Consider the following 144,179-nt stretch of genomic DNA (forward strand, 5'->3'; position numbering starts at 1 on the left):
TACTTTTTTCTGCTTTTCTTGTTGGTGTAATATCGTTCTCCGCCCCCCACCCTCACCACACTTCTTCTGTTGGTTGCCATCTTTTTTACAATTGGGGTGAACAAATCGCAACATTATTGCTGTAAACTGAATTGGTTGTATTTGCGTATGGATGGAGAATCTGCGCCAACTTGCCAAATCTGTAGCATACATTTTGGGGATAGTTAATTAAGCGATAGTTAAGTTTCCATTGCTAAGTTTTTAACGCACAACGTAGGTAGAGAGGTTCAATTTGTGTCGATCGAAAAAAAACTTACTAAACCTATTTTGAATCATAGAAAATATGCTTCAAAGCATTTCAAGAATCCTTAGAATATCACAATTCAGCTTTTCATAAAATATTGTATAAAATTTATGGTTTTCGATAATGTCAAAACATCCTAGTTCAGCACATTCATCTGTAGATAGAAAGATTAAAATGCTTTCTTCCTTTAGTTGGGAACATTTTTTACCCATGACCTACTCTATTCAGCTTGGAGCTTTTAAATATTGGAACTGGTTTAAACTAATATTATTAAATTTACGCTGATAACTGTTGTTTTGTATTAAAAAGGGGAAGAAAAGAGGCTAGTAAATAATTGCGCTTTGAATGATATGTCTATGTGAAATTCGACTAAAAACTTGTTAATTTCTTATGAATTTTTCTCTTTAGCTTTAGCTGTTAACTTACGCTTGGTAAAAAATAACAAGCTCTTACATATTTTAAGATGTTCCATTTACAACAGGTGACATAATATGCTCAATTAAACCCCACCTGGTCATTCTTCATCTGTCTGCTTAAACATTTATATACAGACAGTTGCCATTCCAATCCATATTTTCAGATCTTTTTTTTTTTTTTTTTTTTTTTGTGTTGACTTGAGTGACTTTTCAGCTTAAAAACTCATTCATCAATTAAATCGACACATTCATCAAAACAATTCCTCCCATGTTGATGTCAGCAATGTGGCAATATCTGTAAAAGGGTCGTACGGCTACATAATATGCCATAGCAAAGGACGGTCAGAAAGTTCAACTGGACCTTGACATATGTATGTACGTGAGCAAAAGAGGAAAGAGTAGAGGGCATTGAACATTGGCCAAATGCTTTTTGCGTGTTGCCCTTTTTTGGAATTTCATTAAGGTTGATAGTCGAGTCGAGTGTGTGTTTTTTGAGTGTGGAAATTATGAAGGATTATTCATTTGGTATTTGGTGAAAACTGAGTAGAATGTTTTTACTATCTATGTACCATGTCCCTTTTTTTGGTTCTTGCTGTTTCTTTTCTGTGCCACACTTAATTGCTTTTTCACGCCTCTTTATTGGAGTAAAGTATACTTAATGCTCTTCCCCGCCATTGACAGCAGCTGTCAGCTACGTTTTAGTATTCAAGGCAAAGACTATGTCCCCCTCCACCATCTCTCTTCATTTGCTGCTTGTCATGCCCATGGACTGCAAATTGCTCATTTCAAGGCTAATTTGTTAGCAACAAAGACAGCAAAAAAAAAAAAAAACCTCAAATGAGTGGTTTAAGGGCGACAGTTGCATACATATATTACTGCCAACTAAATAAATTTATTTACATAATTTTAATTAAAGAACGCACTCATAAGGAAGATGATGATGATGGAGAAGAAAGCGACCGAAAATCAAAACCAAGAGTCAGCCTCAATTTGACTGTCATCTGTCGGGGTCAAGCACAATGTTGTGGCTGTGCCTGTGTGTGTGGGTCGGCGGAGGGTTTGGGGGCTGCTGTCAAGGTGTCAACACATAAAGCAAAAGCCCTCACAATGCAGGCAAGGACGACACCTGTGTCCTGGCATTAGCTTAGGGGTTGATTTTTGTCCATTCCCACATTGGTGTGTAGAAAAGTGTGTGTGCTTAACGAGATAATTAGATTGTTTTTGGTGGATGGCATTTCTTACTTTATTTATATTCTCTGACTTTTTTGTTGTTGTTCTTTTATTTTGGTTTTTGATGCGTCACCCTTGAGTCTCTCTCTCTTTTTCTGTGTGTGTGTGTGTGTGTGTGTGTGTGTGTATCTGTGCTTCTGTGATTTTCAATATGCCAGTCAGGTTAAATATCCTAATTATTTTCTGTTTGTTATTTGAAGTTGTTGTGGCAAATTGGGGTGACAAACCTCATTAATTACAAATGACTTCATTTCTTTTTGTTTGCGAATCACTTTGCGGGTATATTCAAAGAAAAAAAAATGAAAAGGTGTTCGAAGTACCAACCTACCAGAGATGCTCTGGTAGTCTGGTAAGTCTATTAAACGGAAAAAAATAATATTTAAAGCAAATAGGGTGTAATGGTGTAAAAAATAACATTCATTCAAATGTGAGTTCCTTCTTTATGTTCCTTGATGCAGAATATCAGAATTTTGTTCAACAATTTTCAAGTTGTTAATTTTTTGATTTGGTAAAATAGGTAAGGACTTTATTGTACTCCTGATTTGTATTTGCGAGCTTTGCAAATTTGATCAACAAAGAGTTAGCTTGCTCCAAAGGCAAATGGTGGGTAAATCGATTCCAAAAACCGTCAAGTTTTAAAATGCTTAACATTCGCCAAGAACCAAGAAACTCGAACGGTTTCATGACAAGAATTCTTATTATTTGATTCTTATCTTTGTTGTAAGTTTATTCATAAATTAGTTAAATATTCAGATTAGTTTTGTTTTTATTTGCTAAATGTTTTTTTTGTTTTGTACAACTTTAGACTTTGGTTTTTACATATTTTTTAGCTTTATTGTTTTTATTTTTTTCATCATAAAGGGTGTGAGAGAAATGTGGGTTAAGTGATGGAGCTTGTGTAATCCCCAGTTGCTTATAAATTGTTCTATATATCCATATAGTCGAGCCGCCAAACACATTGGTGAAATGTGACAAATATGCATTTGGCAACAATAAATTTTATGACCGCAGTCGCTGGCGGCTGCCGCCAAAAATATTTCACAACGCCTCAAAGGGAGGAGAAGCACGAGTCACTGTAGGAGCAAGAGCAGTTGGAGCCAACCAGTACGAAATGGAACTTCAGTTCAGTTTTGGGGAATCAAGGGAATTTCGCCAGTTCCAACCCTTTCCATGCGCATATGTATGTATGTATGTATGTATATACATTCATATAAATATAAATTAGCATATTTTGTGGCGTCAGAGAGGCGACTGCAATTGCTTTCGCTGCCCTCTGCTCCTCCCAAAACGTCATCTCGAACAACAGTCGTAATTAAATTGTAGCCAAGCCAGAAAAAAAAAACCAAAACAGTTTGGGTAAGGGGAGAAAAAATAAATATATAAATGCATTTTGCTAGATTTTATTGCCTTCATTGTTTTTCGTAATTTAATTTGCTGATTTATGTAGCAAACTCAATCACAATTAAAAAAAAAAAAAAAATGGCAAAATGCCTTTTTCTCTGCAAACACTTTGTTTATGGCAATTTATGGACGGCATTCTCAATGCTTGATTATTGCCAATTAGCCGCAATTGTACTGTTGCCCCTATCCCATGGAAAAGGCTGTCCAATTAAAAATTACAGATACCCTTGAATAGGGATTCCCGTAGAGAAGGAAAATAACCCAATCTTCATTCGTTGAATTCAAAATATGAACTGATTTTATTTACTAAAGTACGGAGTTTATATAGGAAATCTTAGGCTCTAGGAGGTAACAATTGTTCTTAAGGAGATCTTATTCTAGTACAACTCACACCCACGCATTCGGGGGTTGAAAAATTATTATTATTTTGGGCACGGCATCGGCCACTTGACATCCTGCCGTCGTGATCATTTGGGTTAGTTTACAATTACAAGTGTTTTTCCCACAACGCGTGTGGCTGATTGTAATTCTAGTCATATGCTAGGTTAGTTGTTTGTGCCAAAGTACAGTTGTATTACATTTTCTTTAGTGCATCTGATTTGGTGAAGCCGCTTCAGATGAACACGATGTTTATTCTTAAACATTCTGCAAAGGGCAGCCAAATGGGGCGTTTTGGAATTTATTTGTGTAGTATGTAATTAGTTTTTTATTTAAGCGACCTTTAAATTGTTAGAAAACCATGCTTTGCCTCCGCTCGCCTCACCTTAAACTCGTTCGAACTCCGCTCGCCTCTCCGATCTGCTCCTGCGGCCACCTGGCACCATCCTTTTCGTCTCTGAAACTTTGTTGCTCTTCTGCTAACGTGTTGCCTCTTTGCAAATATTTCATTGCTCTTCTGCTGTCCTTTGTTGGCTAATTGCAACTGTTTCATTGCTCTGCTGCTGATCTTTGTTGCCTACTTGCAACTACATACAGCGTTTGCAACGATATTAGTGGACATACACACTGCCGAAATTACTACAGTTGCTCCACTAGCCAAACTGCCTTTAAGATCGGTTAAAAACTCTCCCGCCGCTGAAGATACTACAGTTGCTCCACTAGCCAAACTGCCTTTAAATTCAGACGCACGCATTTTTTATTTATTAAGCAATATTTTGCTTTTATATTATACTCTGTCTCTTACCACTGGTGGGGGAAAACAAGAGTTTTTTTATTTTGCTAGCTTTATCTGATCTTATCATAAGAATTCAGACCTTAAGGAGCTGATTCATTCTCTGAGTCTCTTACCACTGGTGGGGGAAAACTACAGAGTTCTTTTTTATCGAAGGACCAAACATGATCCATCCGGCTCGAAGGACCAAAATGAATAGGGATTCCCGGAGAGAAGGAAAATAACCCAATCTTCATTCGTTGAATTCAAAATATGAACTCATTTTATTTACTAAAGTACGGAGTTTATATAGGAAATCTTAGGCTCTAGGAGGTAACAATTGTTCTTAAGGAGATCTTATTCTGGTACAACTCACACCCACGCATTCGGGGGTTGAAAAATTATTATTATTTTGGGCACGGTGTCGGCCACTTGACATCCTGCCGTCGTGATCGTTTTGGGTTAGTTTACAATTACAAGTGTTTTTCCCACAACGCGTGTGGCTGATTGTAATTCTAGTCATATGCTAGGTTAGTTGTTTGTGCCAAAGTACAGTTGTATTATATTTTCTTTCGTGCATCTGATTTGGTGAAGCCGCTTCAGATGGACACGATGTTTATTATTAAACACCCTCGAAAAAAATGCAGTTACTAAACATTGAGTGAGTTTCCTGTTGAAACATCTTAAGGCGCATGCGTCAGAAAAAAAGAAGAAAACTATGCAGATAGTCGTATTTTGGTTTGAGTGATTGCATTCAAAAAAGGGCTCAAGAGAAGAAGCACCAATTGAATGATGAGTTGATCTAAATCACCAACTTAGAAGGAAGACTAGTACTATGTTTTTCTATAATTTAAATATATAACAACGAGAATCCGGGTTCGAATCCCAAGCTAGTGTATGGATGTAGTTTTCCTCTAAGCCGAAGGCCTTAGTTGCCAGTGCTTGTAAAATATACTTAGGTTGATAGTTTACAACTATATCCAACACTTTAAATTTCCATGATAGAAATGATAGTGTAAATTACCATGGAAGAAATAGTGTGGTTCCCATAAGGCTTATTTATGACAAGGAAATAAAAATTTAATAATCGGCTGTTCAATCATATGATTTCTCCAAGATGCTTGATTATTTATCACGATGAACGGATGAAAAATCAAAAAAATTGATTAATCAAAATAATCAATAAAATTGTTGTTTTGTTTTGTACTTTGCAGCTAAAACAAGGATATTGTTAAAAATTCGATACCACGAGCAGAGGTATTTTTACCCACAATTGCATCGAAAGCTTAAGCAGAATAATAAGCATTTATGACGTAGCATTTAATTAATCTTGATGTTTGCATATTTTATTAAAGGTACTGCGAAAAAAAAACCTTAATTTTTGCTTCAATATTGCAATTGACAAAATTTATCCATTATTTAACTGTCCTCAGTGACAACTGATCCTTTGGAGATGTATTGAATCTTCCTTTGATCTGTGTCTTGCGATTGTTGATAGTGGCGTAGATGTCAGCCATGCTGAATTGTTGACGAAACGCTCTTTATCTTTTTTTTTTAGCATATTGCTATTTAATTTTTGGCTTTACCGCTCTTTTAGTTGCCCTTGATGGTGGCAATTGGATATTGGCTACATTGACAGATATCACTGATAAAGGATTGTTGGTTTTGGATTCCACTGCAGATTGTCTAGCGAATGTCTTAGATGTTTGTGGTTGCTTTCTTTTTGGCGTGGTTAGTTTGGCTTGCTCAATTTTTGCTTGATTTGGTTGTTCAAGCTTCTTCTCAGTTTTCTTTTTGTCATTTTCGGTTGCCTTTTTCTGTTTCTCTATCTGTTCCTTTTCTTTCTTTAATTTCTCAACCTTCGCATTGTCATTTTCGTTTTTCTCGTTTTTCTCTTTCCCATTCATAACATTCGTATTCTTCACTTCCCCATACTTAATTTTATCATTTTTCTATTTGAAATTCTTAATTTTCTCATTCTTTTTTTTGTCTGTCCCTCTCTGGTTGTCTATTGTCATCTTATGCATAGCTTTTATATTATTTTTGGCCTCACAATTAATCTATAAGATCGTTGCCACCTTAAGAGCATTTAACACCAATTTAGAATCAACCACATTATATTCGATGAATTTAATATACTTAACAATTGCTACTACAGAGGATCCATTTGGTTTATTTATAACTAATAGCATGCAAAACAACATCAGTTAACGATGATATGTCATTGATGTCATTTAAGATATTTGTACAAAAAACAAACATTAAATGAAAAATATTTTCCGTAACTTGAAAAAAAATTGTTTTCTTTTTTGTTTTTTATATTTTTGAGTAAAACTCTTTTGGAATCTGAATCACTTTCTGAATAGAAATAAATACGTAAACTTCTAAAAGAGAAAGGAAAGAAAAAAATATCGATAGTAACTAGATTTTATTTTTATAACAAATTTGCAAGTGTGTACTATAATTTGTATATAATATATGGTGACTGATAATAAAGGATTTAATAGAAAATTAAATTAACTAGTTTATTTTGAAATCGAAGCGAAATTTATTCGGAATTCAATCCTCATTGGATATGATAGTTATCTAAAGCAAAATTGCATCCAATATTAAAGTTGCCCACATATCTCCCTATGTGATATGCAAAATTACCCCAAAATGCTTTGTTAGTTAATAATGCGCGAAGATTTTGGTGCCAGTTGGTGGTGTGACTCATTGAGAATCCATGTCCAGACACTGAGCACCAGGATTCCGGTCTCGAGCTTAACAATGCGTTACATTAGGCAACGTCAAGAAAACACAGAGAGTGTAAAGAGAAATTGAAGAAAAACATTAAAAATCCATTGGACAAAGCTAGACAAATAGACGCGTACCAAATAAATGTCTCTTATATACAACTTAGAGGGATATACAGAATATATATACATATTTCTATATAATTTGTTGTTGCTGTTGTTACCCTTCTGTGGGTGGGATTCCGTGACTGGTCCTTGGTTGGAGTGGTTTTTGTTTAATTAATAAATTGATTGGATTGTTTTCACAGCATGCGGCAATCCGTAGTAATGGATAAATGCCATGGACTGCTCTCCTCTTGACTTGTAGTTTATTCTCATATCCATTTTGATTGAATCTTGTACTTAACTTAAGCGTATTTTCTTGTAGCTATTTTATGAATGTTTTGCTGACTTTAATTGCAGCAATGAAATTCTTGGGCAAAAGTTTTTTCCCCATTTCTTTTAGTGTTGATGAACTTTTCTTAACTTTTGTGTTTTAAATATATTGCGCAACCTATTTGTTTGTTGGTTTTTTTCTTCTGTTCTTTGTTTTGTGGGTTGGCATGTTGTCAACTGCTATTAGGCTAGCCACAAGTTGTTGCTACGCGACAAACCAACATATAGACGTATATGCATACACACACACACATAAACTCGCACTTAATTTAAAGGGAAGAGAGAGGTAGAGCTAGTCGCTTCTGTTCTGTCCTGTGGCATTTTGGCCTGCCTTGTTATTATGGCCAGCAATTCAACAGTTATCCTTTGGCTTTACCCTGCCTTCGAATGTTTTGTAGTTCCTGTTCTTGTTCCTGTTTTTATGAGCGCCACTTGATCCCGTTTATTTTGCATGTGCTTTTTCTACTTTCTTTTTTATTCTGTCGGTGGCAAACACATTTCGCATGTCGCCAGTCATCGTAGTCGTTGTAGATGTCCTGCGCACTCATTTCCGTTTCCTGTTTTGTGGCCAAAACTTTGGTGCCGCAAAAAAAAAAAGAAGAGGTTTGTTGTTTCTCTTTTCTCTTTCCCTGTCTCTCTCTCTATTACTGTCTCTACATTTATTTTGGACTATGTGAATGTATATGGTGGCTATGTCTTTACTACAATTTTCATTTGTACACCAAGGCCTCGTAAATCATGCGCTGACATGGTTGGCAAAAATGGTTGATCGTTGATGCAGTTGAAAATGGTATCAGAAAAACAGGCTAAGAAATGTTAGTAAAAAAAAACCTTGAGAGTTGTAGTGGTGTTGGGGGTAAAAAGAGAATGTCAACTACATTGGAAATTTTCATAGTAAAATGACAAAGAAAATGAAATTAATAAACCCAATTAATGACAAGATGGGTACAAGTTCATTTTCGTAGTCAAATATTTCAACTTAAATAAAAGATTACGGATTGGTAGATGATAGAAAATAACTAACAGTTGTAAGCATAAATAAAATGGAACAAATTTTATGATTTATAATTAAATTGAAGTAATTTTTAGCTTTCAAAATCCGTGAATTAGACATATTTTCGTTTTCACAAATCTTTTAGAACTTTTGTTTTTTAGAGACCTTAAAATTCAATCCTTGAACCCCTTCCTAATGGAACATTTTGTTTCGATATCAGTTTGGAGACCTTTTGCCAGTTGACTTAACTTTAATTATGCATAAACCGAAAGCGACAAATGCCCCAAGAACCGTTAGCAGGCGAATAACCAGCATGTTGGGCGAGAAGTCCGCACTAATTAATCCCTTTACTACTGAAACCTATCAAAACACAAGCTTAACTTTTCCAATAAAAATAACGACAAACACACAAAACCGCAAAAAATGTTAAAAAAAAAGCAAACGAAAACCAAGCATAAGGAATGCGCCAACTTGCTCTTTCTGACCAGGATAACGAATTGGACAGGGCAAAACTCTATGTTCTGGCTCCAAAATGCAGCAAAAGTTGGCGCACTAATTACCAAGGATTAGTTTCATATTTGTTTGTCAACAACCATCTAGCCAGGCAGCCAGCCAGCCAGCCAAGCAGCCAGCATGCTAGCCAACCGGCGATGGCCAACCATCGTGGGAAGCACACAAAACCAGCAGCAAAAAAAGTGAGAAGAAAAATGTAAAGGAAAGGAAGGGAAAGTGGAAGTGCAATATGAGCAGCTGCTTTAGGCGAGGACACACCAAATGTCTGGGGGAAAGAGTGCAAGAATTAGTGTTCTCCGTTGCCAAGAATATTTATGTGCTTTTAGTGGGCAAAAAACCAAAAAACGTATCATGCTCAACATAAACGGAGGAAAAACCGTTTAGCTGCCATCATATTTATATTGAAATTAAGTCGATTGAATGGTCTGATTATATTCATAGCATACTTTTTGCGGCTTCGCTAGCCCCATCAATTGATGAATGAAAGGGAAGTGACGTTTCGTTGATGTATATCTCTTTAATTTAGCTTGTATTCTTAGCTTAAATACTAATGCAGTGGAGAAAATGTCGTGCCAGTGATACAATAGAATTAGTTTCAAAAAAACACAAATAAAATTGAATTCTAATAATAAAGATAGACATTTTTTTGTTTATGATAAAAATGTATAAAGTTTAATGTTATGACACAATATGGAGAGTTTGCCGATTATTAGCGACGGTCTCTCTCTCCATTTAAAGGTGCGTTAGATACGGCTTTTTTGTACCTTTGATCTTGAAAGATAATAATAAACCGGAGGCTCTCAAATTTTTTACCATTGATGGTTCTTACCCGAAAAATTAAAAAAAAATTTAATTTGTTTAATTTGTTGTTTTGCTGCTTCATATACTGGAGAGACCAATCGAAGTTAATTAAACAATATGCACTCAAAGTTTGCACTTTAATTTGATTTATAGTTAAAGGGATAAAGATTACGGATAATAATATTGGATACAATAGCAGTCAATTCCATTTGCGCTAAGAATTGAAAAATTGATTATATGTATATTCCTATACGCTGGTCTAACTGATTGATAATTTCAAATGAACAGCTACAAATTGACTCGTAAATTCAAAATGCCATTATTATGTTTATGATTCAATGTGCAAAAAGAAAAACATATTACTACACGACCTCCAAAGCACATAATCTGATTGCAACCCTAACCAATGACCACATCGTCTACATAGTCCAACGGCAACCCTCAATACAGTATAATGGATGCAGCTCGACTCAACTCGACTCGCATGTTCCTAATGTGATTGACCCTTACGCCTCGTTGCTGGCATAATACTCATGTTATCCTTGGTCTGGGTTTTGAGTCCTGTGTCGTGGTGCTCTGTCTCATACTTTGCTCCTTTGCTCCCATGTTGGTCATCGTTGGGTTCAATAAATTATCACGCCATATAAAGCAATTAATTCTGTTCTGTTGCTACTACGACCAGCTTCATTTTGCTCCTGTTTTTGTATTCTGGTTCTTGTCTGGTTTTTGGATAGTCTACTTGGATGTAAACCCGTTGGTTGGTTGGCTGGTTGGTTGTTTGTGCAAAACTTTTTACCATATTATTTGGTTATGACCAGCTGAGTTGATGGTTTATAATACCCTTGCAAAAAAGGGTATACTAATTTTGCTCAGAAGTGTGCAACGCATAGAAAGAAGCAAATTTAATCCGTCCTGGATCAATGCAAATTTTGAATGTAGGCTTGTATATATGTACTGCACAATTTGTGTATCTCGGTTTTAAGCCAGATCGGACTACTATATCATATAGCTTCCATACAAGCTTCAATAACTTCGTTATTCGGTATTGTCGTGAAATTTAATATTGGTTAGTTTATTATACCTATAAACAAGTGTGCCAAATTTAAACAAGATCGGGTGACTATAACATAGGAACGATCGGTCGAAAACAGGGACTTTGATCCATAACTCCGTTAATTGTTATGCTAAGATTGTAGGCCATTCTTTGGCTAGCACTAGACGTTTAAGCTAAAACGTTTTTCTACTTTGAAGGCTATTGGTGGGGAAAGAGTAAGGGCATATAAACTTAAACGCGTTAAAAACCCCGACCCTCTGTATTCCATTTTTGACTTGCCTGAGTAAGCTTTTAATAGGTTTTTTCCTCGCATCCTTGCTCTTGGTTGCTGTTAATTGATATTTTCCTCGTGTCATTATGATCTTTTGCCTTGTCACTTTCACGTTGCTAATTTCATTTGCTTCAGGTTATATAACATTTTCAGTGTTTAGTCAGTGCCCTCCTTTTCAGCATGTTTTTTTTTTGTTGGAACCCTTAAACGTCCTCCATTTTTATATATATATATATTTTTTTTTTACCGCATAGTTGCCAGCAAATTACTTTCGCCTTCATGGGTTGTTCAATTTTTTGTGTCATGTGGGGAGAGTTTTGCGAAGCTTGTAAACTTGATTGGGTTCCTGTTCGTTTTTATACCCTTGCAAAAAGGGTATATTAATTTTGGTTAGAAGTGTGCAACGCATATTAGGAAGCATTTCCGACCATATAAAGTAGATATATTGTTAATCATGACGAGACGAATTCATTTAGCCATGTCCGACCGTCCGCTCATCTGTCCGTCCGTCTGGATCAACGCAAACTCCTCCTAGACCGGGCATACAAACTTTGACGCGGTCGAAGTTAGCCCCGGAACTCTGGTTTTTTTTCTTTGTTAGCGTCGCACAGTGGGGCCTTTTGCATTTTACATTGCAAAAATCATAGCTTCTAAACTAATAAAGCGATTTTAAAAATTTAAAAAGCATATGATAAAGAATACTTTAAGCTTTAAAATTAATGTTTGTCATGAGTGCTGGGTGTTCGTAGTGCTGTAATATTCAAGGTCAAAGTCAGAAAATATTTCCAAGCATGTTTTTCCTTTAAAAATTGAGCGAAACCCTGTTTTTTCAATCACAAATAGAATTTTTCATTGTTTTAAAGGACTATATAACATTTTTTAATGTTTTAATTTGATTTTTTAACATAATTAGTTTAAGTGTTGCAAGTCCGAAGAGTCCGAAGAGGCTGCAAGCATGTTAAAAAGGTCTTCATTTTGTCTAACACGAGAAGTTTTTAATGTATTAGTGTATCTGAACCTTTTGTAGTCCTTGTTTTTACATACCTGTGCTTCTTCGGATAGCTTTGCAATTGGTAAACACTGATATTCTATAAAATCCTTCCCGTGAGCCAAAATCCTATGTACCATTGGGGTAAGTTTTTTTTGCGGATACAATTCAGTCAAAAGTTGAGCAGTCTTTGAAGTATATTCTGAAAATTTTTCACGATTTACTATTTCCTTGCAATTTATAACATTCAAGATAATAGCCAACCTTTTAATTATCTCTTGACTAAAGCCTGTTATAAACGTTGAACAATCTTCCACATCTTTATGCGGCCTTCCTCTTCCTCGGCTAGTTGATGGTTGAACATCTTCGTCCTCCGAATCTCCGAATTCGGTAAACTCCTCAAGCCAAACTTCATTTTTTTTCACGAAATTTGCCAGATTTCTGCCGCTTGCGATCCATTTTCGCCTTAAGTTACATTGTGTATATTTGATTTTCACCTTAAGCTCCGTACTAGCGTTTTCGAATGAAATGCCCATCTCCTTCATCCCATTTCAAAATCATTTAAGTTTTCACACTCGTGGAAAACTTTTAAAATTCTTTCATTCATAACAACATTTTTGCACATTTTTCTTCTTCCTTATACCTGCAGCGCATTTTTTAGGCGAGGTTGCCTTAGTTTTATGGCTTACGCATCGTTGTCGCAGGTCTCCGCATATTGGGACCATATACATCTGATAGGTAAATATTTCACCTACCTAGTGTATGTAGTTCGGTTGTGATACTAGGTGATACTTGAAAGTTGCATTCCACCAAAGTTCAAAAAATGCCAATATTTAGTACATTTTTAAACGCTTCTAGTTCAATAACGATTTAAGTAATTATTAAAATGTATGAAACATGCTATTAATAAAGAACATACTTTTCAGATAAAAAAATCCATGATCGATTGTTGAAATTTCCCAATATTCAGTTTTAAAGTTGTAGTATGTAGTAAGTATCATTTTTCCCCTATTTACTAAAAATGTATCAACTTTGGGCGCCTCTAGCACCCATAAATCTCAACCGATTTCAAAAATTTTTTGGATTTATAATCTCTTAAGTTCTCCCTATCGATTGCATATATCATTTTTGCCAAACGCGATCATGAAAAAACTGATTTTTGCAACGCTATCCGAGCAGAGGCCCAACTGTGCGTTGCCTTGTGGTCTTGTCCTGTCAGTTTCTAACGTGTGCATACACATATATACATCACTGTATGCGATGTCGCAATGTTAAAAATTAAGTTTTGTACATAGTTGGGTTGGCAGAAAATTTTATGGAATGTAGTCAGTGAAAGTGCCAACACATAAATGTATGTAAAAAAAAAAAACAAAGAGCGATATCAATAGAATAAGCTAACAGCAAACTGTTAGTTACATACAGATTAAGTATGTATTTGGGTAATTGGATTTTCATGTTTATAGCAGCTGTTATTGCAACTGTTAAATATTGGAAAATTCCGTTTGTATGGGACATTTTATGGCAGAGTATTGAAATTGTTTTGTATACCGTGCACCATTAGGGTTTAAATAAAATAGTAAGGTCGTCATGCTGTATGTAACAGGCAGAAGGTATATTTTTGGTCAGCATCAACAGGCGAGTGATCTAGCCATGTCCGTATGAATGTCAGGTCGTCCGTCCGGCTAATTACCCTCCTTTATTTACACCAACCTACCAAATTTACGAAATTTATTTACGAAATTGCATTGCAAAATGGTAATTACGAAAAAAAAACCCAACATTTTCACATATTTCCCGATACTGGCGCAACAACTTCTTATCAGTTTCATAATCATAATTTGGCCACATTGTTAACAGATCTGTTGGTGGGGTGAAGCACCCTTGAGCAATGTTTCTAAAACAAAATACACACATATATTTATGTACATAATACAATACTTACATATGGTCAAATATTTGGCAAGAGTTCATTGCCATTTGTTTATGGCATAAACTTTAGGGCCATCCCCATAATAATTCACTCAATAAGACAAGCCTATCCTTTGTTGAAATTTTGGCCAAAGCTATAATAATTTTTCTACGCATTGTCATGACCATCAACACCATTTCGAACCACCCTCTTTCGTACTCTTATTGTTAGTAGGTTTTCTTTTATTTTTTGTGTGTCGTCGTTGTTGTTTGTTGACAAAACTTTGAGATTTGGGCACAAGTTGAGGGCGTGCATCGTATCTAAAGTAAAATTATGTTTCTAAAATACATTTAGTGGGCGTGTTTAGCTTTATAGTCTTATATAGTAATTAGTGCATTAATATTTCCTTCGAACCAATTAATGAGAGGTAATTAAAGAAACCTTGGGCGAAGTTAGACTTGCAAAGTAAAATAGTTTTTATAAAACCAAAAATGTGATATACATATTAGGGACAAAATTTATATGACGGTTTAATGCCTGAATGGAAATTAATGGAAATTATATGGTTTAGGGTTAGAACTATGTAAAGGGTCTACTAAAAAATACATCCCAATTATGTTAAGCATTTGTACCTCTTTTAATATTTGCATAATTCCTTAGTAGAAGCAACTTTTATAAGTACTAACTTGGAATTGATTTTATGAATCTAACCAAATAATTATCACTTTTTTCATATACTATATGTATTACCTCTTCATCAAACTCATAACATTTTTGTTTAACTTCCAAGCATGTGCTATCTCTTTAAGTACATTAAAAAGTTTAAATGTGTACAAATATACGAATCTTACAATTAGTGCATAGGAGAGTGGGGCTAATCGGCGCATGGGTCAACCCAGAGCAGTTGAATTATCTTGAAATATAATAGAACGATCTAAAATGTGATAAGTGTCCCAAGATCGCATTTTGGTATGGTATATTTGGATAATAAACTATCCAATTGGATACGAAAGTATCCAATTCGTAGTATCCGAAATTTTTGGGATTATGTAATTTTCAACCTAAAAAATTAATTATTTTACCCAAAAAATGCGCGATTTTTTGGCAATGCCAATATGGGGTATCTTCGAAAAAACAGCTGTAGCTTTATAACAGTAAATTATATCGAAGCGTATCGTTGATCAATAGTTTGACAATGAATTAACCTTTCATTTAAGTGCTCATATGAGAGAATACGAGCTTCCGATCAGGATATATGAATTATGATATGATTAAAAAAAATGCGCCGACTTGCCGCACTCTCCCCTATTCAAAGTAAATAGCAATGACAACGTCCACACAAAGAAACCATTTTGATGAATCGATAGTTGCTTCTTTTTTTTTTTGCGTAATATGTAAAACCAACAAAATCGTCGAATTAATCTAACGATTCGCGTGGTTGTAGCCAAACAAAGCTATAATAATATAATGAAATTTATTATGCGCACTTAATGTACTCGACACACACACACACCAAATACACACACAGAATGGCAAAGCAGTGCGACAAATGTCACATGGGTGGGGTCCAATCGAGGGAAAGATGTGAACATGGGAAATACGGAATGGGTAAGGCAATAGGAATGAGATTGGGTGGCTATTGGACAAAGCCAACACTTAAATGATTTCAAAACTATATTTCTCAAGTGTGTGTGTGTGTGTGTGTGTGTGTGGCATATCATTTTATTGCCCATTGTTCGCGGGAAATTAGTGCATTTGTGTGTATTATTGAGGGAGTGAATCGAGCAGCAACTATCGAGACGACAGGGCAAATATTATAGGTTGATAGAAAACAAGCTATGTCACAATGTGTGTGTACGCAAAGTAAATTGGAGTTCGTATGTATTTCGAAACCGATTGTTTGAATTGGTCTAAGCAAGATTATTAACACGCTTTAGGTATGATTAAAACAAATTTGACTAACTAAATTTAACAAATAATTAAAATGGTAGAAAAATTAATAACAATTATTTAAGAGATGGTCCAATAAAACAAAAAAGGTGTAGCTTAATTGTTCTGATCGGACCACTATATCTTTTAGTGTAATAAGAAAAATTGCAGAAATTGGAGAGGTAAAGTGGTTTTCAAAGAATATGGAAAAGAAACATTGAGAAACTAATTTTGAATAAAATGATTTGCTTGATTAACGCAGAAAGTCTCTTATAATATGAGACAACTCGAATTGATTTAACTGCCTTAATATATGATTAATTTATTTGAATTCATTCATTTATGACATTCATGAAACTCTCTAATTTACAAATATTATTTGTAACATATTGCAATTTTAAATTACATTCTGTGATGTGATTTCTTCCACATTTCCATTCAAACGGCAAAGTCACGAACATTGACTTTTCTCAATAACTTCGTCATTTTCTGAGCTATTGTCATGATTTAATATTGGTGAGCTTATTACACCTATAAACGACTGTGCCGAGATTGATAAAGAACGGGTAACTATATAATATAGCTTCCATAGAAACGATCGGTGGAAAACAGTGACTTTGATCAATATCTACGTTATTTTTTATACTAAGATTGTAGGCCGTTTTTTCGCAAACATAAGCGTTTTTAGATAAAACGATTTTCCACTTTGATGGCTATAGGTAAGGAAAAAGTTACCAAAAAAGTTGCAAGGTTATACAAACTTATCCGCGGCCCTCTGGTTTTTTTTTGCCTTTGTTAGTTTCTATCGTCCGCACGGCAAAATGCTGAGCCTAAATTAATACATTTTCATAGGAGTTAGCTGACAATAAAGATTGTAAAAGTTGAAGCCAGTCGACATTGACTGTGGTCACGTGATTTCAATTTTGCTTATGATTTCTAGGCGATGATTCAACCAAACAGACAATGAGTCAACAAACAAAAAAAAGTTTTTTAACTTTGTGTTGTCTTGACTGTTATGCAAAAGTTTGAGGAAAGATTCTACAAGAATTTTTCATGAATTAAAGTGATTTTATTTTTTGTTATTAAGCTTTATAAACAAGAATTTAACGTATTTCTCGCATAATAACTTAATTCTAAAATTTTGAAGAATTCTCAGTTTTTACAATTGAGAAAAGCATTAATTAAATTTTTTTGTACAATTTACCTTTGTCGATGTTAATTAACAGGTATACTGCAAGTCGGGTTTTAATAAAATGATTTGAGGTCCTGTTTCGCTTTCACACTTCCGCAATAATTTTTATCGCATTTGTTGTCTATGTGTGTCTGTGTCGTTGGGTGTGTATGAAAATTTTTACGACCTGCTTTTGGCGACATTTCACTTTGGTAGAGTTTCGGTCCTGGCCTAGGCGCCACTTGAACTATGAAAATTTGTCCCGTCTTACTGGCGCCGTGTTTATCGATCGATGTGAGGGCATGAAAAAAAACACTTTTGCCATTTGCTTTTCTTTCTCTTGCCAAGTAAAGTTACATACACTTTTTTTTTTTTGCTTCTTCACTTTTTGTTTTTGTTTTTGCAGCAATTTTAGTTTTTATTGCTTTATATATGTATGTATGTATGGGGTATGCCTGAGAAAAATATAGAGGACACGACTGAACCATGATACGAAGGCAGACAGGAATGCAAGAACAAGGAAAAGTTACAATGAAAACAAAAGAGAATGGGTCTAAAGACATAGCCCACTATTACCTACTGTATAAAAAAAGGTTGAAATTTACATATGTATGTATATCACTGAGTAATTAATGTTATATAGTGAATATTGAAACATAGTTCAATTTGTGAATACATAGAGAGTATGTGGTATAGGGCATCTGACATGTCGTTGATGCATTTGGAAGAGTCTGTTTTTTTGTTTTGGATTTTTTTTCTCTTGATTTTGCCTTTTCACCTGTCGCATGAAATTTCACACTGCAACATAAATTTCAGCCAACAGCCAATTTTCCACAATAAGTTCTCATGGCCCCTCCAAACTTCTTTGATTAACCGACGCGCCGCATTTGACGCCTCATAATTTTTTGTGCTTGAAACTTTTTTGGGGAAGACATACATATACATATGTACATATGTACATGTATATACATATATTTTTGTTTGTTTCTATTCGGGCCAGCCAGACGCTTACATTAAGTTTGCATTGGTAAAAATTAATTTCACGGCAGTAACGAGAAACTGTGCATATCTTTTTATACCATACACCCATAGGGTGAAATAGTGTATTAAAATCCCCAAAATGAAGGAAGCGTTTTCGACTCCATGAAGTACCTATATACATATGTATATTCTTAATTAGGATCAACAGCTGAGTCGATATAGCAATGTCCGTCCGTCCGTCCGTCCGTAAGAACACGTGGACCACTATAAGAGCTACAGTCACAAAATTTGGTGCTAAGACTCCTGTAATACCTACGGTGTTCAAGTTTATTTTAAATTTTTGCCACGCCCCCGCAAATTACTTAAACTGATTTTCTCAAAGACTATACTAGCTATAGACACCAAATTTTGATTTTGTTTTTTCAAAATTTTGGCACTCCGATTTCCGCCCCCGAAAATTAAATAAAAATTATATATGTATCTCAAAAAAACCAACAAGGCTAGAACCACCAAATTTGGTAAGAACTTTTGTTTGGCATGCGCGCAGATTAATAATATTTAAAATTTTTGCCACGCCTACTATCGCTTTCATAATCTAGAAAAAACTGATTGCCTCTCTCAATTTTTGGACTATCGAACAAAAATTTGGCACAGTAATTAGCTCTATTAATATCAACCAAATTTTATTAAAATCGGGCTATAAACATAGAAGATATATATATATATACCTTCTGCAATCACTTTGTAATTTGTCAAACATAAATTTGATATTAATATCCAGCAACATACCAAAAATTGATCAAAATCAGACTCAAAGTAGACAAGTTATGCATATAAACGTTTTCATGTGATCACATTTTTTTTATAAGAATACATAAATGCACTTTTTATTATACATACATTGATTATTCAGTTTATTCATTTACATATGTATGTATATCTATAATTTAGTATTGTGTAGCTGCCTTTAATTGGCCATTGCCCTAGATAACTCGAAAAATCTTATTTATAATTTATAACTGATTGAGCGATCAAATTGTTTCAGGCTTTTACTTGAAATCGTTTAGTTGATTAAAATATTTTTTATTCGCTTTGATTAAGAGAAAAACGATTTCTTGAAAGAATATAAAATCTACAGTGCAGTTAAAGTCGAACGGATTCAACTGAGTTCTGTGGCATTGTTGTTTCAATTTGGATTTTTATACCCTTGAAAACGGGGAACATTAATTTGGGTCAGAAGTGTGCAACGATATCTCATTCCATTGTTCATCTCCAATTCAGCCGGATCGGGCAAATCTACAAATGACTGTTTCAAATTTGAAGCAATTACTATAAAAATTTTTATGTCTCAGTTTAACATAGCTATTTTTGACTGTGCAAAATTTGATTCAGATCGGGTGACAATATAATATTGCTCCCATAGGAAGGATCGGTCAAAAAGAGTGACTTTTTTAAATAATTTCGCCAATAAACTTTTGTCAGTTTTTTGATCAAAATCAAATAACTTAATTATGTACATAGCTGTCATATATAGAAACAATAAAATAGCATGCAACATGCGCCGGATTGCTACAGCTTAAGCTTAAAGGCTGCTCTTTCCCGAACATTAGACTTTTTATTCAGAACCTTTTTTCTCGTTGACGGATATAGGGAAGGGAAGATCAACAATAAAAACATACAACGATATACAAACTTTGGCGCGGCGGAAGTTAAGCCCGGACCTCTGTTTTTTTTTTTAAGGTGAACTTCTCGAGTTTGACATTTTGCCGCAAAAAAAGTACCGCAAGAACAAACTTTGCTATTTTAAATTTTGTCGCAGAAGAAAAACTGCATTCGGCTTTTCTCGCTCCCCCACCTCCCACCACCCTCCTGAACACTTACAATAGCGAACACTGGCTGGGACTATCAATTGCAAATGTCACATGGAAGTGCTCGGTGGAACCAAAACTAGAGCTGGTTTTTGCGCTCAGCTGTCACTAATTCCCCAAAAGCTTTGCATTTTGCGATTAGAATTTTTTTTCCTCGTGGCTTTTCTATCGTTTTGCAGTTGAATTGTTTTTCACTTAGCATTTTGATGTTTTTGATATCTTAATATCTTGATTAAATGGAATAAATGGAATTTAAGTGGCAACTGATATGCATACGTTTGATGTTGTCCGAAATTTTTACGCCCTATATAATTGGCATTCAAAATTTTTATTATGATTGTTTTTAACACTACAGAGATCAATATCTATATCAATACTAGAACTGACCCGGCGAACTTTGTTCCGCCTTAATAATGATTGTGTTTTTTTTTTTTTTTTTTTCGAAAAAATACAAAAAAAAATTAAATAACTACATTAATTATTCATTATTATTTCTGTATTTAGTACATAGGTTGCTCTTCACTTAAGTACCTTGTGATACACGACATTTTTAAACCATACATCCATAGGGTGAAATGGTATATTAAAGTCGCCAAAATGTATGTAACAGGCAGAAGGAAGCATCTCCGACCCCACAAAGTATATATATTCTTGATCAGGATCAACAACCGAGTCGATCTAGCCATGTCCGTCTGTCCGTCCGTCTGTGTGAACACGCAGATCTCGGAGACTATATAAGATAGAGCCACCAAATTTGGTATGTAGACTCGTGTGGTATGTAAATGTATAGAGTTCATTGGAATTTTGGCCACGCCCCCTTACGCCCCCAGAATTTACATAAAACTGTTTTTCTTAGAAAGTATAGCAGATAGAGACATCAAATTTGGTTTATATACTCGTTTAGTTCGCGCGCAGAAAATAATTGTTACATCTTTTTGCCACGCCCCCTTCCGCCCCCGATATTTACAAAAAACAGATTTTTTTAAAAACTATGAAAGCCACCGACATTAAATTTGGTATGTAAGCTAGCTTAATAGACGCGCAGATATTGACTATTTAAAAATTTTGCCACGCCCATTTCCGCCCCCGCAAATTAAACAAAACTGATTTTTTCGAAAACAAACAAAGCTAAAGTCACCAAATTTAGTATGTATACTGGCTTAGTTTTCGCGCAGAAATTATATTTTTTAATACGTTGCCACGCCCACTTCCGCCTCCATAATTTAGAAAAAATTTGGCAGACTAATAAATCTTATCTATTTCTATCAAACTACCAAATTTGATTGAATTCGGACTTGAAACATACAAAATATACGTATGAACGTATTTTGCTACGCGATCCATAAGGGCAGAATTGGCCGTTGGCTAGTGGCGGCGCTAGAGTGCTCATGTGTTTGTAGAGTGAGCGAGATAGCATATGGTATGAGGCATGTTAAAACAATTTACGACTTACTTACTTCTTTTGTTTTATTATCAGGCGCAAAAACAAACAACGCAGATGATCTTCCGACCTGTGAACATGCCACGTATAATTGACCATGGGAAAAACATGAATGTTCTAGATTTAAACCACAAACTTTTAAGGATTGGCCTTGTAATTTGTTGATGGTCATGGCAAATGCAAGACGTATCGGAAATTTAAGTCTTTTAAATTCAAACGGCATATTGGTTGGGATCATCGGGATCCTCGGAATGAGAACTTCCTCACCTTTGAATTTTCGAAGGCAAGACGAATCGGGAATTGAATTGGTTCAAAGCTCAAAGGGATCATGAGAATCCTTGGAATAAGAACTTCCTCATCTTTAAATTTTCCTTTGAGTATTGATACGTGATTCACATTGCTCATCAGTTTTATTATCACCAAACGCGTTCCATTGCACAGTTTTGGTTGGTTTAAATTTCTAAGCATGATAACTACCGAGCCAACCTACAGTTGTAAATTGTGCGGTGGTAATTCAGGCACATCCAAGGAGTTTAAAAATTCAGTTGGATAATTAGTGGCTTCTTCTTTGTTGTTACACAGTCGATAGATTTGTATAAATACAGAGTACCTACCTACATCTTTATTTTTAGCCGCCAAAATTGCTCGCTCACTTAATCATTTAGTATTTTTGTAATTAGCAATGATATCCGGAAATACTTTGTTGATAAGCGTTTGTGCGCCATTGTGCATTCATCCCACATGATAATTTTTGATGCTACTAAAACTTTGGCCATTGCATGTTAACGTTAACGCGTACAGTGGCCAAAATCAATGACATGAATATCTTCCCAGTTCCACCGGGGGCATCCAAAAAAATAAGCCACCATTTCCATCATCAATTGCATTAATAAGTGTATCATAGACTTTCTTCTGCTTAGGATTCAACAGTGGTATATTTATTTGAACTGATTCGATTAGTTCACGTGGATCATATTCTCGTTCACGTGGATCATATTCTCGTTCACGTGGATCATATTCTCGTTCACGTTCCAATTCTGTATTAAATGTGTCATTCATTCCGCGATCTGGCGCTTTCTCCTTGTTCATCGGATTATTGACTCGCTATGTTCCGTATTCGAATTTTTCGTTAGTTTTCACATGGTATATTACAGACAATGACATTAAAACAACAATTGACTTTATTTAAATTGATTGTTAGAAAACGTTTGTATAGGGAAAAGAAATTGGCTGTTTTAAGGGGTTTTCCGGCAATTATTTATTGTTATACCCTTGCAAAAAGGGTATATTAATTTTGGTCAGAAGTGTGCAACGCATAGAAGGAAGCATCTCCGACCATATAAAGTATATATATTCTTGATCAGCATGACGAGACGAGTTCATATAGCCATGTCCGTCCGTCCGTACGTCTGTCCGTCCGTCTGACCGTCTGTCCGTCCGTCTGGATCAACGCAAACTCCTCCTAGACCGTTGGAGCTACATAGCTGAAATTTTGCATGTAGGCTTGTATATACTGCAGGCGTTGTATATCTCGGATTCAGCCGGATCGGACCACTATATCATATAGCTCCCATACAAACCGCAAAGTCACGAACAGTGACTTTTCTCAATAACTTCGTTATTTTCTGAGCTATTGAAATTTAATATTGGTGAGTTTATTATACATATAAACGACTGTACCAAATTTGATCAAGATCGGGTGACTATATCATATAGCTCCAATAGGAACGATCGGTCGAAAACAGTGACTTTCTTGAATAACTTCGTTACTTTTGACGCGATTGCTTTCAAATTAAATATTTGTTAGTTTAGTATATCTGTTAATGACTTTGCCGAATTTGATAAATATCGGGTTACTATATTATATAGCTCCCATAGGAACGATCGGAGGAAAACCGTGACTTTGATCAATATCTTCGTTATTTCCTATGCAAAGATTGTTGGCCGTTCTTTCGCAAACATTAGCCTTTTTAGATAAAACGTTTTTCCACTTTGATGGCTATAAGTAAGGAAAAAGTTACCAAAAAAGTTGCAAGGGTATACAAACTTTGACGTGGTCGAAGTTAGCCCGGCCGTATTTTGGATGTATTCTGCTATTCGGGGCAAACAAATCCAAAGGGATCAAAAACTATGAAGATTGGTTCAGCAGATCTCGAGTTATAAGTGGTTGAACGAACCCGACTTTCTTTTATATATATAGATAAAGATAATATGGGATATTCAAATCGTTTTAGCTGTAATAAAAGTTGAGTTGATTGGAATAATTTTTTATTTTTTATGTATGCCTTTGTTTTTCATACTACTTGTGTTTGAGGTTGTTGTATAACAGACATATATATATATTTTATTTTGTGTTTTTTAAATTGAAAACTTTTTGGATAGTTTGAGTTGCTTTGGCAAAACTTTGCTCTTGCCTCGTTGCACGAAATTTTACATGGCGTAAACAAACTAATAAGAAAGTACGTGCGAATAATTTTCCAAATTAGACGAAAGCGACAGCCACACGGACTAAACAGGACCCAAAAGAAGAAGGAAAGTCAGGGTAACACGAAGTAAAAAAGGATTCAGCGGAAAATTGGTTAAGAAACACAGGAAGGACGACAACATAGCACTATGGGTTGTGGAGGCATTTTTTGAGCACTTAAGTCAATTTTTAAAAGTTTTTGAAACCCAAACATTTTGATGCCAATTTATAGATAAAATATCAAATCACATTTCTGCTTACTAGGTTTTTCAAAATTGTTCAACACTGGTGAGAATAACGCTGTCGAAAACAAGTGTTGGGAACAAAACAAAACTGTTTTCATTTGGTGCAAATTGTTGCTTGACTTTGAGTGTATATAACTTTTAAAAGAAAGATGTTATGGATAAAACTGAAGATGCAATTGAAAAAGTCGGATTTGTACTATGTGTTAGTAGATTTCTTTTGTTATAAATGTAGGTGTGTTTCTTAAAATCTGGCTAATTCTGAGCGACTCTCAAAGACAAAACTTGTTACGAAATCTCAACTTTAGGAAGAGTTTTAAAAAAATGTCTACCAGTGTCCAGTCTAAAACTTTTACTATTGGATAGAATAATAAATTCTTTAAAAAATATAAAAGTCTCAATATCCACAAGCAACCACTTTTTTTGCAATTTAACTTTTTAGCACATAACCTCATATTCCTGCATATGGACGAGATTTTAATATAGCAGAAAACAACGACTTAGGAATTAAGTATTTGGAGTTAATGTTTATAGGTTGCAGGCGCATGTAGTGTACAGTGCTCCAGGTGTATTGGATGCAAAATTGTAAGTAAATAGTGGGCGTTTTTTTTTTTTTTTTGCACCAAAACATTTAGAAGCAATTCGAATGTTTTTAAGTTCAGCTTTTTTAGATGGCAGATGCAAAAGACCTTTTGAATAATAGGGAATAGCTCCAATAACAACACAAAAATCGATTGCGCGACTTTAATGTCTCATTTATGCATACACAAAGAGGAGAACGAATCAGAAAATAATGTTAGCTACTGAAAGCGGTAAGGAGCACTACATAGTTCCTGGTTGCTACGTCACGCCAAGAAGAACAACAGAATCGCATATTTTAAAAACACTTTTCGTATAAAAGTGGATGTTCAGATCCCTTGATTTTTGCTTTAAGCCTAGAAAAAAGCATTTCTCTAATTCAACGAACGACAGAAGCAGTTGCTTGCTTAATGTGTCTAAATTACTTATGCTGATAATGATATTGATCAACTTTAAGGACATTTTCTAGATTTTTCTTTGAATCTTGGCCCTAAATTTTAAGAAAATATTAAAATCACAACGGTTGTATGAAAAGTATTATGTTGAATGAGATACTTAGCATACTTTTTTGGGCAAAATACGGTTTTTTGGCCGTGGAGGCGAGATGCCACGCCCATTTTCTCTAAAAATAGTTGCAAAATATCTTTATTACCTCACGCAATGCAATGAGACTGAAAATTATTGTTTAACATACATTTTTGAATAAAGTGCTCAAAAAATGGCTCCACAACCCATAGTGCATAGTTGATACTCTCATGATGGCCATGTAACTTAAGACTTTAGCTTTGCAAAATATTTTTTTCTTTTGTTTTTTCTTTTCTAGTTGTTATATGCTAGTAAAGAGAGCTTAGACACGGCATGAATTCAACCACAGGACTACGAAAAGAACAGTGCAACGTAAATACGAAATTCCATTTCAATCATCTAGAGCAAGTGTGGTGGCTAAAAAAAGATGCATGATTAATCAATGTATATAATCATAGGAATTATTTGCGAAAATGGACGAAGTAAATATTGTCAAAGGTAATCATGAAATGGCGGTGAAATCACCAGTCAGCCCATGGTCTAGATCGAACGACGGCTCTTTTATCAAAACAACAATTACAAAAATTACCATAATCAACTGATCAACTGTTTGTTTTGATAATTGGTCTGCTTCTATGAATGTTAGTATCAAGAAACAATATCAAATAGTCATTATTGGGATAAATGGTAAGCTTCAAGATTCAAGCATTGGCGATGTTCCGTTTTAACTTCAACCCAGAGGGCCGGGGCTAACTTCGACCGCGACGAAGTTTGTATACCCTTGTTAGTTTATTTTGTTATTCTTTCCTTACCTAAAGCCATCATAGTTTTTGAGAAAATCGGTTTTATTTAACTTGCGGGGCAAAAATTTGAAACAAACTCGATAACTGTACATACAAAACGACAGTACATACCAAATTTGGTAACTTTTGCTCTTATAGTCTCCGAGATCTATGTGTTCATACGGACGGACATGGCTAGATCGTTTCGGCTGTTGATACAGATCAAGAATATATATACCTTATATGATCGAAGATTTTTACATCTATGCGTTGCAGTGATGCCAACTTTTGTCGACCAAAAAAAGCTGTTTTTAACGGGAGAAAACTAAAAAAAAAGCCGAAATTAAAAAAAAATCCAAAAAAAAGCTGATGTTTTTATTCTTGTTATAAAAGTTTTATTTTTACAAAATGTTTAGTATTTGATCTAAATCATCACAATCAATTTCCTTGTCGTACGATCCCATAGTGCCAATCATATCTAGATACTTATACATTTACCTGACGCATAAAATTGAGTTAAGCATTTGAATGTTTATTTTATTTCGTAATTTGGTTTTTACGAGATTGACTTGGCTGAAAATTTTGAAAACAATGTCATTGCAAAAGTGGCCAAGTCCCCAAAATTATTGTTTCAACCCGAATACTTGTATGATCGTACTTCACAACTTTGTAGTGTCGTTTTAAATTCGTCGCTATTAAGCCACACTTTACGGCACCTTTGCTTATATTCCTTTGGCATTTTGCAGACTTAATGGACTTAATGGCAAAATTTGGAAATCACAAAGTTCAATAATCGTTTCGTTCACAATAAGATCAATTGAACCATTTGAGCGAACTATTCTAGTTCAGTTGGTTCTACTCTATTATCGATAAGCTTGCTTATCAAAAATTGAACTACTGAAATATATCGGTTTAATTCAACTACAATGAACAACTATTATTGTTAGCACGATTTATCGCTAAAATATTATAAATTTCTTAGAAAATTAAAAAGCGGAAAAAAGGTTTTTTATTAAAAAAAAAATTCAGAATTCCCGCTGCCCGCTGTTTCGAAATTTTTCCCGCAAATTGATTATCAAAAAAGCCAGATTTGACGGGAAAAAAGCTGATTTGGCAACACTGATGCGTTGCACACTTCTGATCGATTCCTCTCGTCATGCTGAACGTCTCGTATGCATGTGGGATTTCATTTACAAGTTAATTATTGTTTAGCCTTTTCTTTTCTCTCTCAAATAACAAGTGAGAAGTTGTATTACTTGGATATAACTTTTTTTTCCGAACTCTATTTTATTAATTTTCGTTTGACTGTTCATGGTAGGCATATTATCATAAAACTTCTCTTTAAAACTGTTATTAATATTCTTATTTATTTTCCATTTCACCGACTAATAAAAAAATTTCCAATTTCCGTTTTTAAGCAATTGGATTGGATAATGTCTTTGCCCAATTAAGTATGCTATACAAAGTACAAAATTAATTAGCCCCAATAAAATAAACGCAATACAAATCAGCCAAAATATATTAAACGTTCAAAACAAGAACTTTCAAATGCACAAAGAGGCAGAAACTAAACTAAATAATAGTTGTTTAATAAATAAATAAAACTTAAAGCACCTTTCATTAATAAGGCCGGTCGGCTTAGACGCCACTTGGCATGACAAACATGTGGCGCACGTGGCAAGACCACAGAAAACATATGTCTACTACATACAGATACTCCTTTATCTAGGAGAAGTTGAGTTGAGTGTTGGGTTACTTTCACCACCCCTACTAAATGTATGGCTATACAACTAATTCTTTAACATGTCACGAATCATATTGAACATTCGGCTGTTCCAAATGATGATGATGTACTCCTCTACATAAAGATGATCATGATGATGATGACTATGATAAGATGGGGGATTGGTTTCGCGATGACGGGCTGAAGCAATACAAACACTGACATCTCGAATAGAAATTAAGTCTCCGTTAGCTGTCTGTCTGCCAATCGGCCAGTGGTTGAGCATTTAACTCATTTTCTACATGTGCTGCATATTGAAAGTAAATTCTCCCCATATATTAGTCTATGTATGTATGTACTTGCATATATGTACATACATATATGCATGCATGACTGTTCCTTCTGCTTATAGGACATCACTCACATACATATTTCACTTTTCCCTCATTTATTCCGAACCTAGTGTAATTTTTCATAAATTTTTATGCATCTGCTTTTCTTTTACTAATTATTACATGGCTTGCGCATTTCAGTGATTTATTGAATCCATTTCCTTTTTCCAGCTGTCGGCATCCATACCACGGTTGGTGTGCCCACCAGTATGTGGCACGCAGGAATGCAGCATGAAATTAAATCACCACATACATTTCCACTTGAAATGGCAGACAATCCACTTATGAAAAATTTACAAACAAAATAAAACAAAAACCCCGAAAATTATTAAATAATCAACACTCCACATACTATGGTAGGGCCTACTGACAGACACACTGACAGATAAACCCCATGCCGTCAAAGAGTCGGACAGATACATATTTGTGCACATTGCACATTAAAAGGCAGCCAGTAAGTCGAATAAAAAAGTTCTGCAAGTGCGCAGTGCAAGAAAGAAAATAAAACAAAATATAATAGCGAATTATTTTATTTTATAAATTCTTGGTTGACTTTTTGTTATAAAGATAAATGACTATCGAATACTCTAATAATAAATTTAATTCTAGCCACATATTTCGAAGAAACCACAAATGCTTACATATCTATATTTCTGAATAAATGAAAAGTGCTGGCATCGCTGTTGGCAACGTTTGAGCAGAGCGATTGATAAATGTATGTATACATGTATGTACAATGTACATGTACATAAATTAAACGTAACTTGTGTTCTATGCAAACTTTTTGAAATTTGGGGGATAAGATGTACTAGATTAAAAACTATCTCACTAGTAACAAACTTTAATGACGTCACCGATTTGTCGAATATACATTCCCCTATACGTTCGATTTGGAGTAGTCTCATACTGGGCAGAATTGACCTTTAACCCTGCAAAGGGAAATATCGCTATACAGCCATTATTTTTTTCATCGATGTACGGATGTTGAAAATTTTGAGTGCTTGAAATTTCTTAAGCATTATAGTAAGTATAAAAAACATTTTTGATTTTTTAATTTGCAATTGGATCATTATTTACGGTAATTCGTAAAAAAATTTAAGATGTGCTCGATAAGTACTGTTAACTATAACATAGGGTGCACCAAATTTGGTGTCTCTAGATCTCATAGTCTCCGAGTTCTAGGTGTTCATACGGACGGTCGCAGAGAAGGACACGTCTAGATCGACTCGGCTGTTGATGCTGATCAAGAATATATTTCCTTTATGGGTTCGGAAAAGCTTCTTTCTGCCTCTTACATAAATTTTGGCGACTTTAATATGCCATTTCACCCTGTGGGTGCATGGTTCATTTCATCTTAATAGATTTTTAATACCCACTGCAGATTTCTATTTTGGCCACTGGTCATTGCCATAAAGCTTATGCGTCGATGGGAATACAGTTTCCCCATTTACCTGCCCTTGCCCTTTGCCGATCTGTCGCTTTTGATCGTCGCCTATCGAATGAAACTCTGTCGGTCTTTGTTCTCCTCTTTCAGTCTTATTGGGGGCAGTTGCAGCTTAAACTAGTAATCCTACTATACAACCAAAGCATTGTTGCCGGAATATGTCCTGCCGAACTTTAGCTGTACTGAACAATGGTAATATATTTAAGAATCATTCATTAAACCAAACTCATAAGAACGAGTCAGAAACTCTATTTTATTATGTTCATGGTGGAAATACACTCAAGACAGTTAAATCCTGCTACTACAGTACATCGGCATCCGTGCCCGTTTGGAATATGGGTATGCGGGAAAGTCACTCGGCCATGTTTCCTGCCAAGGCAACGGTTTATACGTGATATTATTCTAGCGAGACTCCAACCCACATTGTCGGGGTTTGAAAACAATTATAGAATCGTCCACTTAACATTCTGCCGTTGTCACATTGCTAGCTAGTTAAAAATTCGAAGGGTTTTTACACAGAAGTTCTGTACAAAAGTGTGGAAGATTCGATTAGATCGTTTAATGGTGATGATACCCTTTCCATTGAAGTATGGATTAATGAATTCAAAAATCTCGCAAAGCTAATGTATTGGAATGATGTACAAATGTTTATATTCGCAAAACGGTCATTAAAAGGATTAGCAAAGCTTTTTTTGCGAGCGAACGAGGTATTTCTAACTGGCTGAAATTTAAAACGCCGCTACTCAATGAATTTAAATCGACGACAAACAGTACCCAATTGCATAAAATGATGGCTGATCGGAAAATTAAAAAGAACAAGAACTTACAAGAATATTTTTTGCTGATGAAAGAGTTATCCACACAAGGAAATATCGAAGAGTCTGCATTGGTCCAGTATGTTAATGATGGTATTGCCGACAGTGGTACGAACAAATCAATGTTGTATGGAGCTAAAAACATAAAAGACTTTAAAGACAAATTGAAATGCTACGAAATAATGCGGGCAAATCTAAGAGTGAGTATAAGAATGTACTAAGTTTTAATTAACAAATCCAGAAAAGTGATCGCAGTTCTCAGCCGAAGCAAGTTCGGAGTGTAAATAAAGAAATCAAATGTTTCAATTGTGGTCTTAAAGGTCATACAGCCGCTGACTGTGACGATAAAACCAAAGGTAAAAAGTGTTTTGAATGCAACATGTTTGGCCAAATTGGCAAAGATTGTCCCAAGAAATCGGAAAACGCGAAGTGAGTAATACACGAAAACTAAACACATCATCCTCACGTATGTATAAAGAGATAACAATCGACGGTTTAAAGATGAATGCCTTTTTTGACCCTGGACGTAAATACAATCTTATGTCCGAAAAGATTTATAAAAGAATAAAACAGTCAAAGCTATGTGAGTGCAACAAATTTTTAATTGGGTTCGGTAATGGCGACGCGGTCAAAACCATGGGTTCAGTCGAAAAACCATTCGTAATTGACAATCAAGAATTCAATTCGGTATTTCTAGTAATCGATGCACAATTTCTTGATGAAGACTTGCTGTTAGGCGAAGAATTTTATAAAATTGCCGAAGTAAAAATAAATCGTGACGGGATAATTGTAAGAAAGAGTGACAGTATCGAGCTTGAAACAGAAATTTCGGTGTTGATGAAAATAAATGCATCAAATGTTAACGAGATTGATTTAAATATTGAAGCTAATGCAAGCAATTCCGCAAAGAATTAAGTACACGAACTGGTAAAAAACTAAAAACCCGTAAGCGCAAAGTCGACAAACGTAAAAATGCGAATCGTAGTTAATGATGATACCCCAATCTACTCGCGTCCGTGTAGAATCGGTTACAACGAACGTTCCGTGGTAGACCAACAAGTTGATGAATGATTAAAAGAAGGTATAGTCGAGCACTCTGAGTCAGAGTACAGTAGCCCCGTAGTCCTGGTAAAAAAACGAGATGGTTCTCCAAGACTATGTATCGACTATAGAAAGATTAACAAGGTAATATTACGAGACCATTTTCCTTTACAAGTGCAAAGATATTCAGCATTATTGACTTGAAAAATGGATTCATCCATGTTGATGTCGAGGAGCAAAGCCGAAAATATACATCTTTTGTAACCCACAACGGACAATACCAGTTTCTGAAGGTACCATTTGGACTAGCGAATTCTCCTTGTGTTTTTCAAAGGCATATCAATGCTATATTTCGAGAGCTGACTCTTAAAAATATCGCGATTCCATATGTAGTTGACATCATTATTCCAGCTAAAGATGAAGACGAAGCTGTATCAAATCTCAAAAAAGTCCTGAAACAGTGTAAAAATTACGGCCTGATGATCGACCTAAAAAAATGCAGTTTTTTAAAGAAAAGAGTTGAGTTTTTAGGGCACGATATCGAAGACCGAAAGATGTGTATTTCTGAAGAGAAAACCAAAGCTGTAACTAAATTTTCCCAGCCCACAAACTAGAAGCAACTTCAAAATTTCCTAGGATTGGTTGGATACTTTAGAAAATTTATTAAAAATTTTGGATTAATAGCTAAGCCTCTAACGAATCTACTAAAACAAAATGCTAAATTCCACTTTAATGATTTTTAAATCGAATCATTCAACAGGTTAAAAATATTGATCACAGAGAGGCCCCTATTAAAAATCTTTAATTTTAACCATGCGACGGAGCTCCACACCGATGCTTCGATTGACGGGTTTGGAGCAGTACTTTTACAAGTCTCACCTGAAGATGGCAAACTTTACAGTTTTCAAGCTACGAACTGGAGATCCTAGCCGTTATTGAAGCTCTCAACAAATTCCCAGTCTACTTACTTGGCATCCGCTTCAAACTCGTAAGCGACTGCAATGCTTTCACCAAAACAATGGAAAAACGAGACGTTTGACTTTGAGGTGGAGCATCGAGAAGGAACGTTTTCGGCATGTTGACGCCTTAAGCCGAAATCCAGTAATGTTAATCACCGATGAAAGCGCAATCAGCAAACTAAACTATCTTCAAGGACAAGACGACGATATAAAAGCAATTATCGATATTCTATTTGAAAAAGCATCACACAATGATTACTTTATGAAAGCCGGTCTTTTATGTAAGCTGGTGAACGACGTTGAACTAATAGTTGGACCTACATATATAATTTCAGCGTGACAAGACCATCAAAAAAGCTCATGAGAGAAGACATTTTTCTATTAGGAAGACGAAAGACATAATTGCGAAGGAATATTATATACCGAAACTTGAGGCCAAAGTAGAACGACTTATTAGATGCTGCGTTCAGTGTATTATCTCAAACCTCAAACAATTGAAAAAGGAGGGACTGTTAAATCCATTTCCTAAGGAAGAAGAACCACTGCAAACATTCCACATTCATTTTTTGGGTCCGCTGACAAGAGATACAAACACATCTTAGCTGTCAAGATGCATTCACCAAATATTGCTGGTTATATACGACTAAGACGACATCCGCCCAAGAAGTTATATCGAGATTGCAAACACAAAGTCTCACATTTGGAAACCCAGTCCTGATTATTACAGTCCTTTCACATCAGAACACTTCAAGGAGTATTGCCGTTCAGAGAATATCCTTCATCACGCTGTTACTACCGGATTGCCTAGATATATCTGTTTTATCCAAGCTTTTTGTTGATGACCCGAGCAAATGGTACAAGTTTGTTGGAAGAGTTCAGCAAACAATAAATTCAACTCACTGTAGAAGCACAATTATTACGCCGTTCGAGTTATTAGTGGGAATTAAAATGCGTAGTAGGTTTGATATCCAATTGAAGCAAATAATTGATTAGGAAATGATGAAATGATTTTTTATACTTTTAGCGAAAAAAGAGATGACCTAAGGAAGCATGCGAAGCAGCAAATCATAAATCTACAAAAGGAAAACAAGAACACTTACATGCATCAGTTTATAATGAAGGCGATCTTGTTGCAATTAAACCTACTTAAATCGGAGGTGGACTGAAGTTAAAGCCAAAGTATTTAGGTATTTATCCTTATCGAGTAACTAAAGTCAAATCATAGTATACTTATGATGTCACTAAAGATGCACACTTTGTAGATGGTCCAAAATATACGACTACTTGCGCCGAATATATGAAGAAATAGATCCCTATTTCTACATAAGGATGTAGACGATGAAGATGTTGCTGATAACTAAGAAAACTTACAAAAGGATAAAGATGTTGACAACGATGATAATGATAACTACTCCGAAGATGATGATAATGATAATTACAACAATGATAACGAGATTGACGATTACGAAGATGATGACGACGATGCTGAAAACCAATAATGACTACCATGAAGGCGATGCGGAAAACCACGAATTTATGGATGACACCTCTAACGACGATACAGACGACTCCAAAACTGAAGACGACGAAAATGAAGATGACTCCAAAGAAGATGATGACGACTTCGAAGACGACGACGACATATTTGGGGCAAATGCATTTGGGGATGGTCGATCTGTGGGGATAGTATGATAGCGCCGCAAGGCCAAAACTACTCCCGAAGCAGCTGATCAACGAGGTGGCAATGAAAGAGAAGACGAAGTGGCAAGGCAGAGTTGAAAAAGTGGAGTCTAGTCTAGTCATAATTTGTCAAAACCCATTGTTCCGTTAATAATTACCTAATTTAATAAATAATATACTTAATATAACAACTATTCTAATTCTTGGGGGCACGTTTAAAATTTTTTCGTAACATTTAAATCTAATTATTTTAACAGTTTTTTAGTGTAAAGCAAGAAAACGTTTCGTACTTCGTGTTTGTTGTCTCACACACAAATGCAAAGTCATTACACCCATAGGGTGAAATGGTATATTAAAGTCGCCAAAATGTATGTAACAGGCAGAAGGAATCATCTCCGACCCCACAAAGTATATATATTCTTGATCAGGATCAACAACCGAGTCGATCTAGCCATGTCCGTCTGTCCGTCCGTCCGTCTGTCCGTCTGTCCGTATGAACACCTAGATCTCGGAGACTGTAAGAGCTAGAGCCACCAAATTTGGTATGTAGACTCGTGTAGTATGTAGAGTGATCAAGTTTATTTCAAATTTTTGCCACGCCCCTTTCCGCTCCCGCAATTTAAAAAAAGCGTTTATCTCAAAAACTATTTCAGCTAGAGACACCATATTTGGTATGTATATTCGATTAGTAAATGCACACATTTTGTATGTATAAAAATTTTGCCACGCCCTTCTCCGCCCCCGTAATTTGATAAACTTGATTATCTTCCGTATTTTTTTACCTTATGCAATCAAATTTGGCACACTTAAATTTAATACTAATATCTAGCAAAATACCAAATTTGATCAAAATCGGACAAAAAACAGTCGAGTTATGCATATAAACGTTTTTCCATAAGGCCGGAGTTAGCCGTTGGCTGGTGGGGGCGCTATTGTGCTCGTATGACTGAGTGAGCGAGATACTAAGATATGCTTGTAAAAAGCATGTGAAAATGCATTTGTTTAATAAAGTTGAAATATTTGCTTTACTGGTGTATGGTATACCTAAGTCGGCGAGACGACTTACTTACTTCATTCATTTTGAATTTTGATTTGTAGTGTGTGACCTTTTGTCCTCTATTTCTTTTTTCAAAACGTTTCTCATCTAACTGACTTTACTAATGGTGCTTGTTTAAATCTAGTATCGTTTTCGAAGTCGTGTCTATCTTTATTTAAATTGGTTATTTTATTCGTTTGGGTATTGTAGTCGGGTGATCCTGCACAGATAAAAATGTCCACTGGTGTTCGGTTAGTTGTTTTATGTCTGGTCTTACGGTGGTATATGTAGAGAATTTTTTCAAATTTGATTAATATATCTTCGATGTCATTTTCACTATTTATAATTCTGAGTTTTTCATTTACTGTTTTATGAAATCTTTCTAAGTCTGAAATGCCGTTTTTACTTGTTGTAATTTCTTACCTTACATTTTCTTCTTGTGGCCAATTTTTTAGTGCTATACACAGAAATGCTGAATCTTTGTCTGATTTTATTTCTATTGGTTAGCCCATTTTAGGGAATACTGTCATAATTGCTCTCTTGGCTTCTAACCAATCTATAGATTTTACTTCTACAAGTGTTGCAAATTTGGAGTAAATGTCAATGCATGAAAGAAATTGTAAATTGTCGATCATGTAAATATTAAAATTATATTAAAAGTTTCTGGTGTTATTTCAAAAGTTAGTTTTGAATTTCTATTTTCTGTCTTTGCGATATTGCATACTGAGCATTCGTTAATAATGTTTTGAATTAGGTTTTGAAAATCGGGGAAATAATATTTTTCTTTAAACAAATGAATTGTTTTTTCGATTCCTGGATGTAATAATTCTTTGTGTTGTTTTAGGATTATTTCTTTGAATTGTGCAAACGTTTTAATGTACTCTAACTTAATGTTGATTTCCAGGTTTTTGTATTTGCGTTCGATCGTATTATTTCAATAAAGGCTTGTTGGAATATGGGATAATCTTGTTCATTATGAAAATATAGTACAGTTTTCTTACCGCAAAGATATCTTTTAATTATATCCCTTGCGTAAGCATTGGTCATTTCTTTGTATGTTATCTTTATGTTTGATTTATAAAAATAAGTTCTTGTTTCTGCTTTGTCTTCTGAACCTCTAATGAATTCTATTTGCCTGTTGAAATAATTAAGGGTTTTTCTACTATTGGAATGTAGTTTCTATTATCTTCATGAGCACTATGCATTGTAGCTGCGGTGCTGTCTGTTGATCCTAAAAAGTTTTCATCTGTTTTAATTATGGAAAGGGCATCTGCTACGTGATTTTCTTTGCCGGGTAAATATTTAATTTTGTAATCAAACTCATTTAGTTTTGTTCTCCATCGTTGAAGTTTCATATTTGGTTCTTTTATATTGCTGAGCCATACTAAAGGCTTATGGTCGCTTAGAATTTCGAACTTTCTACCGAAAAGGTATGATCTAAAAAACTTTGTTGCCCAAACTATTGCTAGTATTCTTTAAGGGATCGGAAAATTTTGAATTGCTTTGATTTTATTTGGGTTAGGTTTTATACCTTCTGTTGTTATTATATGACCAATGAATTCAGTTTCTTTTTTCATAAATTCGCATTTGTCGAGTGGGAGTTTAAGATTAGCTTCTCTGAGTTTGTTAAATACCTTTCTGAGTGATAGCATGTTTTCCTCCAATGAAGTGGAGTCCACTATAATGTCGTCCAGATAAACAAGAATCCTTTTTAAGACCAAATGGCATACGTGTGTATTCGTAATGGCCATGTTTAGTTGAGAAAGCTGTTTTTGCAATAGATACAGGATCCATTTGAATTTGATGAAATCCCTTAGATAAATCAATGGTGGTAAAGTATAGGCATTTTCCCAGTTTGTCGAGAATTTCATCCATGACTGTAATTGGGAATTTGTCATCTATTGTGACTTCATTTAAATTTCGGTAGTCAATGACTAATCTGAATTTTTGTTTGTTGGAAGCATCTCGTTTTTTTGGAACGATCCAAATTGGTGAACAGTAGGGTGAGTTCGACTTTCGAATGATACCCTGTTCGATCATTTCATTTATTTCTTTGTTGATTTCTATATCAAATTTGTATGGACGTTTATAAATTGGGTCCTCATGTTTTGTATGAATAGAGTGCTTTATTGTACTCGTGAAAGTCAAATTTTCACCTTCGCGGTACTGAATGTCACTGAATTCGTACAAGACTTTCTTTAAGTTTTTGTGTTTCTTCGTTGTTTAAATGGTCGAATCTATACTCATTGCTTTCTATTATTTCATTTTCAATCGCTGATTTGTCCATTTTGCTAATTCCACTATTACTTTCTCTTTGTCTTTTTGTAGGCTGGTTTGCTACGTTATTTTTTGGATAATTATTTTCCTGTTGATAACTCATTGGATTTTGAGCCCTGTCACTATTTAATTTTTGTTGAACATCTTGGAAAAGTTTTTGTGTTATATCGGATGGTTTTGTTTGAGACGGAGTTGTACTATTGGGTAGAAAAGATTTTCCACTTTTTTGGTCTTGACTTTGGCTTTGATTTGATTCTCTGATTTCTGTTATACTATCCTCGTATAACCCTTCTCTTTGAGCTACTTGTTTCAGCTTGCTAACTTTGGTTATATCATATCTAGCTAACGTCATAAATAATCTATCGGGTAATTTTTTCTTTATTACATCTTTTATAGTGTTATTTAAAGCATTTGTATAAAGAGTAGTGTTATTTGCATCGTTTTCAAGACTAAGCTTGTTTGTGATAATATAGGATTTATCTTCTAATTCCGTTACAAACCTACGAAGGTTTCCTGTATAGTTGGTGTTGTAGAGGCGTCGAAGAAGTTCGTCACATGGGGTCTGCGTTTTCAATTCATTGATGAGGAATGATCTTAGTTCCGGCCAGGTGTTGGCTTGTCCAATTTGCGAGAGTCGTTGTGCCTCTCCAGTGAGCTGCATCTCGATTGCGCTGAACGTTATGTTATGTTGCCATGGGTTGGATATAGGTGCATGATGAAAACTATCCTCCTTATGAATGATGTCAGATTCTCTGGTGTTCCATCATAGTTTGCCACCAGTCCTAACGAAGACAGTGCTTGATTGAGGTGGGCTTCGGTGAGTTCTACGGCCATTTTGTTTTTTGGTGGTGTTTTATTTTATTCGCACACAAGTTGCCGTTTTGTTCCACAATTATAGTTTATGGTTGTAACACACAGTTCACATTTCCGCGCACAGTTGGCGTTTTTGTTCCACAATTGGAATTTTTTGGTTGCAACCCACAGTTGATATTTCCGCGCACAGTTGGCGTAAATATTTTTCACTGTTGTAGACTTTTGAGCGTTCCCGTAAGTTCTTGATGTCGGATCGGAGTTTTATAGTGATTATTCACTAATTCTATGTAACGCCCGTGCGTTAATTCGGATAATTCTATGTGTCACACGGATAGAATAACAAGTTCACTTTTACCGATCCTACCGACTGCGCCAATTATATATCTGGTCTCTCCAGACTCGAAAAAAAAGATATTGTTTTTGTTGAGTTAAAAGACGGGATTTTATTTAATGCATGAATACTTAAAACTAAAGTACAAAGATGTCTTAGAGTAATATGTATACCCTTACAGAGGGTATTATAAAATTGGTCAGATGTTTGTAACGCACAGAAGGAGACGTTTCCGACCCCATAAAGTATATATATTCTTGATCAGCATGAGAAGCTGACTCGATATAGCCATGTCCGTCTGTCCGTCCGTCTGTGCGTATGCGTTTTACTCAGCCGTCTTAACAGCTATCGGGCTGAAATTTTTTTTCGGCGTTTTTTATTACCCGGGAAAAATAAAGTATGAAAACCATAAGGATCGGACCACTATATCATGTAGCTCTAGAAGAACTAGAAGAAACATTTTCATAAAAATGAGAGTATGCTATGAAATTTACATATGTGCTAATATTGGATATAAAACCCCAGATCCCAAAATATGAATGTGATCGGATAAATATAACACACACAGACGCAACGCTACATGAACTGTATGTGTATGCGTGCGTTGCTTTGCTTTGGGAATAAGGGAAGAAGAAGAACAAATTGTAAAATAGAGAGTAAAATTGTTTTGATTGTATATTGATGAATTGAGTTGCAGAAAACAAATTTTGAACATGTAAAATTATTATTACCAAGGACTGCAAGGGTATATAAACTTCGGCATAGCCGATGTTTGCTTCTATGATTTTTATAGGCTAAACTTGCGAGCCCTTTAGTGGCGTGATCGATATTGGTGCAATTTGATTGCACCGAATTTTAATGCTGAATTAGCGTTCTCACGCTTTTGACTTTTAGGGGGACAATTGTTATTGCAAGTGTCCAATTGTTTATAAAAAAAAAAGGATGTTTACCTTAAAGTTTGATTTTAGGGGGCGAAAAATGTATAAGGTTTTGGGTATTGACGTTGGATATATGACTCGCCCATCCTAAAAAAAATAGCCTGTCTGGCGGATACATTGGGATATAGCGAGGGGTTTTTCTCAGCTGTAAATATTGGAGTATCAATTTTGTTAATAATTTGGGACTCAATTTTTTCAACAATTGGGGTTTCGATTATTTCTGTGGGACCACGATTGTTATTTTACTAAGCGGTCCAAAAGGGAAGAATTTGATAACTCGGGTAAGATAAAGAATGAAAATTTTCAGGAGCGGACTACTACGTCATATAGTAGTAGATGAAAAATAGTTGAAGAAATTGGAGTATGGCTATGAAATTTACTACTATGATAGTTTATTATATAAAACATTAGATCCTGAAATTTTAATCGGATCGGATAACTAAAGCACACGTTACGGGCAATATAACTCGGACTTTTCAGCTTTCTACTAAGTACAATGGGACGCAACAAACGGCTGGGTAACAAACTTAATCCTTTGTACAAAGAAGGAATTGTAGAGTCAGAGCTTCGAACTAATGTTATCATAAAGGGGAGGGAGGTCCATAAGGACAATCTAAAATAAAACCTTAAAAAATTGTTTTTTTCTAGAATTAGCTTTGCACACTCTTACAACTATTAGATTAATAAGAATATTTTATTATATCCAAAATTACAGAACGGACTACACTGTACTGATACTAATAATACTGAGGACACACGCGACAATGACCATGCAAATTACGGAAATATTAATCGGATCGGAGCACACGTTACGGGCAATATAATTGGGACTTTTCTGCTTTCTACTAAGTACAATGGGACGCATAGAAAAATTATTTTGTGTTTAGTTTAGGGCTATAAATTCCGTAAAGAAAGAAGCATTTTTTATTATGGCATTCAATCGTACAAAAAATATGTAATTCCATTTGTTTGGAAAGAAGGTAAAAACAAATTTGAACAAATGACATTCACCATAATATTACTAAATAATTTTTCCTTGCATTTGGTCTATGCGTCCCATTGTACTTAGTAGAAAGCAATGTTTTGTAGTTCACTCAGCAAGCCAGAATATTTCAAAACTAAACGTATGTCGCTTTCCCAGCCAAATTATTCATTCAATCCTCATTGCTCAAACAGCAAACAACAGTATAAAAATCAGATAACAATTTAAATAAGTATCTACATATATATTCAGTAAGTTTTGCAGCGATCACTAAGGACTAAACAGGGAAAAGGGTATTAACAATAACTTTATTCTATTTAGCAATGGTAGCCAATGGTCAAACAGCAACAACAACACCACCACCTCCACCATCAAGCGGCTCAGAAGCAGCAACAACAACCGCCGCTGCCGCTGCCGCTGCCGCCGCAACGACTACAAAAAAGTCTGGAGCAATGGGTATCCAATCAAGTGCCTGGCTGACTGCTGCTGCTGTTGCCATCTATACTGCTAGAGTCTTGTGGGTGAAGCTTAAGAAGAGTAATTCTACTAGTGATAAGGAAGGTGACGATGAGGATGAAATGGACAACGAAGTGGATGCCGATGAAGATATCGAAAACTGGAAGCAGGATGACTTGATCCCTGCGGGATCCCAATCGAATGGGTTGATGACCACCCACAAATTGTTCGAAGTGAACAAAGGTAAGAAATTGTCTATTCGAAATGTATTGAGCATTGATCGATCATTTACAGGTGCTTCATTTATTTTGGAAACCTAAATTTGATGTAGACTTTTCATAAGCATTAGATTACAGTACACATGCAATACGCCTACACTTACTCATACACATACAAATTATTCTTGCCTTGTTGGTCAAGCGGTGTTATAATGCTCGTTAGTTCTGTGGGGGATCATCGAGTACTTATTTACATTTGTTGTTCTGTTAAAGCAAATCCATAAAATTTCGAATAAATACAAATTTGTTGTAAATTACACACTTAAAGACGTTTGACATTATTTTTCTACAAAAATGTTGCTATGTTTAGCACAAAAGCGAATACACGCATTAAGCTGAGATTACAAAATATATAACTTCAATCAAGCGCGACACGACTGTTCTCTTTGAAGGTTTGGACAAGCGGTGTTATAATGCTCGTTAGTTCTGTGGGGATTATCGAGTACGTATTCACATTTGCTATTCTGTTAAAGCAAATCCACAAAAGTTCGAATAAATACAAACTTGTTGTAAATTACACACATTTAAAAACGGTTGGTATTTTCTTTCTATAACATTTACTTCGAAATCGCATAAAAATGTTGCCTATATCGACCTCCTAAGTTCTTGCCGAACTTAGCAGTGAAATGGCAACAGAACAGGACTAAAATTTAGATGCATCTGTTTTTGATCAATTCGCGAAGACGAGAGACGAGACGACGATCAAAGAGAGAACGTGAGCGTGTGAGAATGCACCAGCTCCCGGCACTCATATCCCCCGGGGGACGGATACGTTCGGCACCTCTAATGCGTGTAACCGAACAGCTGTCGAAGTCCTAACACAATGAAATCAAGAGCAAGGGTGGATGTTGTTTTCTTCAGCAATTCGACGCAAGCAGATCTATGTCGCTTTGTTGAGAGAACACACATGAAAAAATTGATAGCTGCTTTGTTTTCCCCATCTTTTCATTGCGTCAAAAAAAAATCGTTTCTTGATTAAAGACAAAATTTTGTCAATTTTCATTTTGCAAAGCTACATACATTTTTTTAAGTGCTCTCCTTGTGCCGGGCCCTGGAATAGACGATCAAAGAGTTGACGACAAGAGAGCTGGTTTTTGCGCGTCGAACAACACGGACCTGTTTTGAGGTCCTGCGTCATAGTCGGATGCAAGGTCGAGTCGAGTACCATAGACGGCTGCTAAAAAAGCTCATGGTCGGACGCTAAAGACGAACCGAGCCAAACGTCGATTGTCATTTGACATCTTATAATCTCTATTTAGTCGTATTTTCATTTAAACCCCCTAGACTATAATTGACTTGTAAGTAAAACTCCACATGTAAACTTGTTCAGCATGACGAGACGAATTGATATACCCGTGTTCGTTCACTGAAAATTTGAACAGAGCTGAAATTTTGTACGTGGGCTTCTATATTCTACACGGGTTGTACAACTCGGATTCATCCGTCACGGATCCGGGTTAAGAGATTGACATTTTTTTTAATCGAACCACTAAATAGACATTCCGGTAAAGAAACAGCCTTAATTAGAATTAAGAGTTAAAGGGCCTTCAGGGCCTTCAAAATTAAATTTCTTCTCATCAGAGCTGGTTTTTTTATACCATGCACCCGTAGAGTGAAATAATATATTAATGTCGCCAAAATGTATATAACACGCAGAAGGAAGCTTCTCCGACCTCATAAAGCAAGGGTGGGTATGTAGTGGCTCTGTTTACTCCCGTGGCTCTTTACCTGCAGATGCTGGGCAGAGAAAACGGTCATTTTTTGGACTGGACGCACACAAAATTTTGTGCGTCTCGAGTTTTATGACGGGTCATAAACGACCTTTTTGGGTCGATCGAGCGATCGTCCCCGAACTTGTTGACAGAGGGGCGGCTAAATCCCGAATTTTGCGGGGAGGGAGAAAGAGGAAAACGAACTTCGCGGGGAGGGAGAAAATGGGTCGCTTTCGAAAATCAAAAGATTAATAAGAATATTTTATTAGATCCAAAATTATAGAACGGACTACACTGTACTGATACTAATAATACTGAGGACACACGCGACAATGACCATGAAAATTACGGAAATATTAATCGGATCGGAGCACACGTTACGGGCAATATAATTGGGACTTTTCTGCTTTCTACTAAGTACAATGGGACGCATAGAAAAATTATTTTGTGTTTAGTTTAGGGCTATAAATTCCGTAAAGAAAGAAGCATTTTTATTATGGCATTCAATCGTACAAAAAATATGTATTTTTTCAAATTTGATTAATATATCTTCGATGTCATTTTCACTATTTATATTTCTGAGTTTTTCATTTACTGTTTTATGAAATCTTTCTAAGTCTGAAATGCCGTTTTTACTTGTTGTAATTTCTAACCTTACATTTTCTTCTTGTGGCCAATTTTTTAGTGCTATACACAGAAATGCTGAATACTTTCATAATTGCTCTCTTGGCTTCTAACCAATCTCTAGATTTTACTTCTACAAGTGTTGCAAATTTGGAGTAAATGTCAATGCATGAAAGGAATTGTAAATTGTCGATCATGTAAATATTAAAATGATATTAAAAGTTTCTGGTGTTATTTCAAAAGTTAGTTTTGAATTTCTATTTTCTGTCTTTGCGATATTGCATATGTTTGATTTATAAAAATAAGTTCTTGTTTCTGCTTTGTCTTCTGAACCTCTAATGAATTCTATTTGCCTGTTGAAATAATTAAGGGTTTTTCTACTATTAGAATGTAGTTTCTATTATCTTCATGCGCACTATGCATTGTAGCTGCGGTGCTGTCTGTTGATCCTAAAAAGTTTTCATCTGTTTTAATTATGGAAAGGGCATCTGCTACGTGATTTTCTTTGCCGGGTAAATATTTAATTTTGTAATCAAACTCATTTAGTTTTGTTCTCCATCGTTGAAGTTTCATATTTGGTTCTTTTATATTGCTGAGCCATACTAAAGGCTTATGGTCGCTTAGAATTTCGAACTTTCTACCGAAAAGGTATGATCTAAAAAACTTTGTTGCCCAAACTATTGCTATTAATTCTTTTTCTATAGCTGAATAATTGATCTCATGTTCGTTCAACGTTCTGCTTGCGTAAGAAATAGGTCAATGGTCCTGTAAGATGAACGCACCTAAAGCTATATTGCTAGCATCTGTGGTTAGAAGAAATGGTTTTTTGAAATCGGGATATGCAAGTATAGGGTCGTTCATAAGAAGATATTTTAATTTTTCAAAGGATGAAATATAACGTGGGTCATTTACGTTAATTTTAGCTCCTTTCTTTAATTCAAGAGTTAAAGGTTTTGCAATATGTGCAAAGTTTGGTATGAATTTCCGGAAGAATCCGCATAATCCTCAGAATGATTTTATTTCTTTTGGAGTTTAAGGGATCGGAAAATTTTGAATTGCTTTGATTTTATTTGGGTTAGGTTTTATACCTTCTGTTGTTATTATATGACCAAGAAATTCTGTTACTTTTTTCATAAATTCGCATTTGTCGAGTTGGAGTTTAAGATTAGCTTCTCTGAGTTTGTTAAATACCTTTCTGAGTGATTGTATGTTTTCCTCCAATGAAGTGGAGTACACTATAAAGTCGTCCAGATAAACAAGAATCCTTATAAATAAGGTCTTCCAAAAGATTATTCATGCATCTTTGGAATGTTACCGGGGCATTTTTAAGACCAATTGGCATACGTGTGTATTCGTAATGGCCATGTTTAGTTGAGAAAGCTGTTTTTGCAATAGATACAGGATCCATTTGAATTTGATGAAGTCCCTTAGATAAATCAATGGTGGTAAAGTATAGGCATTTTCCCAGTTTGTCGAGAATTTCATCCATGACTGTAATTGGGAATTTGTCATCTATTGTGACTTCATTTAAATTTCGGTAGTCAATGACTAATCTGAATTTTTGTTTGTTGGAAGCATCTCGTTTTTTTGGAACGATCCAAATTGGTGAACAGTAGGGTGAGTTCGACTTTCGAATGATACCCTGTTCGATCATTTCATTTATTTCTTTGTTGATTTCTATATCAAATTTGTATGGACGTTTATAAATTGGGTCCTCATGTTTTGTATGAATAGAGTGCTTTATTGTACTCGTGAAAGTCAAATTTTCACCTTCGCGGTACTGAATGTCACTGAATTCGTACAAGACTTTCTTTAAGTTTTTGTGTTTCTTCGTTGTTTAAATGGTCGAATCTATACTCATTGCTTTCTATTATTTCATTTTCAATCGCTGATTTGTCCATTTTGCTAATTCCACTATTACTTTCTCTTTGTCTTTTTGTAGGCTGGTTTGCTACGTTATTTTTTGGATAATTATTTTCCTGTTGATAACTCATTGGATTTTGAGCCCTGTCACTATTTAATTTTTGTTGAACATCTTGGAAAAGTTTTTGTGTTATATCGGATGGTTTTGTTTGAGACGGAGTTGTACTATTGGGTAGAAAAGATTTTCCACTTTTTTGGTCTTGACTTTGGCTTTGATTTGATTCTCTGATTTCTGTTATACTATCCTCGTATAACCCTTCTCTTTGAGCTACTTGTTTCAGCTTGCTAACTTTGGTTATATCATATCTAGCTAACGTCATAAATAATCTATCGGGTAATTTTTTGTTTATTACATCTTTTATAGTGTTATTTAAAGCATTTGTATAAAGAGTAGTGTTATTTGCATCGTTTTCAAGACTAAGCTTGTTTGTGATAATATAGGATTTATCTTCTAATTCCGTTACAAACCTACGAAGGTTTCCTGTATAGTTGGTGTTGTAGAGGCGTCGAAGAAGTTCGTCACATGGGGTCTGCGTTTTCAATTCATTGATGAGGAATGATCTTAGTTCCGGCCAGGTGTTGGCTTGTCCAATTTGCGAGAGTCGTTGTGCCTCTCCAGTGAGCTGCATCTCGATTGCGCTGAACGTTATGTTATGTTGCCATGGGTTGGATATAGGTGCATGATGAAAACTATCCTCCTTATGAATGATGTCAGATTCTCTGGTGTTCCATCATAGTTTGCCACCAGTCCTAACGAAGACAGTGCTTGATTGAGGTGGGCTTCGGTGAGTTCTACGGCCATTTTGTTTTTTGGTGGTGTTTTATTTTATTCGCACACAAGTTGCCGTTTTGTTCCACAATTATAGTTTATGGTTGTAACACACAGTTCACATTTCCGCGCACAGTTGGCGTTTTTGTTCCACAATTGGAATTTTTTGGTTGCAACCCACAGTTGATATTTCCGCGCACAGTTGGCGTAAATATTTTTCACTGTTGTAGACTTTTGAGCGTTCCCGTAAGTTCTTGATGTCGGATCGGAGTTTTATAGTGATTATTCACTAATTCTATGTAACGCACGGATAATTCTATGTGTCACACGGATAGAATAACAAGTTCACTTTTACCGATCCTACCGACTGCGCCAATTATATATCTGGTCTCTCCAGACTCGAAAAAAAGATATTGTTTTTGTTGAGTTAAAAGACGGGATTTTATTTAATGCATGAATACTTAAAACTAAAGTACAAAGATGTCTTAGAGTAATATGTATACCCTTACAGAGGGTATTATAAAATTGGTCAGATGTTTGTAACGCACAGAGGGAGACGTTTCCGACCCCATAAAGTATATATATTCTTGATCAGCATGAGAAGCTGACTCGATATAGCCATGTCCGTCTGTCCGTCCGTCCGTCCGTCTGTGCGTATGCGTTTTACTCAGCCGTCTTAAGAGCTATCGGGCTGAAATTTTTTTTCGGGGTTTTTTATTACCCGGGAAAAATAAAGTATGAAAACCATAAGGATCGGACCACTATATCATGTAGCTCTAGAAGAACTAGAAGAAACATTTTCATAAAAATGAGAGTATGCTATGAAATTTACATATGTGCTAATATTGGATATAAAACCCCAGATCCCAAAATATGAATGTGATCGGATAAATATAACACACACAGACGCAACGCTACATGAACTGTATGTGTATGCGTGCGTTGCTTTGCTTTGGGAATAAGGGAAGAAGAAGAACAAATTGTAAAATAGAGAGTAAAATTGTTTTGATTGTATATTGATGAATTGAGTTGCAGAAAACAAATTTTGAACATGTAAAATTATTATTACCAAGGACTGCAAGGGTATATAAACTTCGGCATAGCCGATGTTTGCTTCTATGATTTTTATAGGCTAAACTTGCGAGCCCTTTAGTGGCGTGATCGATATTGGTGCAATTTGATTGCACCGAATTTTAATGCTGAATTAGCGTTCTCACGCTTTTGACTTTTAGGGGGACAATTAATATTGCAAGTGTCCAATTGTTTATAAAAAAAAAAGGATGTTTACCTTAAAGTTTGATTTTAGGGGGCGAAAAATGTATAAGGTTTTGGGTATTGACGTTGGATATATGACTCGCCCATCCTAAAAAAAATAGCCTGCCTGGCGGATACATTGGGATATAGCGAGGGGTTTTTCTCAGCTGTAAATATTGGAGTATCAATTTTGTTAATAATTTGGGACTCAATTTTTTCAACAATTGGGGTTTCGATTATTTCTGTGGGACCACGATTGTTATTTTACTAAGCGGTCCAAAAGGGAAGAATTTGATAACTCGGGTAAGATAAAGAATGAAAATTTTCAGGAGCGGACTACTACGTCATATAGTAGTAGATGAAAAATAGTTGAAGAAATTGGAGTATGGCTATGAAATTTACTACTATGATAGTTTATTATATAAAACATTAGATCCTGAAATTTTAATCGGATCGGATAACTAAAGCACACGTTACGGGCAATATAACTCGGACTTTTCAGCTTTCTACTAAGTACAATGGGACGCAACAAACGGCTGGGTAACAAACTTAATCCTTTGTACAAAGAAGGAATTGTAGAGTCAGAGCTTCGAACTAATGTTATCATAAAGGGGAGGGAGGTCCATAAGGACAATCTAAAATAAAACCTTAAAAAATTGTTTTTTTTTCTAGAATTAGCTTTGCACACTCTTACAACTATTAGATTAATAAGAATATTTTATTATATCCAAAATTACAGAACGGACTACACTGTACTGATACTAATAATACTGAGGACACACGCGACAATGACCATGAAAATTACAGAAATATTAATCGGATCGGAGCACACGTTACGGGCAATATTATTGGGACTTTTCTGCTTTCTACTAAGTACAATGGGACGCATAGAAAAATTATTTTGTGTTTAGTTTAGGGCTATAAATTCCGTAAAGAAAGAAGCATTTTTTATTATGGCATTCAATCGTACAAAAAATATGTAATTCCATTTGTTTGGAAAGAAGGTAAAAACAAATTTGAACAAATGACATTCACCATAATATTACTAAATAATTTTTCCTTGCATTTGGTCTATGCGTCCCATTGTACTTAGTAGAAAGCAATGTTTTGTAGTTCACTCAGCAAGCCAGAATATTTCAAAACTAAACGTATGTCGCTTTCCCAGCCAAATTATTCATTCAATCCTCATTGCTCAAACAGCAAACAACAGTATAAAAATCAGATAACAATTTAAATAAGTATCTACATATATATTCAGTAAGTTTTGCAGCGATCACTAAGGACTAAACAGGGAAAAGGGTATTAACAATAACTTTATTCTATTTAGCAATGAGTGGAATATCTTCAGCACAAGCATCACCACCAAGCGACTCAGAAGCAGCAACAACAACCGCCGCTGCCGCTGCCGCCGCAACGACTACAAAAAAGTCTGGAGCAATGGGTATCCAATCAAGTGCCTGGCTGACTGCTGCTGCTGTTGCCATCTATACTGCTAGAGTCTTGTGGGTGAAGCTTAAGAAGAGTAATTCTACTAGAGATAAGGAAGGTGACGATGAGGACGAAATGGACAACGAAGTGGATGCCGATGAAGATATCGAAAACTTGAAGCTGGATGACTTGATCCCTGCGGGATCCCAATCGAATGGGTTGATGACCACCCACAAATTGTTCGAAGTGAACAAAGGTAAGAAATTGTCTATTCGAAATGTATTGAGCATTGATAGATCATTTACAGGTGCTTCATTTATTTTGGAAACCTAAATTTGAAGTAGACTTTTCATAAGCATTAGACATACAGTACACATGCAATACGCCTACACTTACACATACACATACAAATCGGTGTTATAATGCTCGTTAGTTCTGTGGGGGATCATCGAGTACTTATTCACATTTGTTCTTCTGTTAAAGCAAATCCACAAAAGTTCGAATAAATATAAATTTGTTGTAAATTACACACTTAAAAACGTTTGGCATTTTTTTTTCTACAAAAATGTTGCTATGTTTAGCACAAAAGCGAATACACGCATTAAGCTGAGATTACAAAATATATAACTTCAATCAAGCGCGACACGACTGTTCTCTTTGAAGGTTTGGACAAGCGGTGTTATAATGCTCGTTAGTTCTGTGGGGATTATCGAGTACGTATTCACATTTGCTATTCTGTTAAAGCAAATCCACAAAAGTTCGAATAAATACAAAGTTGTTGTAAATTACACACATTTAAAAACGTTTGGTATTTTCTTTCTATAACATTTACTTCGAAATCGCATAAAAATGTTGCCTATATCGACCTCCTAAGTTCTTGCCGAACTTAGCAGTGAAATGGCAACAGCACAGGACTAAAATTTAGATGCATCTGTTTTTGATGAATTCATCTAAACTAGCTTAATGCATGTTGTAAAACACAAAGTACTTGCAGTGAGACTTTGCTTATCTTGGCGTCTAAGCTTTTCTAAAGGGTTAGGTGAAGTTATTGGGAATATCTGTTCAGACCACTAGCCGTTATAGAAGCGATCGGTCATTATAGTGATACTGGTGAGGAAAGACTTTCTTATTTTAAGTTTCCAGCACAAAATTTCAGTCGTTGTCCAAGACTGGCGTTTTAATATACCCTTAGAAAAGGGCATAGGAATAATAATCAAGGAATTATTATGTGCATTTGCGATGTGCATCAATCCCACTATACGCGAAGACGAGAGACGAGACGACGATCAAAGAGAGAACGTGAGCGTGTGAGAATGCACCAGCTCCCGGCACTCATATCCCCCGGGGGACGGATACGTTCGGCACCTCTAATGCGTGTAACCGAACATCTGTCGAAGTCCTAACACAATGAAATCAAGAGCAAGGGTGGATGTTGTTTTCTTCAGCAATTCGACGCAAGCAGATCTATGTCGCTTTGTTGAGAGAACACACATGAAAAAATTGATAGCTGCTTTGTTTTCCCCATCTTTTCATTGCGTCAAAAAAAATCGTTTCTTGATTAAAGACAAAATTTTGTCAATTTTCATTTTGCAAAGCAACATACGCACACAAGCAAATGCAGCTACATTTTTTTAAGTGCTCTCCTTGTGCCGGGCCCTGGAATAGACGATCAAAGAGTTGACGACAAGAGAGCTGGTTTTTGCGCGTCGAACAACACGGACCTGTTTTGAGGTCCTGCGTCATAGTCGGATGCAAGGTCGAGTCGAGTACCATAGACGGCTGCTAAAAAAGCTCATGGTCGGACGCTAAAGACGAACCGAGCCAAACGTCGATTGTCATTTGACATCTTATAATCTCTATTTAGTCGTATTTTCATTTAAACCCCCTAGACTATAATTGACTTGTAAGTAAAACTCCACATGTAAACTTGTTCAGCATGACGAGACGAATTGATATACCCGTGTTCGTTCACTGAAAATTTGAACAGAGCTGAAATTTTGTACGTGGGCTTCTATATTCTACACGGGTTGTACAACTCGGATTCATCCGTCACGGATCCGGGTTAAGAGATTGAAATTTTTTTGACTCGAACCACTAAATAGACATTCCGGTAAAGAAACAGCCTTAATTAGAATTAAGAGTTAAAGGGCCTTCAGGGCCTTCAAAATTAAATTTCTTCTCATCAGAGGTGTTTTTTTTATACCATGCACCCGTAGAGTGAAATAATATATTAATGTCGCCAAAATGTATATAACACGCAGAAGGAAGCTTCTCCGACCTCATAAAGCAAGGGTGGGTATGTAGTGGCTCTGTTTACTCCCGTGGCTCTTTACCTGCAGATGCTGCGCAGAGAAAACGGTCATTTTTTGGACTGGACGCACACAAAATTTTGTGCGTCTCGAGTTTTATGACGGGTCATAAACGACCTTTTTGGGTCGATCGAGCGATCGTCCCCGAACTTGTAGACAGAGGGGCGGCCAAATCCCGAATTTTGCGGGGAGGGAGAAAATGGGTCGCTTTCGAAAATCAAATTTTATTGAAATCGGACTAGAGACATGCACAGTATACGTATAAATGTATTTTACTAAGCGGTCCAAAAGGGAAGAATTTGATAACTCGGGTAAGATAAAGAATGAAAATTTTCAGGTGTAAATTTTCAGGAGCGGACTACTACGTCATATAGTAGTAGATGAAAAATAGTTGAAGAAATTGGAGTATGGCTATGAAATTTACTACTATGATAGTTTATTATATAAAACATTAAATCCTGAAATTTTAATCGGATCGGATAACTAAAGCACATGTTACGGGCAATATAACTCGGACTTTTCAGCTTTCTACTAAGTACAATGGGACGCAACAAACGGCTGGGTAACAAACTTAATCCTTTGTACAAAGAAGGAATTGTAGAGTCAGAGCTTCGTCGACACTTTGTAAATTGCCGTCGAGTTCTTTAGTTAGTGTGCTCGCTTGGCGAGCGGGTGGCCGGGGTTCGACTCCCAGCTTGGTCGAAGTTTTTCATAATGCTTTTTATTCATAATGCTTTTTATATATTTATATATTTTTTTGTGATACATTTTTATTTACTTTTTATTTACTTTTTATACCCTTGCAGAGGGTATTGTAAAATTGGTCACTTTACGACCCCATAAAGTATATAAATTCTTGATCAGCATGAGAAGCTGAGTTGATATAGCCATGTCCGCAAAATGTTTTCTTCTAGACCTATATGATATAGTGGTCCGATCCTAAGGATTTTCATACTCTATCTTACCCGGGTAATAAAAAACCCCAAAAAAAGATTTCATCCCGATAGCTCTTAAGACGGCTGAGTAAAACGCATACGCACAGACGGACGGACAGATGGACATGGCTATATCAACTCAGCTTCTCAGGTCGTAAACGCCTCCTTCTATGCGTTACGAACATCTGACCAATTTTACAATACCCTCTGCAAGGGTATAAAAAGTAAATAAAAATGTATCACAAAATATACAATGAATGAATGCACAGCAACTAGAATCACTGTCTGTTCAGCTCTCTAAAGTGGGAGAAATATGTGCATGCGAAACCAGATTGAGCAATGGAAAAACAGTTTTGATTGTGGCAATTTATATTTCACCGAATCAATCAATAAATAGCATCACGGAATTCATTCATGAAAATTTAATAAAGTATACACCAGAAGTATCGCGGATACTTAAAAAAGATTACGATAAAGTTCCAATGATTTTAAGTGGCGATTTTAACGTAAATTTTGCATTGGACACAGCGGTTCCTTTAATTGACTTTCTCAATACAACATTCAGTTTAAAAATGTGTAACAAATCGCACTGAATCAACAACACGATCAAAAACAACAATTGACGCGGTATTTCAAAGATATGTTGACAACATCGAAACCAAAGCATTTGTATCATATTTTAGCTATCATAAGCCACTCGTATCATTTGTAGAAATTGAAAACATTGAGGATGAATAATAATAAAATGAAGAAAATAAAACATGACCTTTATAGCAATATTATAATGAACCTATAATTATCCCGCTCCTAATGCTGCTTTTGTCTCATTCTCTCTCAGTTTGTTTTACGGAAGGTTTCACTTCTATCGTGTCTAACCGTTAGACGCCCTCTTTTTTTTTTTCTAAAATTAGCTTTGAACACTCTTACAACTATTAGATTAATAAGAATATTTTATTTGATCCAAAATTACAGAACGGACTACACTGTACTGATACTAATAATACTGAGGACACACGCGGCAATGACCATGAAAATTACGGAAATATTAATCGGATCGGAGCACACGTTACGGGCAATATAATTGGGACTTTTCTGCTTTCTACTAAGTACAATGGGACGCATAGAAAAATTATTTTGTGTTTAGTTTAGGGCTATAAATTCCGTAAAGAAAGAAGCATTTTTTATTATGGCATTCAATCGTACAAAAAATATGTAATTCCATTTGTTTGGAAAGAAGGTAAAAACAAATTTGAACAAATGACATTCACCATAATATTACTAAATAATTTTTCCTTGCATTTGGTCTATGCGTCCCATTGTACTTAGTAGAAAGCAATGTTTTGTAGTTCACTCAGCAAGCCAGAATATTTCAAAACTAAACGTATGTCGCTTTCCCAGCCAAATTATTCATTCAATCCTCATTGCTCAAACAGCAAACAACAGTATAAAAATCAGATAACAATTTAAATAAGTATCTACATATATATTCAGTAAGTTTTGCAGCGATCACTAAGGACTAAACAGGGAAAAGGGTATTAACAATAACTTTATTCTATTTAGCAATGGTAGCCAATGGTCAAACAGCAACAACAACACCACCACCTCCACCACCAAGCGGCTCAGAAGCAGCAACAACAACCGCCGCTGCCGCTGCCGCTGCCGCCTCAACGACTACAAAAAAGTCTGGAGCAATGGGTATCCAATCAAGTGCCTGGCTGACTGCTGCTGCTGTTGCCATCTATACTGCTAGAGTCTTGTGGGTGAAGCTTAAGAAGAGTAATTCTACTAGTGATAAGGAAGGTGACGATGAGGATGAAATGGACAACGAAGTGGATGCCGATGAAGATATCGAAAACTGGAAGCAGGATGACTTGATCCCTGCGGGATCCCAATCGAATGGGTTGAGGACCACCCACAAATTGTTCGAAGTGAACAAAGGTAAGAAATTGTCTATTCGAAATGTATTGAGCATTGATCGATCATTTACAGGTGCTTCATTTATTTTGGAAACCTAAATTTGAAGTAGACTTTTCATAAGCATTAGATTACAGTACACATGCAATACGCCTACACTTACTCATACACATACAAATTATTCTTGCCTTGTTGGTCAATCGGTGTTATAATGCTCGTTAGTTCTGTGGGGGATCATCGAGTACTTATTTACATTTGTTGTTCTGTTAAAGCAAATCCATAAAATTTCGAATAAATACAAATTTGTTGTAAATTACACACTTAAAGACGTTTGGCATTATTTTTCTACAAAAATGTTGCTATGTTTAGCACAAAAGCGAATACACGCATTAAGCTGAGATTACAAAATATATAACTTCAATCAAGCGCGACACGACTGTTCTCTTTGAAGGTTTGGACAAGCGGTGTTATAATGCTCGTTAGTTCAGTGGGGGATCATCGAGTACTTATTCACATTTGCTATTCTGTTAAAGCAAATCCACAAAAGTTCGAATAAATACAAACTTGTTGTAAATTACACACATTTAAAAACGGTTGGTATTTTCTTTCTATAACATTTACTTCGAAATCGCATAAAAATGTTGCCTATATCGACCTCCTAAGTTCTTGCCGAACTTAGCAGTGAAATGGCAACAGAACAGGACTAAAATTTAGATGCATCTGTTTTTGATGAATTCATCTAAACTAGCTTAATGCATGTTGTAAAACACAAAGTACTTGCAGTGAGACTTTGCTTATCTTGGCGTCTAAGCTTTTCTAAAGGGTTAGGTGGAGTTATTGGGAATATCTGTTCAGACCACTAGCCGTTATAGAAGCGATCGGTCATTATAGTGATACTGGTGAGGAAAGACTTTCTTATTTTAAGTTTCCAACACAAAATTTCAGTCGTTGTCCAAGACTGGCGTTTTAATATACCCTTAGAAAAGGGCATAGGAATAATAATCAAGGAATTATTATGTGCATTTGCGATGTGCATCAATCCCACTATACACGAAGACGAGAGACGAGACGACGATCAAAGAGAGAACGTGAGCGTGTGAGAATGCACCAGCTCCCGGCACTCATATCCCCCGGGGGACGGATACGTTCGGCACCTCTAATGCGTGTAACCGAACAGCTGTCTAAGTCCTAACACAATGAAATCAAGAGCAAGGGTGGATGTTGTTTTCTTCAGCAATTCGACGCAAGCAGATCTATGTCGCTTTGTTGAGAGAACACACATGAAAAAATTGATAGCTGCTTTGTTTTCCCCATCTTTTCATTGCGTCAAAAAAAATCGTTTCTTGATTAAAGACAAAATTTTGTCAATTTTCATTTTGCAAAGCAACATACGCACACAAGCAAATGCAGCTACATTTTTTTAAGTGCTCTCCTTGTGCCGGGCTCTGGAATAGACGATCAAAGAGTTGACGACAAGAGAGCTGGTTTTTGCGCGTCGAACAACACGGACCTGTTTTGAGGTCCTGCGTCATAGTCGGATGCAAGGTCGAGTCGAGTACCATAGACGGCTGCTAAAAAAGCTCATGGTCGGACGCTAAAGACGAACCGAGCCAAACGTCGATTGTCATTTGACATCTTATAATCTCTATTTAGTCGTATTTTCATTTAAACCCCCTAGACTATAATTGACTTGTAAGTAAAACTCCACGTGTAAACTTGTTCAGCATGACGAGACGAATTGATATACCCGTGTTCGTTCACTGAAAATTTGAACAGAGCTGAAATTTTGTACGTGGGCTTCTATATTCTACACGGGTTGTACAACTCGGATTCATCCGTCACGGATCCGGGTTAAGAGATTGACATTTTTTTTAATCGAACCACTAAATAGACATTCCGGTAAAGAAACAGCCTTAATTAGAATTAAGAGTTAAATATTGAAGCTCGCATGTACCATAACTGAAGGAGTTATAATTGTACTCATCAGGGCCTTCAAAATTAAATTTCTTCTCATCAGAGGTGTTTTTTTTATACCATCCACCCGTAGAGTGAAATAATATATTAATGTCGCCAAAATGTATATAACACGCAGAAGGAAGCTTCTCCGACCTCATAAAGCAAGGGTGTGTATGTAGTGGCTCTGTTTACTCCCGTGGCTCTTTACCTGCAGATGCTGGGCAGAGAAAACGGTCATTTTTTGGACTGGACGCACACAAAAATTTGTGCGTCTCGAGTTTTATGACGGGTCATAAACGACCTTTTTGGGTCGATCGAGCGATCGTCCCCGAACTTGTAGACAGAGGGGCGGCCAAATCCCGAATTTTGCGGGGAGGGAGAAAGAGGAAAACGAACTTCGCGGGGAGGGAGAAAATGAGTCGCTTTCGAAAATCAAAAGATTAATAAGAATATTTTATTAGATCCAAAATTACAGAACGGACTACACTGTACTGATACTAATAATACTGAGGACACACGCGGCAATGACCATGAAAATTACGGAAATATTAATCGGATCGGAGCACACGTTACGGGCAATATAATTGGGACTTTTCTGCTTTCTACTAAGTACAATGGGACGCATAGAAAAATTATTTTGTGTTTAGTTTAGGGCTATAAATTCCGTAAAGAAAGAAGCATTTTTTATTATGGCATTCAATCGTACAAAAAATATGTAATTCCATTTGTTTGGAAAGAAGGTAAAAACAAATTTGAACAAATGACATTCACCATAATATTACTAAATAATTTTTCCTTGCATTTGGTCTATGCGTCCCATTGTACTTAGTAGAAAGCAATGTTTTGTAGTTCACTCAGCAAGCCAGAATATTTCAAAACTAAACGTATGTCGCTTTCCCAGCCAAATTATTCATTCAATCCTCATTGCTCAAACAGCAAGCAACAGTATAAAAATCAGATAACAATTTAAATAAGTATCTACATATATATTCAGTAAGTTTTGCAGCGATCACTAAGGACTAAACAGGGAAAAGGGTATTAACAATAACTTTATTCTATTTAGCAATGGTAGCCAATGGTCAAACAGCAACAACAACACCACCACCTCCACCACCAAGCGGCTCAGAAGCAGCAACAACAACCGCCGCTGCCGCTGCCGCTGCCGCCGCAACGACTACAAAAAAGTCTGGAGCAATGGGTATCCAATCAAGTGCCTGGCTGACTGCTGCTGCTGTTGCCATCTATACTGCTAGAGTCTTGTGGGTGAAGCTTAAGAAGAGTAATTCTACTAGAGATAAGGAAGGTGACGATGATGATGAAATGGACAACGAAGTGGATGCCGATGAAGATATCGAAAACTTGAAGCTGGATGACTTGATCCCTGCGGGATCCCAATCGAATGGGTTGAGGACCACCCACAAATTGTTCGAAGTGAACAAAGGTAAGAAATTGTCTATTCGAAATGTATTGAGCATTGATAGATCATTTACAGGTGCTTCATTTATTTTCGAAAACTAAATTGGAAGTAGACTTTTCATAAGCATTAGACATACAGTACACATGCAATACGCCTACACTTACACATACACATACAAATCGGTGTTATAATGCTCGTTAGTTCTGTGGGGGATCATCGAGTACTTATTCACATTTGTTCTTCTGTTAAAGCAAATCCACAAAAGTGCGAATAAATATAAATTTGTTGTAAATTACACACATTTAAAAACGGTTGGTATTTTCTTTCTATAACATTTACTTCGAAATCGCATAAAAATGTTGCCTATATCGACCTCCTAAGTTCTTGCCGAACTTAGCAGTGAAATGGCAACAGAACAGGACTAAAATTTAGATGCATCTGTTTTTGATGAATTCATCTAAACTAGCTTAATGCATGTTGTAAAACACAAAGTACTTGCAGTGAGACTTTGCTTATCTTGGCGTCTAAGCTTTTCTAAAGGGTTAGGTGGAGTTATTGGGAATATCTGTTCAGACCACTAGCCGTTATAGAAGCGATCGGTCATTATAGTGATACTGGTGAGGAAAGACTTTCTTATTTTAAGTTTCCAACACAAAATTTCAGTCGTTGTCCAAGACTGGCGTTTTAATATACCCTTAGAAAAGGGCATAGGAATAATAATCAAGGAATTATTATGTGCATTTGCGATGTGCATCAATCCCACTATACGCGAAGACGAGAGACGAGACGACGATCAAAGAGAGAACGTGAGCGTGTGAGAATGCACCAGCTCCCGGCACTCATATCCCCCGGGGGACGGATACGTTCGGCACCTCTAATGCGTGTAACCGAACATCTGTCGAAGTCCTAACACAATGAAATCAAGAGCAAGGGTGGATGTTGTTTTCTTCAGCAATTCGACGCAAGCAGATCTATGTCGCTTTGTTGAGAGAACACACATGAAAAAATTGATAGCTGCTTTGTTTTCCCCATCTTTTCATTGCGTCAAAAAAAATCGTTTCTTGATTAAAGACAAAATTTTGTCAATTTTCATTTTGCAAAGCAACATACGCACACAAGCAAATGCAGCTACATTTTTTTAAGTGCTCTCCTTGTGCCGGGCCCTGGAATAGACGATCAAAGAGTTGACGACAAGAGAGCTGGTTTTTGCGCGTCGAACAACACGGACCTGTTTTGAGGTCCTGCGTCATAGTCGGATGCAAGGTCGAGTCGAGTACCATAGACGGCTGCTAAAAAAGCTCATGGTCGGACGCTAAAGACGAACCGAGCCAAACGTCGATTGTCATTTGACATCTTATAATCTCTATTTAGTCGTATTTTCATTTAAACCCCCTAGACTATAATTGACTTGTAAGTAAAACTCCACATGTAAACTTGTTCAGCATGACGAGACGAATTGATATACCCGTGTTCGTTCACTGAAAATTTGAACAGAGCTGAAATTTTGTACGTGGGCTTCTATATTCTACACGGGTTGTACAACTCGGATTCATCCGTCACGGATCCGGGTTAAGAGATTGAAATTTTTTTGACTCGAACCACTAAATAGACATTCCGGTAAAGAAACAGCCTTAATTAGAATTAAGAGTTAAAGGGCCTTCAGGGCCTTCAAAATTAAATTTCTTCTCATCAGAGGTGTTTTTTTTATACCATGCACCCGTAGAGTGAAATAATATATTAATGTCGCCAAAATGTATATAACACGCAGAAGGAAGCTTCTCCGACCTCATAAAGCAAGGGTGGGTATGTAGTGGCTCTGTTTACTCCCGTGGCTCTTTACCTGCAGATGCTGGGCAGAGAAAACGGTCATTTTTTGGACTGGACGCACACAAAAATTTGTGCGTCTCGAGTTTTATGACGGGTCATAAACGACCTTTTTGGGTCGATCGAGCGATCGTCCCCGAACTTGTTGACAGAGGGGCGGCCAAATCCCGAATTTTGCGGGGAGGGAGAAAATGGGTCGCTTTCGAAAATCAAATTTTATTGAAATCGGACTAGAGACATGCACAGTATACGTATAAATGTATTTTACTAAGCGGTCCAAAAGGGAAGAATTTGATAACTCGGGTAAGATAAAGAATGAAAATTTTCAGGTGTAAATTTTCAGGAGCGGACTACTACGTCATATAGTAGTAGATGAAAAATAGTTGAAGAAATTGGAGTATGGCTATGAAATTTACTACTATGATAGTTTATTATATAAAACATTAGATCCTGAAATTTTAATCGGATCGGATAACTGAAGCACACGTTACGGGCAATATAACTCGGACTTTTCAGCTTTCTACTAAGTACAATGGGACGCAACAAACGGCTGGGTAACAAACTTAATCCTTTGTACAAAGAAGGAATTGTAGAGTCAGAGCTTCGTCGACACTTTGTAAATTGCCGTCGAGTTCTTTAGTTAGTGTGCTCGCTTGGCGAGCGGGTGGCCGGGGTTCGACTCCCAGCTTGGTCGAAGTTTTTCATAATGCTTTTTATTCATAATGCTTTTTATATATTTATATATTTTTTTGTGATACATTTTTATTTACTTTTTATTTACTTTTTATACCCTTGCAGAGGGTATTGTAAAATTGGTCACTTTACGACCCCATAAAGTATATAAATTCTTGATCAGCATGAGAAGCTGAGTTGATATAGCCATGTCCGCAAAATGTTTTCTTCTAGACCTATATGATATAGTGGTCCGATCCTAAGGATTTTCATACTCTATCGTACCCGGGTAATAAAAAACCCCAAAAAAAGATTTCATCCCGATAGCTCTTAAGACGGCTGAGTAAAACGCATACGCACAGACGGACGGACAGATATATCAACTCAGCTTCTCAGGTCGTAAACGCCTCCTTCTAGGCGTTACGAACATCTGACCAATTTTACAATACCCTCTGCAAGGGTATAAAAAGTAAATAAAAATGTATCACAAAATATACAATGAATGAATGCACAGCAACTAGAATCACTGTCTGTTCAGCTCTCTAAAGTGGGAGAAATATGTGCATGCGAAACCAGATTGAGCAATGGAAAAACAGTTTTGATTGTGGCAATTTATATTTCACCGAATCAATCAATAAATAGCATCACGGAATTCATTCATGAAAATTTAATAAAGTATACACCAGAAGTATCGCGGATACTTAGAAAAGATTACGATAAAGTTCCAATGATTTTAAGTGGCGATTTTAACGTAAATTTTGCATTGGACACAGCGGTTCCTTTAATTGACTTTCTCAATACAACATTCAGTTTAAAAATGTGTAACAATCGCACTGAATCAACAACACGATCAAAAACAACAATTGACGCGGTATTTCAAAGATATGTTGACAACATCGAAACCAAAGCATTTGTATCATATTTTAGCTATCATAAGCCACTCGTATCATTTGTAGAAATTGAAAACATTGAGGATGAATAATAATAAAATGAAGAAAATAAAACATGACCTTTATAGCAATATTATAATGAACCTATAATTATCCCGCTCCTAATGCTGCTTTCGTCTCATTCTCTCTCAGTTTGTTTTACGGAAGGTTTCACTTCTATCGTGTCTAACCGTTAGACGCCCTCTTTTTTTTTTCTAGAATTAGCTTTGAACACTCTTACAACTATTAGATTAATAAGAATATTTTATTATATCCAAAATTACAGAACGGACTACACTGTACTGATACTAATAATACTGAGGACACACGCGACAATGACCATGCAAATTACGGAAATATTAATCGGATCGGAGCACACGTTACGGGCAATATAATTGAGACTTTTCTGCTTTCTACTAAGTACAATGGGACGCATAGAAAAATTATTTTGTGTTTAGTTTAGGGCTATAAATTCCGTAAAGAAAGAAGCATTTTTTATTATGGCATTCAATCGTACAAAAAATATGTAATTCCATTTGTTTGGAAAGAAGGTAAAAACAAATTTGAACAAATGACATTCACCATAATATTACTAAATAATTTTTCCTTGCATTTGGTCTATGCGTCCCATTGTACTTAGTAGAAAGCAATGTTTTGTAGTTCACTCAGCAAGCCAGAATATTTCAAAACTAAACGTATGTCGCTTTCCCAGCCAAATTATTCATTCAATCCTCATTGCTCAAACAGCAAACAACAGTATAAAAATCAGATAACAATTTAAATAAGTATCTACATATATATTCAGTAAGTTTTGCAGCGATCACTAAGGACTAAACAGGGAAAAGGGTATTAACAATAACTTTATTCTATTTAGCAATGGTAGCCAATGGTCAAACAGCAACAACAACACCACCACCTCCACCACCAAGCGGCTCAGAAGCAGCAACAACAACCGCCGCTGCCGCTGCCGCTGCCGCCGCAACGACTACAAAAAAGTCTGGAGCAATGGGTATCCAATCAAGTGCCTGGCTGACTGCTGCTGCTGTTGCCATCTATACTGCTAGAGTCTTGTGGGTGAAGCTTAAGAAGAGTAATTCTACTAGTGATAAGGAAGGTGACGATGAGGATGAAATGGACAACGAAGTGGATGCCGATGAAGATATCGAAAACTGGAAGCAGGATGACTTGATCCCTGCGGGATCCCAATCGAATGGGTTGATGACCACCCACAAATTGTTCGAAGTGAACAAAGGTAAGAAATTGTCTATTCGAAATGTATTGAGCATTGATCGATCATTTACAGGTGCTTCATTTATTTTGGAAACCTAAATTTGATGTAGACTTTTCATAAGCATTAGATTACAGTACACATGCAATACGCCTACACTTACTCATACACATACAAATTATTCTTGCCTTGTTGGTCAAGCGGTGTTATAATGCTCGTTAGTTCTGTGGGGGATCATCGAGTACTTATTCACATTTGTTGTTCTGTTAAAGCAAATCCACAAAAGTTCGAATAAATATAAATTTGTTGTAAATTACACACTTAAAAACGTTTGGCATTTTTTTTTGTACAAAAATGTTGCTATGTTTAGCACAAAAGCGAATACACGCATTAAGCTGAGATTACAAAATATATAACTTCAATCAAGCGCGACACGACTGTTCTCTTTGAAGGTTTGGACAAGCGGTGTTATAATGCTCGTTAGTTCAGTGGGGGATCATCGAGTACTTATTCACATTTGCTATTCTGTTAAAGCAAATCCACAAAAGTTCGAATAAATACAAACTTGTTGTAAATTACACACATTTAAAAACGTTTGGTATTTTCTTTCTATAACATTTACTTCGAAATCGCATATAAATGTTGCCTATATCGACCTCCTAAGTTCTTGCCGAACTTAGCAGTGAAATGGCAACAGAACAGGACTAAAATTTAGATGCATCTGTTTTTGATGAATTCATCTAAACTAGCTTAATGCATGTTGTAAAACACAAAGTACTTGCAGTGAGACTTTGCTTATCTTGGCGTCTAAGCTTTTCTAAAGGGTTAGGTGGAGTTATTGGGAATATCTGTTCAGACCACTAGCCGTTATAGAAGCGATCGGTCATTATAGTGATACTGGTGAGGAAAGACTTGCTTATTTTAAGTTTCCAACACAAAATTTCAGTCGTTGTCCAAGACTGGCGTTTTAATATACCCTTAGAAAAGGGCATAGGAATAATAATCAAGGAATTATTATGTGCATTTGCGATGTGCATCAATCCCACTATACGCGAAGACGAGAGACGAGACGACGATCAAAGAGAGAACGTGAGCGTGTGAGAATGCACCAGCTCCCGGCACTCATATCCCCCGGGGGACGGATACGTTCGGCACCTCTAATGCGTGTAACCGAACAGCTGTCGAAGTCCTAACACAATGAAATCAAGAGCAAGGGTGGATGTTGTTTTCTTCAGCAATTCGACGCAAGCAGATCTATGTCGCTTTGTTGAGAGAACACACATGAAAAAATTGATAGCTGCTTTGTTTTCCCCATCTTTTCATTGCGTCAAAAAAAATCGTTTCTTGATTAAAGACAAAATTTTGTCAATTTTCATTTTGCAAAGCAACATACGCACACAAGCAAATGCAGCTACATTTTTTTAAGTGCTCTCCTTGTGCCGGGCCCTGGAATAGACGATCAAAGAGTTGACGACAAGAGAGCTGGTTTTTGCGCGTCGAACAACACGGACCTGTTTTGAGGTCCTGCGTCATAGTCGGATGCAAGGTCGAGTCGAGTACCATAGACGGCTGCTAAAAAAGCTCATGGTCGGACGCTAAAGACGAACCAAGCCAAACGTCGATTGTCATTTGACATCTTATAATCTCTATTTAGTCGTATTTTCATTTAAACCCCCTAGACTATAATTGACTTGTAAGTAAAACTCCACATGTAAACTTGTTCAGCATGACGAGACGAATTGATATACCCGTGTTCGTTCACTGAAAATTTGAACAGAGCTGAAATTTTGTACGTGGGCTTCTATATTCTACACGGGTTGTACAACTCGGATTCATCCGTCACGGATCCGGGTTAAGAGATTGACATTTTTTTTAATCGAACCACTAAATAGACATTCCGGTAAAGAAACAGCCTTAATTAGAATTAAGAGTTAAAGGGCCTTCAGGGCCTTCAAAATTAAATTTCTTCTCATCAGAGCTGGTTTTTTTATACCATGCACCCGTAGAGTGAAATAATATATTAATGTCGCCAAAATGTATATAACACGCAGAAGGAAGCTTCTCCGACCTCATAAAGCAAGGGTGGGTATGTAGTGGCTCTGTTTACTCCCGTGGCTCTTTACCTGCAGATGCTGGGCAGAGAAAACGGTCATTTTTTGGACTGGACGCACACAAAATTTTGTGCGTCTCGAGTTTTATGACGGGTCATAAACGACCTTTTTGGGTCGATCGAGCGATCGTCCCCGAACTTGTTGACAGAGGGGCGGCCAAATCCCGAATTTTGCGGGGAGGGAGAAAGAGGAAAACGAACTTCGCGGGGAGGGAGAAAATGGGTCGCTTTCGAAAATCAAAAGATTAATAAGAATATTTTATTAGATCCAAAATTACAGAACGGACTACACTGTACTGATACTAATAATACTGAGGACACACGCGACAATGACCATGAAAATTACGGAAATATTAATCGGATCGGAGCACACGTTACGGGCAATATAATTGGGACTTTTCTGCTTTCTACTAAGTACAATGGGACGCATAGAAAAATTATTTTGTGTTTAGTTTAGGGCTATAAATTCCGTAAAGAAAGAAGCATTTTTATTATGGCATTCAATCGTACAAAAAATATGTATTTTTTCAAATTTGATTAATATATCTTCGATGTCATTTTCACTATTTATATTTCTGAGTTTTTCATTTACTGTTTTATGAAATCTTTCTAAGTCTGAAATGCCGTTTTTACTTGTTGTAATTTCTAACCTTACATTTTCTTCTTGTGGCCAATTTTTTAGTGCTATACACAGAAATGCTGAATACTTTCATAATTGCTCTCTTGGCTTCTAACCAATCTCTAGATTTTACTTCTACAAGTGTTGCAAATTTGGAGTAAATGTCAATGCATGAAAGGAATTGTAAATTGTCGATCATGTAAATATTAAAATGATATTAAAAGTTTCTGGTGTTATTTCAAAAGTTAGTTTTGAATTTCTATTTTCTGTCTTTGCGATATTGCATACTGAGCATTCGTTAATAATGTTTTGAATTAGGTTTTGAAAATCGGGGAAATAATATTTTTCTTTAAACAAATGAATTGTTTTTTCGATTCCTGGATGTAATAATTCTTTGTGTTGTTTTAGGATTATTTCTTTGAATTGTGCAAACGTTTTAATGTACTCTAACTTAATGTTGATTTCCAGGTTTTTGTATTTGCGTTCGATCGTATTATTTCAATAAAGGCTTGTTGGAATATGGGATAATCTCTATTATCTTCATGAGCACTATGCATTGTAGCTGCGGTGCTGTCTGTTGATCCTAAAAAGTTTTCATCTGTTTTAATTATGGAAAGGGCATCTGCTACGTGATTTTCTTTGCCGGGTAAATATTTAATTTTGTAATCAAACTCATTTAGTTTTGTTCTCCATCGTTGAAGTTTCATATTTGGTTCTTTTATATTGCTGAGCCATACTAAAGGCTTATGGTCGCTTAGAATTTCGAACTTTCTACCGAAAAGGTATGATCTAAAAAACTTTGTTGCCCAAACTATTGCTAGTATTCTTTAAGGGATCGGAAAATTTTGAATTGCTTTGATTTTATTTGGGTTAGGTTTTATACCTTCTGTTGTTATTATATGACCAATGAATTCAGTTTCTTTTTTCATAAATTCGCATTTGTCGAGTGGGAGTTTAAGATTAGCTTCTCTGAGTTTGTTAAATACCTTTCTGAGTGATAGCATGTTTTCCTCCAATGAAGTGGAGTCCACTATAATGTCGTCCAGATAAACAAGAATCCTTTTTAAGACCAAATGGCATACGTGTGTATTCGTAATGGCCATGTTTAGTTGAGAAAGCTGTTTTTGCAATAGATACAGGATCCATTTGAATTTGATGAAATCCCTTAGATAAATCAATGGTGGTAAAGTATAGGCATTTTCCCAGTTTGTCGAGAATTTCATCCATGACTGTAATTGGGAATTTGTCATCTATTGTGACTTCATTTAAATTTCGGTAGTCAATGACTAATCTGAATTTTTGTTTGTTGGAAGCATCTCGTTTTTTTGGAACGATCCAAATTGGTGAACAGTAGGGTGAGTTCGACTTTCGAATGATACCCTGTTCGATCATTTCATTTATTTCTTTGTTGATTTCTATATCAAATTTGTATGGACGTTTATAAATTGGGTCCTCATGTTTTGTATGAATAGAGTGCTTTATTGTACTCGTGAAAGTCAAATTTTCACCTTCGCGGTACTGAATGTCACTGAATTCGTACAAGACTTTCTTTAAGTTTTTGTGTTTCTTCGTTGTTTAAATGGTCGAATCTATACTCATTGCTTTCTATTATTTCATTTTCAATCGCTGATTTGTCCATTTTGCTAATTCCACTATTACTTTCTCTTTGTCTTTTTGTAGGCTGGTTTGCTACGTTATTTTTTGGATAATTATTTTCCTGTTGATAACTCATTGGATTTTGAGCCCTGTCACTATTTAATTTTTGTTGAACATCTTGGAAAAGTTTTTGTGTTATATCGGATGGTTTTGTTTGAGACGGAGTTGTACTATTGGGTAGAAAAGATTTTCCACTTTTTTGGTCTTGACTTTGGCTTTGATTTGATTCTCTGATTTCTGTTATACTATCCTCGTATAACCCTTCTCTTTGAGCTACTTGTTTCAGCTTGCTAACTTTGGTTATATCATATCTAGCTAACGTCATAAATAATCTATCGGGTAATTTTTTGTTTATTACATCTTTTATAGTGTTATTTAAAGCATTTGTATAAAGAGTAGTGTTATTTGCATCGTTTTCAAGACTAAGCTTGTTTGTGATAATATAGGATTTATCTTCTAATTCCGTTACAAACCTACGAAGGTTTCCTGTATAGTTGGTGTTGTAGAGGCGTCGAAGAAGTTCGTCACATGGGGTCTGCGTTTTCAATTCATTGATGAGGAATGATCTTAGTTCCGGCCAGGTGTTGGCTTGTCCAATTTGCGAGAGTCGTTGTGCCCCTCCAGTGAGCTGCATCTCGATTGCGCTGAACGTTATGTTATGTTGCCATGGGTTGGATATAGGTGCATGATGAAAACTATCCTCCTTATGAATGATGTCAGATTCTCTGGTGTTCCATCATAGTTTGCCACCAGTCCTAACGAAGACAGTGCTTGATTGAGGTGGGCTTCGGTGAGTTCTACGGCCATTTTGTTTTTTGGTGGTGTTTTATTTTATTCGCACACAAGTTGCCGTTTTGTTGCACAATTATAGTTTATGGTTGTAACACACAGTTCACATTTCCGCGCACAGTTGGCGTTTTTGTTCCACAATTGGAATTTTTTGGTTGCAACCCACAGTTGATATTTCCGCGCACAGTTGGCGTAAATATTTTTCACTGTTGTAGACTTTTGAGCGTTCCCGTAAGTTCTTGATGTCGGATCGGAGTTTTATAGTGATTATTCACTAATTCTATGTAACGCACGGATAATTCTATGTGTCACACGGATAGAATAACAAGTTCACTTTTACCGATCCTACCGACTGCGCCAATTATATATCTGGTCTCTCCAGACTCGAAAAAAAAGATATTGTTTTTGTTGAGTTAAAAGACGGGATTTTATTTAATGCATGAATACTTAAAACTAAAGTACAAAGATGTCTTAGAGTAATATGTATACCCTTACAGAGGGTATTATAAAATTGGTCAGACGTTTGTAACGCACAGAAGGAGACGTTTCCGACCCCATAAAGTATATATATTCTTGATCAGCATGAGAATCTGACTCGATATAGCCATGTCCGTCTGTCCGTCCGCCCGTCCGTCTGTGCGTATGCGTTTTACTCAGCCGTCTTAAGAGCTATCGGGCTGAAATTTTTTTTCGGGGTTTTTTATTACCCGGGAAAAATAAAGTATGAAAACCATAAGGATCGGACCACTTTATCATGTAGCTCTAGAAGAACTAGAAGAAACATTTTCATAAAAATGAGAGTATGCTATGAAATTTACATATGTGCTAATATTGGATATAAAACCCCAGATCCCAAAATATGAATGTGATCGGATAAATATAACACACACAGACGCAACGCTACATGAACTGTATGTGTATGCGTGCGTTGCTTTGCTTTGGGAATAAGGGAAGAAGAAGAACAAATTGTAAAATAGAGAGTAAAATTGTTTTGATTGTATATTGATGAATTGAGTTGCAGAAAACAAATTTTGAACATGTAAAATTATTATTACCAAGGACTGCAAGGGTATATAAACTTTGGCATAGCCGATGTTTGCTTCTATGATTTTTATAGGCTAAACTTGCGAGCCCTTTAGTGGCGTGATCGATATTGGTGCAATTTGATTGCACCGAATTTTAATGCTGAATTAGCGTTCTCACGCTTTTGACTTTTAGGGGGACAATTGTTATTGCAAGTGTCCAATTGTTTATAAAAAAAAAAAGGATGTTTACCTTAAAGTTTGATTTTAGGGGGCGAAAAATGTATAAGGTTTTGGGTATTGACGTTGGATATATGACTCGCCCATCCTAAAAAAAATAGCCTGCCTGGCGGATACATTGGGATATAGCGAGGGGTTTTTCTCAGCTGTAAATATTGGAGTATCAATTTTGTTAATAATTTGGGACTCAATTTTTTCAACAATTGGGGTTTCGATTATTTCTGTGGGACCACGATTGTTATTTTACTAAGCGGTCCAAAAGGGAAGAATTTGATAACTCGGGTAAGATAAAGAATGAAAATTTTCAGGAGCGGACTACTACGTCATATAGTAGTAGATGAAAAATAGTTGAAGAAATTGGAGTATGGCTATGAAATTTACTACTATGATAGTTTATTATATAAAACATTAGATCCTGAAATTTTAATCGGATCGGATAACTAAAGCACACGTTACGGGCAATATAACTCGGACTTTTCAGCTTTCTACTAAGTACAATGGGACGCAACAAACGGCTGGGTAACAAACTTAATCCTTTGTACAAAGAAGGAATTGTAGAGTCAGAGCTTCGAACTAATGTTATCATAAAGGGGAGGGAGGTCCATAAGGACAATCTAAAATAAAACCTTAAAAAATTGTTTTTTTCTAGAATTAGCTTTGCACACTCTTACAACTATTAGATTAATAAGAATATTTTATTATATCCAAAATTACAGAACGGACTACACTGTACTGATACTAATAATACTGAGGACACACGCGACAATGACCATGCAAATTACGGAAATATTAATCGGATCGGAGCACACGTTACGGGCAATATAATTGGGACTTTTCTGCTTTCTACTAAGTACAATGGGACGCATAGAAAAATTATTTTGTGTTTAGTTTAGGGCTATAAATTCCGTAAAGAAAGAAGCCTTTTTTATTATGGCATTCAATCGTACAAAAAATATGTACTTCCATTTGTTTGGAAAGAAGGTAAAAACAAATTTGAACAAATGACATTCACCATAATATTACTAAATAATTTTTCCTTGCATTTGGTCTATGCGTCCCATTGTACTTAGTAGAAAGCAATGTTTTGTAGTTCACTCAGCAAGCCAGAATATTTCAAAACTAAACGTATGTCGCTTTCCCAGCCAAATTATTCATTCAATCCTCATTGCTCAAACAGCAAACAACAGTATAAAAATCAGATAACAATTTAAATAAGTATCTACATATATATTCAGTAAGTTTTGCAGCGATCACTAAGGACTAAACAGGGAAAAGGGTATTAACAATAACTTTATTCTATTTAGCAATGGTAGCCAATGGTCAAACAGCAACAACAACACCACCACCTCCACCACCAAGCGGCTCAGAAGCAGCAACAACAACCGCCGCTGCCGCTGCCGCTGCCGCCGCAACGACTACAAAAAAGTCTGGAGCAATGGGTATCCAATCAAGTGCCTGGCTGACTGCTGCTGCTGTTGCCATCTATACTGCTAGAGTCTTGTGGGTGAAGCTTAAGAAGAGTAATTCTACTAGTGATAAGGAAGGTGACGATGAGGATGAAATGGACAACGAAGTGGATGCCGATGAAGATATCGAAAACTGGAAGCAGGATGACTTGATCCCTGCGGGATCCCAATCGAATGGGTTGATGACCACCCACAAATTGTTCGAAGTGAACAAAGGTAAGAAATTGTCTATTCGAAATGTATTGAGCATTGATAGATCATTTACAGGTGCTTCATTTATTTTCGAAAACTAAATTGGAAGTAGACTTTTCATAAGCATTAGACATACAGTACACATGCAATACGCCTACACTTACACATACACATACAAATTATTCTTGCCTTGTTGGTCAAGCGGTGTTATAATGCTCGTTAGTTCTGTGGGGGATCATCGAGTACTTATTCACATTTGCTATTCTGTTAAAGCAAATCCACAAAAGTTCGAATAAATACAAAGTTGTTGTAAATTACACACATTTAAAAACGTTTGGTATTTTCTTTCTATAACATTTACTTCGAAATCGCATAAGAATGTTGCCTATATCGACCTCCTAAGTTCTTGCCGTGAACTTAGCCGTGAAATGGCAACAGGACAGGACTAAAATTTCTCTGTTTTTGATGAATTCATCTAAACTAGCTTAATGCATGTTGTAAAACACAAAGTACTTGCAGTGAGACTTTGCTTATCTTGGCGTCTAAGCTTTTCTAAAGGGTTAGGTGGAGTTATTGGGAATATCTGATCAGACCACTAGCCGTTATAGAAGCGATCGGTCATTATAGTGATACTGGTGAGGAAAGACTTGCTTGTTTTAAGTTTCCAACACAAAATTTCAGTCGTTGTCCAAGACTGGCGTTTTAATATACCCTTAGAAAAGGGCATAGGAATAATAATCAAGGAATTATTATGTGCATTTGCGATGTGCATCAATCCCACTATACACGAAGACGAGAGACGAGACGACGATCAAAGAGAGAACGTGAGCGTGTGAGAATGCACCAGCAGAATTGATATACCCGTGTTCGTTCGTCTGGCCGTCTGAATTAGTGGAATCTCTTTACAGATTATATGAGCTACAGAGCTGAAATTTTGCACATGGGCTTCTATATACTGCATGGGTTGTACAACTCGGGTTCGTCCGACACGGATCCAGGTTGGTTTTCGACTCGAACCACGATTTAACCACGCAAGCGTGTGAATGGATAAAGTACACTGTATCAGAAGCTAAATACAGGTATCCCTCGTATAATGCGGTCTTATACAACGCGAAGGGGAATTTTGAAATATGTATGTACCAGAGAACTGCAATGAATAATAAATTTTACGGTGCACCCAATCATTGAGTTTGATTTTGTTCGATGCGGTCCTATGTATTGAGTGAATGGGTTGTATCGGTTCGAATCGAACGCTCAAAAAAGTATTGCTAGTAGTTCATTCTGTATGACCGCATATTTTCCTACAACTTGATTGAGCGGAACGAATCTTTTGCTTAGGCAAATGGGAGTGACCGAAGATTTTTGTTTTGTTCGAAGGATTTATCGTCTGTGGTCTCACAATCACACTTTCTGATTGTGTGTGATTGACTGACTATAAGAATTATTTATCGAATTTTTGTCATCGCCAAAACAAAAAATACAAGTTTTTGGAAAAAATGGAGGAAATTAATTCGGAGTTCATAACAGAGCAAATCGAAAATGGAAACTTTACTCTGTCCACCAAACGAAAAGGACGCAGTGCGATTTGGTCAGTATTGTCGGAAATAATAAGGTCTGATAATACGATATTGCCAAATTTTGTATTTTGCCGCATTTGCTGTGCTGTTCTAAAATTCACGGCGAATCAGACATCCAATTTGGCTAGGCATGGCTGTTGCAAAACAGCAAAGCAACCACAATGTCTGAAAATAGCATCCACATTGGATGTGCACGGAAGACTGCCGACCGTTTTCTTCAGTTGGAGGTGTAGGGCTTTTTAAAACTGGTCAAGCTATTCATAAAAATAGGGGCAAAGTATGGCGAAAATGTGGATGTGGAGGACTTACTACCGGATCCCACAACAGTATCACGCCATGTTCAAAAGTCTGCCCATGAAAAAAAAAGTGCGTCTAACGGTTAGACACGATAGAAGTGAAACCTTCCGTAAAACAAACTGAGAGAGAATGAGACAAAAGCAGCATTAGGAGCGGGATAATTATAGGTTCATTATAATATTGCTATAAAGGTCATGTTTTATTTTCTTCATTTTATTATTATTCATCCTCAATGTTTTCAATTTCTACAAATGATACGAGTGGCTTATGATAGCTAAAATATGATACAAATGCTTTGGTTTCGATGTTGTCAACATATCTTTGAAATACCGCGTCAATTGTTGTTTTTGATCGTGTTGTTGATTCAGTGCGATTGTTACACATTTTTAAACTGAATGTTGTATTGAGAAAGTCAATTAAAGGAACCGCTGTGTCCAATGCAAAATTTACGTTAAAATCGCCACTTAAAATCATTGGAACTTTATCGTAATCTTTTCTAAGTATCCGCGATACTTCTGGTGTATACTTTATTAAATTTTCATGAATGAATTCCGTGATGCTATTTATTGATTGATTCGGTGAAATATAAATTGCCACAATCAAAACTGTTTTTCCATTGCTCAATCTGGTTTCGCATGCACATATTTCTCCCACTTTAGAGAGCTGAACAGACAGTGATTCTAGTTGCTGTGCATTCATTCATTGTATATTTTGTGATACATTTTTATTTACTTTTTATACCCTTGCAGAGGGTATTGTAAAATTGGTAAGATGTTCGTAACGCACTCATTTTCGCATCTCATTCTCTCGCAGGCTATATACTATAAGATCTATATGTATGTCTCTTTTTAGTGTCGCTTTTTCGTTTCATCGAGTCTCAAATCACTCCCAACGATTTTAAAGAAGTTTTCACTTCAAAAAATAAATTAAGGATGAAATAATAGACACTGTGAACAATGAAGGTGCATCAGCAACAATTGACATGTGGACGGACAACTATGTGAGGCGAAATTTCATAGGCGTGGCACTCCACTACCAAAAAAATTTTAAATACATTGACTTGGTTTTGGGAATGAAATCTATGGATTTTGAAAGGTCTACAAGTGCAAATGTATTACAAAAACTAAGATGCCTTTTTAATGAATTCGGTGTGGATAACATACAAAAGATTACATTTATTACCGACAGAGGAACAAATATGGTGAAAGCATTGGAAAACAATACACGTCTAATCTGCAGCAGCCATTTATTTTCGAATGTGTTAGACAAGTCGTTTGCAGCCACCGCAGAGCTCACCGATATGTTAGAAATATGCAGAAAGACCGTGAAATATTTTAAAAAGGCAGCACCTTCTTCCCACCTCGCTAAAAAACCAATGCCCAACACGGTGGAACTCTAATTATAGGGTGCTGAAATCTATACTCGATAATTGGGGCGAAATCAACAATATTTTGAAAAACAACGAACGAGGCCAATATAACAACATTACAAGCCCTCGTTGAGTTATCGATATCGATACCATTGCAGAACTGAAAGCAAAGATTCTTCACAACGTTGATGAAGTTTGGGTCGCCAATTTAAGTATCTGGCATCAAGCTTCATTCTTTTTATATCCACCAGCGATAAATATGCAACTTGAGGATTTAGCCTACATCAAAAGATTTTACAGTACCCACATTTTGGATGCAACCCCGGAGGGTGACTTTTTGTCTCCAACATCTTCCAGCGCTTCAACACAATTTTCTTTCGGGAACCAAGCTCAGAACGATTCAAACAACCATGTCTAACGAACCGATACTTTAGGCGATTCATTTTTCTTTTCTAATTTGATGAAACCGACAAGAAACCCATTCGAAACACCTGAAGAAGAAGTTGAAAGATATTGCAAGGAAGTTGTTGAAATGAGCTACAAGTTTAATTTGTTGGAGTGGTGGCAAATGAACCAGAAAATATATGATGGTTTATCCAAGTTGGCGTTCCGAATTCACTCCATACCAGCTAGTAGCGCAGCGGCTGAGCGATCTTTTTCTATGGCTGGCAACATTATTACCGAAAAGCGGAATAGACTTGGATTGAAAGCGGTTGATAGCTTGCTTTTCCTAAATTCGTTTTATAAAAATTTTTAATACATAAACGTAATCTGCTCCATGTTTATTTACTGCTTCCCACATTTTTATTTATCTTCCCCCTTTATTTATGTTTGTACATCTTAAATACATACAAACACGCACGATGAAAATAATAGACACAACCCTTTAACTTTATTAAATTTAGATTAGCCCATTTTTTTTCTATTACCTTAATCAGCAAAATTTAAATGCAGATTTCTTTATTGAAGTTTTATTTATAAAAATACTTTAATTTGGTCAGGTCTTAGGCAGCTTAATAAAAACGTTTCTCTCACAATGTTCTCCGATAAGTCTGAGAAAATCATTAATGGTTGCAGATGTCCAATCACAGCTGTGGTAAACCCACTTGAAAATCAAGACTCTAGAATCAAGACGACTTACTTTTTTTTTAAAATATATTTTTTGGAATGCAATCTATTTTAAATGGGCAAAAAGCAAATATTATGACGGTGAATGGAGGTGTCGTAGCATATCCTTTTAACTTTTATTATTATCCCACTGTCGCATTACAGTAAACTGCTCTTTGGTGGAGAAGGGGGAAAGACGCATTCCTGTAGTTTTTTTTTTTTAATTTGTAAATCCTCTACACATTTAATTTAGCTTTTGATTCTGGTCTCAGCTTTTATGTTAACAACGCAATAGTATCTATCTAAATATTTCCTTTTATATTGCAGCTGAAGACAATATACATAAAAACTTGCATGCAAATGAATCGATTGCAAAAGTGAGAAGAAGTGCATGTGGTTAAGAAGTTGGTGGTATTTGTTGTTTATGGTCATTTTCATGGTTGCCGTGGCATACGTAATTGAATACCAGACAGCAGCATTAAGACCAGCAATTGCAGTAGCTGAAAGAATGTACAACGCCGAAGTCTCGGAATTAATTTTTAATATATTCTTGTATTTTAGGTCTTTGCGCTTATTTTGCTTGTCTTTATTTACCGTAAACAAGGAACAAACTACCTATGTATGTGCATATGTACATATTTGTTACTCTAAATCGAATAGATATATAAATTTCATATTTACATATGCACATATGTACATTTGTGTATATGTATGAAAGAAGGGAAATTCAATTTACTTTCTTTCGTAGTTCAGGGAAAAAAGTACTTCAGTACAAATTAGAGTCGCAAAATGACCTCGCCCAAAAGATGAAAAATTCCATACAAAATTCAGATTTTCAATTGGCTCGAAATCGAAAGTTACGGCTAAATAAAATATTTGTGGTACGCAGTTTTTATCTGAGTTTTGCTATTTCTACAACTTCTTTAAAGAAATCATACTTCAATCTGTAACGTTCCCCCCAAAAAACGGACTTTTTTGAAGTGAAAACTTCTTTAGAATCGTTGGGAGTGATTTCAGACTCGATGAAACGAAAAAGCGACACTAAACAGAGACACATATAGATCTTATAGTATTTAGCCTGCGAGAGAATGAGATGCAAATATATAAAAAGCATTATAAATAAAAAGCATTATGAAAAACTTCGACCAAGCTGGGAGTCGAACCCCGGCCGCCCGATCGCCAAGCGAGCACACTAACAACAGAGCCACGTCGACACTTTGTAAATTGCCGTCGAGTTCTGTAGTTAGTGTGCTCGCTGCGAGAGAATGAGATGCAAATATATAAAAAGCATTATAAATAAAAAGCATTATGAAAAACTTCGACCAAGCTGGGAGTCGAAGAACCCCAGCCACCCGATCGCCAAGCGAGCACACTAACAACAGAGCCACGTCGACACTTTGTAAATTGTCGTCGAGTTGTGTAGTTAGTGTGCTCGCGTGTCTCTAAAAAGAGACATAACGACAATGCGAAAATAAGATGCCCGGGTGAGATAAAGTATGAAAATCTTTGGGATCGGACCACTATATCATATAGCTCTAGAAGAAACATTTTTGCAAAAATTGGAGTATCCCCATGAAATTTACCAATATGATAGTAATAGATATAAAATCTCAGATCCCAAAATTTGAATCTGATCCGATAAATAGAACACAAGTTACAGTCAATATAAATCGGTTCAAACGCTGCCGGCAGCGCTGCTTGCTGCCTACTACTGCCATCATCAAATCAACAGAGCACACGCATACACACACAGACGCAACGCTACATGAACTGTATGTGTATGCGTGCCGTGCTTTGCTTAGAAAATGATGGAAGAAGAAAAACTTGTGGTAAAAAGAGAAATAATATTTTGTTTGTGTATTGATGAATTGAGTTGCAGGGAAAGAAATTTCAAAAAGGAAAAATATTATTGCCAAGTATACAGCAAGGGTATATAAACTTCGGCATAGCCGAAGTTAGCTTCTTTGATATTTTTTTGTACAAATGCACCTGTGCAAAAAACGGTTTAAGCTAAGAACACCATTTTACAGTTCATCATCTGAATACAATAACCAACAAATTACAGAAAAGTAATTATATTATTACTATTAAGTTATTGAGTAGCCGAAAAATCAGAACTTAAGTCAAAAAAAAAAATTAACCATCATTAATCTGTGGCCGGCACTGTATATTAAACTGACAAATGTTAATTTTTACGACCATCGCGTGAAGTTATAGATAAAAGTCAGTGTTTTCGACTGATCGTTTCTATGGAAGCAATATAAGATAGTCACCCCATTTAGATCAAGTTTGACACAGTCATTAATATATATGTTCAACTGGCAAATCCTCCTTTTATGACAATAAAAAACTAACAAAGTTATCAAGAAATGTCACTGTTCATTACTTTGCCGTTTTATATGGAAGCTAGATGATATAGTGATTCGATCCGACTGAATGCAGTATACAGAAGGTCATAAATGTAACTCTAAAGTTTTAACGGTCTTGAAGGAATCTGTGTTCATCAAAACTGACAGACAGATGGACATGGCTATTTGAAATCGTCTCGTCGTGCTGATCAAGAATGAATATACTTTATGTGGTCGAAGACGCTTCCTTCTATAAGTTGCACACTTCTGATCAAGATTATTATAGCCTGTTTCGAGGTATAAAAAATATGCCAACCGGCAATAGTGAGTTCTGTTTTCCCTTAAGTATTTAACTTAATATAAGATAACACAAAAGACTATGTTTTCTATATTTGTTTCTTGTCTTGTGTTGCTACTTCTGTAGCACAAATATTCTTGGTTTAACTTTTGTACATTTTGCATGAGAAGAGCTTTTGAAGCTTTTTCCCCCGTCGTCAATGCATTTTGGATTTGGATTGAGGCGCAAACTTTTGAATAGGTTTCTCACCCTATAACACGAAATATATCGTTTGCTCATGCGCTCTTTCAATCGGCAAGAAATTGCATAAATAAAACATGTACTTATTGCTTCTCCTTTGCATTCGGTTGGATTATTTTTCGTTTTGTTCTGCCTGAAATAGTTTTGTAGAATACGAACCCGAATTGCATTCAATTTGCAGACAGAGCTGAACGAAAAGACCAGAATTTTATGATGTTCCGTCTGCATAGTTGGCGTATTAAAAATTGCATATTTAAATCAAATAAAGGCAGCATGTTTGTGTTGTTATGTTTCTTTATCTTGGAATTAAATGGTTAAAAATTTAAAAAGGGTCTTGCGTCTTGTTCAGTGGGAACACTTTGGGGAGTCATTAATTTTTATCGCCTCTCAGCCGTGCAAGCCAAGCAAAAAAAAAAAGCGAGCAAAGTTAACCCCAATGAAGTAAGTAAGTATTCTCGCCGACTTTGATATACCATGCACTAATTGAAGCAAATATTTTAAATTTCGAATACCAAATGTATGCTTATTAAATTATTTTACATATCTCATCATAGCATATGCTATCTTGTTTACTCTTACAACCACTCGTGCACTCTAGCGCCGCTACTAGCCTACGGCATACTGTGGCTTTTTGGACCGTCAAGTAAAACACTTTTATATGTGTATTTTGCGTGTTTCTAGTCTGATTGGTAAGTTAGTAGTGGAAATGAATAAGACTAACTAGTACATTGAATTTGATTTTCCAAAAAAAATTGCGATAGGCAATCGTTTTTTTCTAAATTATGGAGACGGAAGTATATGGCAAAAAATGTAAACTAATCGTAATCTGTGCGCATTCCAAACAAATCTATATACCAAATTTTGGTGTCTCTAGATAAGATCTTGCGTTAGCCCAACTTCGAACCAGTAATAGTATTTTGAAGCCACGACCAAAAAAAGAATGATAAACCACAATGCAGAAAAAACCAGAGGGCCGGGGCTAAGTTTGTATACCCTTGCAAGTTGTTTGTTACTATTTTCTTACCTATAGCCCTCAAAGTGGAAAAACGTTTTTATCTAAAAATTCGAATGTTTGCGAAAGAACGGCCTACAGTCTTACCATGGGAAATAACGAAGTTATTGATCAAAGTCCCTGTTTTCTACCGATCGATTCTATGGGAGCTAAATGATATAGTCACCGGATTTGGATCAAGTTTGCACAATCGTTTATAAGTGTAATAAACACACCAGTATTAAATTTCACTACAATAGCTCAAAAAATAACGAAGTTATTGAGAAAAGTCGCTGTTTTCCACAATTGTTCCTATAGGAGCAATACTATGTAGTCACCCGATCTTAAATAATTTTAGCACAGTTGCTTATGGGTATAATAAACTCATCAATATTTAATATCATAGTGGGATCTATATGATAAAGTGGTCCGATCCGCATGAATATATATACAAGCTGTGCAGTATATACAAGCCTACATACGAAATTTCGCGTTTCGGAGAGTCAGACATGGCTATTTGAACTCGTCTCATCGTGCTGATCAAGAATTGATATGGTCAAAATTAATATAGAGTATACTGCAAGGGAATAAAAATGGTGTCGAAAAAGTTGACTAAGAACAGGGATGACCAAACCCTGGGGAAATCGCATCAATATCAAGTCCTAGGAAAGGAACACAAGCCTTTAGTAATTTTGTTGTCATTTTGTCCACTTGTTTGATTTAGCTCTATACTTTTTCTTTTATTTATTTACCATTCACATTAAGGACTATTGTCCTTAAACCTTTGGCTGTAGTTTTAAGACTATATGATACTTTTTTCCACAAGGACGCCTTTTCAGGCACCTTTACTCTTCTATGGCATTAGTGCATCTGTTCTTAACTTTAAGGCAACAATTGCAACGAATTGCAGCTCATTAGCTGGTGGAATGGTTACAGAAAGGCAAATGTCAAGGCAAGAGATGTTGGGATTTTTACATTGCAAATGCAAAATTATGCACATTGGCACAAAACCTATTCCGACCATGCACCCATAGGGTGAAGCGGTATATTAAAGTCGCCCAATTGTTTGTAACAGGTAGAAAGAAGCTTTTATGACATGGCATTTGCTTGCATTATGTGAAAAGAATTTTATATACATTTATTCTTATTTATTTTAATCCCTTAGTGCATGGTATACCAAAGTCGGGACGAGCTTCTTGAGTTTCTTCTTTTAATATGAATTATATTATAAAATTTAATAAAATACGACGAAGCAAATTAATAATAAAAGATATACGTTTTTTTTCATTTAAACATATATTTTTACCCACTGTCGTTACAAAATTGCAAGCAGCTGTAACTTATGTGAATTTCTTGCAAAAAAATAAGGAGAAGAAAACAAAACATAAGGATGCGAGCTGCAATAAAAAATAAAATACACCTGCTCCAGACTACTGTACTTTAAGTGCATGGGTGTGTATTAAGGGGGCGTGGTCTGAAGATTTGATATTCTCCTTGTTCGTACTGACATTTGTTGCTATGATGCTTGATAGATTATTTGTTTTACATATTATTCTTTGGCTTATTGATAAAAAGTAAAATTTACATAGCATACTTATTTGGGCCTTAAGAAATATTCAATAATTTGAGCTTGAATAATAAATAAATTTGTGGGCAATAATTTAAACACTAGTTGAACTAGAAAAACAAACACAAAATTGTTCAATAAACTACTAAAATTTTATTAAATCTTGTAATTATCTGTAAAAGGTTAACAAAAGGAAAAATGAATTGGTAACAACGTCTTCCCTACATATTTTTTCTTGCCTACATTTAAGTATCATATTGACTTTGCCATTTTCATTAATTTTTGATCATCTCATCACATTTGTGCTTTATGCTAAAGACAAGTTTGCCTGTAATTGAATTGGTTTCTCATTTTTTTTAATTCTCATTAGCATAACGTTGAAGATCAAAATGTGTCTCTTAGTCATAATGCTCATAAGCTTTAAACTCTAAATAAATGAGTTTTAACTAGCCCACCAACTGTATATGTTATGTCTGTATATAGAACAAAGTTGGTATGTATATTTCAGATTTAATTAAGCTTCAGTTGCACATAATCATTTTACTTAAGAGTAGACTTGTGTCTAGACTATGACTTATGTCTTACCTAATATCAGTCCCTTTCAATGACAGGAAATAATATTGCAAAACAACTTGTCGCTCATATGCAATGAATGTCGTATTATCATTTAATACACACTTAAGATGTAGCACTTTCCTTTAATTATAAAACCTTTATTGAAAAAATTTTGTTCAAAATACTATTAGATATAATTGTAGTTTTCATTACAAATATTTATCTTTCTTCTAGGCTGGAAAACATTTCTTTTTTTTTTGGCATTTCGGTGTTCAAAATTAACTAAACAACTTTCTTAGGATTAAGTTCAAAAGTCCCAACAGAAAAAATTCCAAATACAAAACGTTTAATTTGAAAATGTTACCAGTTAAAATTTGAATACCTTCTGCAAAGTTTGCCTAACTTGAAGCATATGAGTATACTTAGGTCTGTAGATTTTTAGTGTAACTTACAATATGTAAACTTTAGAAATCTCAAGGTCTTCGCTATTCTAAAAAAGCAAGTCCCATATAGCTAAGGTTGATCCAAAACTGACCGAAAAAGCAGAGTGCCGACCACAAAGTAATTAATACACTTTCGATCGAACAAACAATAAATTCATGAAAATAATATTGTAATTGGTGAGAATCCTGTCCTAAACATTTAAGGGATACATTTCAAATTGAAGAACAAGAATTCGTATGAGAATTGTACCGCTTTCGTATATTTTTAATAACAGTTTGTAAACTGACTTTCATGTATTATTACATATATCTAATATATATCTCATTTCATATCTCATTATTTTCAGCCGCATAGACAGTCAAAAAGCAAGTACGAAATTAAAAAAAAAAAACCCAAAGGTATAATGATTAATTCAAAAATTATTACAATTATGACTAAATTTTTTAATACACTATTTGACTCAGAAAGATGTTTTCTGAAGCAAATGAGTGACTTTGTCTTCTTGCCACAAAACTGAGTTGAGTATGTTGGTCAAAACAGAAAGAAAACTCAAATGAGCCAAAAATATTTTCAGAGAGCCAAAATTATGACTCCAAAATACTGGGAACAGTTGACAAAAGGATTACTCTTACGCTCAAGAGCTTTTAAGTGATTTGCTCATGATAAAGCTCAAAGAGAAAGCAGAGACTAAATCATTTTCTTTACGTTAAAACGGAAACATTTGGTATATGAGAAATAAAAAATTAAACAAAAATATTGCAGATTAGTTTTTAAATATGTATTTTGAATTCCTCTTTATAACTACAGTGCTTTATTTGAAATAGACTTGTAAAATTTTATTTAAGGGATTCAAAGTTACTTTTACTTATCCCTTTAAGCCGTTAGTCGTTAATTTTCTGTCTCTTTTTATTTTCTCTTGAGAGCGAAAAGGTTGAAAGCCGTAACAGTTGTTGCATTTCCTGTTAAAAGAATTTTCCTCTGTTACAGGCCTACATAGTCAGGGACGCTGGCATCTTTTGTTTTTCTTGTCTTTCATAAGCTTACTATGTGCTCATTACTTGTATGAACGAAGTGCAAAAACGAACTTGAATTTTGAGTTAGAATCAGCTCTGGTTGAGTGCAGTTTGATGCAACATCGGGATCATCGGGATTGACTCGTGGTAACTTTCGGTCGAGTCGAGTGCTACCAAGGAAACTACAATATACTTACTACAACATGCAACTGGCTGCCTTTATGACTTCACTTTGTTCTCGGCATTCCGCATAAGAAGCGCATTTTCAATTGCGCCTGCAAGCGCCGCTTCTGCTGTGCCTCAGTGTACCGCCTTCTGCTCATCGTTGTCCTCGTCATCATCATCATCATCAACAACAAACGGTTCTTGTCCAACAATATCGGAATCCAAATAATAGTTGCCTTCAGTCTCTAGGCGACTACGTCAACGCGCGGTTCTCGGTGGTCGTTAAACCAAACTAAAACTACAAAAAAACCAAAAAAAAAATACGTTAAAAATCAAATTTCCCTCTCCCTCAAAAAGTAAATCGCTCTTTTGCAGCTTATTAAACTCGTCATTGCGCTTTGCGAGTTCTATAATTTTTTCGCTTGGTCGCGCGTGTTTTTAACTTGGCTCGCGATCTTTTGCTAAATAATAAAAAAGAACATAAGTAAATAAGACCCTCAAAAATACCCCCGCCAAAATCTTTAAATAAAGTAAAATATATAAAAATGTGCAACTAAAAGTTTGTTTCAAATACTATATTCGCAACGTATTTGATCACAAAAGGTATAAAACATCATAAAACAAAAAAAAGTGTCGCCATAGATGTGATGAACAAATGCAATCTATAGTTTTTCATTTTGTTATATGTAATTTATCACCTACTTCTATTTGACGTTTACTTTGTTATCATTTTATTTACTTTAATTAAAAATAAGAACAAGCTTTAAGAAAGAACGAATTTTCGCGGTCCTTACCACTTTGTAAAAATTTGTCCTTACTGTGATAAAATTTAAAAAGAAGTAAATGTATAACATACTTTTGGGAAGCTGCAGTTACGTTAAAATTCTGTAAATAAAATAAATTACAAAACAAAAAAAAAACATATTTTTTCAACACTAAAAAAATTTTTCTAAAAATAAATTAAACAAGTCTTGTCAAAAAGCCATAACAAAACATAATAAATAATTTTTAAAACTTAATTTTACAAAGTTTTATAAAATTCAACACACGAAATATTTAAAATCATAAATTGGTTTTAAATAGCTTCAAAAGCTGAAAAAACAAGTAGAGAATAATAAATCTTAGCCCCAACAATAAAATTCAAAATAATCTACAAATGTTTAGATATAAGCTTTTTCTACTTGATTAAAAAAGAAAATGTTGCATTAGCATTGTAAAAAAAAAAAATTATTTTTTATAATTATTTATTTATTTTGAAAGCATTCTAAACTAAAAAAGTTACAAACTTCCAATAAAAATGAATAAATTTGATTAATTTTTAAGTTATATACACTTGAAAATTGTGTTTGGTTTTATTTTCTTTTCGTTTTTGCGAATTGTTGGTTGCTCTTTATTAGTGATTTTTGGTTTTGCTGAGTTTGTTTGGGGTTGCATATATGTAGTTTTATTAGTCGAATGGAAGCTACCAGCAGTTAACCAAAAAGGACGAAATTGAAAACTAACTTGCCAGGCACAAGCAACGGGTCTTCTGGTTTCGACACCCGCATTGTCCCTGTCGTTGTCATAATCATCATCTTCTCTTCATCATTCGTTGCTGATGTTGTCCTGGGTCAACGTCGTCATTGTCGTTATTTGTTGCTTGTATTTTGGTACCAAATATCGTAACCGAAACCACAACATTCGACGTCAATCAGCAAAAGCAGATTTCAATAGCTGCTCCTCCGTTTCAGAGTTCTATTTTGTGTTCTTGTTCTTGTTTTTGCTGTTGTAGTTGTTGTTGTTCGACAACTGACGCATCGCCTTTGGCTACTAACAAAACACCGCTTCCCAAACCGTTCCTATTCCTCCAACTCATCCTTCGTTGTTGTCGTTGATGTCGTTGTTGTTGTCGAGACATGTTGCCACTTGAATTTGTTGCTTGCGTTGCATCAGTTTCGGTTTTCCCCTTGTTTAACCAAGCTTCCAGCTGTGCCAACTGTTTCCGGAGACATTGGTCCAAAAAGAAGATTGCTGCGCACAGAGCACTGAGAAATTTCTCTCTCATTTTTATGTTCAATAAGTATTATTTTTGCTTTTTGTTTTTTTTTTTACTATTGGTTAACATAAGTCATGCACAAATTGGTGATGAGCAATTGCCATGGCTATATTTTAAATTGCATTTGTTTTGTGGCCTTAAATGACCAATAAAATTGTGATTGGCTTAAATAATCAGACATCGTATTTTGAATATTTACCAATTTCAGTATGTGCATCACCACATTTAACTATTGAATCTTCATTTATTATACACCTTGTCTCTCATAGGCGTAGTCCTAGTAGTGGGAAAGATATAAAAGAAATTTATTCATATTTTTTTGCCTTTAAATTAGCAAATAAGTTCACATATATCTTATCATTTTCACTTCTGCCATCTTTTCGTTTTCATATTTATGTTATTTTAATTTGGCTAATTCTAAAATCGGTTTACAAAGCAATTTTATTTCATTGTCAAGTATTCAACATTAAACGTAAATCAAATTGAAAGTTATATATAAATAAGTTTCTAAAAATTTTGAGTTGACCATCAATTTGTTAGCCTTGTAAAGGCAATCGAGTATTTAATGCTTTAAAAACTGATGTAGCAAATTTTAGTAAATTAATTAATTTTTCGATAAAGAATTTACAACTAAAAAGATATAACTTTTTAATAAATTTTAGTGAACTAATCTTTATTTTGTTGCTTAAATTTTAGCTCAACGTTTAGCGTTTAGCCTCATTTAATTTAATTTTTTTTTTTCCATCCCAATCGGTAAATCATTCATGTTTACACTTTGCCGCATTCATCTCAAGTGTCCAGTTTAGCATCTTATATAAATCGCCAAAGCGTTTTTAATCGTAAATTAAACGTGGCTGTCAGAGCAACGACCAGCAATGGCAATTAAGAGGAGGAACCATGAAAACTCGAAAAAAACTAAGCTAAATATTACAAAAAAAAAAAAAAACTGGTCAGTTGTTGCCTCCTGCTTTACATATGCCCATGTCTGCAACATATAAAAATCAAAACCAAAAGTCGATACTCTGGTTGAAACGGATATATTCAATTCGATTAGAAAACTTGCAGCTATAAAAAACAGTTTAACCAAGTTGTAAAATTAAGACGCATTTCATTGAACAGTCAATAAAGTTGCTACTGTCGACATGTAATTAATCAGAAAAACAATTTTTTTTTTTTGGTTTTAACCAGGAAGCACATTTAATTTCATAAACAAAAATTTAAACTCTTATCCTTATTTAAACTCTCATCAAAATACAACGAAAGTAGAGTATTGCTATGCCTTGATTTGCATTTTACTTTCCCATACGGCCTAAGGCCGTAAGAGTTTAACGATAATTTCCGGACATGAGAGTGTTGAATTTCAAGCGATTTGTTTATTCATTGTGCCACAAAGTTTCAATAATTTATAAATTAGAAAGGTGAACGAAATTTGTTTATAGTGCAAGTAATTTAATACTAAACGATGCAGAAAGTAATACGTGCAAAAGGATTAATAATAAAAGCGAAACACTAAAAAGAATTTTAGATATTTGCTTTTTTTTTTGGTTATTATAGTTGTAAACTTGTACTCGAATTATAATTATTTCTTTGGGGTAAAAATAAATCTAAGTTTTTCTTACTAATTACTACGCTAAATCAGTCATATCCTGAAAGATATAGGGTAGGGTTAGGTCTGCACGTAAACAGATCTAAGTGTGTCTAACTGATAAAAATTATTGTTTTAATGGAGACTCTTTTTTTTTATATTAAGATAGGACCTCTTAGTGTCTTTACAGGTAACAAAACTCAACAATACCGATTGTTCCTATAGAAGTAATATAATATAGTCACCCAATCTTGATCGGATTTGGCACAGTCGTATAACTCACCAATTTTACGATAATAGCTCAGAAAACAAGAAAGTTATTTAGAAAATTCACTGTTCGTGACTTTGCTGTTTGTGTGAGTGTTTTGTGATATAGTGGTCCGATGCGGCGGAATCCGAGATAAACAAGCTGTGCAGTATAGCCTAACAAGCCTACATTTTAACTCTGTAGTTCTTACGATCTAGGAGTTCGCGTCGACAGAAATGGCTTTTTAAACTCGTCTCGTCGTTCTGATCAACAATATGTGCATATACTTGATACATCTAATTTTGCAAGTTAAAAAGTAAATAAGGAGATGCGGATCCTTATAATTTTAATAATTTAATTGACTTAATTGTAAACAACTTAATTTTGATTACTTTTTTTTTTTTTTTTGATATTAAGTTACTTCTGAACAGAAGATTTCTTTGGCCTCCCTGTGTATAACAGGTTAACGCCACAGCGTATTCGTGATGATGAGTTTCGTATTTTGGTTTTTGTTATAAATGAATTAGCTATTTAATTTAATTTATTTATATGTGGATTAGATTGTTAGAGTTCTATGTTGGCAGCCTTAGTAAATTGTGTTATCGATTTGTAGTTGGCGATAGGCTCTTGCGCGAGTATATGATATATATCGTTGTACTTTGTTAGTGTTGGGAAGTTCATTCGGGTGTTTGTGTATTTTGAACAATTTAAAATAATATGTGAGATATCTTCTGTAATTTTACAGGTATCGCATAAGTTGTTGTCAACGACTTTCATTTTAAATAGAGTGTTTTTGTCAAATGCGTGACCGCTTAGTATTCTGTTTAGTTGTTTTATCTCCAGTCTATGGAATTGGTCTTTTCCCTGCAACCATGGTTGTGATGACACATAAGGATATTTGATTACTTTGAGTTTCTAGATACCTATCGATTTCGATTTCAAAAATCTATGTAGATTCGACAATGAAATCAGGGAATGTTCGCTAGATAAAATAATCTTCGAGGCAAACATTGTTCACAGACACATTTTTTTTTTACTTACGCCATGTACGATAAGTTATAAATTTGTTAAAAACTATGAAACTTTTCCATACTTCCATATTGCATACTTTAACGAACAAAGTTTCCTATATCAACGACCTTTATCCGCCTATGAGTATGAAAGAATAAGAAAAAAGTTTTCAATGTTTAGTGTTTATTCCTAAGACAATTGCCGTGTTGAAAAACGTCTTATATTTTGAATATTTTGTTGAATAACTGTGTAGTTTACGATTGAAATTTTTGAATAAAAAAGTGATTGCAGAACCAGTCGAGTCTAGATAATTCGCACCCCGCTATATCGAAAACCTCAATATTTCGTAAGAGACTTCTGGTCCTCTGAAAAAACTTAATCCATTGGAGAACCAGCTAAATCAAAAACCTCTGTAATTCGTGAAAATATTCTGTTCGCTTGCCATTTGAAATTATTTAGACTCGATTGTATTCGGTTTTAGTTATGTATAACACCTCATCTTTACCTATCATTTATTTAAACAAGTTAAAATTTATAAACTACTTTACAAACACTCTCGTGTGTCTTTGTCTGTGTGTGTTTGTGTGTGTGTGTGTTAACCACATGATGATTATTTCGCGTTTCCCCTACACATTTCATTTTGGCCAATCTGTCAACGGGTTTGCTGCAACAGCAGCGACTGCTACTAACAGCAACGGTGGCAACGGCAACGGTAAAAATATCGACATCTAATAGGGAAATAATTAATAAACACTTGCCAATGTTGTGTTATGCATTTTGACTTTTTAATTAATTCTGCAGCCGCCTGACAGCAATTTACTTCAATAACAAAATGAAATCAAATAGAAAAAAACAAACAAGAAAAAAAAACTTGATACAATTTTAATGATGTTCACTCTGATTGATCTACTTGCAGATCTGCCTCTCTATTTAACTCAAAACTTATCATTATTGACGGCAGGTGTCCTTAAACTACTCTCAGGTAAGTTGCTACAACAAAAGCCACTAATTCGCAATGGTCTGAAATTGTGAGATGTACTCACTGAAGCATTCATTTAAACCAACCAACCCACCAGCGAGTGAATGAAACTTTAGAAAAAAAAGAGAAAAAAGCAAAAAAATACAACAAAAAAAACCATACTACTATGCACTTTTTTTATGATAAATGATTTGGGATTTGTGTGCATTCGTTGAGTTTTATAGACGTTTCATTACCAGTTCCGCCTCTCTCTCCCAGTGACTATTTACGCATCGTAAACGAGAGTGAAAAAAAGGCAAGGAAAATTCAGATAAAAATACTACGCAATTGCATGAAAAATTGCAGCCCCTTTTTGGTTACAGAAGGAAAAAGGAAGGTAGACGATATTTGCATGGAGTTTAGTGTACAATAATTTGAGTTTTAATGCCGGGTAACAAAGCCAAACGATTTAAAGAAGTGTTTGCATTTGCTGCTACATAGCAGCTACGGAGAATTTCCTTTGCTGCTGCTCTCGTAGCAATTTCGTAGTCGCTCTTATAGTAGATCTGTACTAGAGGTGTGCATGTGGCGAAATGTTACATCCAACCCAACTCAGCCCATAGGCTAAAAATTTCACCCGCACCCGAAAGCTAAAAAAAATTTAGACATTCAGATTGAACTGTAATTCCACAAACTGGGAGCACAACAGGGATAAATTCAACATGCAAGTTGGACAAGAGGGTATAGCGGATGCATCTGCAATATTGGCAGTGACCACGATCGCTGGGTAACATGAGTCAGCCAATGCTTATGGTTCTTGGATTTGGCGCCTACATTCACAGTTGCTTGGCGAAAGTCCAACGATCAACTCTGGAGTAATGCCACTCTGTTGGGTGATGTCGTTGGGTTTGGCTACCCTGGTGAGCTGTCAATCGCCTTTCTTTCCTTTCCGGGCTCTGCCTCATACCTATGACGTTATCCCTTAGTTTACGGATGTATTCCAGAAGAATATCAGCAGTTCTTCGACCCCCCATACAGAGGTCTACATTTGTATCATGCTTGCTGGCTATGGTCTTTTCGAGATTCAGCAGAATATAGAAGAATATATATCTTTATATGGTCGGAAATGCTTCCTTTCATGCGTTGCACACTTCTGACCAAAATTAATATACCCTTTTTGCAAGGGTATTAAAACTCCGATGTAGCCTAGCATTTTCAATCACCGATTTAAAGTGCATTTCAATGTGGAATGACACGTTTTCAATGGTTCCCATAAACCGCAAGATGTCAGCCCTTTTTATATAAAACAAACTTAACAAATTTTTTTTTTTTGAAACGGTGAAAGAAACAGAAAACAATTAAGACTAGGATAGCGAACAAGGAGCATGGAGCTAGCAGGAGCAGTCAAGCTAACGCTTGACGGCAGCGGCTAGGCCATGACAACAATTACGAGATTCATTTAACTTTGGCAGGATGCGAAGAATGCGACACATGTCGCAAAAACGCAGCGGGGCAACTCTTGAAATGGGCTGATGAGGCAAGACATAATGGAGAGTGTGAGGGGCATTTGGCCGGGGGTCGGCGTCAACAAAACTGGCGACATGCCGACTGCACTCACTCTCATTCTCTTTCTCTCTTTTAAGCAGAGACCCATTCGCATTCATGTCTCTCATGCCCGTTAAAAAGTCACAAAAAAGAAAAACGAAAATAAAAATACATATATGTATGTATAAAACTGAAAGAAAGTTGGAACCAACGTCAACGTCGCCTTGGCTAAAAGCGCACAAATCTTGGCAAACGTTGCAAAAATATGAAGCAGAGCGGCAATGTCGAGTCCTTTCAACAAACACACACGAGTCTGTGTGTGTGTGTGTGTGTGTGTGTGTATGTGTGTGTGTGTGTGTGTGTGTGTGTGTGTGTGTGTAGACAATCAACACAGGATGTTTTTGCGCTCATTATGCGGCAGCTGTATTCACCACGTGTGTGCGTGTGTGTGTGTGTGTGTGTGTGTGTGTGTGTGTGTGTGTGTGTGTGTGTGTGTGTGTGTGTGTGTGTGTCTGTGTCTGTGTCTATGTCTTTTGTTGCTCCTGGGGCATAAACATTAAGTCATAACAAACCACAGACAGTGAAAGCATCCAATGCCAACCCTGCCAATACACTTTCTTTATATTTAAATAATGAATGTATTATCCTTGACATAATACGTATAAGAAATCGAAACAAGTCTTTTCATAAATTTAAAGTCTGCTAACTTAAAATATAAAACAATTAACCTAATCGCTAAGCGTATCCAAAAGTCATTGATACTCAAAATTACTAAGCAACATAATTCGGACTTGGGTTGGATAAATGCCAAATGGATCTAAGGCACAGATTATTTCCACTGTTAAATGCATAAGAAATTATAGACAAAAGTAAGGGATCTCTTGAATTTGAAAAGAAATCAACATTTTTTATTTTATAAAAAAGAGATTGAGAAGTTAGTCACATTCAAATTTAGATAATATTTATATTATTGATATGTTTGTTGAAGAGTTTTTAGTTCATCTAGAAGGAAAGGGAAACAGTCGAGCTTATTTTTATACCATTCACCCCTAGGGTGAATCGCCAAAATGTATGTAACAGAAAGAAGGAAGCTTCTCCGACCCCATAAAGTATATATATTCTTGATCAGCTTGATCGACTCGGCTGTTGATCCTGATCAAGAATATATATACTTTGTGGTGTCGGAGATGCTTCCTTCTGCCTGTTACATACATTTTGGCGACTTTAATATACCATTTCACCCTATGGGTGTATGGTATAAAAAAAAAACAAACGATCAAGCTATATCCACAAAATTTTTGTGGTGAAAACAACACAAAGTTATATCGAGCAAACTGTCCAAAATACTTTTTTATTAATAACAAATATGTACATATATTTGATAATCTGTCAAACGTCTCTATTTCTTTTTTCGCTTGATACCTGAAAAGGCATAAATTTCTAGTGCCAAATACCAACTGGGTAATGATGTGCATAATTGAGTTTCACTTGAAGTTTTTTGTAGAACCCCGACATTGACTATGCCGAAAGGTGAAAGCTGAGTGTAAAGAGCATACGACAGGAGTCACACACATACATACATAGACAGAAGAGCATCATAATGCACTTGAAAGCTAACTTCGGCTGTGACGAAGTTTATATACCCTTGCAGTCCTTGGCAATAATATTTTTACATGCTCAAAATTCTTTTTCTGCAACTCAATTCATCGATACATAAACAAAACCATCCTCCTTTTACTACAATTTTTTCTTCTTCCCTCAGAGCATAAAGTATATATATTGTTGATCAGCATCAACAGCCGAGACGATCTAGCCTTGTCTGTCCGTCGCCGTTCGTGTGAACACCTAGATCTCGGAGACTATACGAGCTAGAGCTACCAAATTTGGTATATAGGCTCGTGTAGTATGTACAACTTATCGAGTTTATTTGAAATTTTTGCCACGCCCTCTTCCGGCCCCTCAAATTAAATAAAACTGATTTTGTCGAAAACTAACAAAGTGGCGATACAGTGCACATGTTTCTAAAAGTGAGCTAGACATGTATTTGGTCTTCGATATACGAAATGTTTGTCCCACATGGTATACCGGAGCCGGCGGGACGACATGCTTAATATTATTTTTTTATTTCATTTTCTTCTGAGAAATGAACTAGTATGTAGTTCAGCTGCAACAGCTGCAATACACCAGGCTGGCCAACAGCAATGCTAGCTTGTTTTGGCCATGTCCACGTATCCCTCTCTATACCCAAACTACCACACTTTTCATTCCTCCCTTGCCCTTAACTTTTGGGCCAAAGTGTAGCGGCATTCACTCGTGCACACATGAAAGTCAATTAAGCGTATTATTTGTGTATGTATATGTGCATCGCGCTTATCACGTCAATTCTTGGCATCGCCAACATGCAACAAACGGTTGCACTTCCATACAGATACCAAACACACACACACGCGAGAACACTCTGCCTCCAGCTACCACCCAACCCACCACGCGCCAGTCCAACTATCTCCTTTTGGGGTTCTCCTTTCTCGAGTCCAACCCTTTTCATGGCATTTCATGGAGTGTTGTGTTTGGTTATTGTGCAGCATGATTTCTGTCGTTTCAATTTCGATTTTGTTTACAGTTGATTGCGGCTCTTAACTTGTTTAAAGATTCCACAAAAACCAAAAGCGACAACCACTGAGAAGAAGAATTAGAGTTACTCAAAATTGGGGTTAGGGATAGAAAAATTGCAAATGAAATTTAAACCGCTCGCTCTGTAAAATGTTGAAGCATATTAAAAGGGGGCAAGTCCTTATTTGTATAGGGGGAAATTTTAATTTCTCCTGTGCATTACTCATTGAGCTCTTTTTAATTGTTGAAAATAATTTAAATGAAGTAAGTATGTCGTCTCGCCGACTTGGGTATACCATACACCAGGTGAAACAAATATTTAAAAATTTCGAAAACCAAATTTATGTCTATTAAATTGTTTTAACATGCCCTCATACCATATGCTATCTCGCTTACTCTACAAACACACGAGCACTCTAGCGCCGCCACTAGCCAACGGCCAATTCTGCCCTTAAAATACGTTCATACGAATATTTTGCATGTTTCTAGTCCGATTTCAATAAATTGATAGTTTGGTAGAAATATATAAGAGCAATTACTCTGCCAAATTTGATTGCGATGGTCGAAAAATTGCAAGAGCCAATCGGTTTTATCTAAATTATGGAGGCGGAAGTAGGCGTGGCAACATATTAAAATATATATATTCTGCGCGAATACTAAGCCAGTATACATACTAAATTTGGTGACTTTAGCTTTGTTAGTTTGCGAGAAAATCAGTTTTGTTTAATTTGCGGTGGCGGAAATGGGCGTGCCAAAATTGTTAAATAGTCAATATCTGCGCGTCTATTAAGCTAGCTTACATACCAAATTTAATGTCGGTAGCTTACATAGTTTTTAAGAAAATCTGTTTTTTGTAAATTCCGGGGGCGGAAGCAAAAATTTGAAACAAACTCGATAACTGTACATACTACACGAGCCTATATACCAAATTTGGTGGCTCTAGCTCGTATAGTCTCCGAGATCTAGGTGTTCATACGGACGGACGGACGGGCGGACGGACGGACGGACGGACGGACGGACGGACATGGCTAGTTCGACTCGGTTGTTGATCCTGATCAAGAATATATATACTTTGTGGTGTCGGAGATGCTTCCTTCTGCCTGTTACATACATTTTGGCGACTTTAATATACCATTTCACCCTATGGGTGTATGGTATAAAAATAGAATATAAACAAACATAAATTTATCTGAATATTAGAAAAACCAGAGGGCCGGGGATAACTTCGACCGCGTCAAAGTTTGTATACCCTTGCAACTTTTATGGTAACCTCTTTACCTATAGCCATCAAAGTGAAAAAACATTCAAGCTAAAAAGGCTAATGTTTGCGAAAGAACGGGCTACAATATAAGCATAGATTTAGATAAAAACTAAGATATTGATCAAAGTCACTGTTTTCCACCGATCGTTCCTATGGGAGCTATATGATATAGTAACCCGATCTTTATCAAATTCGGCACAGTCATTAACAGATATATTAAACTAACAAATGTTTAATTTGAAAGCAATCGCGTCAAAAGTGACGAAGTTATTGACAAAAGTCACTGTTTTCGAAAGATCGTTCCTATGGGAGCTATATGATATAGTCACCCGATCTTGATCAAATTTGGCACAGTCGTTTATATGTGTAATTAACTCACCAATATTAAATTACATGACAACAGCTCAGAAAATAACGAAGTTATTGAGAAAAGTCACTGTTCGTGACTTTGCGGTTTGTATGGGAGCTATATGATATAGTGATCCGATCCGGCTGAATCCGAGATATACAACGCCTGCAGTATATACAAGCCTACATGCAAAATTTCAGCTCTGTAGCTCTTACGGTCTAGGAGGAGTTTGCGTTGATCCAGACGGACGGACAGACGGACAGACGGACGGACGGACGGACGGACGGACGGACATGGCTATATGAACTCGTCTCGTCGTGCTGATCAAGAATATATATACTTTATATAGTCGGAAATGCTTCCTTCTATGCGTTGCACACTTCTGACCAAAATTAATATACCCTTTTTGCAAGGGTATAACAATATTAAATTAGAGTTAGTTAATAATGCCAAGACACATACACAAATTTATTTTCAAATATGTAGGTACATATTAACTAACTACAGTAGATGTCGATTGTAAGGAAACTCAAGGGACACCCTTAATGACATTTGTCTCATGAACTTCCCTTTGTCTTGTCGTTTGTTTTCCACTTAAAAAACATATAAAGTTACTCAATATTAACGCATCCTAAAAGCATCAAACGCTAGTGTTAAAACACTCACACACTCTAGCATTTTAGGTACACATACATATGTATGCCATTTAGTAATGCCTCCAAATACTAGTTGCCAAATTTGTATATATTTTTAAAATCAAATTTGTCACCTTTTCGATATCCTACGATAACTAATTCTTTTTATTGCTTATACTTGGCTAATTTATGACTGACCACAACATGGTTAATTGGCCAGTAAACATTTGACAATCGATATGCTGTCCATGCACTGAAAATGACTTGTGAACGATTTGTTTAATGCATTCTGTCTTTTCACCATGTCCATTAAGTTGTTTGTGACTCAAGGTGCAGCCGTATAAACATTTTCCAACGAAAATTGATATTAAAATGCCATGAAAAGTGTAAGTGAACTTTTCCCTTTCCACATAATTGATGGCATGTCCATAAAAAAGAAGCAAAACGCACACACACGACGACCTCAAAACTGATGCAGCAACAGAAACAACTTTTCCAGTTTTATTCGTACCCTGTACTGTACTAATGCGAAAGATGGCCATTTTAGGCGCAAGCTAAAGTAGAAAACAGAAGTAACTCAATGATTGAAGTTATTCGTCCAGTAGTTGAATTCCATATCGTTTCTTACAGAAAAAATTGTACTTAAATTGAATTATCGCCAGTTTTGCTTCGTTTTTAAATGTATCTTTGTTCGTTCTTTAAATAATACTTTATTAAGGTTAATTAACTTCGATAAAGTGATGAACATAAGTGACAATGATTGTAAATGTAATTTATTAATCCAAACAATTTTATTTAGAATTAAAAGAGTAAATATAGCGATACGCTCGATTTGTCCACTTTTGGCTAACAGAAAATACGCTTTGCTAAATTTTCAATTAAATTCCATTTTTTTTATTCGGATAAAAAAAAAACACACTAAGGGCACTTATTAAGTGTCTTTTTTTTTATAAAGTAAAGGAAATATAACATGTTAGTGTTATCAATAACAATTATAACAGAGTATTACGATTTGAGTTTGAAACGAATTATTTATGAATTTAAATTTATTTAATCAAACATTCGAATAGCTATAGTTTTCCAGTTTACACCAAACGCGGTTGGCAAATATTTTATAATTACATTGCCTACTAATTGCATTCATCCAAAGGCAGAAAAAGATTTAAGATTAAATTAATTATATAAAGTAAGTTCCATGGTTACAGGATATCTTATAGTTGACTAACTATTTTTGACCACTGACTGGTTTTGCTTTTTGGTTTTTTACGGTTGTGTTTGCCATGCAAATCATCATTAAATATAATTGGCCATAATTATCACCGTTGAAGAAGAAAAAAAAAATTGAGACAAACACAAAAACCAACCAACTCACTTCGAGTCAGCGTTAGTTGGTCATTTGTCTAACCTCAGGTCACTTTGCTATTTTGACTAATTTATCTTACTATCTCAATTTTTAGTTTTTGCAAAAAGTGGGCGGGTAATTTTCTGTCAAATTTTGTATGATTTGGTATTTCATTAAAAGACTTGGAAAATCTTGCTTCCTGGTAGATATGTATGTATATGGGCAATTTATGCCACACAAAAATTGGCAGCTGTCCATCTATCAAAAGAGTAGAGTTAAACTAACGAAGATTCCATACCCTTTAAAGACTTTGCAACCCATCTGAATGAAGGCCAGATATTAAAGTTTTTTAAGATGATTCACAAAGGTTATGAAAAAAGTGCAATACCCCATTGCGCATTAGGTAAACTGTAAAATTGCCTTTGAAAATTGGCAAATATCCATTTGTTTTCCATTGTTCACGAGTAATTTTGGTAAGGTGGGCGTATTTCTGAAAAGCTTGCACAATAACCAGGAAAAAAATTGCTTAGGCAAAATATAAATTTCATCCATAACTATTGTTATTCAAAGATTGCAGATAATTTTGTCAAAATATACATATGTATATCAGAGAACAAAATTAACAAAGATCGAATAACTTTGTCATTCGATTGTATCAAGTTAAGCAATTTTCGCTCTCTCAAATAATGAAGATTGATTTAAAGTAATTTTTTTGAAGGCTTTCGCCGAGTTGAGCAATTTTGAAAAATAAATAGAGAGGGAGAGAGAGAGAGAGAAAGAGATAGAAACAGAAAAGTTGAACAACTCTAATTTGGTGATTGTAAGTTTTGAGTGATTGTACATACATTTGTACATTTGTATGGCCACAGAAGGAGGAGGTGCATCAAGTGACATAATGTTTGTGTGTTGATCATAAGGCAATCATTTGTTATAACATATTTCACCTGCCAATTACACTGCACTACATGCACAATAATTCCACAAATTGACACTAAGTATGATAAACACGACAAACCCGAATGGAATTATGTAAAATACCAATCAGAATGCATTTGTAAATTGGCATTAATTGGATGGAGAGAATCTATATTTTAGATTATTAAAAAGCTAACGTAAGAGAAAACTTCCTTCAATAAATGTGCCCTCCATTAAAGACAAAAGTTCTAGCGAGAACCATATTTTGAAGGACCTAAGGATTTATTTTTTTTTTTTTCACCCGTCATATAATTAGGATGCAATGTAGCAAAGATTTATTATTTATCTGTGTTATTTGTGACTTTGCGTTACTTAGATTAAAAGCTAATTTTAACTAACAGCTAAGCTAACAATTAAGAGATGATAATACAATTATGAATATAAACATCCAAACACAAGGTACTTAATAATTAATTAAGTTGAAGAAAGATCCCTGATGATTATTCACAATTTCTTGGTTGCATACTTTTTATATAGACAATTCTAATTAATATAGTACTTACTCTATTGATCGTTATTTTGAAATCGATTGCTAGACTTTTTCGAGTTGAGGTAAGTTTTTGTGAAACAATTTTGTTAAGGTGTGTTAAGTGGATTTTTTGGTTTTTTTTTTAGTAACTCTCAACATGAAGTCGCTTTTCTTTCATTAACAAGACCAAAAATTATGAATGTTGCTCTACCTACCATGGCGACAAGTGTCAAACAGGCTATGAGATAGCCAGCAGACAACTGAAACGAAGACTGGACTTTGATTGGTGTCCGACACATGGATATTTAATAGATTTTCACCGTCTTTATGCAGTTTTTTCTCATTTTTGTGTTTAGGGAGAGTAGTGGAGTTACATAATATCATCAGCATTGAGCTATGATTTACACAAATTATTTTGTAATATGCGTTGGCAAGTTATTGCTTTAAGCTATGAGATGTCTTAACCCATCTTCCAGCGACCAACTAGGAGATACCCAGATCCCAATCCCAAACATCTCACAGTTTTACAGTACGCCATCGTTGACGTTGTCGTTGTCCGTTGTCTGTTGTCTGTTGCCTGTCGCCGTGAGCCGAAAGTCAAACAAATCAGTCCTGCCAGAAGATTAATGGCGGCATTATTGTGTCGGTGTCGGTGTCGCTGCCATAGTCATCCACACAACGTCATGGGCTATACTTTCAGTTTTCAACTTTTAGCTTTCAGACTTCCAGCAGCAGGCATCATCGACATTGGCAATTTCATCATGCAACTGGTCAACTTGGCCAAAAAAAAAAAAAAAAAGAATTCTCCATCAAAATTGCTCTGCCCTTTGGGGTCTCTAGTGTGTGTTTTCAAAAATGTTGCATGCGATTTTTCCTGCAGTAAATAATTTTTCATGCCAGCTGTCCATGTTAGAGGTCTGTCTGATTGTCTGTTCAGTTCCGTTTCGCTATGCCTTTTGGTTTCTCTCTATATTACTGACTGGAACTGCTGCTCCTCCTCCTATTCCTTTGCTTGATGTGTACGTTTTGTCTGTCATATTACAGCCCATTGATCAGCTAGCCCATTCTTTGACCAGCCTTTGCCTTCCCCTCTCTCTCTCTCTCTCTCTCACCCGTTGTCTGGTTTTGTGTACATTCTGGATTATGAACTCTTTAAAGCCCTCCTTTTCTGTCCGTTTCTTTATTGAGGGAGTCGGGTTAGAGTATGCCAATGCCAATGCCAGTGACTGATAGCCAATTGATTTCGGCCTATAGATAGAAAGCAAGCAGTTGCTGTGGTTTCTAAAAGCTTTCATTTGCTTGATGAATGATTTACACATAAATATTGATATAAAATGATCAATTCCTCATGCGAATCAAGTTCCAATTTGATACCAACAAAACGTTAATATTTCAAAACCTAAAAAAATTTTTTTTTTTTATTACATTAATCTTAATTAAACAACAGTCAAATCAAATCAAAACAAACATTTCTTACCAAACGAAAAAGATGTCGTTTTGTAGCTAGTTTAGTTTAAAGAAATACTCTACGCAATCCAAGAAGAAGCTGATTGATAAATCGACCACAAAAAAAAAATAAAATCGCACACTAAAAATTAATTACTTCACATCATTTTTATTCAATTAATTTTTTTGCTTAAGAAAATACTAAGCATAAGTACACCAAAATATAAGAAAACCTCAATATAAATAAAATGTATATACATATCAGATATTTAAAATCTAGGATCAGTAATAATATGAATACTGTAAAATGTTGTTAAATGTATAATAAAATGTATATAAAATTTAAATCGAATTTAAACCGGCTCGAGGTCAATCTTACAAAAGAAGATTATTTCAAAGGTAACACACAAAAAGGTGAGCAGGTTGTCTGTATAGCTATTTCAAGAACTACCAAGTTCTATCATCAGCAGACTTTGCTAAAGAACTCCAGAATTGCAATAGCCATACCATGTCTTCAACGCTAAAACTAGTTGGGAATTACATTGCCAACTAAATGAAGCGAAAAAAGCTGGCGAAGCCTACAATACCGAAGACCACCTTTTGTGCATTACCCTTAGGCGCTATGAAATATTAGTGTAAGAGCTTCGCCCTTAACAAACTAAATTCAAGACCTGTTTCTTTTTATACACGGTATCCAAAAAAACCCCTTTTTCTATATGGTACAATATACCGTGTATAAAAAGAAACAGGTCTTGAATTTAGTTTGTTAAGGGCGAAGCTCTTACACTAATATTTCATAGCGCCTAAGGGTAATGCACAAAAGGTGGTCTTCGGTATTGTAGGCTTCGCCAGCTTTTTTCGCTTCATTTAGTTGGCAATGTAATTCCCAACTAGTTTTAGCGTTGAAGACATGGTATGGCTATTGCAATTCTGGAGTTCTTTAGCAAAGTCTGCTGATGATAGAACTTGGTAGTTCTTGAAATAGCTATACAGACAACCTGCTCACCTTTTTGTGTGTTACCTTTGAAATAATCTTCTTTTGTAAGATTGACCTCGAGCCGGTTTAAATTCAATTTAAATTTCAATAGGTCGCAATCTCTAACCAGATAAAATTTAAATCTTAAAATATTATTATACCCTTGCAGAGGGTATTCTAAAATTGGTCAGATGTTTGTAACGCACAGAAGGAGACGTTTCCGACCCCATAAAGACATAGACAATTTGTTAACACTGTGACTCCATACTGACTTGAACCTTCTTTTGCCAGAAATGCGTCACCGAATGTTTTCGCAAACGTTTCATTTGCTTGCCGCTGCGGTTATTTTTGTTCAAGCCGATTTCATGTCACACACACACACACACACACATACACAGGCACGCGGTGGCTATGCAAATTTGTTAAGTCTATTGAGCCATAGTTCTGTAAAAGGCCTAGACCAAGGTAAAGCATATTGTGCTGTAACCAAAAAAGCTGCCTAACAATCCACAAACAGAAGCAGCGCAGCAGCAAGTTAGCTCTAGGCACCGTTTGGCATCAGGTGGCTTGAGTGGGTGGTGGCTTGGTTGGTTGATGCAAAAGTTTACCATCCCTTCGTGCCCCACTGCCACCACCAAGAACGACCACATAGAACATTTAATTAAATTCCTTTGCACCTTTAGTGCTGCGCTAAAAATTCCAAACGCTTGGCGAAAGGACTGCACAGGGTATATGCAGACATCTCATACCTTGACACCACCATCGGAGCTGACTGCCTGCCTGCCTGCCTGCCATCCTGCCATCCACTCACTGGTAGCAATAACGAATTAATCTTTGCGGTTACGGCCGAGTAAGCCCTACAAATGAGGCATTTGATTTTAAAACTAGCATTGGCCCACTTCTCGCCCCCTCTACAAAACTTTTACCGAGACAAAAAGCGTTAAAACCCATCCTATGCACCGGCAACTGGATTCAATCAACTACTCTCTGAATTATGTTGACATGGCACGCACCAAAGGCAAAACATTTACAACCACAGACACGAAGAAGGAGAACAGAATAGGGAATGAGGAATACAGAAAGCTTGAAGTAAAGATTTAAGCCAAATGACGACAAAGTTTTCAATTTACGGGCACAATTTTGCCTGCCACTTGCATTAACGTCTTCAGTTGGTTGCAAATGCGCCTCAAGTCACAGGAAGGAAATGCATAACAAAAACGTTTCTTATTCGCCAAGGAAGAAGAGTAAACTAAATGTGGAGAAAGAGAGTTGACTGTTTAATCAATATGTCTTATATGGAAATAATAATCGATTTAGATGGCTTAAGGTCCAAATTTTTGTGTATCGATTTCGTTAATGATCCGCAACATGAAATCAAAGTCAATTCAATTAACCAAAAGCCAAAGGCGCCAACTTTTTACTGAGCTTGAGCCTTCTTTTTTTGTTGTGTTCACGCAGATAATCCAATATGCCACATTTTTCCAGACCCTTGCCACATTTTGCTGCTGCTGATGCTGCTGGCTTGTTCTCGCCCCAGAGCAACACTTGGCGTTTGGTCCTTTAAGCCACTTGCTGTCGATTTTCTTCTCTTTCGCTCTTTTTCTTTTCTGTGAGTGTGTGTGTGTGAGAGTTTTTTTTTTGGTTTTTGGTTGAGTTTTGTCCTTGTCCTTTGGGGCAATCAATCCGTGTTAATGGCTCCGCAGCTAAATCAAAAGAACTGCTTCAACCACGAAAAAAAAATAATGTTTCCATCTTATAACGAAGGATTGAAAACTTTGTACAAATATTTTGCCACTTAAGTTTTTGCCCAAAAGATGGCTTAAGTTAAATTGTTCTTGGTTTTTTTTGTTTTTGTGTGTATGGCCCCTACCATACTTGCAATTTCATTATGTTGTTACTAACCATCCAAAAACTTGGTCAACAAAAAACTTGCACACACATGTTGAGCGAGAAGGTTAAAGCCATGTCTGCCACGGGGACTGTGGCAAGTGCAAGAGAGGGTCAAATGCAATTTGTATGCCCGTCAAATGCGTCTCGTTATTGCGAAATTTAGAACTGCTCGAAATAAGTCTAACAAATTTTCAAGCAAACGAGGCAGACGCAGTTACACCAGCAGCAACAACAACAACAATAACAACAACAAGTGCGCACACACACATTCATAGACATCGAATGAGATCCTTGTACGAACTTAAATATAAGAACCTTGTGTGTGTGTGGGTGCACACCCAGCAAATGTGTCTAATTTATTTCAATTTGGAATAGAAATATTTACTTTGATAATTCTGCAACCAATATACCTATTTAGCATACTTTAGGGAGCCTTTGAACCAAAAACTACATACCTACATTTTTGGCTGAAACCAGTTAATTTAATTTGAAATATTTGTCTATTTCTAGCATATTTTTCGGAACTGCACAATCGCAATATACTTTATCCTATCATCTTAAATTCTAGAAGTTCCTTAAAGAACGCATGTAGCTAAAGGAAAGCTTATAAAGTCTTTATAAATCAAATAGCCCTTGGGGCAAAGGGAGAAAAAAAATGTTCAAAATAACTCGCTGGAGGAGGGATACTGAAATCTGAAAATAACTCAATAATTATTTCGTCTTAATTCTCTGTGAAAAGGACAATTTTAAATTAAATCACATTACTTTTGATAAACAGGAAAAACAGACTCTTGATCATCACTGTCCTAGACAATGAAACTTTGCCTCTTAAGTTTATAAATTATAAATGATAATTATCATATGCCTTGCTTTGCTTGAAGACATTTTTTATACCCTTGCAAAAAGGGTATATTAATTTTGGTCAAAAGTGTGCAACGCATAGAAGGAAGCATTTCCGACCATATAAAGTATATATATTCTTGATCAGCACGACGAGACGAGTTCAAATCGCCATGTCCGTCCGTCCCTCCGTCCGTCTGGATCAACGCAAACTCCTCCTAGACTGAAAGAGCTACAGAGCTGAAATTTTGCATGTAGGCTTGTATATACTGCAGGCGTTGTATATCGGATTCAGCCGGATCGGATCACTATATCATATAGCTCCCATACAAATGGCAAAGTCACGAACAGCGACTTTTCTTAATAACTTCGTTATTTTCTGAGCTTTATCATGAAATTTAATAATGTTAAGTTAATTACACATATAAACGACTATGCCAAATTTGATTAAGATTGGGTAGCTATATCATATAGCTCCCATTGGAACGATCGGTGGAAAACAGTGACTTTGAGCAATATCTTCGTTATTTCCTATGCTAAGATTGTAGGCCGTTCTTTCGGACACATTAGCCCTTTTAGCTTAAACGTTTTTCCACTTTGATGGCTATGGGTAAGGAAAAAGTTACCAAAAAAGTTGCAAGGGTATACAAACTTTGACGCGGTCGAAGTTAGCCCCAGCCCTCTGCTTTTTTTTTCAATTTTGTTATATGTTTATTATGTTATTGCATACTTCTGAGGGCCATGTTCCCTTATTCTATGACTCTAGATCAGCCACTGATCTTTTTTGAATGAACTTTCGAACTTGAACTTTTGTTTTGAACTAGTCATAAAGCAGATAAAGCGATTTATCACTTGAACTTGCAACTGTATACAACTCGTTTGTGTAATTGTCGTTGATATTTGTACCATAAATGCAAAACGGCCCTTTTGTGATCTATATATGGTTTGCCTTTTGTTTTTTAATTATTAAATTTGTTTAAATCATAAGACTTTGAGCCTTAACATAAGTTGTTTCAGTGGAATATACTGTAGTTAATTCACTTTGTTTACTACTTTCAAAAGTTTTCGACGTGCTGAGCAATTTCTTTGATTCTTTTGCATGTTTAGGTATTCATATTTTATGCCAGTTTTTTATTTTGATTAAGTAGTTGTTATTATTACATTGTATTACATTATAATTACCTTTTTTAAATAATAAGTCGTAATGACTTTTTTAGTCAAATTAAGCAAATTATACGTTCCCTGTAGTTGATTTTGACAGCTAATTTCTCCAAGTGAAACAATTTGTAACGGTAGAATATAATTAACCTAGTAGCTTATTGTCTATAATTATATATAATTGTACTTTTATGATATCTCTAGGTGCTGAAAAAGTTTCAGACAAGTTAACACTGCAATTTTTAGTCTACTTCCAGCGAGCTTAAATTGAGATATATCCCATATCTTATAATAGACCTTTTTTTAAGAAAAGATACAAATCTCACAAATACAAATTTTGTCACCTGGACCAACAAGAAAATGTCTTCTGTAGCTAGAAAAGTCACAGAGAGACTCGATGGGTTTCGCTGCTGTTCTCTTTATGTTCCTTTAGCAAAGTGTACGTGCATTAAAAGTTTAAGCACCAAAGTTGTCCAGACCGAAAAGCCGAAAGTGAACCGTCCATGCCCCCCAAAACCCATATCACAAATTCCAAACCCAGTGGCAAGTCAACCAACCAACCAACCAGCTCAAACCAAACCAATCCATGGCATTCTCACACACACAGCCGTATTTGATCCAAAGCAAGCCGGAAGTGGCTGTGGCGTTGTGAATTGAGCTGCGGGGTAGTGGAAGATTTGAAGGGAATGTAGTTTAATTATGTAGAAATCGAGACACGCACTTTTCCAAAAGCAGCAGCACCATCAGCCAGGTGTGTGTGTGTGATGCAATCGACACGCCCACTCAACGACACGCAAAATTTTGTGGGTTTAGGTTTACCTCCCACTTCTATTTTTCTATTGGATGGATGGATGGAACCCAAGTCCTAACTTTATGCGATTATAAATTCTGTTGCATGTCAGTGGTTAGAATGAGAGCGAGAACTCGTCTAGGTTGCTGATGATGTTGCTTCTTTGCCTTTGCATTTTGGGGCAAATAAAATTTTGTTACCTGGAACTTAAACAATTTAAGGTGTTGACCAATTTAAAAACGAAAAACTTTCTTTCTGTCGGCGACGCATAAATTTTAATGAAAAAAAAAAATTAAAAGCAAAAGCAACAATAGTTCAGTTTGTATAATTTTTTTGTTTTGTTATTTCTTGTATTCCTTTATTTTATTTCTGTTGGTGGTATTAACTGCGAACCGTGGGTTCCAGTCGTTTATATCAATTAGCAATGAGCCAGACAGTCATAGGACACAAACACACACGCACACACACACAAACACCAGGTGAAGCCGCCGCTGGGTGGCGCAGTGGCTAGTGAGTCAAGTTAAAATCGTGTTGGGATTTACCTTAAAAATTATTTTCTGAGTGAGGTTAATTGATTTATATTACTTACTTTTGTTTTTTCTTGCCCAATGAAACTAATTTGATTTATTTTTCGGATAAACATTTAGTTCAAATCGATTTAGAGTGGAATTTAAAGTAATATAATTGTTAATCTTTAATTTTATACAATTTGGAAATGTGTTTAGTTTTTGAAGCTTCTTGGTTGTTAATTAAACTATTTATATCAATTAAGTTTTTCAATAAGTAGGTACTTAACTAGTTTAGTTAGTTCAGCCATCGCTTTTCATTCATTGCACTTACTCATTCATTTTAAGTTCGAATCATTTATTAATCTATTCTTAAAATTTACTTTTAGTTTCCAATACATTTACCTTCTTTCATTCTTTATATTCATAAATTAGTTTCATCTTGTCTTGAATTATAAACGTATTCAGCATTCATTCATTCACTTGTTTGATCTCTTGTCGTGCCGTTTTCTCCAAATAACTGAGTATTCAATTAAACGATGATCTTAAACTAACCTCTTTGGTTTATTTTTTCTTCTCCGCCATTTTGCCGAATGAGTGAGGAAACGGATAGAAAACAAATCGCATGGCCAACGCAATTTCACACTTTACCAACTACAAATTGCAACATCATAGCCATGGCCAAAACCATGGACTAGTCATAGCCATAGAATGGAGGGGCGAGAGAATGAATGGAGAGCGAATTCCTTGAGCTAAAGGCACTTCAACCTTACCCAACCTCGATCCTCTATGATTGTATAGATGACGATGGCGGAGGCGCATGGAATTTTATGATTTATGAGTGTGTTCCTCGGGTCGTTCCTGGGCAGCCGCAGCCTGTGATGGCTTTAACGATTTTTATTTTATTTTCTTCGTTTTCGTCTTTGTCGGCCGACAATTGCTGCTTCTTGGATTTTCCTATTTCTCTTCATTTTTTCTATGTGTGTGTGTGTGTGTGTGTGCATGCCGAGGCCGTGCTCTGGGTCTAACAGTTTCCATCGAAAGTGTTGGCCCTCTTTTTTCTTTCTATGCCCGTTGGCATTAGTTGGGGTTACTTCGACTACCGACCATTTGATAAATGAGTTTCTATGCATTTTTCTGCAGGGCTAAAAATTCACCCTGAATTATGAGCAATGCGACGATGTCATTGGTTTTAGTTCAATCTGTCAGTGGCTAGCAAATTGATCTGCCTGGCAATGCATTCAGAATTATGCAACATTTCAAAAAGGGTTAAATGTTGGTCAATAGTTGGACAATAATTATGGTTTTTATATTTCCCCTACTCATAACCAAAAACTATTAAATTTAATAGGACTTTTCATTTTTTGTCTTGATCAAAAAGTCTTATATAAATTACGACACACAAATATAATATGTGTGTTTTAGACTTATTTATGATCAGCTCTCTTTGAAGATTGGCAATGAAATGTTAAAGTCAGTAATTTCTGCAGCTGTAAGCACTCCAGGCACTTGGACAATGATCATTGCACAAGTAACTGCTGCAGTACATACTGAAAGCATTCATGGAAAGTAGTTAAATTCAAATAATTGAATAGCTGCCAATCGGCAAAGGAATTTCGTATATATCATAGTATTGACTATCTTGCCATAAGGCTTGCTCCCGGATGACCTATTATAATCAAGTATTTTTTATTATTGCATTTTAAATGAAACTTGGCAATCAAATTTATGAAACTTTCGTATTTAATGATGATTAGTAAACATTTTTACATTGACCCTGCGGGTTGGTACTAACTTTCTTATCACATAACTTAGTGTAGGAGCTACATGAACATTATTTTGTCATGTGTATCAAATCAAATGTAGGGTTAAACAATTGCTGAAACTCTAGTTATTATTCCTAAAGTTTGTTTGGTGAAAGTTCTTATAAAGTGCTTTAGCAAATAGTTGCATTCACAGTTAGATATATAGTTTGTCTTTTTAATTAGTGGCAAAATGTGACAAGAGGATGATCCGTCAGAGCTATTGACTTTATGTGTTTACTTTGTGTGGATTATGGATTATTATATGGCAATTATATTTCACCTCTCTCCCTCTCTGTATATCTATCTGTATCTTTGTCTTGTGTCAATTTTGTAGTAAGTGGATGATGGCCTTAAGTAAATGCAAAATTTGTCTCAATTTAGAAAATGACGATACAAAGCATTCAACATTTTGGCGTATTTGAGTTGAGCATTTAATTTGCATTAGTAGCAACAGCTGCTGTTTTCCCCCTTCCTACTTTCAGCTGCTTGTGTGTCTCTCTGGCTGGTTGGCATTGAATCGATATTATCTGTGGCTGCAGTCAACTTCAGGCATTGTTTTCCTTTTGGCCACTAACAATATGCCACAATTTGGAGACCGGTCTTGATAAATGTCCTCCTAGCTGGCTGGCTGTATAGCAGTGACTGTGGCCAGTTTGTTTGGTCCAGGACTTACCTTCAATGGACAAATTAACATTTCGACAAAGGCAACCTAATCAAATGTCACAATCACGCATGCGGCCTGTCCTTGGCAGGCAGTGGCAATGCCAGCAACAGCAGCAACAGTATTCAGGACCTAACCCTCACGTTCAGCAAGTATCCCCAAAAAAGCAACGCACTTCTACGCTATGCGGGACGGTGTCCTGCCCTTCGCATAACTTTCACTCTTGTCAGTTGCAAATTACATCGCACGTCTGCAGTCTAGAGCAGATCCTTGGGGGTGGTGTCGTAATTTAAAGCTTATTTTGACACTCTCCACAGTGTGTGTGTGTGTGTGTGTGTGTGTGTGTGTGTGTGTGTGTGTGTGTGTGTGTGTGGCAAGGAGTCATCGTTGTCGTATCCTCTTTTACAGCTCCAACTCCGTGCAGTTCTCCAGTAACAGGCAAAAACAAAAGCACCCAATTTGCATCTTTCAAAATCGTGTTTTGTTACATTTTGTGCATGCGCAAAAATTTGCATACAACAATTAACACTCCGAAAGGCGGCATCAGAATCCTTGATGTGAGGAGGCTAACTCTCATACACACACACATATACATATACATGTGTCTCCTTTGCTAAAAGATTTTCATTCTGCTGAACAACATTGCGTATGCTTAATTTCTAACCAAAAATCACAGAGTGAACTCGAGACACACTGAGACAGAGAGAGAGAAAATGTAAAATAAATTAACACCAACCGCAAATGCAACTGGACCGTATATGAACTTGTGCATATTATAATATGCAAATACTATTTTATCCCAAAGAACACAACATTTGTGCATCTCTTATTCGATTCAATTGGCTAATGGTTTAACCGGCTTCCTACGGTTTTTTTTTTTTTTTTTTTTAAGAAACATGGAAAAACAATTGGCACTAGAAATATATATAGAAAACAATTGATTTACGTATATTTGTATCAATTGATTATTAAAGTAAATTATTGGATTTTCGTTTTGATCAGAATTTTTCAATTTTCTCTTACATACATTGTTTGTGGGTGCCCTTGAACTAACAAAATGACCAAAAACTTTCAATCAGTCAAATGCAACGAATTAATTGAATTTTGATGGCAACTTATGTTGTACCCCTTACTCGAATAACTATAACTAGGTAGATGATACTAACAATACTAAACTTAAAGCTTAACAACTCCATCAACTTGCTGTAAGAGATCTTATACACATTTCGTATGTTATAATATTTCGAGAAAATTGTATAAAACGTTTTTGAGTTTCTTGTAAACTATCCTTTATTTCTTTTAAATATTTGGTACCAACTTGAAAATTGCTTTTATCACCTTAAGTGCCATTTAAACCACAAATGAGGGCATGCAGTAAAAACAACTTGTTACCATCTGAGGTAACACTTATAAAATTTTGAAATGTTTTTTTATTTGTATATCTAAAAAATTTTATTTCTTTAAGCCTTTCGAGTCTTAAATCGATTTTCATATAACTTAACATGTAATAAAAATGTATCGTTATTTTGAGAGTTGTGGAAATTTTTTTAAACTTGGGAATAAACAAATTAATCTACTTAACTTCACTTAGTTTCCTAAATAAATTAAAATATGGTCAGTATTAATGATTACATAATATATCGATATATGCCTTGAGGAACTCCTTAGTCTTACAATTAGAGGGTTAAGTGAAATCATCTCAATTAAATGGGATTAAAATAAAAGATTAAAATTGGTCTATGCTAGGGCATAAAATTTATTTCAAAAATGATTTCTAAACTTTAAGTTTAATCGTATTCGGTCGTCTTCGTTACGTTCATGTCCTGAAACACATTTCTTAACATGCATTTACTTAGCTTCTTAAACGTTTAAAATGCTTAGCCAATTTAGAATTTTTTCACAATCATTGACCATTCAAAGTTTTCACCATTTCTATATACCCTTTCACTGCCCCTATGATAGGTATTATAAGCTGCAAGATTTTGGGAGCCTTAAATTGCCAATGCATTTTGTGTTTTTTTTCGCCTTTTGTATTTCTTTTCGCTAGCCTTGTTTGTTTTCCAACTACTTTCTTGTTTTTTTTTTTTTTTTTCAACAAATTGAACATTTTCATTAGATTTTGCTTTACCAGAGGAAGAAAAAGAGTGAGATTTTTGGGAAGAGGTGGTGGGAGGAACGAAAGAGAAATGCGGGCAGACATTCAATTGTATTGCCCAGGAGAGTGATTCAATTGAATTTGTTTGTTTTAGTATACGGTTCATTTATTTGCAAAAACGAATGAATAACAGGCACCAAGCGAGAGAAAGCAGTCTCTGTTGTCCCTCTCTAGCTTTCGCTCTTTGTACTTGCTGAAGTTTTGTCGAACTTCCGGTCAAATGGGAAGCACAAGCATTTCGGAGACCATTCCCACACTCCCACACACCTCATAACATATGCTCTGCGGCATTGTTCAAGTGCAGACTCAAGGTATTGTAGTACATTCATACATAAGAGAAGTTCTTACAAAAAGTTCCACTCGAACAACTTTTCCCATTCCCGTTGCTCCACAACCATCTTTTCCTTCGCCCCATTTACCATTCCACGTAGTCTCTCTCTAGGGAGCGCTTAAGATTTCATTGTGTTGAATTTACCTTGGGCCAACCCTTCTTCCACCATAGCAACCCCCCGGCATCCATACATACATACATACATATGTGCGGAAAATTCGCGAGTAAATTAAGTATAAATGAAGTTGCCAGCGATTGGAACCATTTAAATGTTGAATCATGATGCAATATTTTTCTAAAATATATTTTATTCATCAAATTTCTCTACCATTTCTTGTCTCCACGTTTTGTTTTGGGGTTAACAAGTTTAAATTTCAAGAAATTTAAATTGCAAAACAATTGGCTACACACCCGAACATAGTATCCCCATATGTATTGGGGATACTTCAGCGCACACACAGACATAGAGAATTCGACAAACATGCACAGACACAAACATACTTATCAGGATTATAACTATCGGAATCCGATTAAATATCTAAAGTATTAGCTTAATGATTCCCATTGTTCATAATTTCTATCTTCATAATACACAAATCCGATTTGATTAAATTCTAACAACAGAGGCACACACACACACATACACCGACAAATTAGCCTCGGGTTGCGCCTGTAAGTAGACTTTACATTATAATAATAATGTATTATTATATGTACGTATATCACGCACAAATTTACGGAATGGCTTTATGACCACATTGTTATGAAATTAAACACATCGTTAAGCATTAAAATTCTTAAGCATATAGAAAAATATTTAAAACAAATCACTATATAATTTAGATATTAGATATGATTTTCGTAACAGGAACAAAGTGTTAAATAAAAATAAAGATTAATTAAAAAAAAAAAATTACTTCTACCTTTTGTATTTTTTGATTGGTAAGAAAACAAAATTCATTTGTCAACGTTACGGTTACCCAAGCCAATAAGTCCAATAAAGAGATAAAAATTCATACAAAGTCATCAAGTTCTAAAAAGCCTTCGCAAGTTACAAATTAGTATAAGCTTGTTTAATATAATATTACAAATTATATTTGCTCTGTAAATTAAAAAATGTATAATAGAAACAAATCCTTTTTAAAATTTTACAATATATAAGATTTGTCTACTTTACAGTTTTATAAATATTATGATTGGAAAATTTATGTAAAAGGCGGGTTTTTAGTACTTTAAGTCAAGTTCGCTTTCGATTCGTTTAATATCAGAGTTAAATAATCAATAGATTTTATTTATTGAATGTGGAGAATTTGTATTATTGTAGTATTAGTATTTTATCTATATGAGTCGCAGATTTCAGTTCTCTTTCCTATTGTATGTTTGGCTCTAGATTTAAAAAAAAAAAAATAGTATGAAATTCATATGAAATTCATAATGGTAAACAATAATTATACCATATGAAATATTCTACCTGCTTTCGGAAGTATACAATAAATTTCAGTCTTAATACGTTATTTTGCTTCGTCATGCCAAAATGAAAATGCGTCAAAATCCTAGAATAATCTCTATCATAACCATGATCTAACGATATTAGGAAAGTATTAAAAAGCGGCTTCAATTAACTTAATTTATTGTGCAAAAAATTATAGATTCATAGATGAAACCAAGACTAAACCAAAATTACTCCATTTAGAAGAATAGGTGGAAATTTTGCCACATTTTCCAGTTTGATGTAGACGTCAGTGTCTTTTTCAATTTATGCAAAACTCACTTTTTTCTACTTTGACTGCTTTCTGATGTGAATGGACAGCCAAGCGCCGCTTCAAATGAAGCCATAGAATGAGGCACTTGCAACACTTGCGGAAAATGCCAATGGCATTTCTCTCGCTTACTGTCTTGGCCAGTTCCACCAGATGCCGCCAACTGTCCCCACTAAAACCCCCCGTTTCCATCGCCCCCGGCTCCTCATAATAACTTTAAACTGAAATGCATCCGTTGTCAGAGTGTGTGTGTGTGTTAGCCCGCGCGCGGAATTGCCCACAATTTAAAGCGATCTGCACGAAACCTAACTAGAAAGCGAAATTGTTATAGCAACATGCAACCGCAAAAAGCAACAACACTACAACAACACCAATGCGTGGTTGCTCTCTCTCTCTGTCTCGCAATAATTGTGAGCAAATATTACATGTAAGCTTGCGTCTCAAGTTTGATGGAAAACCAAAGTGGGGTTAGAGCTCTTTGGCGAGCAACATATTATCATGAAACGGCAACAGCAGCAACAACCAACAACAACCGCAGCAACATCATAATTATCGATTGTTTAGGTTGCCCCCCCAACTCTTCTCTATCTCTTATGCCCCTGATCACCTGCCATGCCATGCCATGCCTTGCCTTGCCACCGAGCAGCTTAGTATAGAGAGCAATTATGCCAAAAGCGCGTTTATTATGTGGCAACCCAAAGCCAAAGAAGAAATATTGAATCAAAATGAAAGACAACAGCAAAAACAAGCGAAAATGAAAACTTGAAGAAAATCCGTCAAGGAAATCGATCAGCAAGCAAAGGCAAGGCAACAAAATAATCGTTGCACATATAAAATGAAAATAATGTGATCGACTGCCTGAAATACTTATCACTTAAAACATTGGCCAGCTGTATAGACTATTATTTATATATGAAAATCTTATAGAATTTTTCTCTACCTATTTGTATGTTCCATTTTTTGAGCAAGTTTTTGTATAGTTTTTAGTGGTAACCACTAATTGAGAAGTACAAAACAAATTATAGTGGTTTTTTTACATCTAAACATTTTTGTTTTTTTTTTTTTTTTTCTGTAAAGAACTACCTGATTGATTTTTGTATTAAGAAAAAATTGTAAGCAAATACAATTTAATACATAAAAAATGGTCGCCTAAAAAATAGCAATTTTAAAAGTTAATTTAGTGTAAGTATTTATTTGCTGCATTTTTTACTTATGGTTTCTTTTTTATGAAAATTATGAATAATCTAAACTAAACTAAATTCAGTAATTTCAATTAAAAAGATGGAATTTTGGAATTTTGAAAACGAGTTAACCTCAGTTATCGACTTATAATTGTCTAAATTATCCCATTAGCTCAAAATTTTCTAATCCTATGCAATTTATATATATATCAGGCTTCATTATATATACATACATAAATAAATTATAGGCAAAATCTTACTAATTTATAAGATTTTAAATCATAGGCAGCACAAAAGGTGAGCCATACCATATCTTCAACGATAAAAGTAGTTGGGAATTCAAACTACATGACGCGACAAAAAGAACGAGAATTATAGAATATTTTCCACACAACACTTTATTAGATTTTCTGGATTTTTATTCCGATCCATCAAACAATTTCTGTACTACATTTCGTTTGAATAAGTAAAGTTCCTTATGATTATAATATTTTACGTTACAGTTTTTGGGCCAACTAATATTTTTGTACAATTATATTCTAGCCAAGTCTGTCAAAAATTTGTGATTAAGAAATTTAATAATCCTAAAATCACCAAGAAATTCAAGAGCAAGTATTTTAGTTACGAATTATATTTTGTATACTGTGCAACATGAATTTGCACCAACTCAATATGCCCCAAGCAAATTGTAAAAGTAATGGAAATTGCAGAAAGTAAAAAAAAAAAAAAAAAATAGTTGTTGGCGGTTTAGTTTTTTGCTTTTTCTTTCTTTCTTTTGCGTTTTTGCTTATTTTTGCAGTTACTTTATATAGAGCGTTCAACGTTCATGCCATGTTTTGTGGCATGTTATGAAATCGTCAATGGAAAGAGGAGTTGCAGCCAACGAAAGAGAGCTAGAGAGGGACAGTGAAAGGGAGAGGTAGTGGTGGGGGGGATAAAGATAATTTACTGCAGCAACAATTATAATTTTATTGCATTAACGAAGAGAAGGAAAGGAATAAAAAAAAAAGCTCTGGTGATAATTGTGCTACTTTAAGAGGTAATTAAATAATGCGAAATTTTATATGAAATTAACAGAAAATATTGCAATTGTATTATGATTGTATAACAGTTGGTAATTGAATTTTCCATATTGCGGTTTTATGTCGTAGTTTTTTTCTCTGCTTTATGACAGTTGCGAAGTGCAAGTGAAAAATTGTGAATCTGTCAGAGATATCATCGTTTAAATTGATGAGCAATTTGCAAACTAACATTTTACAAATCGTATAATTTTCTTATTACTTGCGTAAACAAAAAATTTGCAGACAATTTAATTATTGGGCGTCAAATGATTTGTAGTTAATATTTATGTAAAAACTGATAAGGTGACCTTTGATATCTGTCAGCTTAATAGTAATGTAATAGTAATAACAGTTGAATTATGAATAATGTAAGTAAAAGTTGGTACACATGAATTTTCGGACATATAACTGTTGAATTTACCATATATTACCAGTTGGCCGACTTCGAAAGTTAAACTAGCACTCCAAACAATTTCTCAGAATTAAAAACAGGATATGTACTAATGCTAAGCAATTTGTACGACAGTTTCCAAACATTTTCTTAGCATAACATTTTTTGTATTTGAAAATTTATAACAGTTTCCGAGCAGTGAATGTAAATATACATATGTAGCTAAAAATGCAAATGCGGAATGTAAAATGTGTAAATGATTAATACTTCTCTAAACTCAATAGTTTAATAATAATTTAAAAATAAATATCTTGATCTATAGCAATTCGTAGCAAATAGCATGCCATTTCATATGTTCTGTTTGTATGACAGGTATTAAAGCTATGTAATATGGTAACCCGATCTTAATCGAATTGGGCACAGTGATTTGGACAATAGCTTAGAAAATAACAAAGTATTGGGAACAGTCACAGTTCGTAATTTTACCATTTGTATGGAAGGTATAGAGATATAAAAACTGTGCAGTATACACAAGCCTACAAATTTCAAGTCTGTAGTTAGATTGAGTCTATCCAGATATATATCTTATAACAATTGTTAACTAATAACTAAGAGTGTGCAACATTTGGTTTTTTGTTGCAATTTGGCTTAAAATTTCTGTTTTAAGCGACCAAATTACTTTTACTTTTGGAGAGTAGAGTTAAATAGTTAGAAATTCAAATGGTAGTAGAATCAAAATCGTAGAATACGTTTGGAAAGAATAATAATAAATCCAATTGAAGGCTTTAAACTGGTATTGCAATTTTTCTCGTCAGTCTATAAAACTTTTAAAATAAAGTATATCAGTTTCTTAAAATACTTATCAGTTTGTATAACAATTTGTGTAAAGACAACAGGCCAAAATAGACTGCAAAATATAATAGCAAAGAAGGATACTTTAATAAGTAAACGTCTACTTTGTTCTGATCGTAGCTAAATTAACCTATCCGATTTGCCAAAATTTATTCACAATAACATTTCTCAGCCATACAAGAACCAAATGATACTCCGATTGTTAAACAAAAAATATTAAACAGAAGCCAAATGATAAAATGTTATCAGGTTGTATATCACACGACACTTAACCACTTGTTGATTTCAAAGCGAATTTTCTCCATTAGTTTAACAGTTGCATATTTGTTAATTATGTATGTATGTATGTACATACGTATATACATTTAACAGGGTGTACTCGATTCCACAATATTACAATGACATGGAATTGATTTACGCGCTGATAGACCAACGCACATTACTAATTGACAGCTGCATTCATTAGCTGCAATACGTTGCCAATTGCTGCCTCCACCACCCCTCTTCACACTGATCCGTTGAAAGAGATTGACAAACACGCAAACGGGAACCAAGATTGAATGGCTATATCTGTGTGCGTGTGTGTGTGTTCAGGATGTGGACCATGGATGATGATGATGATGGTGGCTGGCGCAAACATGATGTGCGCCTGGTTGCATGTGTTGCTGCTCCAGTTTCGGTGGCCACCGTCGCCGTTGCATTGCAATGGATTTTCACTCTTCGCTCTCGGTTTTATTCATTTGCTTCTTGTTTGATTTTTCTCCTTTTCATTTTTTGTTTTCTTACTCGTTTTGTATGTCTTTTTTTTGTTGTTTTCCTTTGCCGCCAATCGTGACATAATGACGCGACGTTTCATAGTTTGCGTTTTGATTGATGGTTCAGGAGTCGCGTCGCAGTCGAGACTTGGAGTTGGAGTCGGTGTTTGTATGTATGTATATAGTTTGAGGCGAAGGCAGGCAACAAAATTGATGAGGTGTCACCCAGTTGCCAAATGTGTTACAAATCAATGGAAATGCAGCGAAACGGAAAAAAAAGAAGGAAATTTACCCACAAAAACCTACATTCGTATTTATGTACATATGTATGGGCCAAAGCTTATGTTTGACAGACCTCATTCTTTTATTTGCAGATTTACCAACGTTTTTGTATTCTTTTTTTGTTTCTGTTGTGCCCTTTACATATTTGCGTTGTCATCATTGAGTTTTGGCAGCCGCCAGTCATTCACTTCTTCTCATTTGCACTTGCCGTTCGTTTGCCCAGTCATTTGGCGCACTTAAGCTCATTTTTTTTGTTTTCTTCGTCTCTCAACCATCTGTTTGCAACATTTTCAAAACATTTCCCATACAGAAAGACTCACAAAAGTCTTGTTATACAATTATTAAACAGTTGAAATTGAAAAGACAAACCAAACAGAAACTATATGTGCCGATTTAAAGGTCTGCACTAGACTTACAAATATTGATTATTCAAATTTATGCGGTTAATGACATATTCAAAACGTGTAAATTTTTGCAAATTTTGTTTGATTTAAACTTATATTAAATCAATGAAGCAAAGAGTCTTGCTACTATATATGTATACTTACGTTTCGATATACCCTAGTGTTTTGATTTTTTGAATGACTGTGCTAATTTTCCAAGTCAATACTATGGAAATTTTTTTGCACAGATTTAAAGTCATTGATAGAAAATCTGCATGGCTAAATAAATACTTCTGTGGCTAGGGGGATAAACAGAGGGAATGCTTTCATAGATTATTATTTCCCACAAGATACAAGATAAAATAGAATACTCAATTTCAGGATTTCAGTTGTAATGTAAAAACATAACAGGATCTTCGTGTGTGATTTTGGGTCCTATAATGATAAAGATATAAATGCTAAAATCATGAAGTGTTTTAGGCATCGGTTGAGGTTTACGGTAGGTGTGAAAAATCGACTTGTTGCAAAGTGCAGCGAGCAAAATAAGTATTTATAATTTCTGCAACTGTCATTTTCAGATATAAAGCTAGTAATTTATAAAGTTTTGAATATAACAATGTATATGTATATACATCCCTGCAGAAGCAAAACTAATCCTATACATACGCATGTATGTACATATATTGTATGTGCCTATTTTGTGTAAAAAAAAACCCTTTTGCAGTATTGTATTAAAAGAAAGAATAGTAAAACTAAATACTTAACCAATTAAGATAAATAAATAAAATATCAGAGATATCGATCTTGGGAAAATTGAAACTCAGCAACGAATTTTGTCATATTTTATTTGAATTTGAATTTGTACTTTTTTGCATTTATGCTGGTTTACGATTTCGTTGTCAATGCTATATTTTTTCCCAGTGAACCTTTTGATACATTTCTATCCGCCAAAGAGATGGTGGATGGCCTAATGTGGGAATCGGGGATAACATTGAATATCTCTATAGTTAAATATGTTGTTTAAGATTAAACATCGTGTTCATCTGAAATGGCTTCTCCAAATCAGATGCACCAAGAAATATACAAAACGAAACAAAAACATAACACAAAAATAAGTCATAAGGATTCATATGACAATTATTGCTTAAAACCCAACAAAACATGCATCCACACTCTGTGGGAAACACTTAAGATTATAACAGCGGCGCAGTATCGAGTAGCCAACGCTGAGCATGAAATATAAACAATTTTCAAACCCCGAAAGCGTGGGTCTTTAGAATAAGTATTTTTAAGAACAATTGTTGCCTAGAGTCTAAGAATTCATTTATATACACAACAATTCTTTAAATAAAATCAGTTCATAATTTGAATTCAACGAATGAAGATTGGGTTATTTTCCTTCTCTCCGGGAATCCCTATTCAGATGTTATTGATTAAAGATACTGTACAAGGTTAAATAACTCTAAGATTAATGAAGTAAGTAAGTCGACTCGCCGACTTAGGTATACCATAAACCAGTTGAAACAACTATTTAAAATTTCGAAAACCAAATGTATGTCTATTAAATTGTTTTAACATGCCTCATACCATACTAAGCAAGTAAACATACTAAATTTGGTGACTTTAGCTTTGTTAGTTTTCGAGAAAATCTTTTTTATTCAATTTTCGGGGGTGGAAATGGGCGTGAATTTGTAAATACCAAATTTAATGTCAGTAGCTTTTATAGTTTTTAAGAAAAACAGTTTTATGTAAATTCTGGGGGCGTATGGGGGCGCGCTCAAAATTCCAATTTCCAATTAGTCTACATACCAAATTTGGTGGTTCTAGCTCTTATAGTCTCTGAGATCTGCGTGTTCATACAGACATAATATACCATTTCAACCTATGGGTGTATGGTATAAAAATATCTATGATTGAAGTTCTCTCTGATTAAAAATGTATGAGATCTCTGATATTAATGATCTCTAAAATTAAAAGTATATGTAGATTTTCGCATTTTTTTTTGTCTTGATTTTCGTTTGAGTAATAATTCAAGTTGACTCAAAATATTACTGCTCCATCTATAATAAACAAGCTTAAGTATATGAAACTTGCCACTTTGAATGTTGTCTATTTTTTTTGTTCTTTTTTTTTAGGGATTTTATTCATTTATTTATCAGGCCGTTGTTTGGCAGTTTTAACAAACATTTTGGTTCATCACGCAACGCCATTTTGGCGACGAAACGCGCTTCATGGAGAAAGAGTAACAGGGAAATGGTCCACGCACGCGATGTGCTGAAAATAACAACAGAAAAGTCGTCTGCCAGGGATTTTGCTTTAGTTCATTGGCGTTGCCTTTGTGCCCCAATATGGCGCCAAAGTGTGGATACACGAGCGAATGTCTCGAATGTGGAAACGACAACGAGGCCGAGGCCAAGCGCCACAGTTGGTTTGGGTATGGCATAAGTCAGGCGCCAGGAAAGCTGTAAAATCGGTAAATGGCATATAAAAATCGTTGAAATTGTTCAAGCCCAAATGAGGAAGAATTTAGCAAAGGAATAGGAAATATTTAGTCAGTCAGCCAGTTAGTCAGTTAATGATGAATCGATAATGCAATTAAAATTACGAAAACAAATTAGCATAATTGACCAACAGCAAAGAATACTGCAGAATAAGACAAATCAGTCAGATTGTATACTGATCCTGAAGCCAAGTTAAAACGTGTACTTCTAAAACAATTCCAACAGAGAGAAAGAGAGATAGAGAGAGAGACAGAGCCCGCACTAAAAACAAATTACCAAGGCGACTTTTTGCATTTCCCTAATCGTGTCGTCATTAAGACACATCCTTTCAACGTCCTTCTATGTGTGTACGTTGAAAATGAGTGTCATCAACCGTTTTTACGCGAGTATTTCATGAAAAGGTTTCATGAAACCTTTCATTTAACTCAATTGAAATTACCAAGGTTAATAAGACATCAACCGCATAAAAAGTGTCGCCTTCGTTACATAATATGTGTTATTACGTAATGATTAACCGAAAGGATGTACCAAACTTATTACGATGGGTTATTTATCTAAGCAAATTGTTTCAGGTTATTTGCCTTGATATTGTTATAACTCTAGTGGATAAATTACATATTCACGAAGTGGGCCTAGCTAAGGAAGTTAAAAAGTGCCGAAATTTAAATCAATTTTTCTCAACGAACATTTGGACGGCTATAAAAAATGGTGATAGTGATTTAATTGATGGCAAAATACACCGATTGGCTTCAAAAGCACCTGCAGCAGATGCCACCGATGAGGGATATGCCATTGTTTTGGTCTCGAGAATGGTCTCCAAATTCCTGCAGGCATCGATGGGCTTTTGCAGCATTTTTCTCGAGAAGTATATACATGTATAATCAATTTAATTTACATTTGCAAGAATTTTAATATGCCCTGGCTAATAGCAGTAGGTTATTAATATGAATGACTATCAGATAATCGAAACTGTGTTCCCTATTTATCGATTTGGATTATACACGCATCATCTCGGGCTGTATATTCGATGGCCAAAATAGTTCTAGTTCCAAACAATCGGTAAAACATTGATTTTCATGGCATTGAGACTTAAAATGTTGAACAGTATTTACTAAACGAAATTTTTATAAATATTGTGAGATTTTAGAAAAACTAAAAGATGATAAACAATTTAATAAATCAATAACCATTCTCACCACGAAAAAAGTTTGTTCTCTACTTGATACAATAACTTTGCCAAAAATATCATCATCATATTTAGATAGTATGGAAAATAGTCACTCATCAGAATTGTTCTTAAAAAAAACGTCAAGATATTAATTTTACAAAAAAAAAAAAAAAAAAAAAAATGAAAGATGAAAGATGATTGAATAGAACATCCGACTACAATTTCGTTTCTTAATGGCCTTCATACATGCTCCTTTACCCTCACTGTAGCGCAATTTAACCAATTCCCAATTGAAATTCTAGCACATCATTATCATTGAAGTAAATGCAGCATTCATTCTTTAACGACAAACGAGACAAGATATTGAAAGAGATAAATGAATAGGAGGAATCTGTAAGGAGTTGAAGTATAAGAAATATGAGAGATATGTGAAGAGAAGCTCATGACCCAAATCTAGAAGCAAATCCAAAACCAAAAATTCAAATCCATAAAACCAAATCCAGCTTCAACTTAATCCCAACTGCACTTGATGTTGTTGATGTTGATGACGACGACGACGATGATGATGATGACAGGAGTAGATGTTGACAATGACGCCATTGAAAGCACTTTTCGTTGCATTAAGTGTGTGTGTGTGTGTGTGGGTTGTTAAGATTGGGGATTGAGGTTTGAGGGTCGTTTTGGGTGAGGGGAAAAGGAGAGGACAAACGGTTGCAGCAGCGGCGACAGCTTTCGGGCTTGGCAATCAAAAAGTCATCAAATATGAATTTTACGCCATATTTTTAACCTGTGCAAAAGAATCTTTGCTCTGTGGCGTTTAGCTGCCATTTTCAAACCTTTTATGGAGTAGACCACCCTTAAACCACAACACAACCCATCACCTTTGGGCCATGTCTTCGTTTGAACACAATTGCTTGCACTTTTGTGCAATGCCTTAAACGGGACGAAATGAAAAATATTTAAGGCCACAAGACTACATGAGAAGATTGTGTTGGTTGCTGCATATGAGGCATTTTCCATTGCACTTTTCTTATTTTCTTACAGTTGGCAACTTCTTTTTGTTCGTTTGGGGCATAAGAATTAAATTAAAGTTTATGCAAGCGTAACGACAGCAGCAGCAAAACGAGGCAACAAAATTCATTTGCCACAAAATCCACTAAAACCCAATTTTGCTGCCAAACAAAATAAAGATGAAGAAGAAGCTACAATACTCCTGAAGAGTCCTGCATAAGCATGTGTAGAAATAACAGGACTCAGGACCCAAGAACTGAGACCAAAAGACCGAGCACACTGAACTCCACACACATACATGCATACATAGAGAACTGAAAGAAAAGATAGATGCCACATGCAAAAGGATGAAAAGGAAAAACTAGACGAAACTTCACTCTTTCTCCTCTCCAGCTTCATGAATTGCCTCAAGACGTTGGCGTTGTGGTTGGCTGGAGTTGGTTTCGTCAAGGATTTTTGGTGGTAGTGGTGGGTAACTGTGGCTGTAATGCGGATAAGCAAAAACTTTTCCACACGCTGCCATAGCTATACTTCAAGAAGTTGAAGTTACTTCACATTGAAGTTGCACTCTTCTCAATCTGAATCTGAATAGTGATTCGAAATCTGCATCAAAACAGAGAAATCATGTCATTTGGGCCGCAAAACATTTTCGCCGCTCTTTTAATGTTAGACCAAACTGTCAGATGGATGACACCACATCGGCCCAAACACACCCACACCCAACTCACAATCAGTAGAAACACGACCCACAAGAACACGATACAATATGATGTTTGGCTGACGGCTTCTGCCTGCTTGTTCTGGGCTTTTGGCTGACATATGTTCCCTCTTTGCATCATGTTGCAACATATGCTACCAGAATACCAGTTGAGCTGCCACAAAATGGCTTTAGATTATCTTATCTGATAAGGTTGAAATGCACTTTTCATAATTTGCTAAAATTCACTACTCAACTTTATTTTTGAATGGAAATTTGAACCTTTGTGAAAAGGTTGAAGTTTTGTTTTTAAGTCCTAAAACAACACTAATTTTTTGACTATTAGCCAAGCCATAACATTTCGCCCCACAAAAAGGCAAAATTTCCTAATTATAATTTGGTTTAATCAATTGCTTATTATTAATTGATTGATTGAATCGATATTCAGTCTTGGTTAAATATCTTAATAATTTTCAAATCGCTGTTATTTATCTATAATAAACTTAAATCAAATTATATATGCAGTGCCTCGTTATAATGACTGAGCTAGGGTTTTATTTCTGTCTAGCACATTTTTCCAATTAACTTGCATTTCGTTTCTTTTAGTTCTTCTTTTCGATTCTCATTTCCTTCCTGTCCAATTTTCTCGACGCGAACAAACTAACCGAAAAAGGCAATCGGAGGTGCCAAGAGCAGCACCTAACTCAGCCCCATGTTTTCCCAGCCCGGTTGGGGGGTTTTTTTTTTTTTTTTTGGGGCCAACTTACTTGGTAATTCAAAACGCTACTGCGTATTTTCCAAATAATTAAATGCCAAAAAAGAAGGAAACCTAGATGAAAAACAAAAAACGAAAGTTCACGTTTACTTGATAATCACTCCGATGACGATGAAAGTTAAGGCGACTCAAGTTGGTAACAACTTGATGCCCAACTTAGTCACTGAGATGAAACAGTTGCCCAGTTGGCTAAAATGAAATGTAAAAAAACAAAAGCGAAAAACTAACTGCAGAAGCTACCTTTATCAGCATCTCTCTTTCGCCTTGCTGTGTGATAATCTCTTCGAGTCAGTTGCTGTAAGGCGACACTTTTAGTGCACTCTTTGTGACAATCAGGGAGGAGTCAAACAAACAAACAAACAAGCCAACCAACCGACTGACTGACTGACTGACTGAGAAAGAAAGAAACAAACAAACAAATGACAAACAAACTGACTGCTGACGAGTTCTTTTGCTACTACTGCAGCTGCTCATTGAAATCTCAACTTAAAATGACTTTGCCCAGAGGTGTCCGACTTTTTGCACCTTGCAACGCCTTCAACTAACTTGATTCTGTGTGCCAAAGTTTTCAACAATTTTCGATATATTTTTATCCTTTCCGTCAACGATTTTTACATTAAATGGAAAAGTGTCAAACTGTTTTCCTTCTATTAGGCCTATCATACAACTTGGATTTGTTTGGCAACTCTATTGGCATTTTGATTCATTTTTCATTTTCTAGGGTATTTCGTAAAATAACGCATACGTCATGTTGCCCTGCGAGGGTTGAGTGATGAATTTATTACACAAGCATCATTTAGATGCAATAACTTTTGCTTTAGCCCAGGCTCTTAAGTAGAAGTCTACTTAATTTCACTCATTAAATGCCGCACCCAGGAAATGTGTAGAAGGAAAATGGCAGAATGAAATTCTAGGCACAATCAGAACCCAACCAAAGGTGAAGGAAGGAGAAGCAGGCATCACCTCATCAGCCGCACGGCAAGTGTTTGCTCAATTTAATGAAAAAGGAAATGGCAACATATTTTGTGGCCTTCTTTTTTCCACATTTAATGGCATTTTTGGTTTGAGATAGCTAGACAAAATCATTTCTTAATTACTATGATTATTTGAAGGAAATTGGAAAGAGAAATGCGTAAAATATCAACAACGATGGCCCCTTGATATGAGCCATTTAGAAATGTTTCATTCATTTGCTAATGTGAAGTGTTTCCAACTCACTTTTTGATTATAAGTATATGTAGCACGTACAAATTATCGAGATACATTAAAGGAATCCCAAGACCCAGAATTGCGTAATAAAGCTCTGCTCTATTTAACTAACTTATCGTTAACCAACATATCGTTATTTGTTTTGTTCCTTTTTTTCAATTTGATATTTCGTTGAACCCAATTTTTAATTAGCATAATAAAAATCTGTCTATCGTTGCTAGTGGAAATGAAAATGCTGGGCAAACTAACCATCATAGTTAAAAAAATGTAGTTTTTGTGATTTTTGATAAATAAAATCTTTTTATTTTGTATATCCTACAAGATCAATACACCGCTTTTCTCTCCTATTCCATCTAAAGCCCGGAGGACAACTCTGAGCCAATCCACATGGCGAAAATGTTAGAATCAGTGTCAAGAGTAGACAAAGATAGATCCAAAGATTTAGTTTCAAAATCATTTTTCCAACGTCGTATTACGACTTTTGGTGATGGCAAACTGATTCATACTCTTTTTTTCAATAGTTGCAAGATTGTTTTAGTCATGGATCGAATTTGGCATGAAAATTATAAGTTAATGTTAATATGTATAATTCGTTAAGGAAATTTGAAGAGTGGCAACAATATCAACGACAATGAAGCTTCTTAATGTGTTTTATTTTTTTAAAATAATTGTATTTGTAGCATGCCAAATTATAATATACATAAAAAGAATCTAAAGACATTTTATTAGGTTTTTTAAAATATCAAAAGGTATTTCAAAGAAATAAATCACCACTTTATATTGAGATCGGATATGATTAATTGCCTAAGACTTGACAACTTCGCCACGCAATCAACAGGGTGAAGTTGAGTGAAGCGACGGGGATTGCTATAGCCTTTGGTATTTATTAAGTTTAATCAGAAATGTCACCATATCAAATTTCTTTCATAAAAAAACCGTAGCAAATTTTGAAAAAATGGCTTAAACTTTCATATGGTTTTTATACCATACACCCATAGGGTGAAATGGTATATTAAAGTCGCCAAAATGTATGTAACAGGCAGAAGGAAGCATCTCCGACCCCACAAAGTATATATATTCTTGATCAGGATCAACAACCGAGTCGATCTAGCCATGTCCGTCTGTCCGTCCGTCTGTCCGTCTGTCCGTCTGTCCGTCCGTCCGTCTGTCCGTCTGTCCGTCTGTCCGTATGAACACCTAGATCTCGGAGACTGTAAGAGCTAGAGCCACCAAATTTGGTATGTAGACTCGTGTAGTATGTAGAGTGATCAAGTTTATTTCAAATTTTTGCCACGCCCCTTTCCGCCCCCGCAATTTAAAAAAAGCGTTTATCTCAAAAACTATTCCAGCTAGAGACACCATATTTGGTATGTATATTCGCTTAGTAAATGCACACACTTTGTATGTGTAAAAATTTTGCCACGCCCTTTTCCGCCCCCGTAATTTGAAAAACTTGATTATCTCCCGTATTTTTTTACCATATGCAATCAAATTTGGCACACTTAAATTTAATACAAATATCTAGCAAAATACCAAATTTGATCAAAATCGGACAAAAAACAGTCGAGTTATGCATATAAACGTTTTTCCATAAGGCCGGAGTTGGCCGTCAGCTGGTGGGGGCGCTAGGGTGCTCGTATGATTGAGTGAGCGAGATACTAAGATATGCTTGTAAGAAGCATGTGAAAATCCATTTGTTTAATAAAGTTGAAATATTTGCTTTACTGGTGTATGGTATACCTAAGTCGGCGAGACGACTTACTTACTTCATTTATTTTAGTTCAGTTGAGCAACAATGGAAACGTCTAATAGTTCAGTAATTTCATCATCGGCTAATATCAGTGTCATTAATCCGGGGACAGCACCATCCTGTGACGTGGGATATGCATGGAATTTGTATGAAAATGAATGCCAACCCATATTAAAGTTTGAACCGCGAAGCCGTATTATATGTCCCTGGGGATATGTTCTTCATAAGGTGCACAATAAATGCACTAGGGTAAAGTATCACGGTAAACAGGAACCAGGTGCAATTAAGAAATGGTGGGACAGAAATGTGAAGAAATCTACTACAGGACAGCCACCAGCTCCACCGCCAACACCGTCCACATCAAGAACGACTTCAAAGGATGAAACTGATGGTTGGTTTGGTTATGGCATGAATTATGGAGCTGGTCATCAACGTGGTTAATTGCAGCAAAAAAAAAAAATAATAATATCCCTGTCAAAAATCGAAATAAACAAGAAAATTAAAAGAGCCTTTTATTTATGTAAAAGTTAATAATAGGGTATAGATTCCACAAACTCAATACACCTATTTTGTGCCGAATTCCATCTCGTAAACCAACGACAAATTTCTGTCAATCCCAAAGGCAAAACTGTTAGAAACAGTGTTACAATTAGACAAAGATTTCGTTTTAGAATCATTTTTGCACTTATCAAAGGCAACGTCAGCTTCAGTAGATTGTATTACGACTTTTGTTGGGAGCAAACTGAAAAAAAATAGTTTTATTCGTGGATCGAATTTGGCATAACAATAAATTAGCCAGCATTATATGCGCTGAATAAGTTCCGCATAAAAATATGGCCAATTGAAATGCTTCAATTCTTTGGAACCTCATCAATGACTTCCTCTTTCAGTATTGAAGATGTAAAAATAACCCACAAAAATAAAAGTATGATTTAGTTTCTATTCAAAATAAAAACTATTGTTACCACTTAGAAAAGGATAAATATTTTATTTATCCACATATGATAGAATTAAAACCTTAATACTAGATCAATGCACCGTTTTTCTCGTTTATTCCATCTAGAGCCCGGAGGACATTTTTGAGCCGACCCACCAGGCGAAAATGTTAGAAGCAGTGTCAAAAGTAGACAGAGAAAGGTCCAAAAATTTAGTCTTAAAATCATTTCTAAACTTGTTGCAACGACTTCTATTCAAAGCAAACTGACACACAGTTTCTTCAAGTCTTTAAAATATCCCAGTGTTTGAATTTGGTAAATATGTATAGACATGGAACGAATTTGGTATGACAATGACAAGTTAATGTTAAGAAATTTTCCCATTAAAATACTTGATTTCCATGAAATCGCATCAATGTCTAGCCGCTTCCGCATTAAAGACTCAAAAATTAATTACAAGTGTAACTGTGATTAAATTCCCTCGATTCGAAAGCAACATTTACCAAATACAAAAGAAAAATTCGTTTATTTACGATAGTTATATTTCAATAATAGGGTATATATCCTACTAGGTCTATGCATTTATCTTCATCCCTGTTCCACCTAGTGTAAAAAGGACATTTTTTTGCCAACGCATTAGACACAAATGTTAGAATTAATGTCAGAAGTAGACAAAGATAGATATTTGAGTTTAAAGGCATTTCTGTTTTTATTAACGTTAACTTCAACAAATTGTATCAACACTTCTATTGAGAGCAAACTGATTCGTACTTCTTTTAAGCCTAGAAATAGACATTAGGTCTTAGGTCTTGATTCGAATTTGTCATAGATAACAAATTAGCCAGAGTAATATGCAATTAAATAGTTCCGCATTGAGAAGAACAGAACTGAAAGCAAATCGAATCGAATCGAATCGATGCTTGCCGATTCCTAGAATCAGATCAGAAAAATTGGAAAATATTGAGTGAGAAATGGTGAAATGGTCAAAATAGTAACCAATATGAGTAAAACCTATTCAATTTAGATTTCTATCACTATTTTCCACACATCTACTTTTTGCTTATTCTAGGCGATTTCTTGAAAAGTTTACGTTATATTCACAGTGGTATGATATTGTTAGATGCTGGTATAAGCAATTTTACTAGCTAAATTTTTTTATCGATTTTTGTTTTTAACTTGAAAGACCTAGAACCAATTTTTCTACTTCAATAACATATTGTCCGTTAACGAATCTTTGGTCTAAGAATGATTTTTCAATATGGAATTCAAATACCCATAGATCAAAGCAAACTCCTTTAAGAAAACCAAACAGTGGTTTTCGAATCGGATTACTATATCACATTAACTTTTTTACTTTCTTTGTCGTAGTGTTGTTTAAAATAGATCGGGGGTCCATTTCAAATTACTCTCAAAAGGATTGATCGGTCGAAAACGTTAATTTTTTTTTAATAATTTCGACGATCATAAAAATTAACATTTGTTAAATTATAATAACTATAAACCTATGTGTATTTCCAAATTATTACTACTTTTTAGACATTTATTAAGAATATTTATCTGGAATGAATATAAACAAATGTCTAAATTATATTCTTCCATTTATTGTTGCCTATATACTCGGGTGGCTGAAAGCAGCGTTCTACAGTCGGATTCCATACCCAATCCTCAGGGCAAAAATGTCCCAATGCAAAAGGTGAAAAGGTTACAAAGAGCAGAGTCAAGAGTAAACAGTTGTAGGTTATCATTTTTAAAGCCATTCATGCTTTTGTAGACGCAACTAAAATGATAGTTAAGTATATATCAATTTTAACAAGTAAGTTTAACATTTTTAGTGGAACATATTGGCTAATAGTTTTAGTAAAGGAACGAATTGTTATAACCGTGAAATGTATGCCTTAAAGACCTTCTTTTTTCTCAAAGAATTAAAAATACTTTTGTTTCGCTAAACTTTGGAGTTCTTTTGTCAATATCTCAATTTTCTCATTGCAGGTACGTTCCAACGCTGATTTGTCGACACAATGAAAGGAAACACTTGCCAAAACAAATGTCACGTGAGCCACAAAAAAAAAAAAACCAAAAAAAAAAAACTTTTGCCTTCTTTTTATTCTTTTCACTCGTTTTTTTGTTCATGTTTTTTTTTTCGGTTCATCAGAATGAAAAAACATAGAAATATTTGGCTACCCTTTTTTTCACGTTTTTCTTAACTTTTTGTTTTTGCTTTTTTTTGGGTTGTCGTTGTAGTTGCTGGTCAAATCACGTAAGCCAGGAAGGCAACAGCAGTTCCGTCATGTGTCTACGTCCACTTTGCTCTGATTACAAGACCAACAACAACAACAACAATTACAGCAACAATACGCCATTCTAAAGCCTGGTTGATAGATTTTTCTTTCTTCTCTTTCTCGTCTATTTTTCCTCTTAGTTTTTGCTTGTTGTTTTTTTTTTTTTTTTGTACGCCAAACTTTGTTTTTAAGTGAAAATTGAAACCAAGCTCAGTAACTATCCGAACTGCCAATGGGTTTTTATTTGATGATTGCCACGGCTGGACGACAAAATCTTGTAACTGAAAACTCAAAGCGAATGAACAAAACGACGTGACCGAACACAAAATCAATTCAACACTAGGGAAAACAAAGGCCAAAAAGAAAACTGATCAAATGGCCATAATGCATTTGGGCTTACATCAAGAGTAACTAATGAATCTTTTATAGTTATTGCCATAGAAACTGATTTTATATTGAACTGATTTAGGGCGATTGTAAAGAGTAACTTAATTTTAAAATCTCTGTAATCTGTAAATTTTTAAGCATTTAAAATTAAGAATATTACATAGATGGAGAGTAGGTAAAATTCGGTTTGAATCTCATTCTTTTTTATAGTTGAGATTTCCTGACTTTAGTTTAAAATGAGTCATCGAGCAGACAAATTTAGTTATAAGATTGGAAAGAAATTTACTTTCTACTAAGAGTTTGAGTTAATAATATTAAAAAATCTTTCTTGAAATAATTTCCGTAAGTATTTATAAAGATTTATTTTAAAACTTAAACCTTAATTATCTTGAAACTGTTTTTGGAGATTTAAGATTTCATTTTAGCTTAGAGTTGCCAACCGAAAACAAAGAATATAGAAAATTGATTATATAAATCATTAAAATCATTTTCAATCATTAAAAAATAACAATGATTACAAATTTTCAAAGATTCTCTTAAATTTAAAATATATTGTTTCTGAGGAATAAGTAAGTTATACACATAGATAGATTATTTTCATAGATCTCTTTCATATTTTTATATTTTAAAGGTTCCAAAATAATTTATAAAGCATGTGCTAAGATTTCAATGATTAAAAAGCTTATTAAAACACTTTCAACAGTTTGGAGTAGCCAAATAAATTTAGGAATCTTATTATATTAGTACTTAGAATACTTAGATTTACTTAAGCTTTTCGATATTTCTCTGGCGTTCAGAGTTTAATTGCCAACATAGAAATTGAGATTCTTGTTGTTTCGATAGTTTTCCTTGTTTTGTAGTTCTTGCGAGGGAAACAACCTTTCAGGGATTAGTTGCGTATTTGAGGTTTGTCCTATATTGACTTTGAAAGTCGGTTTAAATTTTGAGTTTGCTTTAAAAACTAATGCGGGACAGACGAAATGCTGTGCACGGAAAGAAATTTCACATAATTGCAGTTGGAATTCAACAAACAGGACCAAAGCGTAAATAGAAAGCGCAAAGTCAACAAAATAAACAACAAAAGCAAAAAAAAAAAATAGTAGCAGAAAGAGGAGAATGGAAAAAATGCTTACCTTACTGCAGTTTCGAGCTAGGACACACACACACACACAGACAGTGGTACAGAGACCACAACAAATACAAACAAACCAACTAACCTTTGACCCTAACTCATCCTTGTTGTCCACTTCAGGTGCGCCAAGTAATTGCAACTGAAACTGAAACTTGGCAAAGTTGCCAACGAAACGAATTGCAACTACAATTTTCTAGTAAGAACAGGCGAATGGGGAGAGACACACACGCAAGCGAACAGGATATGGGGAGGACAGGACAACGCATTTCGATGCAAGTCATTGCGGCTAAATTAAAAGAAATTGACGCTACTTGGTGGAAGGGCGCAGCAGCAGCTACACAAGCAGAAGAAAATGGGGATAAAAATAAAGCAGATGAAGATAAAGATTGGATAGGCGGGCCAGGAGGTAGAAGTTAGCCCAGCCAACAGAAGGCGAGTGTCGGAAGGCAGAAGTAGTAACGTTGACAACAGCACACAAACAGGATGCCAAAGAATGCTGCTGCATCTAATGTTGGTTTTAATTAAAATCTTTAAGCTATTCCCTTGATTATTAAACATATTAAGATGGAAAATAAGTAGAAAATACGACAAACCTTATTCAGATCTAAATGAGGGGACTAGCTTAGGTGGATGCGGCTTAGAATTTTCTGAAGTTGGTTTTAACATACTCAATGAAGAATATGGAAGATGAACACGGAGGGCAACATATTGAAATCTTAAAACATGTAAACTCTCTTTGCTTGTTTTAAGCGTTGAAATACAAGATAATGTCTTTAGTGTAATAAAAATTGGGGTCTGTTTATTTGTCTCTTTATATAGGGTACCAGTTCCTCTATTTTTTTTAGTGTATGCAAATCTTTTTTTGGAATCAGACTGATCAGTCAGACCGATCAGTTAACTATAAACTAGAGAAAACGGTAAACTGCTTAGGATAGAAAGAGAAGTCCTTCACACAAAGGTTAACCAGTGTAAAATATAAAAAGAGTTTTCTATAGTCATTATTTCCAAGCATTCAAAGAATCTAGAAGCTGAAAGGAAAATCGATATATAAAATTATTAAATAATTTAATCTTTAGTAAATAATAATGAATATTAATGTCCAACACATGGCGCAATCAACGATTCTCAAAACGCAATGACAACATTCGAAATTACCCAAAAATTACTTAGTGTAAAATCTTAAGGGAGCACACAGAAATTATAGTAAGTAACGTAGACTGAAGGATGTCCCTTGGATGTCCCAATTGGAATTCATTATTTTCTAAACAGAGTAAAGAAATGATAGGCCAACCCAATAATAATAATGAAATTCGGATCACGATGATTTCAATTACGGACTAAGTTTGACTCTAAGTTCAAAAAACATTTAAAAAATACATTAATCCTCCTTACAGCTGGAGCTAAAATGTAACTTAATATATATATAAAAAAAAAAAGAATATATTATAAATTAAAAACGAAATAGCTAAATACTGCAATACGATATTTTATATGAAAACTACGACACAGCTTATGCTTTTATTAACAGAAGAAATGGCAAACTATAGCCTACTTTAGGGGCGAGTTTCTTCCATTTTACACTCTATACTTATACCAATTAAAATTATGTAAATATCAATAAATATATAGTAGTTTTGATAGTATTGAATTTCAAACTAACGATATTAAATTATCTAGTCGTAAGCCTAATTACAACTAGGCCTAAATGTTCGTCGATGCCATCTTTAGAACAGGATGAAGTCAAATATGAAAGATAGAGAATTCATACATAGTTCGAGTAGTAGACTTTCGAAATCAGCCCTCCAAGTTTTACAGGCACTCTAAGAATGTTAAAAATGTCAAAAATAGCAACACTTAACTTTCGTTTCCAATAAAATATTTCAATTTCGTTTGCTCTGTGTGACAATTTATGAGGCCATCTTCTATATAGCCCTGTGGATGCCATGGGCAGAAGTTAAGAGGGTTGGGTCCAGATGGGTGGGATTTTGCCAGAGAACTACAACTATTTTTAGCAAATTTGTCAGCAGGTGCAGTGGCAAGGCCCAAGCCAAACATAAATAAAGCAGAAAGTGTCAGGCAAATAAACAAACACAACAAACTGGCCAACACCTGTCATAACCACCTCCGCCCCCACCACCAAGTCCACAGGTTCCACAGTGAGTGGGTGTGGCAGTGTGGGCAAGGCAAATGGTTGGGTGGGACTTTTAAGCTGCCAAATCCGACAATTAAATTATTGCATGACAAAACATGCACCGCAAAAATATTCAAAACGCGCCAAAAACAGGATGTAAACAACAATAACAACGCCAGCAACAACAACAACAAAAACAGGAACAGGAAAAAACCTCAAAACACACACAAACAGTCACACTATCAACAATAACAGCAACAGGGAAAACTACAACTAAAAAAAAAAGTGAAAAGAAAAAAAAAACCAAAACAAATTCATCTTCCGCTAAAAACAAGAAGGCAACTGGAAAAAAAAAAAAAATAAACTGACAGAAAATGAGAATGAGAAAAAAATTCTGTATGTCATGTGGAAGAAACGACTTTTATATACCCTATAACTTAAAAGGCATTCACTGTTGTTGAGCTGATAAATGATTTTTTCACAGAAAATTAACAGCCAACATAAAAAGAGAGTCCTAAATTCTTTAAATTCCATTTATTTTTTTTGGAAACAGGATTTATCCTATCACTTTCCTTTTTCCTATGATATCATTGAAGATTTTAAATATAAATTCTCCCACTTCTTCTTTATATATGAAATTTACTTGGCATTACTATGTTTACTTTCTGGTTATCTATTAATAATGAAAAACTCCACTGCAATTGAAAAACTTAATGAAAAACTTCTTCTTTATGTTTTTCAAATTTGTTCAAGTGAATTTATTAGTAAGAAAATGATTTAATTTCCTATATTGATAAAATTGCCCATTCAAAACTTTCAGAATCCTAAATTATAATTAAATGTGTCTGTCTGTTTCGAATGATTACAATATGATTTTCTTTAATAATAATGAAGAACCTGCAAATCTCTACTAAAGAATGTCACAAATATATACCTCCAAGATCAAAAGTCTTGCAAGATATGTATATATTTGTATGTATCCTTATGAATGCCAAGAACATAAACAAACAATTCTGAGGACATTAAAAAAAGTTTGGCCATATTACAAGATCATAATGTTGCAAAAATTATATCCAGAACAGATATTAAAGTATAATTTAATCAGCGATATTAAGGATATGCCTAAGAACTTACAGAGTTTTATCTCTAAAAGGATATTTGGAGATGTCCTGACAAATTTGACTATTTGACAATTTTTCCCAGTTTAACCACAGGTTTTAAGTAAGCAGGATCCCATATTATATACTAGACATTACTTTTCTATGTGAATCAAGAACATAAATTGTTTACTTGCTCTTGATATGCCCTTAAAACAGGGTATTTAGGAAAAGGAATAGAAGAAGGCGACAATATTATACTGTGTTGTGCCCAATGTTATCATCCTATCAGAGCACCAACAACTTCTCCTTCTATACTTACTGCTGCTGTTCCAGTTTCCTTTCCGCCTAGGCACATCATCCCCGTTCTCGGCCAGACATGTATATAGCTCATGGCAATAATTTGAAATTCGATTACCATAACCAAGTACTCGGAAAACACAAACAGAGATCGTGGCAGCAGCAGCAGCAGCAGAAAGGAAGGAAAAATGAAGGAAAAACGCCAAAGAAAAACAACAGCAACCAAACAAGAAAAAAAAAACTCTCCTACGCCAGGGGCAAAACAAAAAGCACAACACAAAAACCAAAAACGCAAAAAAAACACTGCAAATGGCGAAAACGTTCGTTAAAAGGTCGCCAGAGTAGAGAACAAAAAAAAAAAAATAAAAGAAGAAAAACTACCAAGAGGAAAAAGTGGAAAAACCCCAACAAAAATACTGTGGCCAAAAAGCCAAAATGTGAATATATCAGAATTTTTGAACAAACAAGCAAAAACAACTGTCCATGTGTGTGACAGGGTAAACAACGATGTGTGTTTGTGTGTGTTAGACTCTCAGTGCATGTGTGTGTGTGTGTGTGTGTGGGTTTGTGTTTTAGTCGAGTATATGTATATTTGGGTGTATATGTGATAGGCCTTTCCGCCCCTCAACAGGCTTCAACTGTTTGATAATTTGGCAAATGGATTTGTCTCCTCACCAAAAGTCACCAAAACATTGCAAAGCTTCTGCGTTTGCGTTTTTGGTTTTTCTGTTTAACCTTGACCCCTGACCCTCGTCTAGGAACAATTTCAATTAAAGTGAAGTAAGCAAGGAGCTAAGTAAAACTGAAAAAGGATAATAATTTGCACTTGTGAAATGGTTTAATAGATCTTAAGAGAAGAAGGTTGAAATGTCGATGTCAAAGGCAATTCACCAAGGCAGAGTAAATCGTTAAATAGCAACACTACTTAGGTTCTTTTATATAAGTAGTTTTCCTCTTAAGAATAATTTAGTCACTTAGTTGTGTCAAAGACTTAAATGCCTCAAACTAATAATTAATTTGCCTAGTTTCTTATTACTGGATTTTACTTAAGGACAGTGGCGATCCTGCCACTCCATCCACCGTACATGGTTATGCACCTTTTGAACTAGTCTTTGCAAAACATCCTAAAACTGTCCCATTCTCATCTGAAACTGTAGAACCCATTTACAACATTGATGACTTCAATAAAGAAATAAAATTTAAATTACAAATAACACAATAAAAAGTATCGCTAACTGAAGGACAAGAAATACTTTTAAAAAATGATACAGGACATAAATTAGAAAACAAATACACAGGCAAATATAAAATACAGAGCATAGGTCCTAACAATAATATAGTAATAAGGGATGATAAAAACAAAAAGCAAACAGTACATTTAGATAGAATAAAAATAATATAAAAAGGATATGAGAAAAATATAAATTTTTCTTTTTAAAAAAAGGAGGTGTAGTATACTTTTAGGGATAGGATTAGGCCACATACTTTTAGGGATAGATTATAAGTAATTAGAACTGAAGCATAATGTCTAGCTTTAAGTACCGTTAAGGACACTAGCCATAAGACCAATGTAAATGTTCTCCTATAAATACCGGGCTTGGGCCCCAATAAATCTAAAATACTAAGATAGTTAGTAAAAACTAAGGAGGATTTATTCCTGACATGTTGTTGCTGCTTTGTCAAACCAATTAATCATTCTTATTCGGAGTTGAACAGCCAGAAGAATTGAAGAATGAGTAGAAAAAAACAACCACTTATGACAACTTTTTGTCAATATTTTACAAAAAAAATAATTATGCAATTTCAATAACATGATAAAACCAACATATGTATGTGTAAACTGCAGCAAAATGTATTATATAATATATATAGATCAGTTTAGTTCCATAAAATTAGTAGTAAATTGTGGTAATTTAGGAACTGAAAGTTTTGTGATGGTTCCTGTTTAATAAAACTGTTAAGGATATCTTTTGTAATCACATTAAATCTTAAAAAAAATTAGTAATCCAACTGACAATCGGAACTTCTGAAACTTCTCTCGCTTGAGCCTTCTATATAATGCTTTATTTATTAGTACCCACAAGTTAACCCGTTCCTCACAAAACTCCACCATGCAGGTAAATGCCACCTTGACGGGCAAAACTTTTATTCACTTCACCCCAAGCCTTATTCCCCTGTTACCTTTTGCTTCCCTCTCTGTTCTCGCATCTATTTTAATGCGCCAAATGTTAAAACAAACAAACAAATAAATTAGTGTTCAATCAGCGTAATTTCTTCAACTGTACCACGCCCCCGCCCCCCTCCCCAACATCCTCGACTCGAATTGTGTTTGCCTTTGTCTTTCCTACTCTCCCTGTCTTCGGGAGGAGGAACGGCAGAGGTCCTTGGTCCCAGTGATATGCGATTGTAACTTTGGTTTCAATTGCATTCGCAGCAGGTTCAGACAGAAGAGACGCAGACAAGGATTCAGAGGACTATCCAAACTTTTACTTCCACCCCATATGTATCCTTTCTCTCTCTCTCTTTTTATTCCTCATCCTCAACTAGCTACCGATACCGTTGGCAGTTAGTTGTAAGTAATTAAGGCAGGCAGTTCGAAATAGTCGAAGGAGTAGACAAGCAGAAATATTCGGTAATTTGGTTAATTTGAATTCAAATGCAACGCGGCGAGTTCCAGAGTTTTCCTTATTGCTTTCTCCTTTACCACTCCCTTTGAAAAAAGGGCTGAAAAGGTGAAGGCACTTCAATTGTTGTCTTTCATTTGGGATGTGTGCGCCAAAACTAAAACTGTTAGGGTAATCGATAGAAAGAAGATCCCCACTGGGGATTATCCAAACTGAAGCAAACTTGCAAAATGCACAATGAAAACTAAAGTAAATTAAACTTTAATATGTCTTTAGGAAAATATGTTTTGATTATTAGCAAAATTAAGGTAGAAGTTGGTTGAAAATCTTAATATTTTATATACAAGATCTTAAATTAGCTTTATTTTATTAATGGAAATATTTTAACCCATTTTTTTTCCTTTCGAAATTGGATCGATAAAGCTAATATATTTCGTAACACTTGGCCAAATAGAAAATTTGTTTACCAAGTTTAAAAAACGTTTACCAGGTCACCGAAATAAGTAAACTTTTGAACTTTTGAAGCCAAAATTTCTAAAAGGTTTTTATTGGAAAAAGAAAACATATTGATCGGAACGAATTTGGAAAAAGTTTATGAAAGCATTTAAAAATTAAGCAGGACAATGAATTGTTTTTTTGAGCTGTCTATTAATATGGGGCACATTTGTCTGTCAAAAAGACTTAGATGTTATCCTAAATTTAAAAATTTGGAGTTTGGAGTTGGATAAAAAGGTAACGACTATATGAAATAGCTTCATTAAAAGAATCGGGTTGTTATCAATAACTTTGATATTTTTGTTGGTTGTATTCTATTAAGAAATTCACTGAACTTTGTTAAGGATAAAAATAATTTTGTTGTTTTTTAAACCATTATTTAAAAATGTCATAAATAACAGTCTTACACTTGGATCAACGTCTGTACCAAATTTCATAAAAATCAAGCAACTATATCAGGTACTTTACATAAAAGCAATCGGTCCAAAATGCAGTTTCGGATCAGTAACTTTGTTGTTTTTCAAACAATTTTCATAAAATTGAATAGTGGTTTGTTTTGTACATGCTAATATCTGTGCCAAATATTATCAAGATCGGGCTTTGATATCATACAGAAACAATCGGGCTGAAAAATATTTATGATCAGATTGTTGCATAAGCAAAGGCTATTAACAAATGAACATATGAATTGGTTACATTTCTGCGAAATTTGATCAAAATCAGACAACTATATTATATGGATACAAAATCATATCCTTCCTAGGTATCACATCAGTCGTCACCTTTTGTTTGTTATCTCATTTCTCTCTGGTTTATCTCAACAAACTGTTCCCAGTATGCGTGATTTTGCACTCAAAACAACTTTTCAGTTCCCATATCGATGTAACTCAAGAGTAATGGCAAAGCTCAGAGGTCTCAACTAGTTTCGCATTGGTTCATTCTCTATGACAAGATACTTTCCGAGTCGTCTGTTTATACACAGATACAAGATGATAAGAGTGTGTGTGTGTGTGTGTTTGAGTAAATCTATTTGTTTATTTGCCTTTTAGAGGGGGGAATTCCATGTGAGTCAGAGACGCCTGAAGTTAATATGGTAAACCACCCACGCAGACAGACTCTTAGCCATAAAGAGAAGAGAATTCTCTTTCACACGAGAAGAGAGTTGAGAATATTGTGGAGATCTTGCCGCTGAGTCAGAAACCGCAAAACAGTGACCGCGACGACGTCATCGGCAAATGCGTTTTTTCGTACCCAGTAAACTTTAAGCTTACAACAAAAACGGTATATAAAAGTCGTCGAAATGTGGGATAACTTTAAAGTAGATATTGGATATTTAAGGATATTGGAGTTAGGAATCACAGCAAGCAAGTGAGCAAGTAAAGCCTACATGCCTTAAATCATAGAAATGTTTGGCCAAGTTAAGAAAGGTTTACAAAACTGTTGAGGTCACTTCATTGACGAAGTATCTTTAAGTCGACCTCCATCCAACGATTGCTTGTTGTTGTTGCTCTTGCTCTGTCTGGCCCGTGCTTAAAGTCTGGTGATGTGATCTGTGATCTGATTTGTATATACTCCTTAAAATTTAAACTGGTTTTTAGCAGTATTTTTAGCAGGCAAAGAGACAAAAAAAAAAAACAGCAAAAAAAATAGGAATGAAAATGTGTCTTAAAGCAGTTTCTCTCTCCTTTTTTTTACCCTCCTTCACTCTTTTTGTTTTGCATATATTTTTGCCGTTATTTGTAATCTAATTAGATCTGGGTGGGACTTTGAACAATTGAAATTCTATTTGTTTGTTGAGTGGTTTATAGAGTGAACCAATCCCTGTTCAGGTAAAGCACATTCAATAAAAATTGTCGACCTCCTTTTCCTTTTACTTATTCTCGTTTAACCACCTCAAGCACCACCACCACCACCACCACCACCAGCACCCTGGTGGCAAAGCCTTGAACACGTTCTTGAAAAGGTGTAGAGTAGCCAGCCAAGAAAAGAAAGAAAGAACGAAACGAGAGTTAAACCAGTTTTTCCACAGCTTTTTGGCGGCTGCCCAGCATCCCAGTCGGCACACACACACACACACACACACAAAACGAAAAGCGATCTCAAAAAACACAATTCCAATTCCAACTTCAACTTCAGCTTGGTCAGCGGCAACAGCAGCTGAGACGACAATGTCTGCGCCACTTTTGATTTTGCCTGTGAATAAACCGGTTCATTGTATTCATTGGAGTTGGTTTGAAGTAGCTAAGGAGAAGGAGTACCAGATGGAGGTGAAGCGGCGACAAAATATAGTATAGTTAATGATGTCTTCCAGATGTACAGGCACACACACACACACACACACACATGCAGTCGTCTTCTGTGTGGGTGTATTCTCTGTGGGCTTAATGAGGAGTTGAATAGGAACCTACATAGAGTACATTATAATTGATATTTAACAGGCATGTATGTATCTCTTTCCCTTTCTCTCACTCATTATAGATTCCAGACATGTGGTCTAATCACAACAAAAAAAAAATTAAATACATCTCTAAAAATATCACAACACGCATTTCCAGTGATGAAATGTATATAGAGAAGTCTTCTAATAATAATCAAACGTAAAAGACCTAAAAACATGGGGAAAGACCTAAAAATCATTGCGGGGGCGTTTCATGATCAAACTCACTAGCACTCCATCTCTCACTTATTCACTCTCTCAATGTGCCTCTCTCACTCTCCCTCTCTCTGTCTCTCTCTCTCTCTTTTTCTCCCACACTCGAACTGGCTTGCTTTCACATTACGGCTAGCCTTTCCTGGTTCTCGCTGCAAGCGTTTTTTTTTATACCCAGCATCTGAAAAGTGAAAGAGTATATTGAATATAAACAACTTCTTTTTTTTATAACAGAAAAGATTCCTAAGAACAGTCCACATTTCTTGTAGTTTCCTAATTCCTTGAAAACTAGAGGTATAAAAAATTCTTTTTCCTATTCACAAAAGGGTTAAAGTAGAAGCAATTTCTTAAAATAATTATAACGTAAAATAATAATAAAATATTTGCTTAAATCCTTAGCAGTCGTTGTCAAAATTTGTTAGAAAATAAAGAAACTGAAAAAGGAGTATCTCAGTTCTTTACCAAAAAAAAGTTTCTACACATTTCGCGCAGTTATTGAGGGCTAAATTTAGTTTATACTTGGAAATTTAGCAATATAATAGAACATTTTTCATTATATCACATTTAATAATAAGGGACAAAAGGAAAGTGGGATAATCCATAATCCATATCCATAAAGGTCAACCTTTAAAAATAAAAACAGGGTATTAGGTATAAGCATAACTAACTAACTAACTATGGTTAGGTTAAAAGATAAAATAGTCAAAAAAAAAATTGAAAAACCCAATAATGTTTATATTTACAAAATATTATAGATCAAATAGCATATTACATATCACAAAATATTATCTTAAAAGACTAATTTTCACTTTTACACACCAAAAAATGTATATCATAGTTATATACGGATTCTACTGTATTTAAAGTACAGTAGAATCCGGTTATAACGACGCTCAACAGAACGACGTTATATCCGGAAGACGTACTAACCGGAGGTTAAGTTTGTATTGGGACCAACCAATCACTCATTGAACTTTAGTCGCTATACTGATCAGTAATACAAAATTTCTCTATAATTTTCTATGAGCAAAAGTCTTAAGTCGAGTTGTCAAGAAACTAGTCAATCAATAGTTTAATTTGCTTTAAAGTTAATTAAAGGTCTTAGTCAGGTCTAATGTCAAATTTTCAAATCTTTTTATCGCTTATGGGAAAGAATTTCACAGTTTTGAAAGAAATATTAACTCTAAAAACTCTCAAAACACCTCCTACACACAAAATGAAGTATGAAAAGAAACATTTTGGATTCCATTGAAAAGGAGTTTAGGGTGACAAAGTAAAATGAATGAGTGGCTTGGCATGGATGCATCTCAGAGTCCATAATAGTTACACGGTATTTCAGAGACATCAACCACAAGATAATATATTAAGAATTTTTTACATTCACTTTTTTTTTTACATACATTCTGGCGCTTTCCACCCTGTGTGAGTGTGTGTGTGTGGGCAAAAGATTTAGATATAGATTTATGACATAGAAATGTCAAAGAGCCATTTGTATATGCAAACACTTAACAATTTCTATTTTTGAACACGCCTTTTGCATAGATGGCATGCAGAAGAAGAATATGCATTTACATCTATCTGTATCTATGAAGACCATTTCAGATTTAGAAAAATAAAAATTAAAAAAACAAACAAAATATTGAACAAGTTGATTTTTGAAGGTGACTTTCAAATTTTTACACACCATTCATTCCGAAACGGAACTATAAAAAGATGATGATGGTATTCATGGTCCATTTGATATTTTTAATGGCTAATTGAGGGTTGAATTTAGAAATATATTTTTCAAATATTTAGGTTTACATTTGGTTAGTTTCTGTAATAAAAACATGCAAAGCTAAGATTTCTTGATTAACACTATCATTTTTTTTTATTTATATTATGTTGGGGTCCTTTAAGGAAATTCCCCGATTGCAGAGAAACACAAGGGTACGCTTTGGTGATTTATTGCCCAGATTTTGTGTAATTAACAAAAGAAAAACCTTGAAAAATCATAGCTAAAAGTAGCTTTTTCCGGTTAAACGAAGCTGTCAAATTTTGAGATAGTGTTGCCAGATGCCAAATTTCGGATACTCGAATACGCGGGCTTTTTGAGACTTTTGTTCGCACTATTCTCAACAAACGAAAATATTGTTCAGTTTACATGATTTCTTGATTTTAGAGAACAAATATAGTTCAGAATACAATATTCAGCTGCCAGAGCAGGCGAATATTCCCTAATTCTATAATTCAGAGTAAAATATTTGGCTGCCAGCATTTGCCAACACTAAAATCTAGCTTTAGCCGATTTTTTCACTTTTCAACACTGAAATCTCGAGTAGCTTAAGTAAATATTTACCTAAATTTTAAATTTAAGAAAATCTTTGATAATTTTTAATCATTGTTATTTTATTCAATTATTATCATCAATTCCCTATATTAAGATACTTAGATTTCGGTTGGCAACTCTAAGGTGCAAAAATCTGAATACATTTTTTATAACTATAGGTGACTACCCTAAAGTATACTCCTAAATCTCTTTTACAACTAAAAGAATATTAAGGCTTAGGCCATAAAATATATCTTTATAAATACTACGAACGTTTTTTTTGTTGGTCTAAACTCTAACTCATGGTAGAAAGTAAATTTCTTACAAATCCTATAGGTAAACTTTGCTACCCTATGCTAAGTAGACTGCTTTAATGAAGTCGGCAACTCTAAACTATCAAAATAGATTTCCCAAAGGTGAAATGTCATAATCTTTTAAGAAAATTGGTGAGTAAATTGCAGTGGCCCTTTTTTTTTTATTGGTATTACAATTTTTGCAATTAACTGGCCCAAATTCTACTTATCGTTATAATTTTTTTGATAGCACAGTGACTGGCATTTACAAAGGTTTTCACAGGCCCTTTTCAAAGATTTTCACTTGGGTGACAAAAATTGTACAGTTTGTGTGACCTTTAGTGAAAGTGAGCTACGTATGCAATGGCTGTCTATGTAAGTCTAACTTTTTCTTTATATGGTTTTAGATTTAGTGGTTATTAGCCAAGATTTCTTTACAGTGAAAACGTGTTGTCTGTTTTGTTGGCTTAAATGTGCAGACCCAAATTGCAGGACATCCGATAAAGCAAAATAATAGATCCAGCTATAGATATGTATATGCATATGTATATCCAAGTGAGTTTCAATTTGCATTACCATTTTTTGTATGGTAGCCAAAATCCCAAAAATCTGGTTCTTTACTTTAGTACATGGAGCACTTTTTATGATTCAATATATCTACATATTAGTTAAGTCTGTGTAAAGACATTCAATTTTGGCTCTATGATGCAGTTCATTAGTGTAAAAAGGTCAATTTTTAGTATCTTCTTTTGTATGACTTGTAGTTTTTTTTATAGAGACTGGAGCTTTATATGAAATACAAATTGGAGTTTCTATTGATTAACGATTAGTCGAGTTAGCAGGTTTTGTGTGGATCGCATAACCATTTTGTATCTAAAGTAATGATTTATGAAGATTTTTTAAACAGTATTTCTTTACTTGATCGTTTTCAATAGAAATTTTCCAGTTTCAACTGCTCTGATCATTGTTGGACCCTAGTTTCAGTCATAAAATAGCTTTTCGTGGTATAATTTTTGGATTTTTCAAAATTTATATAATCAGAATTAAGTTTTTAGAGCTAATTAAAATTCAAATTTCGATCATTCGTTTAAAAACTCACTCGCTCTCGTTCACTCTCACAAAAAAAAAGAAACGAGCACTCTAACGCCGCCACTGGCCTACGGCCAACTCCGACCTTATGCACCGCCTAGTCAAACTCGATTACATATATCTTCTTTGTTTATAGTCCGATTTTAATATAATAAAAGATAGGTTGGTAGATATTAATTGAGCTAATTACTGTGCCAATATTTTGTTCGATAGTCCAAAAGTTAAGAGAGGCAATCAGTTTTTTTCTAGGTTATGAAAGCGAAAGTGGGAGTGGTAATAATTTTAAATATTATTAATCTGTACGCATACCAAACAAATATTCTTACCAAATTTGGTGGTTCTAGCTTTGTTGGTTTACGAGAAAATGAGTTTTCTTTAATTTGCGGGGGCGGAAGTAGGCGTGGCGAAATTTTGAAAGAAGCAAATTTTGCGCGTAGTGTAATAAGCTAGAACACATTCCGAATTTGGTGTCTATAGCTGGTACAGTCTTTAAAAAAATCAGTTTTAAGTAATTTGCGGGGGCGTAAGGGGGCGTGGCACCCTTGGGGAGTGGGTGTATGGTATAAAAACAAAAATCGGACTAATTTTCACTTTATTTTATTATAATACGTATTGATTGATGGGTAAAGAGAATTATAACAGGTTCTTATCAGGCTTCCGCTTAAAAGGAATTTTCAAATACGCTTCCTGTTCCTCTAGGAAGTCGTAAAAGTGTCGAATTATACTAACCAAAAGATATGAAAGTCCATTAAATTTAAAAGCAATTGCTTGACAAATTATTTTATCTTCTTAAGGCAAAAAAAGTGTCCCTCGAGTC

At 35.2% G+C, this 144,179-nt stretch overlaps 6 protein-coding genes and 3 long non-coding RNA genes across 21 annotated transcripts; all 9 read left to right on the forward strand.

Moving 5' to 3' along the window:
- The first annotated feature begins 32,835 nt into the window (after positions 1–32,835).
- LOC124460139 lies at positions 32,836–34,368 on the forward strand. Its single transcript, XR_006954083.1, has 3 exons — positions 32,836–33,491; positions 33,561–33,723; positions 33,784–34,368. It is a non-coding gene; the product is annotated as an uncharacterized LOC124460139 (long non-coding RNA).
- Positions 34,369–40,748: 6,380 nt separating this feature from the next.
- On the forward strand, positions 40,749–41,594 carry LOC26530189 (formin-like protein 13). Of its 3 annotated transcripts, none has more exons than XM_023177817.2 (3): positions 40,749–40,844; positions 40,915–41,292; positions 41,344–41,594. In XM_023177817.2, exons 2-3 carry the CDS (start codon positions 40,917–40,919, stop codon positions 41,367–41,369), a joined length of 402 nt encoding a protein of 133 aa, XP_023033585.2. In that variant the 5' UTR covers positions 40,749–40,844; positions 40,915–40,916; the 3' UTR covers positions 41,370–41,594. The 3 variants fall into 3 exon arrangements, with proteins under 3 accessions (XP_023033585.2, XP_015033215.3, XP_015033214.3); XM_015177729.3 differs by having other exon boundaries at positions 41,378–41,594; XM_015177728.3 differs by having other exon boundaries at positions 40,750–40,844; positions 41,381–41,594.
- Positions 41,595–48,766: 7,172 nt separating this feature from the next.
- Positions 48,767–49,839, forward strand: LOC124460138. Of its 3 annotated transcripts, none has more exons than XM_047010387.1 (3): positions 48,767–48,866; positions 48,937–49,293; positions 49,345–49,839. In XM_047010387.1, the coding sequence occupies exons 2-3, from the start codon at positions 48,939–48,941 to the stop codon at positions 49,368–49,370; spliced, it is 381 nt and encodes a 126-aa protein (XP_046866343.1). In that variant the 5' UTR covers positions 48,767–48,866; positions 48,937–48,938; the 3' UTR covers positions 49,371–49,839. The 3 variants fall into 3 exon arrangements, with proteins under 3 accessions (XP_046866343.1, XP_046866344.1, XP_046866345.1); XM_047010388.1 differs by having other exon boundaries at positions 49,379–49,839; XM_047010389.1 differs by having other exon boundaries at positions 48,768–48,866; positions 49,382–49,839.
- A 3,835-nt stretch (positions 49,840–53,674) lies between these two features.
- Positions 53,675–54,521, forward strand: LOC124460137 (formin-like protein 13). Of its 3 annotated transcripts, none has more exons than XM_047010384.1 (3): positions 53,675–53,771; positions 53,842–54,219; positions 54,271–54,521. In XM_047010384.1, the coding sequence occupies exons 2-3, from the start codon at positions 53,844–53,846 to the stop codon at positions 54,294–54,296; spliced, it is 402 nt and encodes a 133-aa protein (XP_046866340.1). In that variant the 5' UTR covers positions 53,675–53,771; positions 53,842–53,843; the 3' UTR covers positions 54,297–54,521. The 3 variants fall into 3 exon arrangements, with proteins under 3 accessions (XP_046866340.1, XP_046866341.1, XP_046866342.1); XM_047010385.1 differs by having other exon boundaries at positions 54,305–54,521; XM_047010386.1 differs by having other exon boundaries at positions 53,676–53,771; positions 54,308–54,521.
- Positions 54,522–57,056: 2,535 nt separating this feature from the next.
- LOC124460136 lies at positions 57,057–57,877 on the forward strand. 3 transcript variants are annotated; one of them, XM_047010381.1, is made up of 3 exons: positions 57,057–57,144; positions 57,215–57,592; positions 57,644–57,877. In XM_047010381.1, the coding sequence occupies exons 2-3, from the start codon at positions 57,217–57,219 to the stop codon at positions 57,667–57,669; spliced, it is 402 nt and encodes a 133-aa protein (XP_046866337.1). In that variant the 5' UTR covers positions 57,057–57,144; positions 57,215–57,216; the 3' UTR covers positions 57,670–57,877. The 3 variants fall into 3 exon arrangements, with proteins under 3 accessions (XP_046866337.1, XP_046866338.1, XP_046866339.1); XM_047010382.1 differs by having other exon boundaries at positions 57,678–57,877; XM_047010383.1 differs by having other exon boundaries at positions 57,681–57,877.
- Positions 57,878–61,701: 3,824 nt separating this feature from the next.
- Positions 61,702–62,549, forward strand: LOC6637532. Of its 3 annotated transcripts, none has more exons than XM_023176525.2 (3): positions 61,702–61,797; positions 61,868–62,245; positions 62,297–62,549. In XM_023176525.2, exons 2-3 carry the CDS (start codon positions 61,870–61,872, stop codon positions 62,320–62,322), a joined length of 402 nt encoding a protein of 133 aa, XP_023032293.2. In that variant the 5' UTR covers positions 61,702–61,797; positions 61,868–61,869; the 3' UTR covers positions 62,323–62,549. The 3 variants fall into 3 exon arrangements, with proteins under 3 accessions (XP_023032293.2, XP_023032321.2, XP_002060696.3); XM_023176553.2 differs by having other exon boundaries at positions 62,331–62,549; XM_002060660.4 differs by having other exon boundaries at positions 61,703–61,797; positions 62,334–62,549.
- A 7,246-nt stretch (positions 62,550–69,795) lies between these two features.
- LOC6646129 lies at positions 69,796–70,646 on the forward strand. Of its 3 annotated transcripts, none has more exons than XM_015177639.3 (3): positions 69,796–69,891; positions 69,962–70,339; positions 70,391–70,646. In XM_015177639.3, the coding sequence occupies exons 2-3, from the start codon at positions 69,964–69,966 to the stop codon at positions 70,414–70,416; spliced, it is 402 nt and encodes a 133-aa protein (XP_015033125.1). In that variant the 5' UTR covers positions 69,796–69,891; positions 69,962–69,963; the 3' UTR covers positions 70,417–70,646. The 3 variants fall into 3 exon arrangements, with proteins under 3 accessions (XP_015033125.1, XP_023033634.1, XP_023033635.1); XM_023177866.2 differs by having other exon boundaries at positions 70,425–70,646; XM_023177867.2 differs by having other exon boundaries at positions 70,428–70,646.
- A 57,870-nt stretch (positions 70,647–128,516) lies between these two features.
- On the forward strand, positions 128,517–130,953 carry LOC124460151. Its single transcript, XR_006954091.1, has 2 exons — positions 128,517–128,566; positions 130,496–130,953. It is a non-coding gene; the product is annotated as an uncharacterized LOC124460151 (long non-coding RNA).
- Positions 130,954–142,391: 11,438 nt separating this feature from the next.
- Positions 142,392–142,818, forward strand: LOC124460140. Its single transcript, XR_006954084.1, has 3 exons — positions 142,392–142,426; positions 142,524–142,648; positions 142,714–142,818. It is a non-coding gene; the product is annotated as an uncharacterized LOC124460140 (long non-coding RNA).
- The last annotated feature ends 1,361 nt before the right edge of the window (positions 142,819–144,179 follow it).

The sequence above is a fragment of the Drosophila willistoni genome, assembly GCF_018902025.1.
Source record: "Drosophila willistoni isolate 14030-0811.24 chromosome 2L unlocalized genomic scaffold, UCI_dwil_1.1 Seg72.1, whole genome shotgun sequence".
Taxonomy (NCBI): domain Eukaryota; kingdom Metazoa; phylum Arthropoda; class Insecta; order Diptera; family Drosophilidae; genus Drosophila; species Drosophila willistoni.

Excerpts from the sequence above, each read along its gene's own strand:
- LOC6646129 (XM_015177639.3), top strand. The coding sequence starts at position 69,964 with ATGGTAGCCAATGGTCAAACAGCAACAACAACACCACCACCTCCACCA. Across the intron at positions 70,340-70,390 it reads ATTGTTCGAAGTGAACAAAG|GTGCTTCATTTATTTTCGAA; the intron begins GTAAGAAATTGT and ends GATCATTTACAG.
- LOC124460138 (XM_047010387.1), top strand. The coding sequence starts at position 48,939 with ATGAGTGGAATATCTTCAGCACAAGCATCACCACCAAGCGACTCAGAA. Across the intron at positions 49,294-49,344 it reads ATTGTTCGAAGTGAACAAAG|GTGCTTCATTTATTTTGGAA; the intron begins GTAAGAAATTGT and ends GATCATTTACAG.
- LOC124460136 (XM_047010381.1), top strand. The coding sequence starts at position 57,217 with ATGGTAGCCAATGGTCAAACAGCAACAACAACACCACCACCTCCACCA. Across the intron at positions 57,593-57,643 it reads ATTGTTCGAAGTGAACAAAG|GTGCTTCATTTATTTTCGAA; the intron begins GTAAGAAATTGT and ends GATCATTTACAG.
- LOC6637532 (XM_023176525.2), top strand. The coding sequence starts at position 61,870 with ATGGTAGCCAATGGTCAAACAGCAACAACAACACCACCACCTCCACCA. Across the intron at positions 62,246-62,296 it reads ATTGTTCGAAGTGAACAAAG|GTGCTTCATTTATTTTGGAA; the intron begins GTAAGAAATTGT and ends GATCATTTACAG.
- LOC26530189 (XM_023177817.2), top strand. The coding sequence starts at position 40,917 with ATGGTAGCCAATGGTCAAACAGCAACAACAACACCACCACCTCCACCA. Across the intron at positions 41,293-41,343 it reads ATTGTTCGAAGTGAACAAAG|GTGCTTCATTTATTTTGGAA; the intron begins GTAAGAAATTGT and ends GATCATTTACAG.
- LOC124460137 (XM_047010384.1), top strand. The coding sequence starts at position 53,844 with ATGGTAGCCAATGGTCAAACAGCAACAACAACACCACCACCTCCACCA. Across the intron at positions 54,220-54,270 it reads ATTGTTCGAAGTGAACAAAG|GTGCTTCATTTATTTTGGAA; the intron begins GTAAGAAATTGT and ends GATCATTTACAG.